We start from the raw sequence: 144179 nt of genomic DNA, 5'->3' as shown, positions 1-144179 counted from the left end.
CCATGAAACTTGTAAATATGCACACCACTGGGAAAAAAATACCCTAAAGACATCTACTAAATGCAAAACTAATTTGGGAAAGATTACCACAAGTAAAAATAAGCGTGAGCTCTTTAAGTTATTTTATCGAACACTTGTAAGGCATCAATAAACATAAGTTGGTAACTTTTTTATTGCTTAATTGTTCACACTTAATCTGTTCACAAACATATATAACCTATTTAAAAGCAACTAAGTTAATGAAAATAACAAAAAGCAGAAGAAACAAAATATCAAAAAAAAATATGGAATAGAATATTTACCTATAAATATGTAAAGCTCAACAAAATTTTAGAAAATCTTTTTAAATGTCTTATAACCATTTTAACAAACACCTTGATTGTTTCATCAAACTTAGGGTTTCAATTGAATTTCTTGATTCAGACAGGTAATAAACTATAAATATGTCAAAGTAAGGAGATGATACAAAAAAAACCTAAAAAAAATGAAATACCTTAAAAAACATTTAACTTAATCAGCTTTGAACTGGCACAAATGCAAATAACCTGCACTTTAGAGCATGGTAGCTTGAAAACCTTAAGAAACCTTACACTTATAAATATTGTTAATGAATCGAAAGAGCAAGTACCCTCGATCATAATGTATGACATGCAATTCCAAAAGAACAAACCATACCACTAGAAGGAGGCCACTACAAACAACCTTATACATACATTTTGAAACCACCCGACACACATTTTCAACGAATGAGCATAAATTATAAAGTAAGTTGAACCATCATGTCATCTATAAAACCACGAAAAACACCATGAAACTTGTAAATATGCACACCACTAGGAAAAAAAAATACCCTAAAGACATCTACTAAATGCAAAACTAATTTGGGAAAGATTACCACAAGTAAAAATAAGCGTGAGCTCTTTAAGTTATTTTATCGAACAATTGTAAGGCATCAATAAACATAAGTTGGTAACTTTTTTATTGCTTAATTGTTCACACTTAATCTGTTCACAAACATATATAACCTATTTAAAAGCAACTAAGTTAATGAAAATAACAAAAAGTAGAAGAAACAAAATATCAAAAAAAAATATGGAATAGAATATTTACCTATAAATATGTAAAGCTCAACAAAATTTTAGAAAATCTTTTTAAATGTCTTATAACCATTTTAACAAACAGCTTGATTGTTTCATCAAACTTAGGGTTTCAATTGAATTTCTTGATTCAGACAGGTAATAAACTATAAATATGTCAAAGTAGGGAGATGATACAAAAAAAACCTAAAAAAATGAAATACCTTAAAAAACCTTTAACTTAATCAGCTTTGAACTGGCACAAATGCAAATAACCTGCACTTTAGAGCATGGTAGCTTGAAAACCTTAAGAAACCTTACACTTATAAATATTGTTAATGAATCGAAAGAGCAAGTACCCTCGATCATAATGTATGACATGCAATTCCAAAAGAACAAACCATACCACTAGAAGGAGGCCACTACAAACAACCTTATACATACATTTTGAAACCACCTGACACACATTTTCAACGAATGAGCATAAATTATAAAGTAAGTTGAACCATCATGTCATCTATAAAACCACGAAAAACACCATGAAACTTGTAAATATGCACACCACTGGGAAAAAAATACCCTAAAGACATCTACTAAATGCAAAACTAATTTGGGAAAGATTACCACAAGTAAAAATAAGCGTGAGCTCTTTAAGTTATTTTATCGAACACCTGTAAGGCATCAATAAACATAAGTTGGTAACTTTTTTATTGCTTAATTGTTCACACTTAATCTGTTCACAAACATATATAACCTATTTAAAAGCAACTAAGTTAATGAAAATAACAAAAAGCAGAAGAAACAAAATATCAAAAAAAATCTGGAATAGAATATTTACCTAGTGAACTGTAACAACAGTTAAAAGTCAATTTTTGTGGATTCAATCAACTCATTAGAAGGTGGAACAATAGTTTATGTGTGTTTGTCTATTCAATCTCGTTTTTGGGCAAGAATCGAATGACGAATCGAAAATAATTGATTCCTGCAAAAAACAAAGATCTTATGCAGATTTCAACCAATTTACACTAATGAGAACTTACCTGATCACATCAGAAATCACAGATTGATGGACAAATTCAAAGAGAAATTTTGTTTGTTAAGTGAATTGATTTGGTCAAGATGCATGTGGGTTTTTTTCTTATAGACGACAATGAAGAAGATACACCTAGATAAGCCCAACCCACTTTATTAATGATTTGATGAAATTGCCCTTAATGAACACGAATGGCCAAAAATTATCCTCACTAATTTTTGAGTCTTCACCAGATCCGAACCCTATATATATATATATATATATATATATATATATATATATAGTTGAAAATGAAAATTATGTAAGAGGGAGATAAATGTGAAATTTATAAAAATATTGGAAGTAAATCAAGCTATAAGTTGAATTATAAGAACATTGGACAATTATAATATATATATATATATATATATATATATATATATATATATATATATATATATATATATATATATATATATATATATATATATATATATCATGTAGGAACTCAAAAATATGTAAGAGCCGCCATGAGCAATCTTGTCCTTTAATCTCCAAAATTGAATGGCTATTATTGTTCTATTATTTTCTTTTTTCTTTTAATTTCGGAATGACATATTTCGTAATTATTCCTTAATATTTTCACATTTTGGAAAAGGGTTGAAGATTGGTGGCAAAAACTGTCAAAGAAAGAAAATTGGAATGGGAAGGCGCCCAACATACTTGTTCTTGTTATTAAGTTGGGGTTTTCTCTTAATTTTTCCATCATTTTTGTTTTTTGACAATAACTTTTTTTTTTTTAAAAAAATCTAAAAATATCAAAGTTCTTAAAATTTAATTCTCTACAAAATGAGCATAATCATAAAAATTTGAAGAAAATTTTTTTATTTTTTATATTTATAAATAAACCCAGAAAAAAAATTCTTTAAAAATTTAAGCAATACTTCTACTCACTATCATAATCACTTTGTAAAAAGAATTTATAAAAAAATAAGGTGTTTTGGATACATTTTAAAAAAATGTTAAACATAGTATCATCCAAATAAAGATAATTCAAAATATTTATGATTCAAAAATATTATGATTCAATAGGTTTATGATCATAACTTGTTATGATCTAAAAATATTTTTATTCTAATATTTAATGATTCTTAATTATGATATTTTTTATGATTAAAAATTAAATTATTTGAAAAATAAAATGATTTAAATATTGTATTGAAAAAAAACTTTATTTAATTTAATATATTATGATCCAAATCAATATGATCCAAAAATGTATGAAGTATAATATCGTCATTATTCAAAATACTATGATTTAAACTTTATGATAAAAAAAATAATATGATTAAAAAAATGGTATAAACAGAAAATATTATGTTCCTTAATATTCTTCTTATTTAAAATTTATAATTGTTAAGCATTAAAAACTAAAACCGATATTTAGTTTAAAAAAGAAAAAAAATAAAGAAAAATAAAGAAAATCAAAAATAAAGAAAAAACCCTACTATATTCAAGTATGTAGTAAAGATATTAAAAAAAACAAAAAAAAATGAAAAAAAAACAAGAAAAAATAATAACTTTTAAAAAAAACGAAAAAATTAAAAAAAAAACGAAAAAGAAAATTAAAAACGTTAAAACCGAGCATATATCTTTTTTTTTAATTTTTTTAACGACATATTAAGAGAAACGAAAAAAACCAAAATAAATGAAAAAGAAAAGAAAAAACCATTTAAATGACATTCATCACACATGATTATTCTCTCAAATCTGTATTATGTCCGTGTGAGAATGTGTCACGACCAACTAAATGGGTGTGATGTTTGTGTCATTGACGAAATGATTGATGGAGAATAGTCATCGCGGTTCCTACTAATTTTTTCGCTACTACTGGATCCGAAACCTATATATATATATATATATATATATATATATATATATATATATATATATATATATAAGATTTATGTTTGTTGTTGAAAAAAAACAACTTAGGAGACCAGGTTCCTTGAATTGCATAAAAGGTGTTTCATTTTATTATTGAAGGTGTTATAAAGTGTTTTGATTTTATAAAAATAAGATAAATAGTTGTTTTTAAAATTTTGATATTTTTGTTGAATATCTAAAAGAATTTAATAAAAAATGATAAAATAAACTAAGAGATACATGTGAAGTCATTGGTTTACTCTCTAAATAGACTTTATGGAGAGAAAGATATTTCAACGTTATAGTCATTTATAAGATCATGTCCTCAAATATGGGATACAGTAACACACTCTCTCATAGTCAGAGGCTCGATTAGGATAGTTAGGAATGTGTTGAGCCACGAGGGTTGCAATACCCAACTCTGAGACCATGTAAGATATATTTGGATTCCTTGATTTACTCTCCAACAGATCTCTTATGGAGAGACGAAATACTCTAATGTATATAGTCAAAAAAAAAATTTGGAACGACAATATATATACTCAATTATATAACCATGTCACACGTATGTAGGATACACTAACAAACATGCTAGACATATAAGAAAAAACTGTTGGATTATGTATTTAAGCCAATAACTAAATTAGTATATACTTGAATTATTAGCAAAGTCCTTTTGGGTTGCCGTCAAATCTAGTAATTGAATATGATAACTTTTAGAGAGCGAGAGAGAGAGAGAGAGAGAGAGAGAGAAAGAGGGAAATAGAGAGAAAGAGAGAGATTTATTATAAGATTAATAGAAAAGCGTGTGCAAGTTTGTTCATTCTCAATTCTACTTGTTCTTTATTGTTAACTGATTGTGTTTGCTATTTGATCACTGCTAAGATCCGTTTCATGACCTTACAATTGGTATCAGAGCAAAACCAGTGTCAAAGGCATCCTACAATCGAATTTTTGACCGTGTTCTTATTCGTCTGCGACTGAAGTTGGTGTTTGCTATGAAAGGGTTTCAAGCCTCATTCAAAAACTGCGTTTTTCTCGAGTTTCTGGGAGATTACGGCCCTAGCTTACGGCCATAAACTTAGATTACGGCCGCAAACTCCAATCAGTTCTTGAACCGCAAACTTGGTTCTTGAGCCGTGAATAAGGATTTTTCATCAACCGGAATCTTGGACTCTTGAACCGTGAACTTATACCGTAAACACTTTACGACCGTAAACTCCGGACCGAGTTTACGGCCGCAAATTGATCTTTGACCGTGAACATAGTTTAAGGTCGCAAACCTAAGTTGACTGTGAACTTGTGTTTGACCATAAAATTAATTTACTTTTAAATAATTTAATTTCTATTTAATATTAATGGATTCACAAAGTCAAACACACCACCACGAACTGGATTCTGTAATGGGCACAACCACTCGAATTCCAAGACTGTTGTCCGCTGAAGGCTTCCCTGAATGGAAGTACAGGATTGAGAAGTACATCAAGATGAAGGACTTCAAAATCTGGAGAAGCATCATAAAAGACCCTGTCAGAATAACCACCACTGTTGCAGGGCAAGTGGTTGATAAGAAGATTGAAAATTACACAGATGAAGACTTTGAGAAGGTCGAAGAGCAAGAAAGGGCTTTGGCCACTCTAACCATGGCCCTATCCGTGGTCATAGCTCAAGGTTTTAAGGAGTACAATTCTGCTAAGGCTTTGTGGGAAGCCCTAATCGAGGTTTATGAAGGGAATGAAGATATGAAGGAGAGTCGCCAAGATATGTTGCGACAACGGTTCAACATGTTCAACTACGTTCCTGGAGAAACTCTTGAAGCACAGTTGCAGCGATTCACATCTCTTACCACTAAAATGACTGTAGTCGGGATCTTCTACACCAAGTCTGAGATAAACAAGAAGCTACTTAATGCTCTCCCAAAGTCTTGGGACATGAATGTAGCTATTATAAAAAAGACTAAAGATCTAAGCTGACTCTCTCTTGCTGAAGTGATGGCAATCATCAAGGCCTGTGATATTGATGACAAGCAACGGGAGATAAACCATGTGAATTCATACTCAGCTGCAAACCTTGGGATCTCTTCTAACAATGCTCTTTCATCTCTCACTTTTTCTTCTGTAGGTCAACCCTTTGCTGCTCAACAAGCTCAGGTTCAGTCTTTCTCCACTCCATTAGCTTCTTCTCTTCCTGCTGCATCAGTCATGCCTCTTTCTCAGAACCAATCGTTCGTGGCTGCTCAAGTTGCTTCTTCCTCCAATGTGGCTTCCTCTTCAAAAGGAAAGGAGGGTGATGAAAATATTGCTCTTGCTACAGGGCTTGTCAACTGCTACAATGCACTTGTAGCTGGAGATCTTCCGCCCCACCTGTCATTTGCCGATCTCGATCAGATTCACCCTGAAGATGTAGAAAAGATGGATATCACATGGCAAATCGCCATGGCAATTTTCAGGGCGAAATAGTTTGCCAAGAAGACCGGAAAGAACAACTGGGGGATGAGTGCTGACAAGAAGGTTGGATTCAGCAAGGGAAAGCTGCATTGCTTTAACTGCCACGAGCCAGGGCATTTTTCTTGTGATTGTCCGCAGCCAGATAGAAGATTAAACAATGACCGTATAATGGTTGCAGTTGGGAACAATCGAAGCGGTGCTCAGGTCAACAGCGAGAAGGCCATGGTTGCACAATCGTTTGACTGGGAGGATCAGATGCAGGCCCTGAACATATATGGACCTGAAAATGCCCATTTGGCAACAGGTTGGTGATGATGCTTCAGCGGAGATTGTTGCAGCTGAAGATCAACAGTTTGCGTTGATGGTATCTTCTTCTCATGAACCAAACAAAAATGAGGTAAGTCTACCCTCATGCTCTCAAGCTTGTATTGATTATGTTAAAATTCTTCATGAGGAAATTGAGACACTAAGTAGAGAAGTAGAGAACCTTACGATTCTACGTGAACATAATGACTTACTAAAAAGGGAAGTAAAGGATCTTAGGTACGAAGGTTACCAACTTAGAAAAGGACAAAAACCTCTTAAGGCCCAATTAGAATCTAAAATAGAGGACTTTAGGAGACTTCAGGAAGACTATAGTAATAAATGCGAAAATTATGACTACATAAAGAAACAGAACGCTGAACTAGTGCCTGAAATTGAATCATTAAAAGGCAAATTTCAAACTACTAATTTTGATTTTCGAAAATATGATGTATCGAGTGAGGTAGTTGCCAATATGATAGACCACTGCATGCAATTTAAACGAAATCAATCAAAGGGTCTAGGATATAATCAAGTGCCTCCTCCTTTCAATCATTCATATTAGTTTCAACCCTTGTCCAAAGAAGAGATTGCCAATGAACCATTCATGGTTTATGGCAAGCCATCTGGTTTTATTTCGGGAGGATTTATTAATGTTAAAAGTACTAACATTTCTACTTCTCCTGCAGATCAATACTTGAATCAGTCAAAGCACGAAGTTGAAGGATCTGTTTTTGAAAATAAAACTGAGTCTGAACCTGAAGTTTTAGTTTTAAATAAAGACAATAATTATTTTGATGTTACAAGTGACAATGTTTTTTTATGTTTCTACATCTTCTGATACTATTTTGAATGGTTTTAAAGTGTCTAATACTGTTTTGAATAATGTGGTTGGCAATTCTAGTGTTTGTGATGATAATAATAATGAAAAACCACCAGTTTCATAGGTTTCTCCATCTAATGCACCCTCACTTGTCTCACAACCTAATTCTTGTTCTTGTTCATGTGAGAGAAGCAAGGGTGCTGGTATGGAAAACAAATCTGAACAATGTAGTACAAGTTTTAACAATAACAAATAGATTTGTTTCAATTGTGGTATTGGTGGTCATATAGCTAGAAATTGTCCTAATCGTATGTTTGTACATTTTGAGTCACCAAGAGGGGAGAACGAATTCAGAGGAAGGTCTTTAACTAGAAAGTCCTCTAGAAATCGTTCTCAGAATGATGATTGGAAGGATGATCGGAGTAGAAAACGGGCTGTTTTCAAAAGCATAAAAAGGTTTTTCATAACAAAGTCCCAAGCAGTTTACCAAAACCGAACATGGCCAAGCCAAGGTCGGTTTCGTCAAGAAGCAATAATGGGTCTTCAACCAATTCTGGTGGAAAACCCAAGTGCCTCAAGCAAACTGATAAAAATCCGATTTCAAAACCACCCGGGACTGTTAGAAAATCTAATTATCAATGGTTGCCCACATTAGCCTCCAATTCATCATCTGTGTCCTCTGGAAAGTTATTAAATAATGATAGATCTGAAAATGCATCGGGTCAACCCAGGAAAATAATGACCTGGGTTCCCAAATCTAAATAAACCCGCACATTTTTCAGGGACAATTGCGGGGAAAGTCGTCAGACCTTGGTTCGTCGACATCGGCTGCTCCCGGCATATGACAGGAGATATCGCCCAACTTCACAACATTCAATCTTTTAATGGGGGATATATCTCTTTTTCGGGTGGAGAAGGTGGCAAAATCACTCAAAGGGGAACCGTCACAAATGGGGTGTTAAGTTTCGAGAATGTCAACTTTGCTCCCGAATTAAAGCACAGTTTGTTGAGTGTGTCCCAGATATGTGACAAAGGCTATTCTACATATTTCACTGAAAAGGAATGTATGATTCTCAAGCCAGACTTTGTCATCCCAGAAGAGTGGATTCTTGTGAAATCTAAAGGGGATGGGAATACTTACATCATAGATATGAATAGCAATCTTCCAGAACAAGTTACGTGTCTCTTTTCAAAGATCTCCAAACAAAATGCAATGTTATGGCACCGAAGACTCGGTCATGCTAACGCCAAGAACTTGAATCGTCTTGCAAAGAATGAGATGGTCCGTGGTTTGCCTGTCAAGGACTTTATCACGTTTGAGAAGTGTGTGTCATGTGCCCAAGGTAAGCATCAGAGAAAACCACACCTGCCAAAACAGGTCAACTCAATTAGTCATGTGCTTCAATTGCTACATATGGATCTATTTGGACCAGTAAACGTTCTCAGCATTAACAGAAATTCCTATTGTCTAGTTGTGATTGATGATTTCTCTCCTTTTACGTGGGTTTTATTTCTATCCAACAAAGCTGGAGTTGCTGATCTAATTAAGAAATTCATTGTATTGATTGAGAACCAAACTAACAACTGGGTGAAGGCGCTTCGTACCGACAACGGAATAGAGTTCAAGAATTCTGTACTCGATCATTTTTGCGTAGAAAAGGGTATTATGCGTCAATACAGCTCCGCTCACACACCCCAACAACATGGTGTTGCTGAGAGGAGAAACAAAACTCTAAAAGACGCTGCAAGGACAATGTTGTGTGACTCCAAACTACCATTTTTCTTTTGGGCGAAGGTGATAAACAATGCTTTCTACGTTCAGAATCACGTGTTGATCAATAAAGATCAGATGAAGACCCCATATGAGATTCTATATGGTCACAAGCCTTCAGTCAGTCATTTCCGTGTATTTGGTTGCCCTTGCACCCATCTTCACTTAGAGACCAACCTGAAGTTTAATGCCAAAGCCGATGATTTTTACTTCATAGGGTATGCTGCTCACACCATTTATAGGGTCTACAATAAGAAGACAAAGCAGGTTGTAGAATCTTATGACGTGCGCTGGTTGGAACAAAATGAGACGGATGCTCGAGTAGGTCCGGACTGGTTGTTTGACTACACATCTTTGTTCAAATCCATAAATGTGTTTTCAGGTAGCTCATCTGGATCTGTCTTTGGTTCGAAGAATGTTTCTGAAGACGAAGACGAAGAACTTGTCTACAGACCTCCAACGGTATCCTCTTCACAACCTGAGGGGGAGACTCCTGCTTCGCCTGAGGGGGAGTCCTTCGCTTCGCCTGCGGGGGAGCCATCTATACATCCTGATAGTCCGAAATCTCTAGTTCAGAATGATACTCCTGATGTTGAAACTACACCACTCATTCCTATAGAAAAAGAGTTCATGTCTAAAGATGCTTCCGCTGTTACTTCAACTTTTATGGAGCTACTCTTTCCTGAAGATTCTTCAAATGAGTTTGTGGTAGAGTCATCTGGCACGGCTCAATAAGCAAATGAGGGAGGTGTCAATATTCACAATCTTCCTGTCTCGCTTAATGATATCAGCCAGGAAATACCCTCAAGGATTCAACGAGATCATCTGATCGACAACATCATTGGTTAGCTGGGCGATGGTGTTAAAACCAGAAGTCAGAGTGGAGATGTCAATACCTGTCTTTACTCTTGCTTTATCTCTCAAATAGAGCCCAAGAATGTTGAAATGGCTTTGAATGAGCCCAGCTGGGTAGACGCAATGCATGAAGAATTACATCAATTTAAGAAACTCGGGGTTTGGAAGTTGGTTGAGTTGCCAAAGGGCAAAAAGTCTCTTGACACACGATGGGTCTATCGAAACAAGCAGGATGATTCAGGGGTTATAGTGCGAAATAAAGCTAGATTGGTGGTTCGCGGGTTTCGACAAGTCGAGGGTCTTGATTACACTGAAGTTTATGCTCCGGTGGCTCGCTTAAAGGCTATTCGTATCTTCCTTGCATATGCCTCTTACATGAACTTCACCATTTACCAAATGGACGTCAAGACTGCTTTCTTGTATGGCAAGGTGAAGGAAGAAATCTACGTTGATCAACCCCCTGGGTTCGTTGACTCAAAGTTTCCTAATCATGTCTACAAGTTGGACAAGGCATTATATGGGTTACATCAAGCTCCTTGAGCGTCGTATGCGACTCTAACAAAGCATTTGCTCGAGCATGGATACTCTCGTGGCACTATTGATCAAACCTTGTTTATTAAGCATGTCAGTAATGATCAAATTCTGGTTCAAATCTATGTTAACGACATTATCTTTGGGTCGACCAGTCCGCAGCTTTGCACGGAATTCGAATGTGTTATGAAAAAGAGGTTCGAAGTGAGTTCATTGGGGGAAATGACCATGTTTTTGGGGCTTCAGGTCAAACAAAATTCAACCGGAATCCTACTACATCAAGCCAAGTATGTGGAGGATATTCTTGACTTAATATTATTTTATTCAAATTAAGATTATATAGGGTTTCTAATTCAAGTATAAATAGACCCTATGACCTACAATTTTCGGGCACTCTCTTTTTCTAAGAGCCAAGGCCAAAAATTTGATCTCCCATCTCCTCTCTCTTCAAGTCTCCAATTGCTAGGGTTGGGCGTGAACCATCAGAGGCACAAGATTTCTGGTGCTTGCTTCCAAAAGTTGTAAAGAAGGGTTTTTAGGTTTGTTTACAATAACAAATTAAGAGGTATGTAATCTTCCTTTACGAATTCTGATTTCATTAGGGTTATTGTAGTTTGATATTCCATAGTATGTTGCATTTTTGCATGTGCCATAATACGATTAATTTTTAATTGTTTTTCCGCTTAAAGCATTGTTGTTGTAGCCTACATTTTCCGTCAGTGGTATCAGAGTCTATGGTTGTCTTAATTTCCAGTTTCTTGCATCTCACGACGTGAGAATTGATGCTCACGACGTGAGATATGAAAAATTCGACTTTTTCGATTTTATCTGCCTAATCTGTTTTGTATACTTATTATTTGGTAATTATCTGTTTTATATCTACCAAATTCGAATTTGCTACGTATTTGATAATTAACTAAAAGCCTATAAATTAGGAGATAAATCTTTGACCTCATTAATTATTTAATTGATTAATATAATTAATTTCTTTAAATGTGTAAATGATTAATTTAGATATTAATTAATTTTAATAGTAAATGTCAAATACCTAGTATTTTAAAATTGTTTAAAGTACACCTTATACTACAAATATGACTAATTGTTATATATATATATATATATATATATATATATATATATATATGTGTGTGTGTGTGGGGGGGGGGGGTTGTATATAAGAATAAGTTAGTCGGATGGCTACTATGTCTCATTCACGAAGTTGAACTATAAGGGGGGTATCGAGAGCGCCAAGCACATTTGTATGGTTATTCACATCTTGTTTGTGATCCTCAGTATCTCAGACAAAAATAAAAGAGCATAATCTGATCTTAAACATGTCATTGACAGATTCAATGAATCTCAAAAGATCTAGGAATTTCGTAGTTTGAAATTGGTAAATTGCTTTTACCTACCTTCATAAATTCGCAATAAGATTACGTCATACTTCTTCTTTGTTGTGAATTGTTATCCTAGCCTTAATTGTTTATTATGGGTTAAAATATTAAGGATTATTGTCATCTAACTAAAACTATTCTTTTTCTCTATAGATGTCTATTCCTGGTGATTTTCAGCTCTTTCATCCTCTACCCACCACTCGGATTTATCCCTACTCTTGATTGTGTCCAAGATGACCTTTGTGATGGGTTTTGAGCATTCTAACACTTCCTAAGTGTACATGCAACCCTAATAACCTTGGATCTATGTTTGTCTAATTATCATGCAAAGTTGAATTCCAAGGTTATATTCCTATCTAGCATACATGGGGAACAATTTTAATTTGAATCATAGATAGAATAACTTACCTTGTTGTTGCTTGTGTTCCTTGAAACCTTGTGAGCCTAGCACCCCAAGTGTGATGCCTCAAATGCTTCACACAACACCAAATGCTCTTGGAAAGACTCTTGAGATAACACACACTTCTCAAAATCGGCCAAGCCCTCTAGTTTCTTAGTGTTCAACTTGTGTAGCCAATTTTGTGGAGAATGGGACTCTTATATAGTGTTGGCACATCTAGGGTTACACCATGTAAACCCTAATGTGTCATGACTCTTCATTTCCATGACCCATGGGTTTGTAACTCCCATGGAGCATCCATGAAGCATCCTATGGGTAGAACCCAACTTGATAATCCATGGAGCCTCTTAGCCCACTATACAAGATATGGATGATTTACATAACCAACCCATATATTTAATTAGTTATCCTTTGATCACTTAATTAATTCCAAATTAATTCTTTGATCAACTAATTAAATAATATTATTAATATATTAGAACTTATAATATATTAATAATCTCCAAGTGTTATTTCTCTCATTTAGTCTATCCAATTGCATGGTGCCATGCAACCCAAATGGACCATGCCGGGTCGGGTCAAGTACATACCAGAAATAGTTATGGACTTAGACACCTTATCCAACAGTCTCCCACTTGGATAAGTCTAATAACTATATCTCTAGTACTTCAGGAACCGACCGGCAATTGTAGCTCTTTCAAGGTTTCTCGGAACTGAGAAGATGATGGTACGCCATTTAAGATAAGTGATCATATAATCCTCTGTTCTAGATATCAGCCGGACAAATACATGGAACATGTCTTGCTTATTGTCCAACATTTGTTTCCCGATTTCCGATTTGTTTGACATAGAACTTAATTGAACACATCAACTTAGTTCTGACCGGGCCCGGTACATGGGTCAAAACAAAATCATCGAGGGGCCCAGATACCAACTTCTAATCCAAGAAGGAACAGATAAACTTCGACTCATATATTTGTTCTACCACTTATTGAATTACACACAAAAGTACGTTTTATAACATCGAGTTACCAATGCGGTTTCGTACAGTCAATGCATAACCAACTTGTAAGTAACAAATCATATCTCTAGGTTTGAAGACTTATATGATATTACCGTCTCACGATCACTCGAGATAAAATTCCATGAAGTGATTCCAGTGAGCGTGGGTTGTGTCCAATGCTCAGAACTTATGAGCACTCATGATTGTTGTAGCCTTGTCCAAGACCTCTACAACCAAACATGACAGTCTTGATTCATATCTACTTCCAACATATGACCGACTGTGGAGGTTTGAATAATATGTTATACCAAACAAAATTATTCTGGAAGTCAAAACATGCAAAAGAAATATAGTAAACGATTGACAAGAGATAGCAACACTTTACTCATAAATAAAACACCTTTTATTCATCATCAAATGTCAATTACACTTTACAAATTTCCGGGTTATCTAACTACTAAAACTTATATCATCCTTCAGCCCTATGCTCCGAGCATACTGAAGATGCTTAACCCTACTCAGTCCCTTCGTGAGGGGATCTGCTGGGTTCTCATCCGATGATATCCTCTTTGCCACGAGGAGTCCTTCTTCGATCCGATGTCTAATGAAATGGTATTTTCTGTCGATGTGTCTGGATCTCCCGTGATCCCTTGGTTCCTTGGCTAAGGCAACAGCACTTTCACTATCACAGAAAATTTCCATTGGCTCTTTAATAGCTGGTACAACTCCAAGGTCTCCAATGAAGTTCTTCAGCCATATCGCCTCCTTTGCTGCTTCACTAGCTGCAATATACTCTGATTCACAAGTAGAATCTGCCACTGTCTCTTGCTTGGAACTCTTCCAAGAAATTTCCCCTCCGTTTAGGGTAAAGACCCAGCCCGACTGAGAGCGGAAATTATCCCTATCAGTCTGGAAGCTAGCATCACTATACCCAACAACTCTCAAGTCATCACTCCCACCGAGGGTAAGGACCCAGTCCTTAGTCCTTCGTAGGTACTTGAGGATATTCTTTACCGCAGTCCAGTGTGCCTTGCCAGGGTTCGCCTGATACCTGCTAACCATGCTCAAGGCAAAAGCTACATCGGGTCGAGTACACGTCATAGCATACATGATCGATCCTACAGCCGAAGCGTAAGGTGTTCGACTCATTTCTGCTATCTCAGCCTCTGTGCTAGGGCTTTGTGTCTTACTCAATCTGGTGTTACTCTGGATGGGTAACTCTCCTTTCTTGGAATCCTGCATGCTGAATCTCTTCAGCACCTTATCCAAGTAGGTACTCTGACTAAGTCCAATTAGTCTTTTACTCCGATCTCTCAAGATTCTTATCCCTAGAATATAGGCAACTTCACCAAGGTCCTTCATAGCGAAACACTTACCAAGCCAGGACTTTACTTCCTGCAGGGTTGGAATGTCGTTTCCTATGAGTAGTATGTCATCCACATACAATACCAAAAAGCTGACTATACTCCCACTAGCCTTGACATACACACAAGATTCATCTTCACTCCTAGAAAAGCCAAATTCCTTGACCTTTTCATCAAAGCAAAGATTCCATCTGCGAGGTGCTTGCTTCAATCCATAAATGGATTTCTCAAGCTTACACACTCTATTAGGGTACTCGTTGCTGACAAAACCCTCTGGCTGACTCATGTAAACATCTTCAGCCAACTTTCCATTAAGGAAAGCGGTTTTGACATCCATCTGCCATATTTCATAGTCATGAAATGCAGCTATGGCTAACAGAACCCGAATAGACTTAATCTTGGCTACCGGAGAAAAGGTCTCATCATAATCCACTCCAGGAATTTGAGAGAAGCCCTTTGCAACCAGTCTAGCCTTATAAGTGTGTACTTTACCATCCATGTCGGTCTTCTTCTTGAAGACCCATTTGCACCCTACTGTCTTACGACCTAGTACATTTTCAACCAAGTTCCAAACTTGATTGTCATACATGGATTGTATCTCGCTATCCATAGCCTCTTTCCATTTAGCAGACTCGGGGCCTGCCATGGCTTCCTCGTAGCTGTTAGGGTCATCTTGACTTACTAGTGTCTCATCACTAATAAGTGTCTCAGCTTCTGCAGTAACATGGAATCCATAGTAATGCTCAGGTGCACTCCTAACTCTCGTGGAACGTCTCAGAGGTACAGATTTGTCAATTGGCTCAACAGGAGTTTCCTCCTCAAGTTGAGGGCTAGAGTTTGAAGTTCCTTCACCGCTTGATTCTTGAATTTCTTCAAGATCAATTTGCCTCCCACTGTCTCCTTGGCTTATAAACTCTCTTTCTCGAAAGACACCTCTTCTTGCTACAAAGACCACATTGTCACTAGGTCTGTAGAAGAGGTAACCAAAGGATCGCTGTGGGTAACCGATGAAAATACACCTCTCGCTTCGAGGTTCGAGTTTATCATGAGTCTCGCGTCTCATGAAAGCCTCGCAACCCCAAATCTTGATGTGGTCTAGTTTAGGTACTTTACCGGTCCACATCTCGTGAGGAGTTTTGGCAACTTTCTTTGTAGGGACTAGATTAAGAATATGGGCGGCAGTCTCTAAGGCATACCCCCAGAATGAGATTGGTAGCGTAGCTCGACTCATCATGGAACGAACCATATCTAACAAGGTTCGATTACGCCTCTCAGCCACACCATTCAACTGTGGTGTCCTGGGAGGTGTCAATTGTGAGACTATCCCACATTCCCTTAGATAGTCGAGGAACTCTGAACTAAGATACTCACCACCACGATCGGATCGAAGCATCTTAATGTTCCTGCCCAATTGATTCTCGACTTCCTGTTTAAATTCCTTAAACTTCTCGAAAGTCTCTGACTTATGCTTGATCAAGTAGACATATCCATATCTACTATAATCATCAGTAAAAGTCAAATAATAACGATTAGCATCCCTTGTGGCATGTTTGAATGGTCCACACACATCCGTGTGTATAAGGTCCAACAAACCTTCACCCCTCTCACACGAACCTGTGAAGGGTGACTTTGTCATTTTTCCAAGTAAGCATGATTCGCAACTATCATCTGACTTTAGGTCAAACGACTCCAAGACTCCATCCTTTTGGAGTTGGCCTATGCGCTTCTTGCTTATATGTCCAAGACGACAATGCCATAATGATGCTTTATCCAAGTTATTATTAGTAGAATCAATACACAAAACATTATTTTCTAAGTTATCAACAACAGATACAGCTTCATACACACCATCACAAGGTAATGCTTTAAAATAAAGAATATTATTAAAGAAAGCATCAATAGAACCAACTTCATTATTAAATGAAAAGGTAAACCCTTGTTTGTACAAAGCATGGAAGGAAATAATATTTCTTGCCATTCCTGGCGAATAACAACACTTATTCAAATCTAAACTAAACCCACTACTTAGCGATAAAGTATAAACTCCAATCTTGGTAACAGGTATAGCTTTCCTATTCCCCATGATCAAGTTTATCCTTCCTTGCTCCACATCCTCACTTCTTCTTAGTCCCTGCAAGTCACAACAAATGTGAATACCACACCCGGTATCAAGGACCCAAGAATTAGAATGGGGTGAGTTATTAGAAATGATAGTGTAAATACCTGCATGGTTGGGTTTAACTTTCCCATCCTTCACATCTTGCTGGTATTTTGGGCAGTTCCGCTTCCAATGAGTTTTTTCATGGCAATAGAAGCATTCAGCCTCTTTTGGGTCAGAAGAAGGAGTAATGAAACCTTTCTTGGTTCCACTTGAAGAAGAGCCATCAAGGGTCCGAGCCTTGGTACCCTTCGAAGATCTCTTTCTCTTCCTCCATCGATTCTTCCCAATTGCCAAAACCGGAGTAGAGTTTTGAGTAGGAGTGATAGCAACCGACTTCCCCTTAAGACCTGATTCTACGGTCTTGAGAAGTCCCTGAAGTTTGCTGAGGGTGACTTCTTCCTTGTTCATGTGATATGTCATGCGGAATTGATCATAGCACGATGGTAAGGAATGCAAAATAATATCTATTGCAAGATCCTCCGGGAAGTTCACATTAAGCTTCAGCAAACGATCCACATACCTTTGCATTTTCTGCATGTGGCTCGTGACGGATTCCCCGTCCTTCATCATGGTTGTTATCATGGAGCAGATGATTTCATACCTCTCTTGTCTTGCACTTTGATGGTATCTTTCCATCAAATCTTGGTGCATGTCATAAGGGTAGAAATCCTCATAAGACTTTTGGAGTTCCGCTGTCATCGTGGCCGTCATGATGCAAGCCACTTTCGTAGCATCCCTTTCATGTGCCCGAAATTCAGCGATCTCCTGAGGAGTTGCAGTGGACTCATCAATCTCCTTAAGCTCCTTGTCAAGGACATATTCTTTGTCCTCGTAGCGGGTAATCATCCTGATGTTTCTGATCCACTCATTGAAGTTGGATCCATCAAAGGTGACTTTCCCACACAGGTTCATAAGGGTAAAGGAGCCATTAGGATTAGAGCCAGAAGCATTGTTGAAAGACATCTGAAGGAAAGAGGACAAGATTAGTTTAGATATAAGAGAGTCCTTAATAAAACACCCAAATGTAATATTAAGGCTAGGATCCAATCACAATATAATATAACTTAGAATAGGTATGCCGTAATCTAAGCTATATCATATTTGAAAGGTAGGTGAATGACGATTCACCAATTTCCACCACGAAAACCGCAATATTTTAGTATTAGGTTTTTGAATGGTTCTTAGAAATTCCTAGATTCTTTGAGATTCAATGAACTTTTCAAAGGCATGTTTCAATCTCGAGTGTGCCCTCCAAGTTTTGTGACTGGGATACCGAGGATCACAAAACGAGGTGTGAAGTAACCATGCAAATCACTTGGTACCCTTAAAGTTTATCACTCAATCGATGTGCCGGTTAACCACACACGCTCCATCGATACTATAATAAACCCTAAGTCACCCTTTACCTACCTTGTTAAGTCCAAGTTAGTGTGCCGGTTAACCACACACGCTCCACCAACGACTTAATCAAAGTGTAAAGTGTAATTTCATGCAATAGCACCTTATTCACATTTTTCCTAAAGTAACTAAGATTGGGAATTTAATAAAACATTTAGTTACTTTATAATATTCATCATACTTTGAATGAGAATTAATAAGTCCTTGTCTTACCCGTTCGGCTAACGACCCTCCACCGATCAAGCAAGCGGTGGGTGAGAGTGGACACCCATTAAGTCACCATTTTATAGGCAACAACCTTATACCCACCTTGTAGACCGGCTTCGTGAATGAGGCGTACTAGCGGTAAGACGACTTTGTTCTTATACATATATATATAATTATTAAATCATAATAATATAAGTATAAGGGTTGAATTTTAACTTTTAAAATTCTAGGGGTTGGAACTAAAGTTTTAACTTAACTTTACTTGTTCCAAAACTTGAGGGCAAGTTTTGTAAACTTTCAAAACTTTTCATTTCTTGTAACTTATGAGTTTAATAGAGTAATAAAATGAGGACTTTTCATTTTTCCTAACTCTTGTGTTCTTTTAATGGTTTTTAACCCAAGAGACTTTTGGTTTTCCATAACTTGAGGACAAGTTATGGACTCCATTAAAACACATTATGATCATGAATTAATCTACCACATAGGTTACAAATAATTCCTATGATCATCTAAACATCATAAGAACAAGAATATGAATATGAACACTTTCAAGAATCAAAATCACATTTAATCTTTGTAATTTTGATAACTAGTTGTTGTAAATGAGTTAGAAAACACATTACACCTTCTAAAACAAGTTTTCAAGTACCAAAACATTTTAGGGTAATGATTCTAATCCATTTCCAGCAACTCAAGTCGAAATTCTGCACTCTGTCGACCCTACTCGCCGAGTGCATAAACCTACTCGCCGAGTAGGTTGAAGATACACATGAACTCGACGAGTCCTCCCCATCGACTCGCCGAGTCCATCAGTCAGACAGCAAGATTTTCGACTTTCTTCAACTTTTAAGCACAAATAACAAACAAACAAGCCTAGGCTCTGATACCACTGATGGGTTTTGAGCATTCTAACACTTCCTAAGTGTACATGCAACCCTAATAACCTTGGATCTATGTTTGTCTAATTATCATGCAAAGTTGAATTCCAAGGTTATATTCCTATCTAGCATACATGGGGAACAATTTTAACTTGAATCATAGATAGAATAACTTACCTTGTTGTTGCTTGTGTTCCTTGAAACCTTGTGAGCCTAGCACCCCAAGTGTGATGCCTCAAATGCTTCACACAACACCAAATGCTCTTGGAAAGACTCTTGAGATAACACACACTTCTCAAAATCGGCCAAGCCCTCTAGTTTCTTAGTGTTCAACTTGTGTAGCCAATTTTGTGGAGAATGGGACTCTTATATAGTGTTGGCACATCTAGGGTTACACCATGTAAACCCTAATGTGTCATGACTCTTCATTTCCATGACCCATGGGTTTGTAACTCCCATGGAGCATCCATGGAGCATCCTATGGGTAGAACCCAACTTGATAATCCATGGAGCCTCTTAGCCCACTATACAAGATATGGATGATTTACATAACCAACCCATATATTTAATTAGTTATCCTTTGATCACTTAATTAATTCCAAATTAATTCTTTGATCAACTAATTAAATAATATTATTAATATATTAGAACTTATAATATATTAATAATCTCCAAGTGTTATTTCTCTCATTTAGTCTATCCAATTGCATGGTGCCATGCAACCCAAATGGACCATGCCGGGTCGGGTCAAGTACATACCAGAAATAGTTATGGACTTAGACACCTTATCCAACACTTTGATGGCACCAACTACAATGATTAGATGCGTAATATCAAGATGGTTCTTTGATTCGAGGGCAAAGAGTGTGTCCTTGAAGAAAAACTTGTTGAGATCAATGAAGCCACTGCTACTCCAAAACAACTAGCCTCCTACAAGAAACACTACGATGATGCAACAAAAATTTCTTGCATCATGGTCGCTACAATGATCCCCGAATTGCAAAGGTTCTATGAGGACTATTGGCCATATGAGATGAACAATGACCTTGTGTAAAAGTACCACAAAAGAGCTCCTCAAGAGAAATATGAGGTGGGCAAAGCTCTGAGAGCTTGCAAGATGAAAAAGGGAGAGTCTGTGTGCAACCACGTGCAGAGAATGCAAAGGTACTTGGAATACCTTGTTAGGCTCAGTGTTCAGTTCGACGAGGATATGGTCATTGACTTGATCTTGAACTCTTTGCCAACTTGTTATGATCAAATCATTTTGGCCTATCATTTGAACAACATAGAAACCACTTTGGCCCAACTTCATAACTTGCTACAAATCGCCGAGTCGGGAATGAAGGGAAAGAATTTGACCCTTTCACCCAGTGCTCCCGTTCTTGTCATTTGGCAAAGTAAATGGAAGAAAGGGAAGGCTCCTACTAAAACTTACTGTAAGGGAAAGGCCCAAGTTGGTTCATCTAGTAATGGCCCAAAAGTGAGTCCCAGTATAAACATTCCAGCTGTTAATGACCCCAAAGAGGCCATTTGTTACTATTGCAATGACAAGGGCCATTGGAAGAGGAACTGCCCCAAGTACCTGCAAGACATCAGGGATGGCAATGTGAAGCCAATGTCAGCAGGTATATACACTATTCAATCTCATAACTTACTATTTACTCGTTCTTGGGTCCTTGATACAGGATGTGGTTTTCATATTTGTTCTGATTTGCAGGGACTAAGAGAAAGTGAAGAAGTGGAGCATGGAAGGATGAATATGATCATGGGCAATAGGCGATCTTCTCCTGTTACCAAGATTGGGACTATCATCTTATGCTTAGTAGTGATGTTAGTTTAGATTTGATTAATTGTTGTTATTCATCATAAATGTTGTGAAACATTATTTCATTGCATGTTTTGTTCAGCCAAGGTTTTCGTTACTCTTTTTATGATTTGAATGGTTCAATTTTAGTTTATAAAAAATGGTGTTTTATATTTGAAGATTTACATTGAAATGGTGTGTATGAAACAGTGACTTGTGTTGATAACTTAGGTAATAGTGTATTTCACATTGATTTGTCTAATGGTTTAGACAATACATGCTTGTGGAATTATCATCTTGGGCACATTAACAAGAAATGCATCACCTAACTCCAAAAGGATGGAGTGTTGAAATCATTTGACCTAAGGCCAAATGATGAATGTGAATCTTATCTTTTGGGCAATATGACAAAATCACATTCCACTGGATCTTGTGAAAGAGGTGAAGCTTTGTTGGACCTCATACACACAGATCTGTATGGACCCTTCAGATCTAGCACAAGAGATGGTAATCGATTTTATGTAAAATTTACAAATGATTATAGTAGATATGGCTATATTTACCTAATCAAATATAAATCAGAAACCTTTGAAAAGTTCAAAGAGTTTAAACATGAAATAGAGAATCAATTAGGCAGGAAGATAAAGATGCTCCGATCTGATAAAGGAGGAGAGTATCTTAGTATCGAGTTCCACGACTACCTCGAGGAATGTGGAATAGTTTCACAATTGACTCCTCCTAGGACACCACAACTTAATGGTGTGACTGATAGGCGCAACCGGACCTTGTTGGTCTTGGTTCGTTCCATGATGAGTCGAGCCGCTCTTCCCATTTCCTTCCAGGGGTATGCCTTAGAGACATCCACCCATGTCCTAAATCTTGTCCCTAATAAAAAGGTTACCAAAACACCTCACGAGATGTGGACAAGGAAGGTTACCTTGTTAGCACATATCAAATTCTGGGTTTGTGAAGCTTTCGTTAGATGAGAGACTCATGACAAAGTAGAAGCCAGAAGTGAGAAATGCATTTTCATTGGCTACCTACAAAAGTCTTTTGGATATTTGTTCTACAAGCCTAGTGAAAACATGGTCTTTGTAGCACGAAGATGAATCTTTTGTGAGAGAGAGCTCATATGCAAAGAGGACAGTGGGAGCACAATCAACCTTGAAGAGATTCAAGAATCAAACAAATGAAGGAACCTTAGAAGACACTAGCACTCAACCAGAGTTATATGGTTTCCATATCACTACAGATGGTGATACGTTTATCAGTGATCGTACACTGGTAAATTTTAAAGAACCAACTAACTTCAAGGAAGCAATGGCAGGACCTGAGGCTGCTAAGTGGAAAGAGGCAATGAACTGCGAAATCAAGCCCATGTATGACAACCAAGTTTGGAATTTGGTTGATCAAGAACTTGGTCGAAAGATATTTGGTTGCAAATGGATCTTCAAGAAGAAGACCGACATAGATGGAAATTTGCATACATTCAAGGCACGATTGGTTATAAAAGGCTTTACACAAACCCCATGGATTGACTATGAAGAGTGTTACGCCCGTAGATCAGGGCTAGTCAATTTAGAGACGATAAGCGTCAAAAATGACTTTTTGATAGAAGATTATTTAGAATGAATAATCTTAACTAAGTTTTAGTATATGTTACAAGGATTCTGTACATATAAAGAACGCCGAAATCCGAGTTATAACGAAGAAGTTATGACATGTCGAAGTTTCGCGACAGAACCGGCACGACACAGCGCGACGTAAAAAGTGAATTTATGTTAGAGCGATATTTAGCTTTAGAAATCTAAATGAAATTCGTAGCATACGTTAAACCATGAGTGTGCATAAAAAGAACGCCCAAATCTAACTTCGTATGAGGAAATTATGATTTTTCGAAGTTTCGACTTAGCGGTATGCAGCCCGAATACTCGATTTGAGACCGAGCAGTTTTTAGCCGAAACAATCTAAATGAGAATCGAAGATCTCGTTAATTGTAGTGAAACGATGAAAACATAGGCAAAAACGGACGTCGGATAAAGAAGTTATGATTTTATAACGAAGTTTTCCTGTCCCGGGCTACTAAAAATAAATAATAAAAATAAAGTCAAAATTAGCCGACGGAGTCTAAACGAAAGTTGTAGAGCGTAGTCTCACCTACACGGGGATATAAAGAACGTCGAAAACGAAGTTCGTATGAGGAAGATATGAATTTTTGAAGTTTATTAAATATTTTCGATATTTAATTTAAATATATATTAACCGATATTATCCTTGGGGGAGTCAGCGACCTTATCGTCGTTACGCCCAGCGTAATTTCATATTACGCCCAGCGTAATTTGAAGTTCCAGCCCCTATAAAAGGAGGTCGAGAGCAACCAAGTTCATTGCTCATTTCTTCCCTTTTTCTCGCATTTTTGCATCGTTTTTCGTGCAAGAATTATCCTGAAGCCCCGGTATCATTCCCGAGCCCCGAAGCAAGTCCCGAGGTCCCGAAGATCCCGAGAAGTGCGATTCCCGAGCCGAAGCTCTGCCCACGAGAAGCCGGTTTTTGTGAAGATCTTCCAGATCTACCGAAGAATACTACTTTTATAAGCCGTAGTGCTGTCCGATCATCTTCTGATCAAGTGAGTGTGTGGTTACTTTCTTCTAACACATAAATACGAAGTATTTTATACGAAATATGTGTTATGTGTATATTTTGTTGTTATATGTGTGAATGTATATTCACTTTCTTCTACCGCATAGATATGAAGTATTTGCTATGAAGTACGTGCTAGGTGTTTATACAATGTTTATTTACTTGAGATAGATGTTGAAATAATGTTTTATACATGTTTTAAAAGATTTAAATTGTATATGTGTTTGCATCTACAAATATGTTGGGTAGAACATGGGTAGATGAAATAGTTGATGTGAGACGAAATAATATGTATTTTTGAACTCAATGTGTTCATTAGGTATTTTTGAACTCTACGTGTTCACTTGGTGTTTGAACTCAATGTGTTCATTAGGTATTTTTGAACTCTACATGTTCACTTGGTGTTTGAACTCAATGTGTTCATTAGGTATTTTTGAACTCTACGTGTTCACTTGGTGTTTGAACTCAATGTGTTCATTAGGTATTTTTGAACTCTACGTGTTCACTTGGTGTTTGAACTCAATGTGTTCATTAGTTATTTCCGAACTCTATGTGTTCACTTGGTATTTTTGGACTCAATGTGTTCATTAAGTATTTTTGAACTAGATGTGTTCACTTGGTGTTGTTGAACTGAGTGTGTTCACTAAGTGTTTTAGAACTAAGTATTCACCAGATGTTTTGAATTAATTGTTCACTAGGAGTGTTAGAACTAGGTGTTTGTTAAGTATGTTGAACTAAGTGTTTACCAATTGTAATTTGTGGACCTTGGCAGTGGTGGACTTTGTGTCAATAGAGTTAAAACCTAACCTTCTAAAACTACTTAATCTCAATAATACGTAACTTAACATATTTGCTTACTAGTTAGTTGAAGTTAGTGAGAACTCCTAGAAGCACAAAGCACGCAACATTCGACATCTAAGTAATCAGAATCAAGCATAATATAAACATGACATCCTATCACTAACTGATCAGCACTAGCATGCAAGTCTACAAGCTCATACAATAGGCATACAGAGGCATCTCTCCTAGCATTCTATCATGAAAATCCTAAGGAGATCCTTAGCCCTACACTAGCATGCGATTCACAAATACAAAAATCAAAGCATATCATAAAACATGTATGGGTATTTTGGAAAAAATAACTTGAGCTCCGTCGATTGCATGCACCACACCCCTTTTCTTTATTAGAAAACTCTTTTATAAATATTTCCCTTTGAAAAATCTACCAAACCCTCAGTTTTAGTTTAGACATACCCGAGAGTATGCATGAATCCCTCAAACCAAGGCTCTAATACCAACTTGTAATGTCCCAAAAATTAAGGAAAAAATAACCATCTTACAAACATGTTCATAAAACCATAATAGAATCAAGTATGATCAAAACATCTGAATATATTAGAGTAAAGTAAAATGCAGAACAATGTGGTATGTGTGATGCGATCATCCCGAGCTCTTCCCCGTGGATCCATAAGTAGCTGAAACATAAAATGAAAAGTGGAAGCATGAAGCTTAGCGACTTCCCCAAAATACCGCATACCATACACATCTCCCAACACAAGGATGTTTCGAATCTATTTTACCCTGAGTCTATTTCAACTTATGCGTCAGCCCAAGCAGTACCGGGTCTATTTCAACTCAAATGTCAGCACAAGGTTGTATCGATTCTATTTCACCCCAAGTCTATTTCACCCTACATAAATATCGCAAACACGCACACATGCATATAACACATACATCAGGAGTCACAAAGACTACAAGCACATAACATATCGTAGTTTCCTATAGTATAGTGAGCAAACTCACCTCGATCCTGCTGATAACGAAATACGCAAGTTGTTGCAACTGGTAATCACCTCACTAACCAAACAAACAAAACCCTAATTAATAATTATGTTAATAACCATAACCAGGGTCCCGACTCCTCAAGTTCACTCCTAGGGTAAAAGACTATTTTACCCTTCCCTTAATGGCTCAACTAACTTGGCCCAAAAACCCAATAATGGCCTAAGGCCCAAAAATGGCCCAAATCATAAACCTAAGGCCCAAACATGGCCCAACATACATAAGTCCCAGAGCCCAAAAGAATCCCGAGTATAAAAGGGCCCAAATCGTTGAAAGCCCAGTTCACCGAGTACGATCGGCGTAATCCTCGTACGCACGACATACGAATGTTGACTCAAAAGCGGGAAGTTGACCCAATACATCTAGTGTACCAGGAATTACGCCCTGCGTACTGGCCAGTGTCCCATTTGTCAAATTTTTATGTTAACCACTTAAGCTCTTAACGTCCAAACCTCAGATCTACTTCATTTCAATGTATTAATAATAAAGTTGGCAACTTTACCACTCATGCATGGTCTAATAAGGACTCCAACTCATGCATGGTCTAATAGGATTCATCAAGATAGCACTTTCTATTTAAGGGACATCATAAAGGTTAAGGTCTATCATTCCTAGCTCCTGGAGTGGTTCAAACTCACAAGGAGAACTCATAAGACCACAATAAGCTAAAAAAACAAGCCCTAAACTAAATCTAACACAAAGAGGTTCAAGATGATAACTTTATACCTTTTGGAGCTAGCAAATTTGATGAAAATTATGGATCTACAACCTCAAGTCCAACCCAAACTTGGTCACCAAGCACCACCTTCTTTAATGCACACAAAAACAACACAAAATTACTTCCAAAGATCAAGAACACACTATAGGAGGCTAGGGTTTCGTTCTTAGGGTGTAGAGGAGTGGAGGTTGACCTAAGGATACAACCAAGGCAATATAAGTTGTTTAAATAGGGCAAAAACCCTAAAAATTAGGGTTTCCCTGTGCTTAGCATACACCCAACGTACTACCACATACGCGCAATGTACGTGGGTGCCTCTACAACCATACTTCTAGCCAGTACGCCCAGCGTAGTCATAGAGTATGCCCAACGTACTCAGCTAGGGACCAATGGTGAAAGAAATTTTACACATAGGGGGTTAAAAGGAACATACCCATAAAGTCGAATGTTATAGTTTGTTTACTGCCTTTGTCAATTATTTATTCTTGTGTTTCATTTTGCATGTTTTACTTCCCGAATAATGTAATTATTCAAATTCCACAGTCACTCATACTTTGAGAAGTAAGTAGTGAGTTAAGAATGTCATGAATTGGATTGTAGATTGTTTAAGGAGGTTAGACATATAAATTATGTTGCTACAACATTCATGATTACTTAAAAACAGGGATTTAATTATTAGATAAACCCACGCTTAGAGAATTATTTCATGGATTATATCATGAGTAATTATGAGACAATAATATTTTATATTCTTAAAACGGAGATATATGAGTTGTAATTTACAAGTCGGTTGTGCATTGGTGTTGCGAAAATGCATTAGTAACATGATGTTATAAAACACAGTATCATGTATGATTTGGTGAGTAAAAGATACAAGCATATAAATCAAATTTTATCCGTTCCTTTTGCCCTAACGAGAAAAGCGATATCTTTGGGCCCCTCAATGATTTGGTGTTGACTTATAGTGTTGGACCCATCCATGACTCAGTTCATGTGTTCAAATGAAGTCTTATGTCATCACCGTCAATCAGGAAACCGGGAAACAAAACTTGGACAATGAGATTGATTCTAATCCATGTCTCATGTCCTTACGATATCTCGAAGAACGGAGGAATATTTGATCATTTATCTTAGGACCGATCTATGTTTATTTTAGAGTTCGGTAGTTGCTATGGAAGCACTCTTTGTTGTCTAATTTAGAAGTTGTATTGGTAATTGTAGTTATAAACTTATCTAAGTAGGAGACTGTTGGATTAGGTGTCTAAGCCAATAACTGAATTAATATATACTTGAATTATTAGCAAAGTCCTTTTAGGTTGTCTTCAAACTTAGTAATTGATCAGGATGAATTTTAAAGACAAAGAAAGAGAGAGGAGAGGGGGAGAGAGATTGATTTATTATTTTATTATATGATTTAATAGTAAATGAGTTTATTAATATGTTATAAAAATAATATATTAATTAGAAATAGTAATATGTAATTAAGAATTAATAAGAAATTAATTAGAATGAATTTTGAGATTAATTGGACTAATTAAAAGTGCAAGGGTCAAACTGTAATTGTTTAATAGTTGAGCAAGAGGTTAAGAACTTTCCTTGGAAGGGGTGGACGATTTCTAGGGTATTCCAGGGCATCTGGAATATTCATTGCGGATAAATAGAAAGTTGGATAATTACCAATTTGAGTTGATATTATTTTATTCAAAATGGGGTTATCTAGGGTTTCCTAATTCAAGTATAAATAGACCCTATGAGCTATAATTTTCGGACACTCTCTTTTTCTAAGAGCCAAGCCCGAGAATTTAATCTCTTATCTCCTTTCTCTTCAAGTCTCCTAGTTGCTAGGGTTGGGGGTGAACCATCAGAGACACGAGATTTCTGATGCTTACTTCCAAAAGCTTTGAAGAAGGTTTTTTTTAGGTTTGTTTACAATAACAAATCAAGAGGTATGTAATCTTCCTTTATGAATTATGATTTCAATAGGGTTATTTTAGTTTGAAAGTTCATAGTATGTTGCCTTTATGTGAAAGACAAAGATCCCTTAGGTTGCATGTGCCATAATACGATTAATTGTTAATTGTTTTTCCGTTTAGAGCATTGTTGTTGTAACCTGTGTTTTCCATCAAAAACTACAAAGAACAAGCTAACATGGAAGAACAAAACCAACTATGCTAATCTAGGAAAGACATTTTTTCTCTATGTTTAATCAAGCAAATTAAGTTGAATTTTATCTTCCGCTTTAGTTGAGGAAATTGTTTTCCTTTTAGAAATGAGTGCTTTTCTAGCTTTTCAAATGAACCACAAAATCAAGTATATCATTGTGAGGATGTACATGAATTTCTTGTTGTTGTTGTAGGAGAAAACACCTAGACATGAACAAAAAGACCGGCCTCGAATTGATCTTAAAAATATTTTTGAGACTGAATCAGTCTAAAACAAGATTGGACCTAAAAAAGACCGAAAAATCCGAAGCCAAAGTTTATATACATGTCATTTTTTTTTGTTAATTACACATTTGTTAATCACACATTATGACATTACCCAACTTTTTTTTCGTTTATTAAAGATTAGTGTATCACTTTTAGTAAATTTTAATGTATCATTTTGATGTTAATCACATATTCTTTTATGAAAAAACTAAAAACCAAAACAAAAAAATAAAAAAATATTAAAACCAAACCAAAAACCCTAAAATTGAACCGAAAAGGTGGACATAAAAATTGTGAGACCGTACCCAAAATGACCAAGACCGGTCCTAAAACCCATCCCGAGACCGGTCAAAAAAAGGATTAACTGTTCTGAGACCGGTCCAAAAAGACAGGAATGTCTCAAGACTGACTCGAGATCGGTCTAGGACCACCGATGCACAAATCAATACAAACATAGGATAACAGTTGATAAATCGAGTTACATGCCTAAAGCCCAAACCTAACTAGGACAAAGCCCAATTCAAATGTCTCTAGTGAAATGACATTTCAGAAACACATGGCCAATGTTCTCCCTCTTTGGTACTACATAAAATGTAAAGGAGGGAGGAGAAAATATGTTAGGATGCATTAAATTGGATGACAAGACTATATGATTATTTAGCTCCCCCAAGTGAAGCTTTTAAGTTTAATTAGGTGCTGTTTGTTTTTCTATAAAAACCTCTTCAAACCACTTATTGTTGCGCAACGCAGCACATGCGCAACACTTTCTCTCTCGCAGCAGTTTGTTTTTTGGAAGACTTCAGACTACAAAACCTCTGCGCGTGTGCTGCGTGGCGCAACACTTGATTTGCCTCTTCTAACCTCTTCAGCTTTCATTTTTTCTAAGTGTTTTTTTAAGAATTTTTGTATAACTTTTTTTTTTTTTTTAAACTTTGATTTTCTTAAATTTTTATTTACGGATGTGACACATATTATTTTTATAATTTCCACGATTTTTTTAACATGATTTTTTTAATTTTTTTTTACCGTTTTATTAATTTTTCAATTTTAGTTGCATCTTTTTTAACGTGTGTAATTTTTTACGAACTTTATAGACAATGTTTGCAATACTTTCTTAATTTTTTTATTATTTTCTTTTTTAATGTTTTTTAAAATTAGTTTTTTTTTCTAGAATAAAACTATTAGCTTCTTTTACATTTTTTAAAGTTTTTTTAAGAAAAAAAGTTTTATATTTTTGTTTTTTTACATGTTCTTTTTATTATTATTTCAATGTTTTAAAACTAGAATTATTAAATTTCGGTGTTGAGAACTATTTTCAGTTTATAAAATTAGTTTATTTAAATTTCAGTTTACTGCAACAGTCTGCAGATGTTAAAAAACAAACATGCTTCTTATTATAGGTTGCAGCTGTTTGTTCCACCTCTTCTGCTAGAGAGGATTGCAGAGGTGGTCCGCAGACTTTATGAATTTTTGCTTCGAAAAAACAAACAGCACCTTAGTGTCCAGTTAGATCGGAATTCATCAATATGATCGAGAACAAAAAAGCAACATCAATAAGGTCTTGAAACGATCTAACTAAGAAAAAACAAAATATATCGTCGATTTACTCCCAACTGGCTAAAGAATCCTAAGATTTGTCACATTCTAATAACTCAATAAATTTTCCCATCTTTTTTCCAAAACAGCCCGAAGACTTATTTTTCAATTCAAATTAATCACCTAATAGAATACATTACAAACCAAAACTTTGGGTATTTGCCTTTTGGAATCAAGTTATCAAACCACTAATTTTTACAATTTTTTTTTTGTCTTTGATTCCTATACTCATTTTGAATAAACTGGACAAATATAGTACACCCCTCCAAAAGATCTACATTAATATTAACAATGCGATTCCATGGATTAGAGATAGATTTTTGTAAGGGAGCGATTGTCATGTTAGATTGAACTACGAACATAACGAATGATGAAACATCCATTGGATTAGTTTAACAAAGTTTAATTTTTACTTTAAAATGTTAAACAATTTAGAAATACGAAAAACTAGTCCTAAAGTCCACGTTTACATAGTTTGTTCAAACTAAGTGGAAGTCCCAATCAATTCAAAAGCAATACTATAAGTATAGACATTACATAACCCAATGTTATAAAATGTTCAAGCTCTTCCTTCTTTAAACTTTATATATATATATATATATATATATATATATATATATATATATATATATATATATATATATATATATATATATATATATATATATATATATATCAAAATTAAAGTTGTAAAACTTGAAAAATCTAGTGAGTAGTCTTGAGGTAAATTATTCCAAGGCTTTGGATATAAGTGATCATCCAAACCCAAAATCAAACCTCAAAAAATATTTTCAAAACATCATTAGAGTATAATCAATTGAATATGGTTAGGGGAAGAAGCCTACTAACAGTAACCATTTCCAAAATGTCATCATCATATCATAAAGCCAAATCATCACAATTAAAATGCAATGGAAATCCGTCTAAATCCCAACCTAAGTTAATTTCATCATCTAGTCTCACAAATGACGGCTAAATCTTTTAATCCATGTGTAATTAATCTTGGAACTTTATATATATAAAGGAATTGCAAGTTGGTAATTTCCTTTGTATCCCACATTGGTGGGAGGAATAAATCTTTGTAGGTTTATAAGCTTATTCCCTTCGTAGGCCATCAAAGGCTTTTGTGGATCAAATGAATGGGCCAAGCATACACGCACACCTAGCCTCGCACTAGCTGACGCTGTGAGTGTGTGAAACGACACGATTTAGGCGCACAACACATTGGTCGCTGGGAGTTGAGGAGCTTTTATTTTTGATGAGTAGGATCAATAAATGGTTTGCTTGGAGGGAAAGTTGTCGCCCTAGGGTTTCTAGGGAACGGTCTATGAAGGTCTGTTTCATGCCTTATATGGTTTCGACACCTATAAATACTGATCCTAAGGAGCCGTATTTGACACTCACAAAAATTTGAAGCTCTCTCCCTCTCTCTGTGATTTTCTTTCAGTTTCTGAGTATTCACTCTGCGTTTATCGATTTCCAATGTTGTTAGATAATCGATAAGTCTGCATTAAAGTCTGGGGTTTTACTTTGTTGCTTACAGCCAATAGAACAGAGTCTGATCCGTGTAGTTATTCCACGTTCAAGATCAGCCGTCAACATGTCAATTTTACATTATTGTTTTGTTTTTTTAATTTCGTCCAATAACATGACACTCTCCTTCTACCATCTTTATAATCAAATCTAATCGAGAAGGATAAATCTGGTTTCTGTACAAAACTTGGTAATCATATTAATAATAATTGGATCTATTATTTGCAACTAATCGACATATAATTCTCTATATTATTTGTCGGTTTCCTTGCTTGTCTATTAGTTTTATTTACAACAATCTTAGAGGTTTTTACTGTGTTTATAATTCAATAGACTAATGGACACCCAAATCCCAACTGCTAGTCTCCATTACATGAACCAAGAGTTTGCCAAGCTTAACCGATTCAATGGTCAGAACTACACCCACTAGGCTGACAAGGTCAAGTTCATGCTTCATGTGATGAAGCTCGTCTATGTTTTGGACCCAAAACTGGCCCTAATTCCTGCTGATCTAATTCATGAGGCGGGGAAAACTATGGATCCAACGATCATCTCTTATCTGGAAAAGCAAAGGGCTCTGAGTAGAGAGTCTGAGGAATTGTGTGTGAGTCACATCAAGAACTCACTGTCTGATCGGCTCTATGATCTTTACGCGCCGATCAAAGATCCGAGAGAGTTATGGAGTGCTTTGGAAATCAAGTACAAGGCACATGAGGACGGTACCAACAACTACCTAGTGTCAAAGTACCTAGAGTTTCAAATGGTTGATGACAAACCTATCATAGAGCAAGTGCATGAACACCAGGTCATGGTCAACAAGCTGAACACACTCTCCATCTCGATACCATAACTCTTTCAGGTTGGTGCGATCATCACAAAACTACCACCTCATGGAAAGACTTCTCTAATATAATGATGCACAAATCCGAGGACTACTCATTGGATGATCTGATGAAACACCATCGCATTGAGGAGGAAACTCGCATCAGGGACAAGAGTGGTAAAGTCGGATCGAGTGTGCATCATGTATTAATTGGGGGTTCTGGTCATAAGACCAAGTTTGGGGGACAAAACAAAGGAACTTGGGACCCAAGAAACAAAGCTTCAAGAAACCAAACCAGCAGAATCCTAACTCAAGCTGAAGATGACCAAACCTTGTCACGTATGCGGAGAGATTGGGCACTATGCGAGAGAATGCAATGATCACAAATCAGGACCAGTACCACATGTAGTCGAGCAGGTGACTGACATGGTGGCAAGTGTGAACATTGGATAGATTTACATGATCTCTTCACTTACCCGAGCAATCTGTGCTTGAGGATGATTTGTAGACACTGGAGCCATTGTGCATGTTTGTGGCCAACGAGAGAGCTTCCACACTTACCATCCAATGCCATCAGGAACAAGAGTTGTCTGTGCTGATGGTCATAGAGCTGAAGTTCAAGGGAGAGGTGATGTTTGTCTGAAATTAACGCCTGGTGAATGGGTTACCCTCCGAGATGTTCTTCATGTTCCTACTATCTGTAAAGGGTTGGTTTTTGCTGACATGTTTGACAAGGGTGGGTTCAAGATGGTGCTTGAGAATGGTAAAATTGCGATCACTAAGGGCATAAGATATGTTGGGAAGGCGAGCAATTGTTTTGGGATGTATCGTTTGTGCCTTAGTGATAAGGGTAGTTCAAGTGGGCCAAGTGTTGAGAGTAGCAGTGCTAGTACGAGTGTTGCGAGTGTGTCTTGTGTTGCTAGTAATGAAGTAATTGGTGGATTGATTTCTAATGTGAAAGAAGTGAACTTTTCTGGTTATTTTGTTTGTTCGATTTCTTTATGGCATAAACATTATGTAACACCCATAAATTTTACGCCAAATTTAAACTTTTTCAAACATACATAAAAATCAAATAGCATTTGTTTACAAAAATGTTTTCAAATCATTATCCATCAGAGTGTCCCAAAATCATATCATAAGGATGAGGAGCGGTACGGTCATGCCTTAGCCTTGCCATGATCTCCTGAAGTACCTGAAACGATAAACTGAAAACTGTAAGCCCGAGGGCTTAGTGAGCTACCCCCAAAATACCAATACCACACTACCAAATTACATATCAGTAATAATCAATCAATCAACATGCATACTGGGCCATCGGCCTAACTGGACCGCCCTACAGGGCCTACAGTCTATCTAGATCTTGTTGGATTAATGTCTAAGTCCATAACTATAATTGGTAAGACTTGACCCGACCCGGCATGGTCCATTTGGGTTGCATGGCATCAGGCATTTGGATAGAATATAATGAGAGAAATAAGACACTTATGGTTATTAATATATTATAAGTTCTAGTATATTAATAATAAGAATAATAAGATTATTTAATTAGTATTGATCAAGAATTAATCTAGGATTAATTAAGTGATCAAAAGAAGACTAATTAAATATATGGGTTGATTGTGTAAATTGATGGGTTTTGGTCCTAAGAACGTCCTATGTGCTCATACAAACCCTAATGCTTGGATCTAGATTTCTCTATTGTACATGCAAGTATCCAAGACTATAAACCCTAATTCTAGCATATGGGAATCGATATTAACATATAATTAGGTTTAAGATATTACCTTGATTGTTATGTAGTAATAACAATCCCAAATCTCCTTGTATTGACTTTGGAATGCTTAGAGTCACAAATGTCACTCCTCTAATGGTTCACAAACACCATAAGCAAGAGGATGAAGAGGAGAAAGGTTAGAGGCTGCCCAAAAACGTGTGAAACCCTAGCAAGAAGCTTAGCCACGTTTTTGGTCCTTAAGGGGTCTATATATAGTGAGGCAATTAGGGTTATCTAACAAGGAAACCCTAATTTGGATGCTTAAGCTCTAAGCAACCCATGGAGCCCTTTCCATAAGGCCTTGGACGATTTCATATGGGCTTCCCCCATAGAATTCGTCCACCTTATAATAAAAAGCAATCCATGGCCCAAATTGCAATTATCTTATAATTACAATTCCAGCCCCTTAAGTTTAATTAATCTCTTTTAGTCACAAAATTAATTACTAATTAATTCTCGAATAATATTAATTAAACAATATGATTTCTCCTTTAATATATTATTCTCATAATATATTAATAAATCATATTTAATCCTTTCTCTCCATAATTCATCCTATCAAGTTGCTTTGGTGAAGGCAACCCAAAAGGACCATGCACCATCAGGTCAAGTACATACCAAAATAGTTATGGACTTAGACACTAATCCAACAGTCTCCCACTTGGATAAGTCTAATAACTATTATGCGTATGTCTTCAGATCCTGATCTGCAATCGTAGCTTTCCAAAGCCGCTGTCAACTCTAATCCTATCAGATACGTGTGTCCTTAGATAAGGGATCATATATTCATCCATTCTAGATATCATATGAGATATGATTTCAAATCATTCTCTTTGTACTATGTCTCGATTTCCGATTTATGACGACTGACTAATTGAACAAATCAAATTAGCCCTAGCCCGGCCGAGCATTTACGTTTGTCATCACTAAATCATCGAGGGGCCCAAAGATATCGCTTTTATCCTACCTTGGATAAAAGGAACGGATAAACTTTGATACAATGCTTGCTTGCACTTACTCACTGAATCACACACAACAATATGTTTTATAACACCAAGTTACTAGTGCGTTTACATATTATCAATGTGCAACCGATTCGCAAGATACAACTCACACATCTCAGTTTCAAGAATATAAGATGTTATCGTCTCACCAATCACTCGTGATACAATTCATGGAGTGATCCAAGTGAGCGTGGGTTTAATCCAATGCTTAAATCATATTCATAAGCACTCATGAACGTTGCAGCAAACATTTGCTTATGTCTAATACTCTTTTAGACAATCCACACACCAATTCACGACAGTCTTCATTCATATCTACTTCCAACATATGAACGACTGTGGCCCGTTCGAATAATTCGATTATTCTTAATAAATTCAATTATTCTGGAAGTCAAAACATGCAAATGTGAAACACAAGAATAATACTAATCTCATATGGCCTCAAACCTTTGAGTATAATTAAAACTCCTTTTATTTATCACCATATCGATTACTCATTATTTGTCGTTTCGGGTAATCAACTTCTTACTTGAATTATTACACTTGTCCCATGCTCCCAGCATGCACACAATGTTTACCTATGGTTCTTACTTTGTGAAATAGACCAAATTGAGCACATTTCCAATCATTCTCATTTCACAACTCCAAATTCTTTTTCATAAGTGAAAGAATATCAAATTCTTGCTACTTATAGAATATGCTAGATTCTAACATTCTATGCAATGATCCTTTTGTAATGTCACTGCACCAAAGTCACAAAGACTATTGCCAATGATATTACAAAGTCCTCTATCGGACATTGTTACAAGACAATTCCTTAGATATGATGTCTCTCACTCAAAGTACATTCCTTTGAACATCCTTTTGCATAAAAGTTTCTAATCTAGACATAGATTTTCAATATTCAATTCCCAATATGGACACGCTTCCATATTTTCCATATGACAACTCATTCTTAATAGAATCTTATCTATTCGTAATGATGTTGATATGGTCCATCCAATATGGAAACATTTCCATAATTTCCATATGACAACTCATTCTTAATAGAGTCTTTTCTATTCATAATAATGTCATTATGGTCCATCCAATACCATGCGTCCAACTACTCACAAGCGACCAATCCTCGTTAAACTTTGGATTGTCCTTTGATAGTTGTTTAATTATTTTAGTCAAAACCAATTCTAGTCCCTTTTCCCTCTAAATGCGCTCGACATTTGGAAAATTTTAGAATGGTCAAACATTAAAGCATTTGCAATCGATCCTATACCCGAAGCGTATGGGACACGATGCATAATGTTTTATTTGCTATGTTCTCAAAATTCGAATTGTGAAGAGGAACGCCATAATCATAATCGAAATGTTAAGAACACACTATGTACCTTTGACTAAGTTTATTAACATTTCTCAACCTAATCCTTTAGATTTGAAATGAAGCATAATATTCTCTCCCTTAATTATAACAAAACAACTTTACAACCCTTACGACTTTGCAAGGTATAACTCTTGTTTTCTATAATTAATATTGCCAACTTGCAATACGTTCTTTAATAATCATACAATCATAACATTTATGCTCCCACTATCATGATGATTATTATAAACATAACACTTATGCTCCCACTAGCTTCGACATGTCTTTAGAAACAGCTTAACTTTTAGAAAAACAATGCTTATTGAATTTCTTAAGTTCATGTTTCTAATACTTAGTGTTTTGATAATCTTTTATCAAAGCTTCTTGAACTTATACACCTTTGCCTTAGATAGTTCATATGTGTGTGTAAACAATTGCCAAACCTCACAATTCAAATTATGGAAAGGGATACCGTAACCATAATCGAATTCGAGAATGCAATTTTACAATCACTATCTTCTTAAAATCTTTCTTAGTGAAAGCATTTCCTCACAATCATTTTCATGAAGGAGGAAATCTTATGACACTTAGATTTAAACGGTGTATGTGTTCCTATCCATGTGAATTTGTCAAAACCAAAGTTCACGACAAATTCAACCTCATATGGATCGAACTTTCTTAATCTCGATTTCTTGCCTTATGGTAGCACAGCTGCCCACCACGTCTTCCAAGTACTTAAGCAGCTCACCTTTTCCTATCAATGTACCTTTCATTGATTAAGGTCCTTGCCTTTTATGCATTCAAATGAGAACTCATAGGACTCACATGCATAATTAACTCGATTGGAACGACACAGAAACAAAATAATGTCAACACGATAGGTTGTAAACCTCAACTCGTGTGCTAGTCATGATTGATAAGGTCTATTTGATTTGTTCTTGAAAATTTTCAAGACCATTAAGACTCCCACTGACTCCTTGACATATAAGATCCTTTTGTCAATAAACATTTCTTGACAAACAAATATTCAAGAGTTAGTGTAGCTTTTATCAAGACTCTTCATAAATTGGTTCTAGTTGGTCTTTGTCCTATCCAAGACATCATAACTTTCCACATTTGATGAATGTTATAAACCTTTAATACTTTTCACTCATTGTCACAATCTTAACTTTAAGACTTGTCATTGGAACGAAATATGATAGACTTCTTGATTTAACCATTTCTTCCATTCTTGATTCCTCTTCTTAGACATACAATTGTACTAAGACTCACTTAGAGGATCAATTGAGATATGGTTCTTAATCAGTAAGACCTATCATAAAGCATAAAAGGTACTCTCCCTTCTTCTTAGAATGGAGAAACTTTTATCTTTCTGCCTACTTGATTCTTCTTATTCGTTCTACTATTAATTTAAACTTTTTCAATCAATTCAGAATTACACTTAATCTTGTAAGTATAATCATATTTACTAAAATTTTAGTAAACCATGACGAATATCTTGTTACTCTTATGGTGAGCTTGATCAACACACAACTTTGTGTGCTCGATCTCCTAGTCCTTCACTTGACACTTTGTCGATGAATTAGTCTAATTTCCAAATATGAAATTTCTCATTCATCGTGCAACCAAGTTGCATGATTCCAAGTTTCTGTCCAATTGAAACTTGGGCGATGAGAAACTCTCCCTATTTGGTAAATTCTCGACTTTCCATAAATAACATAATAAGAACCAAATCCATTATTGCTAATATTCAAACATCAATTTTTCATATACGCCATTGCAAGGATAAATAAATAAAATTTAAAATTAAAATTTATTTTATTGCAGAAAAATTTTGTCCTTACAATGAAATTCATTGAAAAACTATGCTAATACATCTTTCTTAACAATCTAATTCTAACTCTAAGTAGTGGCTCAAGAATCTAATCTTCGAGAAATGCGATCGAAATCCATTCCTTCACGGTTAGATTTTGCTCACTTCTTCCCTTAAGCTTCCTTTCTTTTCTTCGATCTTACAAAACATCAATTGTAATCTTATCACATTATGTATTAAGAATCTAGAATAGAAGCTTAAAAGAGTTAGTTAATGGATTTTACCTTTATTAGAGCCATACGTTTCGACTCTCCCATCTCTTAGATCTATTAGGTAAATAGGGCAACTTCGTCTCTAATGCCCTTTCTCTTGGCAATAAAAGTAGATTGACTCTCTTGGAACAGGACATGGAACTACTTCAGACATTGCCTTTCTCTTATGATCAAACTTTTCGATCATAGCATGTCTTTCGCTGCCATCGTCTATATCCATTGAGGTCTTGAAGGCAGATTCACCAATCAACTTTGCTTTTCTATTGCGCCAAACCATTGTTGATTCAGCAACAATAAGCATATAGGTGAGATCTATAAGGGTCACGTCGCGGTTCATCATATAGTACTCTCTTACGAACTCACTATATGAGTTAGGAAGTGACTGAAGAACCCAATCAACAGCCATTTCCTCACAGATAACGGATACCAACATTCTTAACCTATCAATGTGTGACTTCATCCCTAGGACGTGTGCACACACCGACTTTCCTTCTTTATGTTTACTTGCCAAAAGGGCTTGAGTGATCTTGAACTTTTCAAGCCTTTGAACTTGTGGGTTAGGGAGAATAATTTAAGGAGGAGGAGGAAGTGAAGTATGATCTCTTGTTCCTTGATCGAATCGTGGAATATCATCTTCATGTGGAATGCTTGTTCCACGGGATTTGGGAAAAACATAGTTGTCGAACTTTGACATCTACAATACAGGAGAAAACAAATTCAAGTTAGTTGATTGATTGAGTCCTTAGTAAATCACCCAAATGAAATACTAAGGCTAGGACCCAACACAATATTCTACAACTCGGGAGAGGGATGCCGTAACCCTAATTACAGAATATTTGAAGGTAAGTGAATGACGATTCACTAATTTCGACCACGAAAAACGAAAAAGAATTTAAGTTTTAAATCTATGAAAACTCCTAGATCCTTTGAGATTCATTGAACTTTCAATGGCATGTTTAAATCTCGATATGCCCCCTCTTGTTTGTGACTGGGATGTCGAGGATCACAAAGCGGGTGTGAATAACCATGCAAACTTACATGGTGCCCTCACATGTTACAGTCACCTATTCGATGTGTCGGTAAACCACACACACTCCACCGAACTATGACAAACATTGAGTCACCCTTTGCTACCTTTTCTTAGAACCATTTAGTGTGCCGGTAAACCACACACGCTCCACTAACGTCTTCGCAAGGGCACAAAGTGTAATTTCATGGAATTGCATCAATTCACTTTTACCTAAGTAACTAAGATTGGGAATTTTTAAAACATTTAGTTACTTTTGTACTTTATTATACTTATAATGAAAGGTTTTGTCCTATCCTACCCGTTCGGCTAACGACCCTCCACTAGTCAAGAGTGCGGTGGGTAAGAGTCGATACCCATTCAATCGCCATTTTATAGGCAATTTCCTTAAACACCCCTTATAGACCAGCTTCGTGAATGAGGCCTACTAACGGTAAGACAGACTTTTACTCATACATATATATATATATATATATATATATATATATAATGTTAGACTTTTAATGTTATATATATAGTATAGGGTGTATTTTACACTTTTTTAAAATACTAGGTGGTCTAATTTAACAATTATACTTTTAATTCAATTAAATTGTAAACCTAAACTTTTATGGATTTATTAAACCTCTTTTAATTATACACCTTAATTAATTAATAAAACCATAAGGGTGTGAATTGAACTTTTTCAAAACAATACTAGAGTTTTAGAATTTAACATTCCTAATTAAACTTTTAATCAACTTTTAAATTCCAAAACTTGAGGGCAAGTTTTGAAACATTTCAAAACATTAGGGTTTAGAATTTAAATATACATCAAAATTAAACAATTAATCAAAATTTAAATTCCAAAACTTGAGGGCAAGTTTTGAAACCTTTTTCAAAACATTAGGGTTTTAACTATTTAAATTTCAAAACAACAAAACTTTTGGGTTCAAATTTAAACTATAAAACCTAAGGGGAAAATATGAAACATTTCATAACATTAGGATCAAATAACAAATAATCTAAATTAACAATTAATCACATAATTATCCATATTTGATTTATTTAATGATTTCTTGCAAAACAATTTATCAATTTAGTCAAAATAATTAATCAATTATCACATAAGGAAACAATTATCTTATTAATTGATAAATATCTTCAATTAGATCAAGAATATTGTCAAATATATCATAAAATCGGATTTATATTGATCTAATATGATAAGGTAACTATCCATAAGTAAAAACAGCAAGAAATCGCGAAGATATCCCCATCTGACGAGTTGACTCGTCGAGTCAAGCTTGGACTCATCGAGTCTGCATGGACTCGGCGAGTCCAGCCTCCAGAACATCAAAAATCCAATTTTTTGAACATGTAATGCATCAATACAATTGAAACCAGTCTAGGCTCTGATACCACTGATGAGTTTTGGTCCTAAGAACATCCTATGTGCTCATATAAACCTTAATGCTTGGATCTAGGTTTCTCTATTGTACATGCAAGTATCCAAGACTATAAACCCTAATTCTAGCATATGGGAATCAATATTAACATATAATTAGGTTTAAGATATTACCTTGATTGTTATGTAGTAATAACAATCCCAAATCTCCTTGTATTGACTTTGGAAGGCTTAGAGTCACAAATGTCACTCCTCTAATGGTTCACAAACACCATAAGCAAGAGGATGAAGAGGAGAAAGGTTAGAGGCTGCCCAAAAACGTGTGAAACCCTAGCAAGAAGCTTAGCCACGTTTTTGGTCCTTAAGGGGTCTATATATAGTGAGGCAATTAGGGTTATCTAACAAGGAAACCCTAATTTGGATGCTTAAGCCCTAAGCAACCCATGGAGCCCTTTCCATAAGGCCTTGGACGATTTCATATAGGCTTCCCCCATAGAATTCGTCCACCTTATAATAAAAAGCAATCCATGGCCCAAATTGCAATTATCTTATAATTACAATTCCAGTCCCTTAAGTTTAATTAATCTCTTTTAGTCACAAAACTAATTACTAATTAATTCTCGACTAATATTAATTAAACAATATGATTTCTCCTTTAATATATTATTCTCATAAAATATTAATAAATCATATTTAATCCTTTCTCTCCATAATTCATCCTATCAAGTTGCTTTGGTGAAGGCAACCCAAAAGGACCATGCACCATCGGGTCAAGTACATACCAAAATAGTTATGGACTTAGACACTAATCCAACATAAATCATCCATACTTGTATAGTGGGCTAATGCTCCATGGATAATCAAGTTGGGCTAAAACCCATAGGATGGTCCATGGATGCTCCACGGTGTATTTGAACCCATGGATCCAAGGAAATGGAAAGTCATGACAATTAGGGTTTACCCTAATTGTAACAGTATATAAAGATCTTATTCTTGACAAAAATCGGCCACTAGAGTGTGTAAAATAAGGGCTAGCCGATTTCATGAGTTGTGGATTTCTCTCAAGTTATTCCAAGTGTATTTGGTGTTGTGTGAACCATTTGAGGTGTCACACTTGGGGCACTTGGCACTCAAGCTTCATGAAGACTTTCTACATGAAAGAGGTATGTATTCTATCTTGTTATATTCATTATTTTATATGCTAGATTAGGATAATATCTTGGATGTTCATATTTGTATGTATAATAGAGAAAACATAGATCCAAGGTATTTAGGGTTGCATGTACACTTAGGAGTGTTAGAATGCTCAAAACCTAACGGTGGTATCAGAGCCTAGGCTTGTTTGTTATACTTGCAAAAGAAGCTGGAAAATCGAGTTTTGTTGCTGTCTGCCCAGCAGACTCGCCGAGTCCAAGGCAAAAAGCATCCAACTCGCCGAGTTGGTTCGTGCACTCGACGAGTTGGACCCCCAGACAGCATAAATTCGACCTTTTTGGCTGGAATTGGACTAGGAACATTACCCTAAGATGTTTTTGGACATATAAACTTGTTTTTGATGTGGTAATGTTCATGCTAATCCAATTTCAAAGATAATTGTCAATAGATTCATGTTTTGTATTAGTTTAAGGTTTAGACTAATTACATGAAAAAGTTTGATTTGAATTATCTTGTTCTTATGAGTTGCTTAGATTAATAGAAAAGTTGAGTGAAATAGTTGTTTTCAATCCAAATTAATCTAAGAGTTGATTCTAAAATGTGTTTTTGTAACTTGTCTTCAAGTTATATGGAAAGTCACATTTAAGTTTCATAAAACTCATAATAGTTGGCAAAGGTTACAAAAATGAAGAGTCTAGTTCTACTTAAATGGTGTTATGACTCCATAATTTGTCCTCAAGTTATGGAGGACCAAGAGTCTCTTCATTAAATAATAAATTAAAAAAAAAGTGTAACTTTAGTTAATTCCATAAGTTATAAAATAAAGAAAAGTTAATTCTTTTATTAGTTTAAAGTCTTCCATAACTTGTCCTCAAGTTATGGAACTTGAAGAGTTTTTGGATTAAAACTACTTTAAACACATAAGTTATGGAATTAATTAGTTTTGAATAGTTTCAAAACTTGCCCTCAATTTTTGGAATTTGAAAAGTTTTCACTTATGAATAGTTTAATTCCAAGTTAGCCCTTAGAATTTTAAAGAGTTAAAATTCAACCCTTATTCTTTATAATATTATAAGTTAATAATATATATATGTATAAGAGTAAAGTCAGTCTTACCGCTAGTATGCCTCATTCACGAAGCCGGTCTATAAGGTGGGTATAAGGTTGTTGCCTATTTAATGGCAACTTAATGGGTGTCCACTCTCACCCACCGCTTGCTTGACTGGTGGAGGGTCGTTAGCCGAACGGGTTTGACAGAACTAGAATTCTCCCTTCATTAAAAGTATTAATGATAAATACTAAGTAACTAAACTCTTAATAATACCTAATCTTAGTTACTTAGGAAAATGTGAATAAGGTGCTAATCCATGAAATTACACTTTGCACTTTGTTTAAGTCGGTTAGTGGAGCGTTTGTGGTTAACCGGCACACTAACTCGTATTTAACAAGGTAGGTAAAGGGTAACTTAATGTTTATCATAGTATCGATGGAGCGTGTGTGGTTAACCGGCACATCGATTGAGGGGTAAACACTTAAGGGTACCAAGTAATTTGCATGGTTACTTCACACCTTGTTTTGTGATCCTCGGCATCCCAGTCACAAAACCTGAAGGGCACACTCAAGATTGAAACATGCCATTGAACAGTTCAATGAATCTCAAAGATCTAGGAGTTTCAAAACCAATTAAAACCTAATTATACATTTCGTTTATCTTGGTGGAAATTGGTGAATCGTCATTCACCTACCTTCAAATATTTTATAGCTTGGATTACGGCATACCTCTTCTAAGTTATAAAATAGTTTGTTGGGTCCTAGCCTTAATATTTCATATTGGGTGTCATATTAAGGACTTAAGATCAACTATCTTGAATATCTCCCAAAAGATGTTTGGTTTAGACATTTATGATCTTCCCAAATCTCTTGAAACAAGCTTTCCTAATGAAGATGATGTCCCATGGATATCATACTTCTTCACCTCTTCAAATTATTCTCCCTAACCCACAAGTTCTTGAAACGTTTAAGGTCACTCAGGCCCTATTGGCAAGGCAAGGTCTAGGTGTGGTCACATCTTGGAGATGTAGTCACATATTGACAAGCCGGGAGAGTTGGGTGTCAAAGTCTTGAGAAAGTTGGTGGTTCAATCACTTTCTAAGTCACATAGTGAGTTCCTTTGGGACACCTATGAAACAGACTATGACAAGACCCTTAATGATCTTATCTATTTGTTAAGATCAACTTCCTTAAAACTTGATGGACATTGGATATCTAGTAAAGCTCTCTCTTCCCAGTGGAAAGGGATCGGCCATAGTCAACTGGGTTGACCAAATGGTAAAGAGAAAAGCTAAGTCTGTGATAGTCCCGTGTACCATTATCAAAGGGTCCATATGTTTATATTGCCAAAGAAAGGGGCATTAGTTGCGAAGCTGCCAAATTTACCTAAGGATGTTAAAGTCAATAAGTTTGACTCTACTTCAGGTAAAGTCCACTATCTAACTCTGCTAAGTTTCTAATATGAGATTCTTGATACATGATGTGACTGGGTCACATGTTTTAAGAATCAAAGAAAAGTAAAGAAACTTAAAGAAAGAATATGCTAAATCTGATCGCGTAGATGGATTTCTATCGCGTAGCTTGAAGATCGGATTCTTGAGCTACTTCTTAGGAGTTATGAGATATTGCTTAGGAATAGATAACAACAAGTTTTCATGTGTTGTTGCACTGTAAGGATAGTTTTTCCGCAAAGTTTTAAAATAAAAGGAAAATTTTGATTTTATTTATTTTAAAAATATCCTTACAATGGCATTTGTGGAAATTTTTGTTGCTTATAAGATTCCATTAATAGCAAGAGTGGAAGTATGAAATTGATTCTTTCATTTGTGGTAATGTCTAAATTTACCAAATAAGGAAAGATTCCCATCACCCAAGTCTCAATTGGACCGGAACTTGGAATCATGCAAGTTGTATAGCATGATGAATGAGAACTTTCAAGTATTGGAAAATTAAGACTAATTACTTGTTCACATGGATGTGTGAGTCAAGTGAAGGAATAAGGGATCGAGTACACATTCTTGTGCACTGGTCAAGTCCACCACAAAAGATTGATAAGACTATTCGTCATAGTTTACTAAAGCTCACTAAATATGATTATACTTACAAGCTTAAGTGTAACTCTAAGACATTGGAAAAGGTTCCAATGTATGGCAGAGCGAATAAGAAGAATCAAATTAGGCAGAAAGATAAAAGTTTCTCAAATCTGAAAAGATGGGAGAGTACTTTAGTATCAGTTTTTATGATCATCTTAACGATTTAGAGACCTTATCACAATTCATCCTTTAAGTGCTTTCTTATAGCTAAGAAGAGGAACTATGAATTGGTGAAGTGGCTAAATCAAGAAGATGAGTCATACTTCGTTCCAATACAAGTCTTAGAGTCATACTCCAAGATTGTAATTTAAGTGACATGTCTTAAAGAAGGTTTAAAACACTTGTCAAATGTAAGAGTAAAAGATTTCTACCCTTGTACATTTGAAATTGGTAAGTTGTGATGTTTTGGATAAAACAAAGACCAACTTAGGCCAATTGTGTGAAGTGTGTTGTCTTGGTTTGAATCCACACTATCTCTTGAATAACTTACAAGAAAGTCTTATATGTCAAGAGGACAGTGGGAGTCTTAAAGGTCTTGAAAGTCTCAAGAACTAATCAAGAATAAAACCTGAAATTCTTCACTAGCACACGACTTGAGGTTTATAACCTATCGTGTTGACATATTCTGTGCCCATTCCAGTTAAAGTTGGCTTTGCATATGAGTTCTTAGAGTTCTCAATATGTTGCACAACAACTTGGAAGCAATGGCAGGCCCTTGAGCTGCCAGGTGGCAAGAAGTTAAGATTGCGTTCAATCCATATGAGTTTGGATTTGTCATTATCCTTGTCTTGTGACTATGGTTTTGACAATTCACATGGATAAGAACACATACACCATTAAATCTAAGTGTCATAAGGTTTCTCTCCGATTCATGAAAATGATGGTGAGGAAACACTTTCACTAAGTAGATTTTAGCTTAGATAGCAATTGTGATATTTGCATTCTCAAATTCGTTAGTGGAGCGTGTGTGGTTTACCGACACACTAATCTGGACTTGTGAGAAGTGGCAAAAAGGTCTAACCATTATGATTACAGCATCCCTCTTCATAATTGTTTAGACACACAAGTGTGCTATCTAAGGGAAGGTGTATGATTTTGATAAAGTTTTATTAAAACAATCTAGTATCAGAAATCTGAACTTTGGTAAGAAAGTCAGCTGATTTCTGAGTACATGTCAAAGCTAGTGGGAGCATAAGTGTTATGTGAACAATCATCATGTTAGTGGGAGCATGATAATTATGATAAAGGTTGCAAGTTAGCAATGTTAATTATAGAAAACAAAAGGTTTCAATTGGGAAAAAGGTTGTTTTGCTATAATTAAGGGAGAGGAAATTATACTTCATCTCAAATCTATAAGCTTAGATCGTGAGGTTTTAATCATTTACTCAAGGATATATATATGAATTTCATGTTGGAATGGCTCAACATAAGGAAATTCTGTATATGGGTCCATTATTTGCGTTCTAAAATTCGATTATGATTACGGCATCCCTTTTCATAATCTGAATTATGAGAACTTGGCAAATTGAAATGGTAATAGTATAGCAAAAGAATGGTTTAGTCTTTATGTGAGACATCATGAATCGTTTCCCATATGCTTCGGATATAGGATCGATTACATGTGCTATATTCATCCATTCTAAAATTTTCCAGATGCATGGGGCATTAAGAAGGGAAAAGGTTTAGAACTGGATATGACTAAAAGGATTAAACAATTGTCGAGGAAAATCTAAGGTTTACCAAAGATTGGTTGCTCAAGTATAGTTGGAAGTATAGTGATAATTCTGGAAGGACCATATTGACAATTCTGTAAGGAGGCAACTCTTGTTCAGAAGTGATAGTCAAAATGGAATCTGGAAATGTTTCAAAGTTAGATTTTTCAATCTGTGTAAGATTAAGGAAACTTAATTCAAGAAGGATTTTTCAAAGGAGTTAATCTCCTTTGGAATACTCTGTAATGATTGTTGTCAAGTCTTTCTGACTTTGTGCATAATCATTACAAGAGGTTCAATGCATATAAGTTTAGAATCTGACAGATTCCAGTAAATGGCATGAATTTGGAATTCTTGCATTTGCAGTAAGGATTTGGGAGTGTGAAAAGAGAATCATTGAAGTTATGTTCAATTGATCTAGTTCACAAAGTAAAGATCATAGACAAACATAGTATGCATACTTGGTGTGTGGCATGACTAGTGTTTAGAAAACATAGTGTACATGCTTGGAGCATGGGACAACTATTATTTTAAATTCAAGAATAAAGTTGATAGCTGAAACAGTATCCAATGAATAATGTGTAATCATATGGTGATAAATAAAAGGTGTTTTATTTATGTTCATAGGTTTTGATACCATATTGGATTCAATTATTATTGTGTTTCACTTTGCATGTTTTGACTTCCCGAATAAACTAGGTTATTCTTCCGGAATGACTAACTTATTCAAACTATCCACAGTCGGTCATATGTTGGAAGTAGATATGAATTAAGACTGTCATGGGTTGGCTTGTAGAGGTCTAAGGTGTTGGACAAAGGGCTACAACACTCATGAGTGCTCATAAGTTCTGAGTATTGGATTCAACCCGCGCTCATTGGAATCACTTCATGGATTTTATCACGAGTGATCATGAGACGATAATATCTTATATTCTTCAAACCTAGAGATATGAGTTGTTACTATGAGTTGATAGTACATTGATTGCACGAAAATGCATTTGGTAACTCGGTGCTATAAAACGTGCCTTTGTGTATGATTCAACAAATAGTAGAACAAGCCGTATGAGTTGAAGTTTATCCATTCCTTTTACCTTCGGGATAAAAGCGATATCTGTGGGCCCCTCGATGATTTGATGATGACAAATGGAAGTGCTCGGCCGGGCCAGGACTGATTTGATTTGTTCAATTAGTCAGTCGTCATAAATCGGAAATCGGGAAACAACAAATGGACAGAGAGAATGATTATAATCCATGTCTTAGTCCATATGATATATAGAATGGAGGAATATATGATCCCTTATCTAATGGACAAGTTTGTTGACAAGATCAGAGTTCGACAGCGGCTTTAAGAGCTACGATTGCCAGTTAGGTTTGAAGTCATACGCAATAATAGTTTTAGACTTATCCAAGTGGGAGACTGTTGGATTAATGTCTAAGTCCATAACTATATTTGGTATGTACTTGACCCGACCCGGCATGGTCCATTTGGGTTGCACTTCACCGACACAATTTATATGGATAATCTTTTGAGAATAGTATGTTTATGATTAATATTAATATATTATAAGTTCTAATATATTAATATGGAATCATATTATTTAATTAGTATTGATCAAGAATTAATTTATAATTAATTAAGTGATTAAAAGGAACTAATTAAATATGGACTCTTATATATGGAATGGGCCAAGTTCATTTAGGTTGGGCTAAGCTTTCATGGATAGTCCATGGAGTGTTTAACCCATGGATCCTAGGAAATGAAAGGTCATGGGTATTAGGGTTTAACCCTAATCCTCCACACTATATGAAGATGTCCTTGGTTGGTGAAATGGGCACTAGTGTGGTACACTAAGAAGGGCTAGCCAATTTCACTAGAGAGAACCAAGTATCCATATTCTCTAAAGTCTTCCAAGGTGTTTTGGTGATTTGTGATTCCATTTGAGGCTTCCACACTATTGGGGATAAGCTCTTAAAGATTGAAGACATCAAGCTATATCAAAAGGTATGTCATCTAACTAGTACTTTGTAGTATAAGAACTTCATAATATGCTAGTTAGGATTAAAGCCTTGGAAAGTTCTTATTTGCATGTATTATAGAGAAAACATAGATCCAAGGTTTATAGGGTTGCATGTACACCATAGGAGTGTTAGAATGCTCAAAACCCAACAGTTCCTCGTGGAACTTTTGCCAAAAACGGTAAGTAAATCTGACATCCTGATCGGAAACAACGGAAATTGAGACCCCATGGCGAGAGACAATCTCGCGGACGTACAGGTCGGCCAACTTATCTGCCGACGAACTCTCCCGCATGGCTAGGAAATGGGCACTCTTGGTCAATTGATCCACGATGACCCATATAGAATCGAACCCCTTTTCCGTCTTTGGCAAATTCGTGATGAAATCCATCGCGATCCGTTCCCATTTCCACATGGGAATCTCTAGAGGCTTCAGCTTACCATGCGGCCTCTGATGCTCGGCCTTGACCATCCTACAGGTCAAGCACCTCTCAACAAACCAAGTGATATGTCGCTTCATACCAGGCCACTAATAACTCGAACTCAAATCACGGTACATCTTGGTGGCTCCCGGGTGATTAGAAAAACGAGACTTATGAGCCTCCTCCATCACTGTCTGTCGGACCCCTCCGGACATTGGAACCCAAACCTGACCGTAACGGGTCAACAATCCGCAGCTATCCTGAACAAACCGGGAGCTTTCGACCTTAATTCTTTCCAACTTCTAGTTCTCTGGTCTCGTACCTTCAATCTGAGCATCCCTGACCAAACCCACCAGCGGGGAATCTACCACTATCCTCATACACCTGGATGGGGTAGAGGACCCAGTTGACTTGTGGCTCAGAGCATCCACAACCACATTCGCTTTACCAGGATGGTAAAGGATCTCACAATCATAGTCCTTGACCACATCCAGCCACCTGTGCTGCCTTATGTTCAGGTTCGGCTGATCCATGATGTGTCTCAAACTCTTGTGATCCATGAATATAGTGCAACAGACCCCGTACAGATAGTGCCTCCAAATATTGAGAGCGAAGACCACCGCTCCCAACTCAAGATTGTGCGTGAGGTATCTCTTCTCATGCGGCTTCAACTGCCTCGACGCATAGGCTATCACTCGTCCCCTCTACATGAGGACTGCCCCTAAGCCTGTTATGGACGCATCACAAAATACCACAAAATCCTCAACTCCCTCGGGGAGTGTCAACACCGGCGCCTCGCATAAACATCGCTGAAGGGTCTCAAATGACCTCTGCTGCTCAGGGCCCCACCGGAAACCCACCCCCTTCCTCGTTAGACGAGTGAGGGGTACGACAATCTTGGAGAAATAACGAATGAATCTCCGATAATACCCTTCTAAACCCAAGAAACTCTTGATGTCTGAGGGAGATTTCAGAGTCTCCCACTGCATAACCGCCTCCACCTTAGCCGGATCAACCAAAATCCCCTCTTGGTTAACGAGATGTCCGAGGAACTGGACCTCTCGTAACCAAAACTCGCATTTCGATAACTTGGCATACAGCCGTTCTCACCTCAGATCCTCCAACAGTTCCCTGAGATGCTCCTCATGCTGCTCTCGGGTCTTGGAATACACCAAGATATCATCTATGAATACAATGACCAAGCGATCAAGCATCGGTCTGCAGACTCAGTTCATAAGATCGATGAACAACGTTGGCGCGTTGGTGAGCCCAAATGGCATCACCACAAACTCATAATGACCATAACGAGTCCGAAACACGGTCTTCTCCACGTCCTCCTCCCTCACCCTGACCTAGTGATATCCTGATCTCAAATCAATCTTGGAAAACCAAGATGCACCCTACAGCTGATCAAAAAGATCATCTATCCTCGGGAGTGGATAACGGTTCTTCACCGTTAATTTGTTCAGCTCCCTATAGTCAATGCACATATTGTGCAAATCGTCCTTCTTCCTGACGAAAAGGATCGGTGCTCCCCAGGGTGAAATACTCGGACGAATAAACTGCTTACCCAGTAGCTCCTGCAATTGAGATGATAGCTCCTGCATCTCAGGCGGTGCCAGACGGTACGACGCCTTGGCGATAGGGGCCGCACCCGACACCAGATCAATCCTGAAGTCAACCTGCCTCTCCGGAGGCACTCCGGGTAACTCCTCCGGAAACACAACAGCAAACTCCCTGACCACGAGAACCTCTGAAACTGAGGGTTGCTCCCTAACCCGCGTATCTACCACATACGCTAAATAACTGACACACCTATGCTGAATATACTGTCGAGCCCTGGCTGCCGAACAAAACCCTGATCCCAACCTGGTGCCCTCACCATATACTACAAGTTCTCCCCCCACTTGGGGTTCAAACCACCACCCGTTATCCTTCACAGTCGATCATGGTGCCAAAACGGCTAAGCCAATCCATCCCTACAATCACGCACACTTCCCCCATGGGGATAGGAATCAAATCTATCGGGAAGGACACCCCGGAAATCTCCAACTCGCATCCCCGGTAGACCAAAGAAGCAGAAACCCCATGCTCGTTGGGTATCGAAACTCGCAACGGACACTCAAGATCATCTATCGACATATTGAACCCTCTAGAGAAGGTCTGAGATACAAACGAACGACTCACCCCCGAGTCAAATAATACCAAAGCGGGCAAGGAATTCACTAAAAACATACCTAATCATAGGTACAATCAATAAACATAACACAAATACAATAACTGAGAGAGAGAGAGAGAGAGAGAGAATAGAAACATACCAGCAACCACATCTGGTGTTGCCTTGGCCTCCTTGGCCATGAGCTCGAAGGCGCGACCCTGAGCCTTCGGAGGCTCCACCTTGACTGGCCTCCCATCTCCAATCCTCACAGTAGTTGGCGCGGAACCCTGCGCCGGCTTGGCGGCGAGCTGCGGGCAGTTGGTCTTCACATGACCAACCTGATGACAATGGTAACAAATCCTCATATCTGCTAGAGGGGCCGACTGACGGCAGTCCCTGGCATAGTGCCCCTCCTTACCACATTTGTGGCACCCACCTCCTGCTCGACAAACCCCCAAATGAACCCTACCACACTTTCCACAAGTGCGGCTCTGATGACCCCCAGACCGTGTATCAGCGGTCTTAGACCGCTTAGGCGCCGGCTGAGACTGTGCCCGTGCCTGACGCTGCTCCTTCAGCTGCAACTCTATCTCCAACTCATGCCGCCTCACGGCTTCCTGAAGGTCCAGGAGGGTATCACATTGTTGTGTAGACACCAACTGTCGAATATCAGTCTTGAGCATACTCAGATAAGGAGTCATCTGAGACTGCTCCGAAGCAAACTCCGGGCAAAACATAGCCCTCTCCGTGAACATACATGTAATCTCCATCACAGACTCCCCATCCTGCCTCAATGAAAAAAACTCCTAGGCAAGCCGCTCCCGTTCCACGCGCGGAACGTAGCCGGTGTGAAACATATCTCGGAACTTCTCCCAAGTAACAGCAGCTCACTGATCATCAGAATATGACCCTGTCGTCAATCTCCACCAATCCTTTGCCCCAAGCCTCAACAAGTTCAAGGCACACCTGACCTTCTGGTCAGTAGGACATGAGCATGTGAAGAAACAACCCTCCACGTCAGACAACCACCTCAAGCCCTAATCGCATCTTGTGTACCATCAAACGTTGGGGGCTTCGTGTTATCGAAGTCCCGGTACTGGAAAGCCCTGCTGGCTCCCCCTCCAACCCCTGCTGCAGTTACAGCCGAAGTGGCTGCAGTGGCAGCTGTCTCTGCTAGAGTTGCATATCGCTCATCAAAGTACTCAACGATCGTGGTCTTAATCGACCCAAACATCTCTGGCAGCTGCGCTCAGAACGCTGCAGCAATCTCCTACTCGTCGAGTCCTAATATGGACTCGTCGAGTAGGTCACTTAACACGCGATCCCACCTCGCTTCTACTCGACGAGTAAGGCAACCAACTCGTCGAGTAGAGCTTAACCCAATAAATCTTATTTAAACAATACCTAAGAATCGGGGCGTTACAGTTTAGCACACACTAATGTTAAAAATATTGAAAAAATGCAAATTAAAGGAATGTTAAAATATGACTCAAAAGATTTTGAAAATTTTGAAACATATGTGAAATCAGAGTTTACAAAGAAACCATTTCCACTAGTTAAGAGAAATACATCATTACTTGAGTTGATTCATTCTGATATATGTGAATTAAATGGAATACTTACTCGAGGAAGAAAAAGGTATTTCATCATATTTTGTGATGACTCCAGTCGGTATCTACACGTTTATTTGTTGAGATCAAAATATGAAGCTTTTGATGCATTTAAACGGTATAAGGCTGAAGTTAAAAATCAACTTGAAAGACACATCAAAATTCTTCGCTCGGACATAGGTGAAGAATATTTCAACCAAGAGTTTGACACATTCTGTGAAGAGAATGGAATCAAACATGAGATAACTTCACCATATACTCCCCAATAGAATGGTTTGGTTAAAAGAAAGAATCGAACCGTTTGTGAGATGGTCAACTATATGTTGAACCAATCGGGTCAAACAAACAATCTGTAGGGGAAAGCACTATTGACTTCTTGTTATGTTTCTAATAGGATCAATAGTCGTGTGATTCCTACAAGCCCTTATGAGTTGTGGATAGGTAGAAAGCCTAATCTAGACTATTTGAAAGTGTGGGGGTGTGTTGCTTATTATCAGACTCCTGATCCTAAGCGAACCAAATTGGGAGCATGAGCTAATAAGATTATATTTATTGGATATGCTCATAATAGCAAGGCTTATCGATTATTAGATATTGAATCAGGTGTTGTTGTGGAATCCAGAGATGTGGAATTATTTGATGACAAGTTTTCTAGGGATGAAGAAAACTCTACTCATACAACACTTACAGGTACTTCTCGAGAAATACTCCCACCTCCTCCTATTGTGGAGGAACCAAGGAGAAGTACTAGGGCTACAACAGAGAAAAGTTTTGGAGATGATTTCTATTCTTATTTGGTCGAAGGAACACAAAAGAAAGTGACAAGAGAGGCCATCTTCGTCATTAACTTGGATGATGATCCTAAGACCTTTATTGAAGCCATAACGTTTAGAGATGCTCCTTTATGGAAGGAAGACATCAATGATGAATGGACTCAATTATGGGTAATGGAACTTGGGAGTTAGCTGATCTACCCAAGGGGAGGAGACCCATAGGATCCAAATGGATATTCAAGAGAAAATATCACCCAGATGGATCCATATCCGCCTATAAAGCAAGATTAGTTGCTAAGGGTTATAGGCAGTGAGAAGGGATCAATTATTTTGATACGTATGCCCCAGTTGCTAGGATTAGTTCTATTATAACTCTCATAGCAATATCATCTTTTAAAGGATTGTACATTCATCAAATGGATGTGAAGACAACCTTTCTAAATGGTTATCTCAAGGAGGAGATTTACTTGGAGCAACCTAAAGGTTTCGTGATACCTGGACAACAAAACAAAGTATGTAGACTTGTTAAATCCTTGTACGGGTTAAATCAAGCTCCCAAACAGTGGCATGAGAGATTTGACTCCACTATAACTGCTTTCGGATTCCAGCATAATAGTGCTGACAGGTGTATTTATTCTAAATGCTCTTCCGAATACACATTTGTTATATGTCTTTATGTTGATGATATGTTGATCATTGACACTCACCTATAAGGTATTATTGAGACGAAGAAATACATATCCTCGAATTTTAAGATGAAAGATCTTAGAGAAGTTGATAGAATTCTTGGTATCAATGTGAAAAGGACAGGCGGTCAGATTTCTCTAAGTTAATCTAATTATATAGAGAAAATTCTGACAAAGTTTCAAAACTTGAACATTAAGGAGTTTAACACTCCCTTTGATTCAAGTGTGAAACTAAATGTGAATTCTGGTCGAGCAGTGGCTCAACTGGAATACGCAAGCGCAGTTGGAAGCATGATGTATGCTACACATTGCACTCGACCTGGCATCACATTCATTGTAAGCAAACTTAGTTAGTATACTGTCAATCCAGGGACCGAGCACCGGAAGGCAGTGGGTAGAGTACTGGGATACCTGAAAAGGACAAGTACTTTTGAGTTGACGTATTCATCATCTAACAAAATACTTGAAGGTTATTTCGATGCTAGCTGGATTGATCACACTAGTGATTCAAAATCCACAAGGGGTTGGAGTTATACTATAGCTAGTGGTGCTATTTCTTGGGCGAGCAAGAAACAGACATGCATAGCTCATTCAACGATGGAAGCAAATCTAATTCCCTTAGAAGCATGCAAAGAGGTAGAGTGGATTCGAGATCTACTTATGGATATCCATCTGTGGGATATTCCAATGCCTTCTATACTTATGTACTGTGACAGTGAGGCCACAATGTCTAAAGTATATAATGTGGTATATAATGGGAAGTCGAGACATGTAAGTTGGAGACACAATTTTGTAAGACAACTAATTGAAAGTGGTACCATCAAGGTTGTCTATGTCAAGACAAGTAGGAAATTGGAAGATCCGTTTACCAAACCTCTGATGAGAGATTTGGTTAGATCTACCACGAGAGTCATGGGTCTAAAACTACAATAAAATCTCGTGGTGATGGAAACCCAACTTGACATTAGTGCTCCTAATTCTCAATTTTAAAGGGTAACAGTGAAGTCACTAACGATAGAAGGTACTATCATTAATGATAGATCCATGTGAGGTAGGATAGTATGTCGTTGCCGAGAATGAGGTTGAGTTATTACTCTTAACAAAGTTTTGGAGACATCTAACCAACGAAGATGCTATAAAACTTTGCCTATATGATCTAGAGGTGGCGCCGCCTTAAGTGAAGATCAGTGGTTTATCTTCTAAAGGGTCATAAAAAGGGTTTATAGCGCATGAACATATTAGCGCTCAGGGAGAACACAAAGACGACTTGTGATGTGTGGGGGTAAACCAGAGAGGTCATTAAGGTTCGTGGTTTAAACCTATAAGGATACCATCAAATCGGTCTCTTCTTGTTTGTTCTCATTAAACTAAGGTTTAATCTTCGTGACACCTAAGCGACATCATATGTCTGAGTGAAAGGAAACTTTCCAACTTGGTGGGGGATTGTTGGAACTTATATATATATATATATATATATATATATATATATATATATATATATATATATATATATATAAATGAATTGCAAGTTGGTATTTTCCTTTGTATCCCACATTGGTGGGAGGAAGAAATATTTGTGGGTTTATAAGCTTATTCCCTCCATAGGCCATCAAAGGCTTTAGTGGATCAAAGGAATGGGCCAAGCCCACACGTGTGCCTAGCCTAGCCTAGCACTAGCCAACGCCGCGAGTGCGCGAAATGGCGCGATTTAGGTGCACGACGCATTGGTCGCTAGGAGCCAAGGAGCTTTTATTTTTGACGAGTTCGGGTCAAGCCGATTTGACCGTTCCGGTCAATGGTTGACCGCCGTTGACTTCATGGAGGACAAGTGCGAATTATCTAGAAGGATCAGGAAACAACTTGCTTGGAGAGCAAGTCGTTGCCCTAGGGTTTCTAGGGGCCGACCTATGAGGGCCCGTTTCATGCCTTCTAGGGCTTCGACACCTATAAATATTGATCCTTAGGAGCCGTATTTGACACACACAAAAATTCGAAGCTCTCTCCCTCTCTGTGTGATTTTCTTCAAGTTTCCGAGTATTCACTTTGTGTTTATCGATTTCCAATGTTGTTGGATAATCGATAGATCTGCATTAAATCCTGGGGTTTTACTTTGTTGCTTACAGCCAATAGAAGCGAAGTAAAAACCTTTAAGGACATGAGTCCGATCCGTGTAGTTATTCCACGTCCAAGATCAACCGTCAATAGGCTGGGAGCCGAGGAGCTTTTATTTTTGACGAGTTCGGGTCAAGCTGATTTGACCGATCCGATCAATGGTTGACTGTCGTTGACTTCATGGAGCACAAGTCCGAATTATCTGGAAGGATCAGGAAACGACTTGCTTGGAGAGCAAGTCGTTGCCCTAGGGTTTCTAGGGGCCGACCTATAAGGGTCGTTTCATGCCTTCTACGGTTTCAGCACCTATAAATACTGATCCTTAGGAGCCGTATTTGACACTCACGAAAATTCGAAGCTCTCTCCCTCTCTCTGCGATTTTCTTCAAGTTTCCGAGTATTCACTTTGTGTTTATCGATTTCCAATGCTGTTGGATAATCGATAGATCTGCATTAAATCCTGGGGTTTTACTTTGTTGCTTACATCCAATATAAGCGAAGAAAAAACCTTTAAGGACAAGAGTTCGATCCGTGCAGTTATTCCATGTTCAAGATCAACCATTAATAGGTCGGTTTTACATTATTGTTTTGTTTTTTAATTTCGTCCAACAGGACACTCTCCTTCTACCTTTATTATAGTCAGATCTAATCGAGAATGATCAATCTAGTTTCTAGACGAAAGTTGGTAATCATATTAATAATAATTGAATCTATTATTCGCAACTAATCGACATATAATTCTCTATATTATTTGTCTGTTTCCTTACTTGTCTACATGCACTTTACTTGTACATAAAATATCGAACCATTAAATTTAAGGTGTTGTTTTTTTAAAAAAGGTCGGTTTGACCCTTTAGTTCCTTTTCTTTACTTGCTTGCCCTTAGCTATCCTATAATTGCAACATTGGTCTTTTACTATTTTATCTTTACTTGGTTGCTTTTTTTCCTTCCATACTTATCTAAAATTTAACTTGCATTAACTACATTAAGTTAATAAACATTTTGTAGCAACCTACTTACCTTCCAAAGTTCATATCAATCATTCTTTATACATTTTAACAAGCAAAATTGTGAAATACTCTACAAAACCAAAAAAAAGGTTATATTATAGAAGAGACCATTTTAGTGATTTTGCAATTCACAAAAACCAAATTGAGAATCATCCTATCTTTTTATTACAAGATCAAAGGTAGTCAATTCAATTTTATTAAATGGGTATTTTTATGATTAGTCACATCTTCAAATATAAATATCAAAATTGTCATTTAATAACATTAACTAATACTTTATTTCTTTCCAAATTTAAAAAATTATTCATTATTCCAACCACCACCTAATCACTTCTCAAATATTTATACAAAAAAAAAAAAAAAAAAAAAACGTACTATTAATTTATTTGGTCCTAAATTTTCTTTTGCTCGTTGCCTTTTTGAATGAACCCCCTCGCAATCGGTAAAAACCCCAGGGTTGTCTGCAATTCCCCAAATCGCACCTTCTCTCTCCCACTACTCATTTTCAGTGAATCAGGCGCTCTTGCTCCACCGAGATCGGCGACTACTAACCGCCGTCAATTCTGCAGCCGTGTGAGAACTCAGGCAAGGCGGTGAACGTCTACTGATGGTACTGATGTTACTATCCTGATGTCCGCTCCTATGCTCTTCGATCTCTTTTTACATTTCTTGGTAACATCACGTACTCAGTAATTGCTTTTGCAATGTGAATTTACTGAATTGTGTTGTTTAGCTGAAGCATAATTTAAAAGTTAATACTTTTTTCTTCGCGTTTAGGTTAGCTTTTAATAGGTGTTGAAGCCTGTTAGAATTCATTGTTCGATTGTCATTATGGATTTTCCTTAGTTGATTTAGGATTTTTCCTTTTCTTTTGTTATTCTAGATTTGTGACATTTTTCTATTTGTAAACTGTGATTTAGACATGGTTTTTGGGGGAAATCAACATGAAAGTTCACCATTTGTTAAAATTATCTTCTTTTTGAACTTTTTAACCCTAAAGCTCATCATATGGATCTGAAACTATGCAGATGTGTTTTGATGGCATTTGCAAATCTTAGATGGTTTGCTTTTACTTTGACATAATGCTTAGAATATCTCCATCTATCATGTTCTGTATCACTGTATGGTTTCAGTTTATTAGCTATCTGTTCATATGGAAGTAAAAGACACTTATAGTTCATGATAAGATCATAAGCTCATAAGCTCATATGATTATACCTCTTTGCAATGCAGTGTACATTTGGTGGTTTATGAGAAACTAGAAAGTAACTTCATGGTAACAGAATTCTGACTTTCTGAGTAATCAATTCAAGTCAATAAGCATGGAAAAACACATCCCAGATTGCCCATACCCCGGATGCTTTTTCTGTGTCATGAAAGAAGGAAACCCAAACAAACGAAGAGCAAGCATCATGAAGTTTTTCAGAGAGCTTCCTTCACAAGATGATGATGGTCAAGTTCTCCCAATAAGTGGCCTTTGGAACACAGCCATGGCACATCCTAATGATCCAGAGTTCATAGAATTAGGTATCTTTGAATGCATGTCAGCTCTCATTTGGAAAGGCTTAAAGAATCGCAGATGGCTATCTCATGATCAAAACATCTACATCCCTTATTATGCTGCACATATAATCGGATCATACACCATGAACATGGAAGATTTTGCAGAAACTGCAGTGAATGCAGGGGTAATCCCACCTTTGGTTGAACTTTTGAGAGGCAGATTAACTTGGGTTGAACAAAGAGTTGCTGTAAGAGCTTTAGGACATTTAGCTACATATGCAAGCACATTCCCTGCTGTTTCAAGTCATGGAGAGATTCTTGAACTTTGTATACAATTAGCAATGAGTTCACTTGAGATTGTTTACTCTCACTTTTATCAGTATGCTGACAGAAGACTTAGTTACCATTGTGATCTTTTGACACGTGGCATGGGTGGTGTAGAGATGGAATCAAGGAAAGCTGAGGAATGGGCTAGTCAGTTACAGTGTTGGTCTCTTCAACTTATAAATTGTTTTGCTTTTAAGCCTGAGTTTCTTTCTACAATATGCAAACCTGAGTTTCTTGTGAAACTTCCTGGAATGTGGGGTGGACTTGTGAATGAAAATTCACCAGCAGGTATTGGGTTATTGAGAACAATTTGTCATCATAAATTTGGAAGAGGACCTGTTAGCAGTTGCCCAGGGGTAATTGAGTCATTATGTAATATTGCACGATCTTCAGATGACTGGCAATATATGGCTATTGATTGTCTTCTATGGTTGCTTCAAGATCCTAATACCTTCCATAAGGTAATATCTAATAAACTTAACAAGATAGAATTTAACTCATTTATAATTTATTTTTTTATCCAGGGCAAATTACAAAAAAAGAAAAAAAACATTATAATTTGGGCAGTATTACGGTTTATCCACTAATACTTTTATCTTTTTCTAATCAAACCATACAAGTTTCATTCATTTTCCAAATTAACCATTTTGAAATGTTATATCAGGTCAAAATGGTAAATTCAGAAGAAAAAAATTCTGAAACTTTTATGGTTTGATTGGAAAAAGATAATGTATAAGCAATAAAACCGCAAAATCGCCCAAAATTTAAAGTTTTTTTTTTATTACCTGTAATTTTCCCTTTTGTTTATATTCTAACCATTTTTTAGTACTCTAAATATATATAACTGATTTTTATTTTTGTTTATTTCAATATATTTAGTGTTAATCTCATAAAAGACCTTATATTTTGTGTGTTTTTTTTTTTCCCGGATCAAACCTCAACTTTATTTTTTTCATGAAAAAAAGACCTTGCATTTTTTTCTTTTTTCCGATCTAGCCCTTTTAGTCTTTTTTCCCTAAAAAAAAAGACTATAAAATGTGAGGGGTTTTTTCAGAAAAAACTAAAAAAGTTGAGGATTTCTTTGGAAACATTCGAAGGTTGAGGGTTTTTTTCCGAAAAAAAAAGAAGACAAAGTTGATGGTTTTTTTGGAAAAATTGAAAAAATACAAGGTCTTTTTCATTAAAAAAAAAACATGATGATGACAGAGTTGAATTCCATCCATTCAACAACCAAACACGTCGGAATGGAATCTCGAATTCCAATTCCATCCTCAATCCAAAACCTCACAACATTCCATTCCTTACAGGTGATCGAAAAAGCAGCACCAGCAGTTCTGGACCTCGCAGAAATCCAAACCCTCGGGGACCACAAAAAACTCGGGGATTCCATCCTCAACGTCCTCCAAGAATCCATCAATTCCACCGGAAACCGCAATTCCATCAGCAACCGAACCCAAGAAGACATCGAATCCCTCCTCGATTCCCGCGAACGTTTCAAATGGGAAAAATCCATGCCAAAAGAAGACCTCCACATCAAACAAGCCGCCGCCTTAGTCGTCAAACTCGAAGGCAACTCCCTCTTTTCTTCCGGAAACATCCAAGCCGCCGCCTTAAAATACTCAGAAGCCCTCTCCTTATGCCCTGTAAGATCCAAAAAAGAAAGAGTTGTTTTATACAGTAATCGCGCCCAATGCTACCTTTTGTTGCAACAACCTTTAACCGCCATTAGTGATGCCACGCGGGCCCTTTGTTTGCATAATCCCGTCAATAGGCACGCGAAAAGTTTGTGGAGGCGGGCCCAGGCGTATGATATGATTGGGTTGGCGAAGGAGAGTTTGTTGGATGCGATTTTGTTTATAAATGAGTGTTCGAATTCAATGGATCCGGATTTGAATTGTAGGCAGAATAAGGTCCCGGATTATGCGGAGCGGTTGGTGAAGAAGCAGATGAAGGCCGCGTGGTTGTTTAGGGAGGCGGCGGTGAAACATGGCGGGATTGATTGCGAGGAGGGTGGGGGTGGCGGTGGTGGTGGGGGGGATGGGTATGGGAGTGATGATTCGGAGTGGGAGACTGCTAGTGAAAGTGATGTTGGAGATGGTGGGAGGAAAGAGATCGGGAGTAATGAATAATGATGAGGTATGTCTTTTTTGGATTTTGATGGAATGGAATGGCTGATTCCATTCCAGTGTTTGTGGCGATTCCATTCCATCCAATGAAATAGTGTTTGGTATGAGGGAATTGGCGAAGGAATTGGATGGTTTGTTTTGTTTGAATTGGAAAAAAGTGTTTGTTTTGAAACAATGGAATGGAATGGAATGGGCTATTCCGGTAGGAATGTGTTTGGATTTCGATGGAATGGAATGGCTGATTCCGTTCCATTGTTTATGACGATTCCATTCCATCCAACGAAGTGATGTTTGGTATGATGGAATTGGCGAAGGAATGGAATGGTTCGTTCTGTTTGAATTAGAAAAACGTGTTTGTTTTGAAACAATGGAATGGAATGGACTATTCCGATAGGAATGTGATTCCTTCCATTTATGTAAAGTTTAACAACAAAAAAGTTTTCTTTTTTAAAAGTTTATTATTTTAATTAAGTTGCTAAATGCAAGAAAGAGCTTTTATTATGTTTATCTTTTTATTCTTTATTCTAAATTAAACTTTATTAATCATAATTCAAATAATGTATATTACATTTTATTTACATATAATATAATAATTTAATTTGTTTGAAATATTGATTTATTGCAGAAATGAAACGATGATAGTTTGATACGATGTGCAACTTGTAGAAGATGAAAAATGAGCTTGAAACAAAGAAAGAATGAGTGAGTTTTAACTTTTAACATTGCTCTTTTTCTGTTTTTTTTCTATTGCATTCTTAATGTTCACAAGACTTTGAAGAGAAAAAAAAACCCAATTTCAAAGGATTTTGTACATTATTATTTTTCTTGTAATTTTGGTGTGTGTGTGTGTGTGTATCTTTCTTTTGTGTGCAAAAAATGTGTATAAAACCCTTGGGGGACTTTTGAGTTTTTGAGTAATAATGGGTTGTTTCTGAAATGATTCGTGTTGGAAACCATTTCTTATTATATATAGCTAGTATTAGTATAATTTCTTTTGTTTATCTCAATTATTTATATATACGTTTTTATTAATTTATATAGAAAGATGGATTTCTTATCAATTTGTAAACTATTTGGTAACAAAATAGGAAACTATTTTTGTACATAATTTGGAAAAGACCGTGTAAGTTCTTTGCTTAAATACGCCATTAACCCTTTTAGATAATAATGAAATTGAACAAAAAGAGATTTTATTAATTTTTATAAATAATGAAAATGGACCAAATAGGTCCTTATTTTATACATTTAGTATTTTGTTTGATGGATTAACTGAAAAATTAATTGCTAGTTGATAAAAATTGACATTTGATAAAACTAGCTTATAAGCTAACTAAAATATATAAAATTACATAAAAAAACATTAATTTTTTATAATTAACAAAGTGTATATTTAGAATAATATAAAAAAAAATCAATAAGCTTTTGAAATACTAGTATGAGTAGTTTAAAAAAAAAAAAACCCTAACCTATAAGCTACATTTTTATCGGTGGAATATGAAGATCTAAATAAGTTCAAAAAGTAAATTATTTTATAAGCTAGATGTGATGCGTTAAATATAGTCTTAACATCGACTAAATAAGGTTGTGTAGTGTAACCTTCGCTAAAGAGATTGATCGTCACATACGACATTGCCCCAGAATGAGATTAGTCGTCATATACGAGATTAGACTTAGTCCGTTGTTGTTTGATCTTTTACTCAAACAAGTGCTACAACCGTCGAGCTGAGGAGAGCGCTTATACTTTACTTTTGTCCCTTTTTGATTCCCGGTCCAATATGAGTTCTCAAAGATCTTCGTTCGAAAAGACCATCTAAGCATCATTGGCTTGGTTAGCCTTTACCTGACCAACTACCTAATACTACGTAGGCTCATCAAACAACGCTTTTTAGCTTTCTTCAGGATTTGGCCTGAACTGTTCAGCAGATTCCCAAATATGATTTTTAACATATTTCTTGTCATAATGTCTACAAAATATGTTCCCACACACATCCTTGTTTACAATGCATATTTACAACATTAAATACCAATGATAAACAAAAGATCCACCCATCTAACTTCAAGAACCTAGATCTAGGAAGTTAAACTCATAAAGGTTGAATATTTGACACTTACAAAAATCCAGAGTGTGCACAAGATGATGATAATGAAGCTTCTTTGCTGGACCAACACTCTCAAACATCTTTTTCTCCTTCTTCTAGCCACCAAAACACCAAAATGGATCCAAAACCACCAAAAGGGATTAGGGTTAAGGTTTTTTGAGTTGGGGGAGGTAGAGGATGAGAAATAAACCCTAAAACCGAGTTAAGGGGGCTTAAATATGTAGGAAACCCTAAAAGTTCGTGAGCTTGGGTTACAACAGCTCTCACGTCGTGAGCACTCTATGTCTCACGTCGTGAGACCAGTCCCACATAACAATTCAACTTAACCCCTCTCACGTCGTGAGCCTCTTATTCCTCACGTCGTGAGGCTTCTTTTTCTCCGAAAACCCGACCTTTTGACCCTTGAAACCCTAATTTGATTCGTCCAGGAAAACGGGTGTTACATAAGGATAGAATTCATGGTCTCAAAGTTGACACTTAATCGTTTTTGGACAATATTTACACATTTTCAACTCATTCCATCTATTTTTTTTAACTTAATAAACATCCAAATTTTGGGATGTTAACATAAACATTGAAAATTAACGGAGACAAGTTGTGTATATAAAAAATTAAACAAAACTAGGGGTGACACACACCGTTTGTTGCTACATAGAAACTTGCGTGTGTATAATTAACAATACAATTTGTAAAAACAAACATATATATACTTAATAAAAACTAATTTTGTAAAAAAAATTATGAAAAAATAAAGTTTTAAACTAAAAAATAGAATTGTAAAAAGAATAAAAAGAATATTTGGATGAATTCATAAAAAAAAGTTAAAAAAAATGTAAATAAAGTGTGCAATTTTTTTAAAGAAGGTTTTAAGAAAGACAAAATAACAGTGATTGGTCATTGTGACAATTAAATTTAACACACGGAATAAAACGTTGGAAACCTTTATATGTTTGGTCTAGTGGTTTCATTTTCTTGCTCGGTAGGCACAATGACCACTTAAACATATATTCAAAGGTCAAATCTCAACTTAGTCAAAAAAATTAGCGGTCGACGGTCAAAGTCAACAGACGAGTCACCACGTTGTGGCCAACACCATGGTCGCGCCGTGGTGGCTAAATGACAGAATACTCATGTTTCAACTTGCCACCACATCGTGGCCTACATAACGTCGCGTCGTGATAATGTCTGACCAGCTTAACCCATTAAGCTTTTAACCTTTATTTCCCAGAGCTTCAAAGCTCAGTTCTGATCGATTTAGGTCATGCATGGATAAAGTTGGAAGTTTCCAATTTTATCCATTCCCTAACATCTCAAACCCTAACACTTAAAAGAACCAACATGAGCTAAAAGGTTCATGCATGGCTGTTTTTTTAACAAGTAACCAACTTAATGAGACATTAAGGCCTAAAGGCTACCTCAAACACCATCTAAGGCCCTAGAGTTACTTCAACTCCAAAGGGTCCTCATATAAAGGCCATAAATGAACTCTTAAGCATGAAATATAACTTAATAAGAAGAAAGGTATGAGTTTTATACCTTTTGGAGTTTAAAAATGAAGAAAGATTAGCCTTCAACTTCAACAACAAGCTTGGAGCACCTGCCCTTTCTTCCAAGAACCTTTAAGATCTTGAACTTGTCAAGAACGCACATAAATACATCAAGAACACACACACACACAAAGGGTTTTACAATTTGGGGGAATAGAGGCTGATAGAGAGGGCAACCCTAATCATAAGGTTGCTTAAATAGGGCCCAAGGCCCGATAACTAGGATTTTGAACTCAACCGACACTGCGTTGTGACCAATTACTCTGCCACGTTGTGGCCATTTACAAGACGCATTGCATTAAATGATATGGCCGCGACGTTGTGACCCTCCACCACAACGTCGTAGTCAGTCTGCAAAACGGATTACAACTGCCCTCGGAACCTTGTACCCAGGGGTGCTGCCTTCAGACCCCATATTCCTGAGTTCATATTTATCACTCCAAGTATGCATCACACACCTTCTCACCTTCTGTCTCGGTAAATAAATAGAGCTCGTCCTATTACGATATTAATCATAATTATGCTAAAATACGTCAATATCACTTAAATCACCAACATGGATTTGCCATATATCAATGTCTATGATCCTTCTTAAATCGTTGATGGAGTTAGCATGGGTTTAACAAGAAACCCTAGACTTTTTTTTTTCCAAATCCAACCTTCCATAGTGGCATGGCAGTTTCTTTTAAAATATTCATGGTTATCAGTGATGGGGACGGATCTTGAAGAAGAACAAACCGACATCGCTACGCGCTAGGCGGCTTCCCGTTGTTCGTTGAAATCAGAAATGGGTGTCCCAAGCTGCTCCCTTTTGTTCGTTGCCGATTCAAATAATGAGGTGAAATTGTATTGTATACACAACCATTAAAAATCGATTCACTCTCTTTCTTTACCCAACCCAATTTCACAAACTACACCTATTTTCACTTTTTACTTCCCTTCTCTCCAAGAAACCTCAAGAGTCTTCGCGATTTGGAGCCTTGTTGAAGATACAGTGCTGTGAAGAAACGGGATGGAGAATCGGGAGGATCTGAATTCCATTCTAGAGTTTTTACCGGTGGTTCTCCGGTCATCAGCACTCTTCTGGCCTTCTCAAGTCGTTGAAGCACTCAAAGCACTCTCTAAAGGCCCCCAGCACAGCAAGGTTGACTCCGGCGAGGTCCTCTTCCTTGCCATTTCTGACCTCCGTAACTCCCTCAACCTCTCCGCTGATCCCCTCGCCTTTTCAACCGCTGATGGTTTCTCCCTCTTCTTCGATGATGTAAGTAGCAATAAGCATCAAAATCAAACCTAATATTGTTCCCACATACAAATTGGGTATCAATCCGTTTGTATCATTCACCCCCTTCTCATTTCTCTCAGTTTTATCAACTAATCACATGAAATTTAAGATCGCACATTTCATGAACAGCTGATATCGCGTTCCGAAGCAAACAAATGGTTTGAAGGGACACTCCCAGCTTTGGCAGATTCTCTATTGCGGCTTCCATCGATGCTAGAAGCTCACTATACAGGTGCAGATTCCATTACCTGTGTTGGTGCTAGGGCTGGACTCAAAACCAGTCTTCGCCTCTTGAAGTCGCAAGAGCCTGGCATAGTTTTAATCAGCCAGGAACTCATCGGCGCTCTTCTTGCATGCTCTTTCTTTTGTCTGTTTCCAAACACTAGCAGAGGTGCCAATCATCTTCAATTGATCAACTTTGATCATTTATTTGCGTATGTGTATTTCGATACTCATTTCACTTCTTGTTGAATGTTGATGCTCTCAATAATTTCTTTCACACACCTGATTCGAATCCCATCTTTCCTCAGGAGCCTATACGACAACTACAACGAAAAACAAGAAAACAAAATCAAATGCATCATTCATTACTTTGAAAGAATCCATTCCAGTATGCCACGTGGCAATGTCTCATTTGAGAGAAAAGTGCTTGCAAACAACCACAATCTTAACTCCATCCCTTACCCAAAGGTTGAATCTTGGAGTAAATCTGTGGTCTCTCTATGCCTGTTTGAGGTAAACTCCAATAAAATGATTTCAAATGAAACTATCTCTATTACAAGGACATAACAGTAATTTTGTCATTATAGGTTTGTAATTCAGGCTTAATAGAAGATACTTCAAAAGAAGCTCTAGAAGTGGATTTTGCAAATAAGTACCTTGGTGGAGGTGCTCTAACTAGAGGGTGTGTTCAGGTTTGCTTTGTTTTTTCTTCATACAATTAACATTTTCTTTATATAATTTAATCACCTTATTATATTCTTGTGATTATAGGAAGAAATTCGTTTCATGATAAGTCCAGAATTAATAGCTGGCATGCTTTTCTTGCCTTCAATGGCAGATAATGAGGCTATAGAAGTTATTGGTGTTGAAAGATTCTCTAAATATACAGGGTAAGTAACTAAGTATATTTCATTAGTGAAAAAATGCAATAATATTATCATATTATGTTTATTAACTTTTTTTTTGATATAGATATGCTTCTTCTTTTCGATTTTCTGGTGATTTCATGGATAAGAAAGATATTGATATGATGAAAAGACATAAAACCAGAATAATTGCAATTGATGCTTTAGTCAACCCTGGAGAAAGACAATATAGACATGAATTTCTTTTGAGGTATTTTATATTTGCATACTTTATTATTGTGGTAAAAGATTAATGTGATTTGTGTTAATTACAGGGAGATTAACAAGGCGTTTTGTGGGTTTTGTGACTCTAGTAAGTCTGAAAAGTATGAGAAGCTTTTTAAAGATGATGAAAATTCAGATGTAAAATTTGAAGAAGATGAAATAGGAATTGTTACTGGAAATTGGGGATGTGGAGCATTTGGAGGAGACCCTGAAATTAAAGCTATTTTACAATGGCTTGCAGCTTCACAGGTGATGATAATAATATGATGCAAGAAATAGCAATGTACTTTTTTTTTTTAGTTTTTTATTATTATAGCATCCTACTTTTATTTCTTTAAAATCTACTTAATAGCAATCTACTTTTTTTGTTCAAATACAAAGCAATTTTCATTGCTATAGATATAAGGGTTGATATAATAAAAGAGTAAAAGATCTTATATATTGTGTTTTTTTCATAAAAGACTTGATATTTTGTGTTTTTTCTGGATTAAACCTCAAATTTATTTTTTGCCTGAAAAAGACCTTGTATTTTTTCGTTTTTTCCGATCTGGCTCTTTTAGTTATTTTTTTCCAAACAAAAATTGTAAAATGTGAGGGGTTTTTTGAGAAAAACTAAAAAGTTGAAGGTTTATTTGGAAGCATTTAGAAGGTTGAGGGTTTTTTGGGGAAAAATTTACAAAGTTGAGGGTTTTTTTTCGGAAAAATGAAAAAAATACAAGGTCTTTTTCAGGCAAAAAATAAAGTTGAAGTGTAATCTGGAAAAAACACAATAAATAGCTGAGGTTTTTTTGGGAAAAAAAATTAAAAGATTGAGGGGTTTTTTGGAAAAAATGCAAGGTCTTTTTCAGGAAAAAAAAAATTAAAGTTGAGGCTTAAATCTAAATCCATAAAAAAACCTAATATATAAGATCTTTCATGATATTAAATTATTAACCCTAAATATAAATGGGGTAATATTTTCAAAGTATAATTGTCTTAATAAGAAAAAAAGTTTTATGTATAATGCACAAATAAATGAAAGTACATTGCTATTTATTGTCTGTTTGCAATTCATGTGTTTGAGTACTTATTTTTATTTATTTATTTATTTATATTCAGGCATTAAGGCCTTTCATGGTATATTACACATTTAGCATGGAGGCATTAGAAACACTAGAAAAGGTAATTCCATTCCGTTTGTATATATGATATGATGTGTGTACAAAAAGTAGATTATATTTTATTGATTCCAAACAGGTAACAAAGTGGATCATGTTACATAAATGGAATGTTGGAGATCTATGGAATATGGTAATGGAATACTCATTCCAGAGATCAAAGAGGGAAACAGGAATTGGATTCTTCAATTGGCTTTTACCATTATTATCTTCTCATGACCCCATGATGTTGGATTCCCCCCCCCCCCCCCCCCAAAGATTTGGAATGTAAATAATAATAACAACAAATGACTAAACTGCCCTTTGTTTAGTTCTTGTTCACTAATATCTTTAGATGCCTGTAAAAATTTTTGATTTATCCTTTTTTTTATTTATTCGATGAATTTTTTTTTGAAGGGTATTTGAATATTTAGGACAACATTTTTTCATTAACAAGTGACTAAGTTTTGATTTTTGCTTCAAGTTTCGATTTTTGCTGTTGAATGTTGATTTTGTTGTTGAATTTATTCATACATGAACACATAAATACGTATCAGTTCATACCTTTGCTGATTTTGCTGATAAATTCATATTTTTGCTGATTTTGCTATTTTTGAAGTTCAATTTTTGTGGAATGTTTTCTGATTGATGTTAAGATCTTCTATGTCCATAAACAAACGATATCTGAATGATGTTAAGATACATATTTTTTTTCTTTTGAATGCTGATTTTGCCCATAATTCATCAATTTTATTGGTTGTTTGAATCAAAGATCTTCTAATTCATCAATTTTATGGATTGTTTGAATCAAATAATCCATAAAATTGATAAAATTGATGTACAATAAAAAATCATGGTTTCTTACTCAGTTATGATTTCTTTACCTAGACAGACATTTCTTAGTCAGCAACTATCAAATGGGTCCTAATACGTAGTTTGTAGACCGGTAAAAAGTTCAAGGTTGTGCTATATGCTCACTATTCATGAGCCCAAATTTAGTTACCATCATTTGGGAGATTTTGATTTATGAAATTGAAATGGGATTAGAAATAGAAATATATGCATTCTTATTGTTTAGTTTTGATAAATTATTTTTTTTGGAACATGATATTCTTTGCTAACCAATGTTTATCCTTTGATTATTTTGAGTATACATATAATTATTACGAGTCTCATGTATCATTTTGATCTCAAAAACACTTTACATCCCAGACTATTTCGGATTTACAATAAAATCATAATCATACTTTAAAGCAACACGGATATACTAAAAGTAAAACTACTTCTAGTCCAACTCATTGTGCTCCTATCTCATATCATATAACGGCTACTACCTAAACATGTAATACATGAAAAATCTACAACATTAGACCACAAGTCTGATGAGTTATATCATACTCTGTTTTCATGCAATAATATTCTACATCTATCATTCTTTCTTTTCATACTCTACCATTCTTCTCATCACTTCTCATACTTTTATTCTATCTCATCTCATGTCTTACCATCTATTCTTGGCTTATCTTATGCTTTATCTTCATCTCTTCTCGAGATCATCTTATGCTCTATCTTAGCCTCTTCCCGACTCATCTATTTCTTTCTTCTCATCTAATGCCTTCTCTAACTCTAACTTTACCTTTTCTCATGTTATTGTTATGTCTTCATCTCATCTCATATTCTTCTTTTTACTCTATCTATACCTCTCTGCACACCCCTTCTCTCTCTCACACACACTCTCTCTCCCTCTCTCTTTCTCTCTCTCTTTCTTTCTCTCTCTCTCTCTCTCCCTCATACTTTCTTCTCTTTCATGGGCATGCTTTCTTCTCTTTCTTTGTTCCATCTCATCTTTCCTCTTGTTTCTTATTGTCACTTTGCCTTTCTACTTCCCTTTAGACCTAAACAGTCTAATCATATATGATAACTTCACTTATCATATAGAGGCACAACATAAATCTAACTTATCGGATTACCACTATGTAGACTTAGTCCTTTCACTTTGATCCCTCGTAGATCCTTTGGCAACTTCTCTTTTCTTAAATCCTTAGTGGATTACAATGATCCCTTACAGATTCGTTACACTTAACCCCTCACGGATTATATCAAGGTTCTCTAAAGAAACCTCTTACCTTGTTCCACTCATGGACCCATTTTCAACCTTCTCTAACCATATATATAATCCCATTCCCGCAAGAATCATATATCTACTTTCACGATGGAATCATCATCTCATTCCCGAAGGAATCATCTTTCCACTCTTCTCAAAATCTTACATGCGAATGTTATAATTTGCCCATAGTATTACACATCACATGTATTTTAATACTATATCTCATCATCTCATCAAGAGACTTTCTACTACCAGTTAAGTACTTAACTCATTAAGTACTTAATCTAAATCTTCATATACTAACACTTAGGTATTTAACACAATATCATTGACATCTTGCCATAAAACACAAAGGACATAATAGTAAAATCCTACCAAGAAGGAATAACATGAAAAAATCAAAGACAATTGTAATTGGGTCATTGTACATAAAATCTAGTGATAATGATTAAGTGTGAGACTTAAAATAACAACAATAATTTTAGTCATAAATCCAATTACAAAGGAACCATTTCTATAATGTTATCAACTTCATGCAAATGAATTTAACGAAGCTTGATATTGACTGAAGTAATAGTAGCAATGACTAGAGAAAGCAAAGCTTCAAAAACTTGTTTGTCTTGAAATTGAAAGCATCATGCTATTTTGCCTTGAAAATGAAAGTAGCATGCTATTTTACCTTAGAGAATTGAAACTAAGGGCAATACCATCATTTTTTTAACCATGGATATCAAATATCATGATGGATGTCTTTTTAAGACTTTCTCAGGGTTGGTCAATGCTTTGCCAAGAATTCAATTATACATAAAAGCAAAGTTTGATTGGAAAAGTTGGGTAATATACCTCAAGCATATTGCATGGTAGGTCATGATCTACATTTGGATGACTAATTGTGGTCAAATGAGTATGTGAAGAATCCATTCGTAATCAAATCCATCTAAACATCATAATAAGTCAATAACTTGTACAAATATAATATAAGAGTTAATACGGTAAACGGAATCAAGTGAATACCATATAGGATATGTAAAAAGTGTCCATACCTATAATACCCATAACATATGCTCCTCAAGTTCATCCTATGAAAAACAACTAAAGATCATCAAAAAGGATTGAAATGTACTTTCAAAGAAGACCTCGAAAAGAGCATCCACTATCAATCAAAGTGACTTAATTAGTTATGACTTTAGAAGCAATGAACTGAGATTTAAGAAGGAAATAGTACATTGATTAGGAAACTGAATATTGAACATTTATAAAAAACAAACACAAAACATTTATAAGAACCAAACTTATATTATAAAGCAAGAGGTTTGAAACATAGATTGATAACAACAACTAAACATAATACTGAAAATAAGAAAAACATATTAAAACCAACTTATAGAAACATCAATCCTCCACATCCGACTTGTCAAGGAGTTTCATGGGTCGATTTCGATTGTAAATGCAAACCCTGACTTTCTTTTTTGCTTGTATGGTGGGGACATCCTCTTTCTCATCATCATCTGAGCAGAGGTCCACAACTTCATCCTACTTCCACTATGTTAGAGCTAAAACTCTTTTTCTTTTCCTTTCGAGTTGTTGATCTTCTTTAGCAATTGTAGAAACCTAAAACAAAACTAAAACATCATAAACTATTAACAATTGATGAAAAGACGATGAATTTCTACCCCTTCCGAAATAACCCTTTCCAAAATCGATTTAAAAGGACCGAAGTGAGGAGAATACTCAATTATCTCAGTGGAGTTACTTTCAAAATCAATGGATTTAGCTGATATTGTTTGAAGGTTGGCATTTTCATGAACGGATACAGTGTTCTTCATTATGTAAGTGATTATAAACTATAATCATATATAAAAAAACATAGCAAATTTCCAAAAGCAAACGATAGTTATATTGAACAATATAATAAAACCAACGATTTAACCAATTTTGAGTTGAGATAGCTACAATTAAGCAGTAAAAAATTATAAATTTTCAAAGACGGGAATCAAAATCCAAACATCTTTTCAATAAATTTTACCTTGGGTGCCATTTCTTCAAACAGAAAATCCTTATCAGCCAATTTCTGGTCCATGATGTATCAACCGTTAGACAAATTTCAAGCGATGGAATAACGCATATATTCAAAGAAGCAACCTCTTATATATGCACAATAGTTACTACACCTACCTGATGTTTAGGGCTTATTGAGGTGGACAGTTGAACTCGGAGGCGTGCTGAAGGTTATATGTGAAAGGGGACGAACGTGGTAGGGAGAAGTGGAGTTTGAAGATATATTGGGGAGGTTAAAGACGTAATGGACAGACGTGGAGAAGAAAACCCCAAATAACTATTAAAAAAACTGTAAATAGAGAGTTTATGTGGCTGTGATTAAAAGTTGAAGAAATCTAAAGGCTAAAAATAAAAGAGCGGTTATTGTGACATGATGTTAGCAATAATAATAATTTCGTTGTTTATATGTAAATATTGTCATGTTGATTTAAATACATGGATTTTTAGAAACTGAATTTGTCCATTTGGATGAACACATGAGCAAGGTAATAAGTTTATGTCTTCTTATTTGTTATAATAATTTTTGTGAGATAGGTTTTATCACTTTAGTAGTCTAAAATGCACAAAAATAATTTAACGAACCTTTTAAAACAATACCTGAAAGTTAGTAGGATAATAATAACATTAACCTTAGGTTAATAAGTTGTTTTTTAGTTATATCATGTATCTAACTAGTATTTGAGTCCGCACTTTGCTGCGGGTTCTTACGTTTTTTTTTGCGTATTATAAGTATGAATCGATTAAAGCAGTATAGCATATCACAACTTTTCACATTGTCATACGTAGAGGATAAATAGAAAAGGTACTTCATAAATGGTTAATAAAATTGTGTCGGTATATAGTTACTTTTCTCAAATGATTTTTTAAATAGTGTGTAAACGTGTGCGTTGCGTCGGAAAAATGGTGCATGATAATGGGTCCAAAAACACTAAAAGCTAAAAAAAATAGTTATTAGATGATTTATCTAACTTAATAAGAGTTTAAGGATTATTTTTGTAAGTTAAATAGTTTTTGAATAATTAATAAGAATACTGCGGTCATAATTATAATTTGGATTAATTTATTCTCCAACAAAACAAATAATGCTAGAAAATAAGGTGCATGATAGAAGCTTACGTTAGCAAAACCTTTACAACAGCTTATGAAGGGGATGAGGCACAAGATAGAGGTTCAACTTAGTAAAACCCATGAATCGGTAAGTATCTTCTCTTCTCTTGTATAATATGCATAGAAAACAATACTTTTAGCTACAGTAACTCTACACACAAAACTTAACTTACATTTTGTATATATTTATAATAAGCCCTTTTGTAGTAGTGTATGAAATAAGGCAATGTTGAACATATATCAAATATATTTTAATATGATAATTCTAGTACGTAAGCCTACAAGGGTATTTCATAAAATCTGAAAATTTTATTGTTTTTTACACCTGACGAGACTCACCAAGATAGAACCCAAAATAATACAATTTTGATATGTAATATTGATACTATTAGTATATTTTATTTCTTTTGTATTAGATTTTGAGGTGAATAATATAAACGTGTTTTCTCATGTTTTAATTTTATATTGGAATCTATTTACGATCTATATGTATTATCGGATGCGTGGTTGGTTTGGTGAATTCACTGTGTCAACAACATTAGAAAGATTTTGACACACATATACAATTTGCTTGAAAAAGTGAATATGTGACTTTTTCTATTAAAAGTTTATAATTAATAATATATATCGTGATGATTAGTTTATAATTAATTTTGTATAATTATACTAAATACAAAGTTGCAAAATAAAATAAAAAACATAGCATACAATTTTAAACATGTGCACGATTTACCTACGTAGAAGTCTGGATGTTCTATATTGTACTAGTAGTATTTTGTGCATAATGCTTTTATTGCGTACAATTATTGTCTGTGTGCATTTAACAATATAGCGAAAGAACACATTACACATTATTTTTTAAAACGACAAGCATGAACCATACAATATGTTTTCATGTTTTTTTTTTTTTTTTTTTTTTTTTTTTTTTTTTTTCTTTTTTTATTTTTAATTTGTGTGTTTGTTTAGTTAAAGTAAAACGAATATACATCAACAAACCCTCATTCATATATGTTTATGTCTCTACAGTATAATATGAGTGTGTACAAAATATCGGTATTAATGTATCCTTAAGGGAAAACGTCAAAAAAAGAAAAGTCAAACTAACGTCAAGCTTGGCCTGGTTAGGATCTGGTCGTATCCAGTCTGAGGCCAAGGTCGGGCCTTTGCCAACGCGGAGTCACTGGTATGGCGGTTAAGGGGCAGAACTGTGCCTTACCCTTTTCTCCTAGAAATAACACCCCGACAAACGTGAGACCAATCAGAGAGTTCCACTTGCCTATCCGATGACAACCACAGTCATCATAATATCGAAGATTCCCCTCTAGCCAATGAGGCAATGAGGCAAAAAGGCGTAACGGAAGATCCTTCAATATGGATCCGCCACTTCACGTCTTATGAGGGAAGGTTCAACAGAATCAGTTAGGAGGCACACGCCTCTCAATCAGGTATAAAATGACCCTTCTTCCTCATGAAGAAGGGGACAGATCTCTTTTTCCTCAGATTTACCTTTTCTTCTCTCAGAATCCATTCTAACTTGATCGTCGGAGCGTCGTCCTGGGAATCCCTCCCGGACGCCGACTAACGATCATCTTTCTCTTTTGTACTGTGATATCAGGAGAAGGAACCAACACGATTCTCACCTTCGATCTTAATTCAACCATCTCTGGCATATGACAACATTTTGCGCCACCCGTACATATCTCCAGGATGATACATCCACGAAGCACAACCAAAGAGCAAAAATATGGCAGGCGAAATTCCGACGACGTCAAGAGCACCAGAAATGAGCCCGGTACGTCCAATGCAACCGGTAGACGGAGGAAAGTTCCCACCCAGGAAGAACATGCTTCAAATCGCACATCAGTCTCACAGACACCATCCAACTCTGCAGCTGAAATGATGGCAACCTACATAGCCAGTCTATGGTGCCCAACAACTAACCCACCTCCACAAGCAACAATCGTAACCACAACTCCATAGATTGTCGCAACACAACAAATAGAGATACATGTTTCGCAACAACAATCGTTTCCACACAATTCGAGCACCGAAACCTGGATCCCCCACAATATTCAACCGCAGCAATATTCATCGATGGTCTACCCACACGCCACCATGGCAGACTTTCCCCACGTGCTGTTGTTCGTACAACAACCATCGATCTTCAACCCGTTCGCTCAACAAGCCCCAGGTTCAGTCCCAGAAGTGTTTTAGCTGCAATTCACAAGTGTGCAGACCTCGATCAACCAGGGATCCAACTCCTATGGACCTGGCATTCATTTCTCAGTAACACCTGAATTCAACCCCTTCATGGCGGCCACTCAACCATTCAATCCATCCACACAACAATATACATGAATAAACCCGTACATAGTTCACCTGGCAGGGCAATACACATTCCAGCAATTTGGATTGCATCCAAACTTACAATAATATCAACCGTACATCTCGTCGTCGGCCATGCACAACCAGATATATGCGATTCCTTATCGGACGCAGCAACATATGGCCTATGGCGGTATGTCGTACTCATACATGGACAACCCTATGTGAAGTTCAAGCTCCAATTTCAGCCATGAACTGCTCCAGTACGAGATTCCGCACACTGCAATGATACCGAACATGCCAAAGTACAACGGTACTACTGACCCGAATGACCACATCGACAACTACAAGTGGACAATGACATCTCTTAAGATGGATCGTCGCTTCACCTGTACCTATTTCCCCTGTACCCTAACAGGAAATGCAAGCAAGTGGTTCAAGTCTCTGAGGCCAGGCAGTATCTCAAATTTTGAGCAGCTGAAATACCTTTTCCTCAACAACTTCATGTAGTTGAGGAAAGGAAAAAGGGACTCCAACTCTGTGATGGCGTGTAAACACAAATAAGGAGAATCGATTTGTGACTATTACGATCGATTCACGCTAGCTACTTTGAATTTCCCAGGACATGAAGAATTCCTGGTGACGGGCGTCTTTGCCCGAGGTCTGCTTCCTGGACCCCTATCTAAGAAGATGCAATGGAAAGTCCTCAAATCCATGGATGAGCTTAAGTTCCATGTGGAAAAATATGTGAGACAAATTGAAGGGGAAGAGTGAAAGGAGGCCAATCTCAAAGTTGTAGCCAACGCATACATCAAACAGGAGGAGGTGGCATCCAGGCCAAGCTCATCACAACAGGAGAGGCAAGATGACAACCAGCATAAACACAATCGCTACTCTAGACACATGTCGAAGAGGTACATGTCGTTCAACAAAGATGACAACAAGAACGCTCATGCAGATGTCCATGCAATAAAAAAACTCCATCAAAGGAGAGCAAGGACAAGACCAAGTTCTACGAATATCACAAGAGTAAAACTCATGATACCATCGAGTGCACGGTATTGAAAAGGGAGATAGATGAGAAACAACTAGTTGGAAACATAGTTGACATAGCAAAAGAGCTTAGAGCAAAATTTGATGAGGACGAACACCAACCTAAAAATCAAAAGGATGGGGGAAAGGGCCATGAAAGGAGGCCAAAGATACTTACCATTACCAGGCCCCGCCCATGCAACAACCGCCAGAGCTAACACGCTAGCGCGACGACATATAATCAAAACATGCTTAACATAGCCTTTCCAATGAGCGATCCCAGACCAGGACATTGGCACCCGAATGACCCATTTCACATCATAGGATTCATCAGTCAAACCCATGTTAAGCACGTAGACATTGATAATGGAACAATCATGCTCCATCTACAACAGCAGGGCCCGCTAGTCGGGTTCACTGGTCATGGCATCTGGCCAACAGGAACAATCATGCTCCCGTTTACATTAGTCAGTCATGATGGGACAAAGCAAGTAAAAAGGGTACTCGAGTTCTTGGTTTTTGACTACGTAGCTGAACACAATATTCTACTGGGTCGGCCTGCACTCTTTCAGCTACAAGTGATTCCATCCACTCTCCATGGTATTATCAAATTTAGCACAAGTGATGGGTCAGCGACAGTCGTAGCAACCAGACCAGATAATGAATGCAGTACCCAACAAGAGACAAAGCAAGAAACCAAATCATGTCGGAGTGAAAGTTTCCAGAAGGTGGAGAATCCACATCGAAGATCAACAACGAAACAAATGTTGGTCCACGAGTCTAGGAAAAGGCAAAGAGACATGTTCAGACGGCTCACAACATCTCTTCCACGGAAAGAAGCAAACGATGACCCAAATATGTCCAGCCAGAGCACAGAGTGAAATTTGCAAAGCAAGGGAATGCCTACCCGTGGGCAAAGGCACCAGTCTCGCCCACAATCGATGGCCAAGCCATGCCCGGACAAAGAATGATTCGGGACTCGAACCGGATCTTCTCCAGTGTCAAAGATGAACCAAACCCCCTTGGGGTGAAGGAGCTAAGCGCCAGGAACAACAAAGATAGTGGCAGAGTGTCATTCAATCTAACACGCAACCTTTCCTACAGAAGAGAACCAACCAGTGCCTCTGATGAACAAAACAAAACCCTAAATAACCGTGTGAAATGCAAGATTGATAGGCACATAGAAAAGCATAGGTGGTTTTCTCGCTCGGCGAAAGGGAGCCACTTCCCACGGCCCCAGCACGCGTTGGGTCAAGAAGAAGGAAAAGTGTGAGCGCCTGCAGAATGTGAAGGGCGAAATTCAGCTCTTCCACACCGAGGAGATGAGAAAAAGATGCACAACCATGACGAGGTAGTCACAGCGGAGCACTTGACCAAAAATAAAGCGGAGGCTGAGAAAAAGGAGTATGGTCAAACTCCGCACATGATAATTAACCATACTCCAGGTACCGACGTGAAGATCGGGCCTGCGCCTTGATACTTGGACAGTCAGATTCATGTCTTTCCTTTTTTTAAGTGTTAATATAATTTTCATCTTGAAAGAGCTTTCCAGAATTTTGTTTAATCAGTTGCAAAAACACAAAGTAAAGGGGTTGTGCATATTTTCCATGTAGCAACAACAGTTGATCACCTACGCTACTTGAGCAAAATCTATGCAAGGATGCAACCATAGGTCTTAAAGAATCATAATCTTTACCTAAAATTTGCCAATAACATCTCAGAGCTGAGAATGTATAAATCTTAAATTAATGGCATAAAGAAAGGGGTTCTAAAAAGATTCATAACCTTTCCTCTAAAAATTAGACAGTAAACGGCCTTGAGGTGACGACCTCGACCAACATACAGGTAGCTAAACCTCAAAGTATAGTCAAGAACATTGACCAATATTTCACGACTTAACATAAAAAGCCCGGTTAAACATACAAGTCAGTGAAATATCAGTCAATGGTAGTGGTTATACGACGTCTGAAGTGCACATTAACCGATCAACGCGAACCCTAGAACAAGGGAGTGTGCATAAAAGAATTACAATAGAAATGTCAAATAACCATAGTCTAAAGATATCACAGGTCAATTTAAGATATATAAAAAGAAAAAAGAGCATTTCCATACCAAGTACAAAGCAAAATACACAGTTCTTGGTCATTAACAACCAGTATCTTTCACTACACATATAATACAGGGGAATGCAAATACATTACAAAATGAACAGATGGGACAAGCAAAAATCAGTCCTCATAGTCTGAGGAAGAGCTTCCCGGACCCGACCTACGACAAAACTGGCGTAAGCTGTCATAATCCAGCTCCCCCAGACGAAAGTGGTCCGCAAAATCCGTCTCAGCAAGGGATGAAAGAGCAATATCCACCTCTTCGGTTCTTATCGCGACACGGCCAGGGTTCAGGGTTTCAGGTTCACTAGAAATTGTGGAATGACCAACTAACTGTTTCCCTTTTTCAAGCCCAAGGTCCTCACATGCCTTTTAAACACCTTGGATCCTGCTGGGAAATTCTGCGCTCTCGATAACCTTATCAATTACTCGAACCACGACCTTTTCCAACATCCGTTGAAAATTGCCTCGGGCAACAACACCATCAACCCGGGCATGGGCCAGTTGACGTTGGCACCTGCCCAACTCACTCGCTAAAACACCCTTCCCTGAGTAAGCGAACTCACTTGACTTTTGAGTCGCTCCGTTTGGCCTTCCAAAGTAGCCACATGATCCTCCAAAGCGGCCTTCTCGCAGGCCACGATGCAATTTTGCTCGGACAGCACTCGAAGCTCTGCCTCTGAATCACGGAGTTCCTCCCTCAAGCTTGCAATGGCATCTTGCAAAGTTTTTAATTGTGCCTCATTTATGCCAGAGCGGAAAACCCGGTCAGCGGCAGCAACCAGAAGGGCAGAAGCCTGAGCAGCGACATATCGAAGGTCACGAGCCATACGAGCGTCTGATTGGCCCGCAGGCAACTCCATTGTGGCCGGTAGATGAGCACAGATACTCCACTCCTGGGCGGCAATGTCTTCCGACAACAAGGAATCCTTAGTAACCGCCAAGCCTGGAGCGTAAGCCTCGAAATCCAAGGGGGTGAGACACATCTCTCAGTTCATCAACCATGGAAGGTTGTCCACTGGGGAAGAATCTTCTGACACACCTAGTGCACCTCCAAGCACCGAGCTAGAACCAGGATCAACTGAGAGCAAGCCAGTAAACGACGAAGGTGATGCCTTTGAAGAACTAGGCACCACCGTTATATCTTTCTGCCCAGGCACAACAAATTTATCTCCAAGAACATCCCTAATACCACCAAGAAGATTGGGCAGAAACACCGTCTTGCACATCTTACGAGGACGGAGGCCTGCATCATCAGATTCAGTCTCTTCGCCCGATGATAACACCACATGCAAACTTCGTTTTTACTGAACAGGGGTATTACTTTTTTTTTTGCTTGCACCCCCACAGAAAAATCGAAAGAAGCAGGAGCCGGAAAACAAACTGGGGAAACGACCCCAACAATCGGATGGGAAGGCGAGGTAGGTCTGCAAGAACCAATATTTCCCCCTTCTGCTAAGAGCAATCCAGCGGCTCCCGCATACGTTTTTCAGATACGGGAGGGGGAAGAGCCTCCACAAGATCAACCTCTCGGTGGCAAAGCTTACCCTGATAGTGACCGCGCAAGGCCATCTCCAAGGAAATCTCGGCTTCAACACCTGCAAACACAAACACCAAGTATGAGAACTCACAAGCCAATAAGATACACTGTTCTTATTTTTTACAAAAAAAAGGGGAGAGAAGGAGATGAGTGAATGCCGCATCTTACGACGAATAACTGCGCCATCTTCCTATGTGCCCTCTAGGCGGCACTCATACCGGTCGCGGCAAGAATGAAATCTTCCCACTTCTCCCTAATGACAGTAATGTTTCCCAGCCGTTTGCCAAGAATTAGGTTATCCCCGAACAACTTGGGAAGACGGTTGGGAAAGTATCGTGTTTTACGAAACCCATGCTCCACAAGGTTTCGGTTAACCTAGAGCCATTGCCTCTGCCAATTTTTCTTCGGAGTATCTTGTTCGGAGATCAACTGACGAATGGCTTGCCTTTTCGCTAGCGTGCGGACGCCGGAGTTCGTAAATGAATAGAATAAGTAACTGAAAACCCAAAAAGTAGGTATACAACCTATATATCGACAGATCAGTTCAAAACCTACGATCTTATTGACAACACTTGGGGTTAATTCGTCAATGGAAAAGTCGTAGTGATGCACGATCATATCAAAAAAGTCATATGTTCGCAGGCATAACCCTGCTTTGAATAGAGGAATAGGAACCCCCCACTTTCCTTCGAGGACAGTCATAGATTGATGACCCCTTCGTTGGAATCATCACACTGTGCTCCGGTAAGAAACCAAATTGATCTTGCAGAAGTTGGAATTCCTCTGCGGTAGGGACTCTGTCATAACGGTCCATCGTCAAGAACGAATGAATGATAGAAAAAGGAAATTCACAAAATGCCTGAGTCAATACAACGAAAGTAAGGAAAGGAGGTGAAGATGAAAGGTCTTGGGTAAGGGAGGATTTTAAAGGCAAAACTGGCGTCACGAACTGTCTCGCGATGGATCTGACACACATTTACGACGCTTTCTAATGTCTGTCAAATGCTAGAGATAATCTCAGACATATACGTGTTGAAATATAGGCTTGAACGACGACGCTACCAAGCCAACACGTACTCCTACGCTAAGGGACTTGTTAACGTATCCCTTAGGGAAAACATCAAAAAAGGAGAAGTCAAACTAACACCAAGCTTGGCCTGGTTAGGATCTGGTCGTATCTAGTCTGAGGCCAAGGCTGGGCCCTCGCCAATGCGGAGTCACTGGTATGACGGTTAAGGGGCAGAACTGTGCCTTGCCCTTTTTCTCTTAGAAATAACACCCCGAAAAACGTGGGACCAATCAGAGAGTTCCACTTGCCCATCTGACGACAATCACAATCATCATAATATCGAAGATTCCCCTCTAGCCAATGAGGCAACGAGACAAAAAGGCGTAACGAGAGATCCTTCAATATGGATCCGCCATGTCACGTCTCACGAGGGAAGGATCAACAAAATCAATTAGGAGGCACGCGCCTCTCAATTAGGTATGAAAGGACCCTTCTTCCTCATGAAGAAGGGGACAAAACTCTTTTTCATCATATTTACATTTTCTTCTCTTAGAATCCATTCTAACTTGATCGTCGGGGCATCGTCCTAAGAATCCCTCCTAGACGCCAACTAACGATCATCTTTCTCTTTTGTACCATGATATTAGAAGAAGGAACCAACACGACTCTCACCCTCGATCTCAATTAAACCATCTCTGGCATATCACAACAATCAGATGCAATCCAAACCAATCAATCCAATTTAAACCGACTAACATACATCGAATATCCAATTGGAATTGAATTGAATTGGTTCTGATGTAACGTCCCAAAAAACCATAATATTTTTTTTTCGTTTTTAGAATTCTATAAAACATAAGTCACAAAAAATATTGTTTCATGATCATATCATAAAATCATAGTATCACTCAAAACATAACGACCACCGGATGATGTGTACAACCACACTTTCGTCTTGCCCCGATCCTCTGAAGTATCTGAAACATTTAAATCCACAACTGTAAGTCAACGCTAAGTGAGTTCCTCAAAATACCCCAAACAATAATACACATACAATGCATGCACACTAGACCTACAACATAGGGCTGAACCGCCTCCCGAGCCTACAACCTATGGCTGGACTTCTCTCATAAACCTACAATATCAACTGGACCATTCTCTTTAGCCTACAACTGTAGTTTGACCGTTCTCCTTAGGCCTATAGTACCTACTAGACCGCCTGTGTATCTTGGCCTACAACACAGAGCATAACCGCCTCAATCCAACCACAATATGTCGACATATGCAAACAAACAATATCAAGGAAATATATGTGATCATAAACAAATCTACCTGTATAAAAGATCACTACTTCATAGCAACATCCTACACATAAGGATACATACTGCAGTACAAAGTATAGTGAGAAAACTCAGCTCACATACGAGAAAACTAGTCATGTCAAAATGGTAAAAACGAGGTCAAAACCCCATACACGGAACAAAACACTATATAACTTTTGATCTTGAACATGAGACCACAAAGGGACCTCAAGGATCCACAAAGTTGCAAACTTTATGGAATCCATCCACTCAAACCACCTTAAACATGGAGAAAAATGTTTAAAAGTCTAGCTCTAGAAGGATTATACACAAAATGTATGAACTTAGGCTTACAAGGGTCCAGAATGTGCGCAAGAAGGTGTTGGGGAGACTTGTTTGCTGAATCTATGCACAAAAAGCACCTTCTTCCCCTTCAACACCATAAAACACCACAAAAAGCTTTAAGGTATCAACAAGGGAGGCTAGGGTTCGTTTTAGGTCAAGAGGGAGTGATGGAGGTTGAGGGTGAGCAAACCTAACCATCACATCCCTTCAATAGGGCTTTAAACTCGAAAAATTAAGTTTTTTCATACTGGCCGCTACCACATTATAGCCAAGACCTTGCCACGTCGTGGTGTCTAAAAGAAAAAGCATGTTTCTTACAAGGTGAGACCACGTTGTGGTGTCTTCACCACCACGTCATGGTCACCAAAAATTTCATATTTGAAGTCCTAATTGCTATGAACACAAAAGAAGTATATACCTGGAACAAATGTTACATATAAAATTTCAATATCCAAATTGAATCGGTCGGTTTTTGGATGACAATCCCAATACCGAACTAATCCAATTTAATTTCTCTCCAATTGGATATGCAATTAAAAATATAAAATTCCAATTAATTAAAAACTATTTATATAAATTTTAATTATTTTTAAGAATCATTATTAAAATTATAATGAAAATAAGTCTGAAACATATAAAAGGCGCAACCGAAACTTGAAAGCCCCAAATCCCTAATCAAAACTTTCACAAGTTTGTGTCCTCTCTTTTCCAAGTTGGTCGTTCATCAACTTCTACATTTTGATTTGTTTTTAGTTTTCTTTACTTATGCTATCATATTTTGATTGAAAATTAGACTTCAGTTTAAATGAAATTTAGATGGTCCAATTAGATATATTAAATACCCAATATGTATTGGATTAATATATTGGATTCGGTTTAGATGAAATTTAGATGGATCCAATTAGATATATTTAATATCCAACGGATAAAACCGATTCAATCTTGAGTTGGTTTTCTTTACTTATGCTATCATAATTGAATTGATTTGATGGGTCATTACTAGTTAAGTTGGATTGGTTGACAATATCTTATAAAATCAAATGTATTGGACACTTGTACCCTACAAGTCACAATACTCATCTTATGCAATATTGAAGATACACATGAAATTTCTTTCTGACAAAGATTTTTTTTATGACAATTACTACAACAAACATAATCAGATATTTAGTTGTAGAATAAATAAAAAGTAATGTATTATTGTTATTTTAGGTAAAAGATTTATCAAAAGAAAACAATATCAAAATCATTGTATTTCTTTTTTCCTTTGGTGGTAAAATAAATAAGTGAAGGGGGAAAGGTTGTGGAAAGGCAGGGAAACCTTCTGTAGTGTCTCCATCGACACAGGTAGAGAGGAAGAAGGAAGGGGGGATCTTGCTTCGTCTGCATCAGACAAACCCTAGGTTTCTACACTTCAAGCATAGCAGATCCCCTTCAACATATACATACAATTACCCAATAATATGGCTCAAGAACCCCCATCTTCTTCCCAAACCCTAGAATCTGTAATCCACCATGACGATCTTCAGCAACCAGCTTCTACTGTTACTTCAAGTTCCAGTGATACCAACAATCCAACTCTCACACGTAACGTATCCTCTAGTCGTCTCAACGCTAAGGCTCCGGAATTTGTTCCTCGAACTACCACCGCCGCATCTTCCCCGTCGTCATCCTCTACTACGACTTCAACTACTGTCACTACTCGCGCCGATCTATCTCAGCCGAGGCTAGTTATCTCCCCTCCTCCGACTTCTCCGGGAATAATTCATGTATATCCTTCACCTAATTCTCCTTTTCACCCCCCGATCCCGACTCACGTTCCCGTTTCTGTCCCTGTGCAAAACCATCACCCTCATCATCACCATCATCATGTTCCGCTTCAGTATCACCATCACCAACATCATAATCACACTCATAATCATAATCATCCACGCCCCTTTAATGGCGCCACGGGGTTCCTCGATCATAAGGATGTATCGGTTCAAGCTCAGCGAACAGTTCTTGGAGATCCAGATTCAAAAGATGGTCTCACTGATGAAGCTACTCAGAAGATTCTCAATCAGGCAGGGTTATGCCCCTATCTCTACTTGCTTTTACATGATTCTGAGTTAATTGATGCTTTATTTATCTAATTTTGTTTTTTTTTTTTTCTCAATTGCTACTATGAACTAGGGTACTTATGTTTCATAGAAATGTGTTTCTGTAATCTGTATGCTAACTCGTTACTCGTCTTGCTTTCTCTTTCAATCTCTAAAGCTAACTTGAAAACATATTGATACAGATAAGTAGGAACTTGGTTATCTTGTTTACACCATTGTTTGCTTAGGTGAAGACGTTGTTATGAAATAAATCTATGGTGCTTTTGATCTTCACAATTGACATCTTTATGATATAACTTCTGTAGGTGGAATATTACTTCAGTGATATAAATTTGGCAACTACTGATCATTTAATGAGGTTCATCAACAAAGATCCTGAAGGATATGGTAAGATCCACTCCTTCCATTATGTGAGAAACAATCAAAATTCTTAAATTCCACATCTTAATATCATTAACCTCAAATTCAACATTTTTTCAGTGCCAATATCTGTTGTTGTATCTTTCAAGAAAATCAAAGCCCTTGTCAACAGCAACTCCCAGCTTGCTAACATACTGAGAAACTCTACAAAACTGGTGAAGCTCTTTAAACACATTTTCCCACTCCAATTTATAAACATTAAACAATTTCTCTCTTTTTCTTAACTTCTACATTCTCATTTATAGATGGTTAGTGAAGATGGGAAGAAAGTCAAACGTCAACATCCATTGACCGAGTCAGACATGGAAGAACTTCAGGTATACACAATTATACATCCATTGAGGCATTGACAAAATTCAAGATTCAAACTTTTAAGAATCTTTTTTCACATTTTTTTGTTCTCTCATAGTCTCGCATAATCGTTGCTGAAAATTTACCTGAGGATCATTGTCATCAGAACCTAATGAAGGTTTTCTCAGTTGTTGGAAGGTAGTATACATTTGACTATAAGTCAAAACATTTTTCTAGAACATTCTGGAAGACATTATGTAAGTAATCTAGTATTTGATTTTTTTCATCAGTGTAAAAACAATCCGTACTTGTCAACCTCAAGCTTCAAACGGTGGGCCATCTTCAAATTCAAGAACAGCAAAAGCAGATGGTATGCTCTTCAGTAACAAGGTATGCATAATATAGGCAATGTATTTTATTTTTCTTTTTTCTTTATAAATATCTAACTTTCATATTATTTGAAATCTATTTTTTTTTGACAAAGTTGCATGCTTTTGTGGAATACGAGTCCATTGAGCTTGCAGAAAAAGCAGTAAGTGTGAATACCAATACCAATACCAATAATCTTTAATTTTTAATAAATTATGATTTTTTTTTTCCAAGATTTGATTAATTTTATTGTTTTTTTTAGGTTATGGAGCTAAACAAAGAGGGAAGCTGGAGAAATGGTTTGAGAGTTCGTTTACTAAGACGCCCGGTTTGTGCTTTATATTTATTTATATATATTTTGATTATGTATAAACTATAAAACTGATTTTTTTTTTTTTTTTTTTTTTTTTTAAAAGGTTCAAGCGAAAGCTGCCCAAGCACGTGGAAAGAAATCCGGGCAGGAAGACGAGGCTGCCCAAAAAGAAGATGACACATCCACATCAGATCAACAACACGTGGAAGACACCAACCAACAATCTGATGTCCAGTCACACGAGCAAATAATAGTATGAATAATTCTTTTTTTTTGATATCAAAAGGGTATATTTGTCATTTTGTTTCTTTACTTTTGTGTATCAGGTTGAAGATCAGGCAAATGAGAAAGAGGGCGGGCATAAAAAAGGGCGGAACCGTGGGCGGGGGAAAGGGCAGGGGCAGGGGCAGGGGCAGGGGCGTGGAAGGTCACAATATAATAATCATCACAACAATAGAATGGCTCATGTGGTGGCACCGGTGTTGGGAAATTCCATAAATACCCCTGAGCATGGTGGTGGCGGGGGGAAGCAACCTCCGGGGCCTCGTATGCCAGATGGCACGAGGGGATTTGCTATGGGGCGGGGGAAGCCTTTGGTTGTTTCGGTTTCTGACTAGTTTTTTTTTTTTTTTATTTTTATTTTTTTCTGAGTGTTGTGCTATATTCTATAAAGTAAAAAACAGAATTTGTTTTTTTTTTTTTTTTTTTGGGTTTTGGAGATACTGTTTTTTTTAGATGTTATTGTTGTTTCTACCCTTTGTTTGGTAAACGTTAGGATATGGAAGAAAGGTGAGATGGGGGTGGGGGGAAAGATGTAATTTGAAGTGAAGAGAAGGATTGATGGAGGTTTTTATATAAAAATGTTGAATAACATTTCGTCGACTTGCTGTCTTTTTGTGAATTATGAGTTTTGCAGCCGACAGATGTAATAGACATGAAGTGGTTGGGTAGATGCACACGATAAACGTCGGGTGATAAGCATCAACTTTAGTCATGAGTAAACCAAATTGAACACTCTAACGTAGAGATGACTAATTGACATGAACTGGTTTTGTTAGATAGATGCACACGTTGGCTTTTGTCAGGTGTGTGTGTTTTTTTTTATATTTTTTTAAATTGAAGTCTCGATGAGTAAATAAATTAGAAAAATACTCTTTGGGTGGTTAAAGCGAAAAAACTTCAAAGTGGAATGATTTTTATAGAAATACGTCTTTTCTTGAAGATGTATGCTTCTCTATCTCTCTCTTTTTTTCTATGCGTTGAGACCACCCTAGTGGTAGTGGTGGTGATGGAGAGGTGTTGTGATGAGGGGACTACCTTTTAGCATCTTTGTGTCGGTAGCATTTTGGATAGTCTAATGGTGATCATTTGGTATGGAACTGTTGTTTTAAAAAGTGGTATGAAACACTTAAAAAACGAAAGTTGACCCGTATTCGAATCTCAAACGCTTGCGCAAGAACATCATGAACATTCGGTAGACTTCTCGGAGGTGCTAGTAAGGCTAAGGCGGCTTTGACTGCATTTGCCAAATCCGAGGGCTGAGGGGTGCCCACTGGTCTACATCATATGATGCGGGTTATTACTCGTCTTTTTGTGTATAGAGATCGACTAGAAGATAAAACCACTTATATTGCCTACTCATAAAGCTTCAACCTTAACATAGGTTGTTAAAAAAATAAAAAATAAAACAAAATATTTAAGATCTTTCAAAAACCATCATACTAAAAAAGTACTTCCATAAAGAACTTTTTTTTTTTTTTGTAATTATTTTAACATATATCCAAATGGCAACATATCATAGCTTTTCTAAAATGCAAATTATAACAATGCTTTTCACAAATGCAAATTATAACAATGTAAGAATAACATGGTGTTGATTATATGTATTTTTGTAACAATGTAAATCTTAATATATGTATTAGATATATTTAATATGTATTTTTGTAACATTTTTTCTACTTCTCACATATGATTTGTTATTGTTAGCTTCTTTTGCAAGTATCACATCTTGAGACTTTTAATTTGATTTATTCATATAAGATCTTGTGAGTTTTATGTTTTTGCCTCTCTTGAAAGGTATTGGTTCATCATGCCGGAAATCATCTTGAGACATGCAGTTTTACTCTCTAGGGAGGTGGTGCCAGAGCCAGAACGAAATGTCATTGGTAGCACACAAAAAAAATGAATTATACCAAAAGAATCTCAAAAAAATTTCCACTACATCTGAAAATTTGAGAGATAACCCAGGCTATCCTGGCATCTACATACCTCCCCTGCCCTATTTTCAATGAAATATACGGAGTCTATTGTTATTGCTATAACTGTTTAATATGTTATTATGAATTTAGAGGTTATCAAACGTATTAAAAGTGAAATAAAAACAAAAAAAAATAATGTTATTTGTTTTATCTAATTTCTAATAGCAGATGTAAATCATGTCATCATATTATTAAAATATTACACATCTTGATTTATAATAATCTTAAAATACATCAACTTTAGGTAAAAATATATATAAATGAAGAGAAAGAGCAAATTAGAAAGGGTACAAAAAGGGAAGTCCTTTTTCTCCTCAAATTCCCGACCCCTCCTATCTCTCTCGAGACTCTCCCACAGCAGAAGGGAAGAAGAGATAATAACTGAAGCACAAACCGACGGTCGCCGGAAAATTGGGTGAAAACGGGTACAGATTCATACTCAGACTGGTCGCCGGAACAAGTTTATAGCCGGCGGAGGAGAAATCAATAAGAAAATGACATCGACGAGGCTATTGTTGTTGCCTCTTCTCACACCTACTGGTGCTGCTACTATTACTGCTGCTTCACGTCTCTCTTCTTCACCTTCACCTTCTTCTTCTTCTTCTTCATCATCATCTTCTTTCTCTCTCAAGGTGTCTGGTCCACAAACTCTCTTCACCAGGAAGCCGGTAAAACCCTGCTCCCTTTTTTCGCTATCTCAACCATACAAGGTGTTTGATATGCTGTTGAATTGAATTCTGGATGTTTAGTATGCGTAGTACGTTTTAGTTTGTTTGATTTCATATAGTTCTTCACAGAATTGTTTTTTTCTCATTTTTCTGCGTTTTGGTTGAATAAAAACATGGGATTCTTCATTTCCTATTGAATAGCGCTCCTCATTAGATCTCAACCTAATTCCTTGATTTCTGCTACAGAGTTTGCCATGTTTTTCTATCCAGTATCCATTATGCTCCATCCATAAAAACAAATCCCAATTGGTTGATCAGTTGTGGAGTTTCCTAGGATTAATTATGTGATTTAGGAGTCTCTTTCAACAATTTCTTGACCTTTTATGATTGGATTCTGTTGTTACTTTGTCTATCTGTTTGTTGTCCTGCTGTTAACCTTGTATTGACTATTGACTAATTTTATTTGATTTTCTCTTAATCACAAGATTCTTTTCAAAATTCTAAATCAGTATATGGTCTCTACAAGTTCACCATATGGTTACTGACTTCTTTTGCATCCAAGGGATTCTTTATTGAGACCTATATTAGTGTTTGGTATGATGGAATCGGGGACCATTCCATTCAAATGAAATAACAAAACTGTTTATTTTGTCTATAAACATCAATGATTATATCATAGAATGTAATGACTGATTCCATTCATCTTTAACCAAAACTGACCTCTACATGCTTGTTAAACGTTTCTTTGAATGCTCAGTTGATTTCACTGATAATTTACTACCAGGGCCCTCTGTTTTTTATGTGCTGATATAGTGGCTTTGTGGTAAAAGACATCAAGCAATTGGTTGTTTAAAGATTGAAGATGGAAATGAAGTGCAAATGTTTGGTTCTGATGATGAATTTGGATCTCAACTTCCTACACAAGCTCAAACCATTGTAGAAGGCTCAGGTGCTGTTCTTGTCTCAGAATATAAACCTGCCCCTGATGTTGATTACCTACAGGTTTGTGCCTCATTTATCATCACTAAAATTAGCTCAAATCTTGATTTTGCCACCTATAATCAAGAATCACTTATTGCACATCTCAAGTTATACATACATAAATGAAAACTAGTTTCACTTTCTTGATGTGGATATAATTGGAAAGAATGGAATGGTTAATTCCATTGGAATGAAAAAAAAAAGTTGTTTGTTTTGCATGATGGAATGAAATTAAACCATTCATGAAAGAATCTGATTCCCGAATGGAATGGAATAGTCAATAGACCATTCACAAAGGAATCTGATTCCTTCCATTCCATTTTGTTAATTTCCATTCCTTAGGCCGGATTCCGGAGTTTCCCTTTTCATGGAATGGAATGAACATTTGTAAAAATAACTAGAACCCATCTTTTATTTGAGTTTCTGATTAAAATTTTATTACTTTTTTTACTTTTTTTTTTTTTCAGGAATTACTAGCAATCCAACAACAAGGTCCAAGAAACATTGGATTTTTTGGGACAAGAAACATGGGATTCATGCATCAAGAACTCATTGAGATTCTTAGTTATGCTATGGTCATAACGGTATATATATACATATTTACATAAATGTGAAATCAATTTATATATTTTTATATATATTTGTGATGTATCATTACATTAAAACTTATTTTATGCAGAAAAATCACATCTTTACATCAGGAGCTTCTGGAACAAATGCAGCTGTAATTAGAGGTGCATTAAGAGCTGAAAGACCAGAGTTGCTTACTGTAATCTTACCTCAAAGTTTGAAAAAACAACCTCCTGAAAGCCAAGAATTACTTTCAAAAGTAAGATTTTACCTTTTACCTTCTACACATACAAATTTACCTTTTTACCCTTTCTAAAGTAGATATGTTTTTTCTTGGATATGCAGGTGAAGAATGTGATTGAAAAACCACACAATGATCATCTCCCATTGATCGAAGCCAGCAGGTTTGTAGAATCTTAAAAAAGAACCCTTTTTTTTTTTATTATTATCATTTGTTCACATATTTAGGTTTTTTATATTATTGTAATTTTTGATTTTGATTTTGATTTGTTGTAGGCTGTGTAACATGGATATAATATCTCAAGTGCAGCAAGTGATTTGTTTTGCCTTCCATGACAGCAGATTGCTGATGGAGACATGTCAAGAAGCTAAGAATATGAGGAAGATTGTAACCTTATTTTACTTAGATTGATTATTGATATTTGATTTGATGGGGTGTTTTTGTTTTTGTTTTTGTTTATGTTTTTTGTGTACAAATCAAATTTAGCACTCTACTTTTTTGTGCTCATTCTTCTTTGGAACAATATAGAGAAGTCACTCCCCTTTGCAATTTCACAAGCTTGTTTATTTTATTTGTATTATGATTGTGTCATTGTTATTTATTTGTTATTATTTTAGACTAAATTTAGAACTTTGAAACTAACTTTTGTTTTGTTAGGAGTAGTGGAAGATGATAAGGAGGATTTTGTGGAAAATCTATATCTATGTCTATGACAATCGACATTTCTGTATCATGTCCAAAACTTCATCAAATACTCTAGTAATGAAAAAGAAATGATATTCAATTATTTTTAATAAACACTTTAACAAATAAGTCATGAATATTTCGTACAACAAATAAATCCATGATAGCATTCAAACCTCTAATACATTGTCGCGATCATTGCCAAATTGCACGGTGGCTTAAAATTTTCGAGCCCAAAGATTAACCTGCATACCAAAAGTGCTTCGAATGATCCACAACATATTGCACAAAATCCATGAAGAACCAAAGAAAAAACAAATATAATTTGATAACTAGTCGTGTATCATGCATCCTCCAAATATAAGAGGACCCAAAACAAAGCCAAATAGAGGTCTCTCCATAATGGTAGCCAAACCAAAATGGTCACCCAAACCAAAATTTTCTTAAAATATAACTAAAACAATGCAAAAACGGTTTTCACAAAAAGATCATAAGTGTCCAATTGCTTCAAGACTGCATAACTAAAAGTTTACCGGAAGCCTAAAAACAAATCATGGATGCGAGTACATTCACGCCACACCCTTTCCTATTTCACCGGGACAACCACAAAAAACATTTAACTTTAAAGAGTAAGCACAAAGCTTAGTAAGTTCCCTAATATATCATATATACCATTACACATACAATGCATACAATAGTTTGCTCACAGTCAACACCTCAGTGGGCAGTAGACACTCAAAACATCCCAAGTGACTGGTAGACTCACAGTCGGCTCACAATCAACACCTCAGTGGGTCAACATCCCAAATGACATGTACTCCCAACCATCTTCCTACTAACCACCTATAAGACCAACCAGTTATCATAACATGATAACAGAAGACTAATCCAGTCTAATCACATATCCACATACTAACAATACACATACATCCAACCACACAAAGGACATATAATATCACACATATTATAGTGAGAAAGCTCAAATGATACTACCAACTGAATCCTCACACGCAAGTCTCCTCAAGGATATCAACTAATGCGAACCACCTAAATCCATCATTAGGCACATCTTAGTAACCAATAATAATCAGAGGTTAGATCTCAATAAAAAACTCCATGTCCATCAAAGTTTGACCAAAAGTTAAACCACACAAAAAGTCAAAGGTAAACGAGTAGTCGTGTCACGACCCCTCGTCACATCGCAACCACTAGGCGACAAAATAATCACGATGTCATTCAAACTTTGCGTCTCAACCCTCCTTCAGTCTCGTCTTGCTTTCTGGGCATATCCATATCTTCTTATTAAGTCCCTAATCCACTTAGACAAAGACTATAACTTTCCAGACACCATCTAAGGAGGTGCCTAATGGACAAAAATCCAAACTTTATGTATAACCAAGCTCAAATCAAGCATTACACCAAACCCTAGATCTAAAGAAGGCCAATATAACAAGACTTTGATGATTGAGCATACACTCCTTTCACCTCATTAGGTCTAGAAAACAATCCCAAGCAAACTTTGGACCTGGAGTTTTCCAAAGTCAATAAAAAACATGATAAAAGGGACCAAATATGCTTATAAGGCTAGATCTACCAACCAAAAACCATAAAGGCGAGCTTTATAATATACAGAAGTTATAAAGATGGTAAGATGAAAGAAATTTAGAGAGAAAGGAGGCCAAGAACTAGGTCAAAAATGGCAAACATGTTATTACAAGAGACACGAGTATTTAACATAGTTCCACAATTGGGAAGACGGTCGACTTCCACACATGAGAATGTCCAAATTGGTCACGTCTACTATCTAGAGGTACAATACATAACTACAACACTCTACGTTGATACAACATACATAAGACTCTAAGATCCGAACAATAAACCTCACATCGTCTTCTTTCTTCCTTGGATTCTGAAAATGCTTGTGACTAGGGAACGATGCGTAGACAACGTCCACCTACCAATCCTTTTTTTTTTATCGTGTTTATTACGTGTCTTGGTCCTCAAATAAATCCGATCTTCTAGACTTCAACCTATAACTTCTTCGATAGTACCTCTTCTATCTCCGGTCAGGCTTAGCAACTTCTTCTACTCAATGTTAGAATTTAATTTGTAAAACAAAGACCACCTTTGAGGCTAAGAAGAGTTACTAGCAAATAAGTCATGCCGTTTTCTGAAAGAAAATTGTGAACTTTTGACTTTTGAGATATAAATTAAAATGTGTATTGATGTTAAAATTGTTTTCTGATGGTTAGATACTAGAGAGATGATTATGGCCATCAATTTTAATTTTATATTTGCATGGCATCGAGAGATCCTCATGTCCGTACGCATAGCCTCATTCTTCGTCTTCCTTCTTGTGACCCTTTCACCCTCATCCTCTATCTTCACAAATGTTGTTTCAATTCTTGATTGATTGCTCTCGAAACTGTTATCATCCGTTGCAATTGATGAACTAATTCTTGATTGATCGATTGATTGATTTCAACCACAAGGGAAAATGAGCCAGGGGTTGGATGACGGCGATGCCGACGCCTTGTCTGCTCTGGCCAACGCTCCTCCTCCTTCCACCGCCGGCAACAGGAAAACACATTCCCAACAGCTCCGCACAAACACCGGTACCAACTTCAAACGCCACCCAAAACAGAACCACCGCCAGCACAGCCTTGATGATGCCCGTATTAGCGCAGCCATTGATGAATTTGGCAACCACTCCGACGAAGATGACGACAATGACTTTTACCCTTACGCCACCTCATCTTCTTTCTCAGAATCTTCTCATTCCGACCCCAACAGCCAAAATCACTTCTTCCATGGAAATAACAACAGTAACAGCCACAACAGCAATTCGAATTCGTCATCCTCCTTCGAAGACCAACACCCTTTGCCGGAATTTTCAGCAAGCGGAGGTGGAGCCGGAATCTTCAAAGCTCCTTCTCGATCCGCTGTTCACCCAGGTCGTCCCACCGCCCTTGAACTCCGACCTCACCCGCTAAAGGAGACTCAAGTTGGAAGATTCATCCGGACGATTGCTTGTACGGAGACACAGTTGTGGGCGGGTCAGGAATCCGGTGTTAGGTTTTGGAATTTCTCCGACGCATTCGAACCAGGGCTCGGAATCGGCGGTAGAGCTCGACGTGGTGATGAAGATGCAGCCCCTTTTTACGAATCTGCAAATACACCTCCCACCACATGTTTGATGATTGATTGTGCTAGTAAATTGGTTTGGAGTGGACACAAAGATGGTAAGATTCGATCATGGAAAATGGATCAACAGCCCGCCGATGATACTCCGTTCAAAGAAGGCCTCTCATGGCAGGCTAACCAGCGTGGCGCTGTTCTTTCCATGGTCACTTCTTCTTATGGTAATCCAACTTCTCAAATCTCAACCACCATTAATGTAACCTAACATAACCTATGGTTTCCTCTTTCAATCCGCCATTCTTTTGCAGGTGATATATGGATGGGGTCTGAAAACGGAGTGATAAAGGTCTGGCCATGGGAAGCAGTTGAAAAGTCGCTAGCTTTATCACCTGAAGAACGTCACATGGCTGCTTTGCTTGTGGAACGTTCAAGCATCGACCTTAAAAGCCAAGCCACCATTAATGGCGTCTGTCACATATCTTCTTCCGATGTCAAGTTTCTATTATCAGATAAAGTAAAAGCAAAAGTATGGGCAGCTGGGTCCCTCAGTTTCTCACTCTGGTATATATCTTTTTTTCACTCGATTATAAACATCATCATCATTCAAAGTTCAATCTTTAAACTTTCAAACCATTGTTACAGGGACGCTCGTACGAGGGAGCTTTTGAAAGTATACAACGTAGATGGTCAAATCGACAACCGAATTGACTCATCGGAAAGAGAACAACCACCGGAAGAAGAACCTAGTGTAAGACCCAGTAACTCAAAGTCCAAAAAAGAAAAACAACAAGGAGGTAGTTTTCTACAAAGATCACGCAACGCCATCATCGGAGCTGCAGATGCAGTCCGGCGAGTTGCAACAAAGGGAACAGGTGCATTCACAGCTGAAGACGCTAAAAAAACCGAAGCCCTTCTTCTTGCTTACGATGGATCCATCTGGACAGGGTGTTCAAATGGTTTAATAGTTCAATGGGACGCAAATGGCAACCGTTTACACGATTTCCATCACCATCATTGCGCTGTTCTCTGTTTCTGCACTTATGGGCCAAGAATATGGGTCGGGTACGTGAGTGGAATGGTTCAAGTAATCGATCTTGAAGGAAACTTGATTGCTGGGTGGATTGCGCATAATGGACCTGTTATAAAAATGGTAGTTGGGAATGGATCTGTTTTTAGTTTGGCTACACATGGTGGTATACGAGGGTGGTATATTTCGTCTCCGGGACCTCTTGATAATATTTTGAGACCGGAGTTATCGAAAAGAGAACATATGTATACGACACTTGAAACTGTTAGGCTTATGGTGGGGACATGGAATGTTGGTCAAGGGAAACCATGTCATGATGCACTTGTGTCGTGGGTTGGATCTCAGGCTTCTGATGTTGACATTCTTGTTGTTGGTTTGCAAGAAGTGGATATGGGTGCAGGGTTTCTTGCAATGTCTGCTGCAAAAGAAACTGTAAGATCGATCTTTTGTGTTTTTTAAGGTTTTTACCATGTTAAAAATGGTTGCTTTCTTCAAATAATATATATCCAATATCAAGAAAGTCTCAACTTTACTATGTATCAACATCATTACTCATTTAGCATTTTATCTTTAATTACAACACTTAATAAAAAAAAGGAACATGTCTCATGATTCTTTTCAGAGTCTTGAATCAGTCACATTCATATAGAACGTTTGTTTTTTCAAAGCAAAAATGTCTGAAGTCTGCGGATCACCCCTCTGTAGCAGAAGAGGGGGACCAAACGGCTGTAGCATGTAATAAAAAATATTTTTGTTTTTTAACATCTGACTGCTGCAATAAGTTAAAGTAAGGTGTGAAGAGGTTTGAAGTAGAGGGTCAAATGCTGCGCCACACAACATATGCGCAACAGTTTTTAAGTCTCTTCTGAAAAACAAACAGCTGTGAATGGCTAAATGCTGCGGCGCAGCAATAAGTGGTCAGAAGTGGTTTTTTAGAAAAAACAAACGACACCTAATCTTCAAAGTCACCAAAAGAAACTACTTTTATATAAAAAACAAGAATGTGGGACTAGTGTAACATCATCTTGAGATAAATTATTTGCATTTTACACTATGCAGTTAGGTGTTGAAGGAAGTTCTAATGGACAATGGTGGCAAGATGCCATGGGGAAGGCTATGGGGGAAGGATCTACTTTTGAACGTGTAGGATCTAGGCAACTGGCTGGTTTGCTCATTGCTATATGGTAAATCTTTGAGACCCAATTTTCATTTTGTACTTTTCCCTAAAGGGTTTCCTTAAAATTCCTACTTACATTCTTAAAATCCATCTTTTTTAGGGTAAGAAAGAGTCTTAGAACACATGTAGGCGATCTTGATGTTGGAGCAGTCGCTTGTGGCCTAGGTCGTGCACTTGGTAATAAGGTATTCATGAATAGATGTACTTTAATCTTACAAGATGATAAAGGTATGAGAGTTAATGTCAAAAAAAAAAAATGACAACAAGTAATACACACTTTGCTATTTAGGTATTCAAACATGTCACTAATTTCTTTAGGGTTGTCATTACATCATTAAAGTGTATTTCAGCCGTATAATTCTGCCATATCAGAATATACCTAAATGAACAAATTTTACCCTATTGGTGTAATGATAACCTAAAAAAACTTTGGTGACATATTAAATACAAATTAAAAAGATAAGTAATCTAAAGTGCAAATTTCTTACTATAGCCTATAGACTGTTGTTATTTTATGACATTAACCCTAAAAGTGTATATATACATATATTTTTGTGATAATGTTATGGTTTTATTGAGCAGGGTGGAGTAGGGTTGAGATTAAGAGTATATGATCGAATAATGTGCTTTGTAAACTGCCACCTGGCAGCTCATTTGGAAGCAGTGACTAGGCGCAACCAAGATTTTGATCACATTTACAAAAATATCGCGTTTGGACGAACAAGCAATAACACTTCTGGTATGGCGCGATACCTGTTTTTGTGTTGCTCTCTTGCCTTGTCCACATATTTATTTTGGGTTTCTTCTTCCTTTGCCTTCCCATGGCTGATCCTCATTCTTTCAGCTTGTGTGTCTTCTACTGCTCAATCGCTTCGCCCTACTAACGTAAGTTTCCTCCACTATTTATCATCACTAAAATCATTATAAAAAGAGAAATTTAATATACGTTTTGATGGTGTACATAAAGGAAAGTGTGATTCTCATGTGGAGTTATTTATTTATTTATTTTATTATTGTCACAGTCTGTGGTTATAAATCCGGATGAGGGGAAGCCTGATCTAGCAGAAGCTGATATGGTTATCTTTTGTGGCGACTTCAATTATCGTCTTTTTGGGATAACTTATGATGAAGCACGCGACTTTGTTTCTCAAAGGAGTTTTGATTGGCTAAGAGAGAAGGATCAGCTTAGAGCCGAAATGAAAGCCGGGAAAGTTTTTCATGGAATGAGAGAAGCACTCATCAGATTTCCTCCAACTTATAAGTTTGAAAGAGGAAAACCAGGTTTAGGAGGTAAGTTTAATTATCATAACTCTGATATAGTCGAGTGGTTATTGCCTTATTGGGATTGTCTATAACACTGACTAATTACTGATATTTCTTTTTCAGGATATGATTCCGGGGAGAAAAAGCGAATTCCAGCTTGGTGTGACAGGATATTATATCGAGACAATCGATCTTCTCCAACATCAGAATGCAGTTTAGCATGTCCTGTTGTGGCTTCTATTTTTCTGTAGGTCTCATTGGGGAACTTTCCTCTTTCTAACATTGTGTTAATATTCAAAATCATTTTACTTTTTGGTGATGTTGATAGGTATGAAGCTTGTATGGACGTGATAGAGAGTGATCACAAACCAGTTCGTTGCAAATTTAAAGTCCAAGTTGCTCATGTTGATAGATCGGTGCGAAGACAAGAATTTGGAAAAATATTCAAGTCCAACGAAAAAATAAAATCGATACGTGAAGAACTACGTTGCGTTCCCAACACTTCACTTAGTACAAACAAGATCGTCCTCCAAAATTCAGACACCCGACCTTTATCAATCACCAACAAAAGCACCAAAGATGATGCCATATTTCAAATCTTATGTGATGGTCACTCCGCCGTTAAAGATAATGAAGAGCCTGAGTATAGACAAAGAGGTTCCTTCGGATTTCCTCGTTGGCTCGAGGTAACAACTTCCATAAGTTGAAATTGAAACAACTACTGTGTCATCCGATATCAGATTATCTGGTTAGATCTGATATCGGATGACCTAAAATATTCCAGTCATCCGAGCGCACTCATATGACTATTGTCATTTTCTAAAAAAAATATTAATCGGAACTGTGGTTTAGGTGGCACCAGCGGTTGGGATAATAAAACCTGGAAGCACGGCAGAAATATTGGTCCACCATGATGACACACATACCTCGGATGACGTGGAGGGTGCAGGTCAAAGTTGGAGGTCGGAAGACACGCGTGACAGGGTAGCGATGTTATTGGTAGTAATTAGAGGCAGCCGGTCAACTGAAACAAAAAGTCACCAGTGTCATGTACGCCATCGCTACTCTCCTAAGGCTAGTAGTAGTGGTAGCAGTGGTAGTGGGCACATGGAACCACAACCAAAAGGTTATGGTTCTAAAAAGCATCCATCTTCTCATCACCGGTCTTTTGCTAAACATGGTGATGATCATCATCGGAGTAGTAGACATGAATGATTCTTGAATTAAGCTAGCTAGCTAGTACAGAACAACGCAAATAGACGAGCAAGAATCGAATGTTACTTGGCTTCTTGATGTAAATACGTACGAGTGCCAGATTCCAAGATCCTTGATTGTATTTAACAAAATGTTCATATGTATTTTATTGTTAAATTTTGTGCAATAGACAGCTTAAACCATAATGTTTCCGTTGAACCAACTGATTAATATCATTTAGTGCGAAAATCGGTACATTATGCGAACAGAAAGGTTTTGAATTAATGTAGATTTGATGATTGGATTGTTGCATGTTGTGATATTGTGATGGACTTATCATTCAAGCTTGTTGTGCGGCGCTTAAGTGGCCAGCCTTAATCACAAACACTCAACCAAGGAAATGATGATATAATAGACAAGTAGTCGAATCCTTTACATGAGAACATAAAAGTATTTAAGTTGGCTTGCAAACGAATGTGATGGTTAATACATGCGGACACCAGAAAAAACAATGAAATAAGTAACTCAATAGCCATGAAAATAAAGAGAAATCATTTAAAAAGTGACCATTTGATATCCTTTTTGAAGTATAGAAGCAATGTTCCATATGGTCAAAGAAATATTGGTCCTAAAGAAAGTTTGAATGTTATACTCTCCCCATCTAAGAAAGTGACCTACTCATCACGCCTTCTTCATGGTACATCTTGATCTCTTCCACAAATTGCTACAGTTCCTCTGTTTCCCAACTCGCTTCACTATCGGGGAAATTCCACCGTTGAGTTAAGTATTCCTTGAAGCTTGGTACTCCCCATTAAAAGTTTTGTATGATAATATTTCTTCAAATTTTCAATCAAATGAACTCAACACTATGTTTGGTGCTTGTTTGGGGATTCCATGTTACGAGTCTTCCAAATATTGATGATATGGCTTAAGGATACGCACATGGAAAAACAGAAGTTGAAGTTGGTATAATACCTTTCCAACACGATAAATTGTTAGGAAAGGGCCTTCATATGAATTGGTTTGAGTGTATTAAGTTTAGTTTGATTTTATTTCGGAACTTATACATGGTAAATTTTATCTGATTTGATTGATTATTATGTGGAGACTTAATAATATGTTGGATTGCAATCACTTTCATTAGTTTATTATTATGTTTAACTTTCATGTTTACTCAACTTCCTGAATATTAATTTATTCAATTCCTTTAGATTCAGTCGTAGTGGAAGTAAATAGTGATTTAAGACGGTCATTGTGACATCCTTAATTTCACGGTCAGAAAAGACCGATTTGTTTATGATTTGTTTTTAAAATCAGAGTAATCTTTTACAGAAAACAGTTGCGGAATTTGTTTCCAAAACAAAATATGATAAAGAATTTATCAAAGCATTTCTTTAAAGAAATGTATTTTCATAATATAACAAAATCTCGGGATGTCATGTTCAATACATACCAAAAGCATAAACAGAACAAAATAGACCTTACAACAGTTATTTATAACTACCGGCCTATAATCCAAAATCTCTCGTTATGTCAGCCAACTTATGCTCTCGTGCCATAACCTGTAATACAAAGAAAACTGAGTGAGCAAGACTTGGAAGCCTGGTGAGCATATAGGGTTTTCATCCCACAATGTTATATCATATATATATATATATATATATATATATATATATATATATATATATATATATATATATATTAGAACTCACAAACTTATATAATTTCACAATATAAAAGCAACTCTTATCCCACCCCATCGATCCTCACAATGACACGATCTAAACTCTCGTTCTAAAACCTTCCTCTTTACTTGATCCATACTCACGGATCTAAAAGTAATCTCTTCACCTGATCCATACTCCTGGATCTACAACTAATCTCTTCACCTGATCCATACTCCCGGATTTAAAACTAATCTTTTCACCTGATCCATACTTCCGGATCTAAAACTAACCTCTTGATCTCATTATCCAACTCATCTTTTATCACCCACCAACTATCTCATCTACCCATGTTCTACCAAACATATTTGTAGATATAAAATACATATACAGTTTAACTCATTTTAAAACTATATAAAACATTCATTCTACACTCATCTCGAATAAACAACAATATATAAACACATAGCACGTATTTCATAACAAATACTTTATATTTATGTGTTAGAAGAGAGTGACTACACACTCATCCAAAACATATACTTAATACATTCAAACAATACTTGTATTAAAATCGTGTTTATGAAAGGGACTATACACTCACTCATAACATAGATGTAATACATTCAACCAATACTTGTATTAAAATTGTGTTTATGAAAGGGACTATACACTCACATGATAAGACGATGATTGGACAACACCTCGTCTCTTAAAATAATATTCTTCGCTGAAACTGAGATGTTTTCTCCAAAACCGGGCTTCACGCGGGTAGAGTTTCGGCTCGAAAACTATATTTCTCGGGATCTTTGAGGCTTCGGGTGTCGGGATTGATACCGGGGCTTCGGGGGGTAAAACCTGCCAAATAGAAGAAAGTGGAAGGGGAGAGAAATGAAAATTAGCAACCAATAATGGTTGGGTTCGAGTTCTATTTATAGGGTGCTGAACCCTTGATTACGCTGGGCGTAACTCGCAAGTACACGGGGCTTAATGCCTATTTCATGCGTACGCTGGGTGTACCAAGCCCTACGTTGGGCGTAGTTCGGATAAGATAGGACGAGTCACCACTTCAGATATTATCCGAATATATAATCAAATTTATGTATTTTAATTATTTAAAAACTTTAGAAATTCATATCTCCCTCATTCGAGCTCCGTTTTCGACGTTCTTTATATCAACGCGTAGGTGAGACTATGCTCTACAACTTTTGTTTAGACTCTGTCGTCTAATTTTGACTTTATTTTTATTATATTATTTTTAGTAGGCCGGGACAGGAAAACTCCGTTATAAATTCGCAACTTCCTCATACGACGTCCGTTTTCGTCTGTATTTTTACCGTTGCACTACTATTAACGAGATATTCAATTCTCCTTTAGATTGTTTTGGCTGGAAATCACTCGATCTCATATTTGAACTTCGGGCTGCATACTACTAAGCTGAAACTTAAAAAAATCATAACTTCCTCATACGGAGTCAGATTTGGACATTCTTTTTATGCACGCTCTCGGTTTAACATATTCTACAACTTTCTTTTAGATCGCTAAGGCCAAATACCGCTCTAGCGTAAATTCACTATTTATGTCACGCTGGGTTGTGCCGGTTCTGTCGCGAAACTTCGACAGGTCATAACTTCTTCGTTATAACTCGGATTTCGGCATTCTTTATATCTTTGGAATCCTTGTCGCGACAACTACAAATTAGTTAAGATTATTCATTCTAAATAATCTTCTATCAAAAATTCATTATTGACGCTTAAGTATTAGAGTAACCTAAACTTAAAGATTACTTTATGGATATTGTTACGAGTAATTCTAAGATAATAATATCCTACATTCTACAATCGAAGATGCATGAGATTATTAGTTATGTGTTCTATTGTGTTGTGGTGTTATCAAATGTTGTTTGTAACTCACAGCCATACAAGGAATGTAGGGTATGAGATGATGAGTGGGCGAGATCCTAAAGTCGATTTGTTCTTCCCAACCTAATAGGAGAAGCGATATCCAAGGGATCCTCGATGATTTGGTGTTGACATCAAATATACGACCGTACTCAAACTAAGTTGATAATGGATCAATAATATAGTATGTTGTTGGTCATCATAAATCTCTACCGAGAAACATAATCTTGAATGTTTAAATGACATACTTCCTTGTCTTATGTTTATATGGATATCATAAATCAAATGAATATTTGATCACTTACTTAGGACTCTTCATACCTATAAGTTATGAGCATATTTATAGTCTTGGATGATGTACACCTTGCTAGGCTAAGAAAGGTAGGACTGTACAATTGTTATGACATGTGCAAGTAAAAAACTACTATAAATATGTCCATGGTCACAACAGGTTGGTGACTTCAATCATTAGCATGGTCCTTTTGGGTTACACAAAATATATGATTTAAGATAATTTGACAAAGAGAAAGATGAAGGGATTAGTTTATTAACACATCAAAATTATGTTGAGTTAATCTAAAACTAATTAAGCTCAAGGGGTTAAATGTTAATATCCATTGTTAGTAATTATCTCTTATTTTAGGGATAATGGTAACTTAGCGAAAAGGAAGGGATATACAACAACCAACCCCTATCTCCTTGGCTTAAATCTTACGTTCTCCAAAGCTCTCTCTCTCTCTCTCTCTCACTGTCTGTCTTGAACAACTTTAGGAGCCCCTATCTCAAGGGCTCTCGGTTTTTGCAAGGAACAAATAAAGGAGGTGCTTTGTGTTCAAGTTCCTTGCTCATACTCTTGTGTGCGAATTCATAATAGGAACTCTAGTTTGGGTTCTAGTTTATCCAAACGATACTAAAAAGAAGTTTTAATCAAAGTCTAAAAGGGCATGTATTCTATGTCTTTCTTGTTAAAGTTTTATTACTAAGGTCGCTAGAACAAGATGCTTGCTGAGATATGATGATTCAATTTTGTTTGTCAATTTGCTGTTGTTGCTTTGTTCTCAATGAATCATCACAACCCAACATCGCATCATTTTGTGTTGTATGATAACATAGACCTCCTTATCCTTTGTTCATTGGTTCTCCCCAGTAGCCTCCACGTCCTTATTAAGGGTAAAGTTTTCACCACTTTGGACTCCATAGTTCGTTGACCAACTCAGGAGGTCATCTCTTTCAGTGCAGTTATTTGTTTTTGATATTTTAACACCCGTGTTTCCAGATACGAGTTGTTTACGTGTTGAATTGGTTAAGTGTTAATTTGGGGTTTTTGGAGTTAGGGCACCACAAATTCTAAGGGATCGTGACGTGAGCCACGTCAATAAGTAGCAACACGACTTAAGAGATTGTCGGACGTGCAATCGTCACAACCCAAAACTATAGGTTTCAGGCATTGGGCCCTATTTAGTGGTGCTAACTTTTAAGGTTCCTCCTTTGCATTAGAATCCACCTTCAGTTCATAACCTTAGCCACCCTTGTGCTTTCTTGAGAGATTTTAGTGTTTTGAATGATTCTTGGTGAAGAAGAAAGCTAGTGATATTTAGAGAAACCATTTGTAACTAAAGATTCCACCTTCTAGACCCTTCAAAAGCTTGGTAAGTCATAAAAATCTCTGCTTTATTTGATTTCATGCTTAAATCTAGGTGTTAGGTGGGATTTTGGTCCTTTTTGTTCCTTTGGACTTAAAGTTCTTGGAGAATGAGCAACTCCATAACCTTAGAATGGTTTTGAGTGATCTTCTGATATTTTGGAGAAGAAAAAGGGTATGAATGGGTTCCTTTTGAGCCATAGACAAGATCTTGACCATTTTATGCCAAATATGAGTTAGGTTTTAATTTTGGGTTTTTTTGCATGATAGATTTGGATAAAGTTGGAAACTTTATCCAATATGTCCCTTGTATGATTTAGATCTAAGAGTTGGAACCTCTATTAGAAAGGATTAAGAATTTGATGGGATAAATGCATCGGACCGAAAATTGCAATGTGACCATTGAGGGGACACGACATGAAGATTGGATGGAGTTCACAACTGTCTTGTCGTGATGTGATCGCGATGCAACTAATATGTGGGTTTGGCGTGCCGACTGTTGACCATTAAATTTTTGAGAAGTTTGACTTTGGATTAGACTTTGAGGGATTAATATAGAATGAGGTTTAAAGTTATCTTGTTATCTAGGTGGTTCGTGAGATCGATTCTTATGAGTTCGTGTGTGTAGTTGTGTTTTGTTAGCTTGTAGTTCAAGCAAGTTATCTAACTATACTATGTATTACAATATATACCTTTATATGATATGATGTAGATGTAATGTAGCATATGATTATGTAGGTAGGCTAGTATAATCCTTTTCTTGATGATTGTTTGGTTGCTTGATTCTATGGTATGTGGATATGTTATGTGGAGGGGTTGATGATGGAATGACACAAGAGCTATGAGCCTAGATTATTCATGGTTGATGATAGACAACATGAGAGTTGTAAGCCTAGATACCCACTATTGATGACTAGATAGGAACTAGATCTATTTGTCACTAGATGGGTCGGTGTAAGAGCCAAGAGACTTGTTTGTATGCGAAGCGGTATGAGAGCCGAGATATTGGTTTGTATACATTGTATATGTATTGTGGTGTGTGGTTTTTTGGGGAAATCGCTAAGATGTATGCTTATAGTTTTTGATTCAATGTTTTCAGGTGGTTCTGTTGATAGGGGAAAAGCGCATCTTGATTGCACGAGCATCGCTGAGGATTATATGATTTAGACTTCCGCTGTTTTTACTATTATGATACAACTGATGATTTTAATATATGGTTTGGAAACAAATTGATATTTGATTTTATAAGAAATGGATTGGATGTTTTACTTATGTTATTGAAAGGAAATTTTGGTTTGAAAATTTGGGACATTATAGATATACTTGTCTACTCTTTCAAAGGGTTCTCATTGTGTAGTAAATTTTTTTACTGTTAGTTTTCCAAATAGCATGCTTGGGTGTAGATCGTGTGTGAAGACCGAATGATTTAATGCGTTCTTCGCGTCTAGATCTCTCAATCCTTTTTCTTCAATCAATCTTTGCCTTCTTAGGGTTTCTAATAGGGTTTTAGTTTCCTTAATGTGACATCTCCAACTTCACGGCCAGAAAAGACCGATTCGTTTATGCTTATTTAAAAATCAGAGTATCCTTTTTGAGAAATAACATTGCAGAATTTGTTCCCAAAAAACATGATAATGATATTATCAAAGCATTTTCGAAGAAATGTATTTTATTTATATTAAAACATTAGGGTGTCATTGTCAATACAGAAACATAAGCATAACAAAATATTACAAGCCTTACAGTAATTAAACTAGTGGCCTAATACTTCTTGAATCTCTCAGTAGAATGTATCTTTAATATCGCTACCTGTGATACAATAAACTGAGTGGGTCGGGTTGGGAAACCTGGTGAGTACATAGAGTTCTCAACCCATAATAATATAATTATTATGTTTAATCATCAAACAGTTAACCCAATTTCCCATCCTCATTATCTTCTTTATTCTTAAGGATTTGCCCTAAAGATCATCTATTCTGACAGTACTAGTTCAAGGATTCCTCCATGATACATGTCAGTAGGTATTATTCTATAATTATTCCTAAGGATTTGTCCTAAGGAATAGGCATGAAGTCAAGGTTTATCTCCTTTATTGACCTAAAGATCATCTAATAGGCACCAAGTCCATAGCTGCCAATGTTTATCTATTAGGCACTAAGTCCATAGCTGTCAAAGTTTATCTCCTTTATTGACCGTATTATTTTAGGGAGTCCACCCACAATACATGGAAATGGATTTTTAGATTAAATCTGGTGAAAACCTAGTTCAAAAACACCTACAGGTTGTGTCACACCCCAAAACCGGAACGGCGGAAACGTTCTGGGGTGGATGACGTCATGTCAAGTATCACAACATATGCAGTATAGTAATCAAAGTACAACAACCATTGCATTAATAGTAATAATTTTACATGAGTTTACATTGCATAGAAACATCAAAGTAATACAGAAACTAATATAGATACAACTTGGTTCTAGGCTGGCTTCATAAAAGCTCCTGGGATGTACCTGTCTATTGCTGATCTAAGAATACAAATTATTTTGAAAGCGAGTATCAGCATTTTTATAAATGTTGGTGAGTTCATAAGTATTTAGTGTCATTTATGTAAGTAAACATTTAATTCAAAATAACTTTAAGATAAGTAGTAGTTTAGAATCTACAGTGTATTAGTGTCCTTTCCAGAAAATCCTATATTTTCTAAATAAAAGCAGTCTTCTACCAAGACTCGACGGAGTTATGTTTTTAAAGAGTAAATTTCCCTGAAATACTATCATTACCAAAATACGGTATTTGATTTTAAAGAAAGTAGGAGTATATCACGAGTAAAAACACTAGGGAAAATAACATATGCCTCAGTAGAGAAATACTGCTGACTAAGGCAAAAGAGATCATAGACTCCAGGAGAGTATCAAATGAATAATACGCCTGGCTCAGTCTAACAAAAGGGAACATAGACCCCAGACGGTATCAAATGTACGATACGGCTAGCAAGGTCTAAAACAAAGAAGCACAGACCCTAGACAATATCAAATGAAAGATACAACTAGCAAGGTCTAAAATAGTGAAACACAGACCCCAAACAGTATCAAATGAACGGTACATCTAGCAAGGTCTAAAACAAAGAAGCACAGACCCCAGATAGTATCAAATGAAAGATACAACTATCAAGGTCTAAAAACAAAAGGGGAAATCCTAAGTGGGTTGTTTCAAGAATATAGTGTTAAATTCTCGTTACCTTAAGGCCATGAATTATAAGGTAAGCATGGAGATACTCATAACCATACTGATTGACACTAGAGTACTTGACGCCCTGCAAGCGTCGGAATAAATATGACATTTGTCACCCCTTGGCTTGGTAGGCCGTGGACTGTAGCTAGCAGTTAGGGTGCGGGAGTGTCAGTCCCGTATAGATCTATACACAGAATGCCCGCTCTCCCTACAGGAGACTCTGGTTACCAACTCGACGACGGGGAGATCCGTGTCTTGAAGATGCATCTAGTATTCTGAGTACTAATAGAGGCGCTGGAGAAATGATAAGGACTCGCGTATGAACTGACTCCTGTGGAATTCTTGTACTAGAAAGAGTGAATAGAGCTTCCTAACTATTCCTATAATAGTTACTAGTGTCTCTAATCTATGAGTGACGAGTGGGAGGATGCCCTTGCTACCCAAGGGAAATGAACTGATCGATGTAACCTTTATGTCTATACATGTATACATGATATATAATTAATGATTAAACGACCTTTGGACGGATATCCGATCCCACCAGACCACATCCAAACGAGGAAAAGGAAATAGGGCGAACTAGCCTTCCTAAGTCCTTTAAACATTATTTATATAACTATACGAGTACAGGCATGCATTTAAATATGTAGAAGCATTTAACGAAGTAGTAGCATTTAATGAAATAGTTATATTTAACGAAGCAGAAGCGCTTAACGAAGTAGAAGCATTTAACGAAGTAGTAGCATTAACGAAGTAGTAGCATTAACGAAGTAGAAGCATTTAACGAAGTAGAAGTATAGAAGCATAGAAGCATAGAAGAAAACTTTGACGAAAACTTTGGAAACCTTTACACTTAAGAAAATTTGACTTGTTATCCTTTTGTAAAATAAGCTTGAAGATCTTTGGAAATCCTTTGAGAACCTTTCATAAACAAGTTTGAATGAAATTTTGATAAAACAATATAAGTAAAGAAAACCTTTGTTTAAAATACTGCTGTATCTGGTTTTGAAGTAAAACATACAGCGCAAGAGACAATTTGAGAAATGGTGTACACAAGTAAAAACGTTTTGGAAAACCCTTTATAGTGTCATACTTGGTAAAACAGCTGACAGTGTAATAAATCCTTGTGCATGCGGGTTATCAATCACATATGATTGATATGATAACTAGCATGTTTTAACTTGTATTCCCCCCCATAAAAGCATGTAAAAACATTTAAAAGGTTAATTTAGGGGTATGAACTCACCTGTTGTAAGTGGATCGGGTGAAGGTACCGGTTGGGTGCTCGGTGTCAAATAAAGACTTGAGCACACTTAGTGACCTATTAACATATGATGAAATATGTTTACATACAATTAGTAAATATAATACTAATTAAACACGTATACGCATCCTAATGTGCGGAAAACACTTTGGTCAAGTGCTAGGAGTGTCCTGGGTAACATCTAAGGGAGTGTATGGCCTAAATAGGGAGTTTACCCTTCAAGAGTAAACTCTTTATAGAGTTTACGGCCCTGAGACCAACTCCCCATGAGTTTACGGCCGTAAACTCATGGTGGGGGTGTTCTAGGATGCTAAATGGTCTTATCTCACTCATAGAATTAGGCTAGGTCCAAATATAAGGCATATGGATGGATTTAAGGCAACAAATGGACCATTTAAGGAGTTTACAGCCCTAAACAAGGAGTTTACGGCCGTAAGCTCCTATATGCTCATTCCTTTTGTGTTTTGAGGTCTTAAATGGTAGGAAATAAAGTTCTATGCATTTTTCCAAGTCAAATGAAGAAGTTAGGGCATCATTTGGGCACTCTTTGGGAGTTTACGGCCCATGGACCAATCCTAGGGGGGTTTACGTCCGTAAAATCCTAAGTCCAATGATTCTTCAATGTTTAAAGCCCCTATTTCAATTGTGGTTAATTCTAGACATTTTTCCAGGCCATAGGGGGTGTTTGAGGGCATTTCTAACACCTTAAAGGGTGTTCACGGCCTATGAAGAGGGGTTTACGGTCCAAGAGTGTGCTTGGGCTGTAAACTCAAGTTTACTCTTCATATGGTAAGGTTTTGGTGTTCTAAGCTCGAAGGTGTAGGTCCACAAGTCATATCTAAGCCCTAGGGGTAATTTAGAGGGGTTTTGGGGCTTAAAAACCCCACTTAAGGGTGTTCACGGTCCAAGAGTGTTCTTGGGCCGTAAACACATAAATTTGCCCCTGTTTGATGTCTTAAACACGAATTTGCATGTTAACTAAGCTACACAACAAGTTAGGATAGATTACTTACTAGTTTGGGGCTTGAAACGGGCGTTTTTGGCTCGAAAACAAGTTGTAGAGAGAGTGTAGAGAGAGGGTGGAAAGGTTTCTATGGAGTCCACTCACCCTTATATAGGGTTTTGAGTTGGGGCTCAGTGGAAATCTACCCGATACTGACGTTAAACGGGGCTTTTGGTCGCACCCGATTAAATGGTCGTATTTTGACTTGGTTGAAACTAAAACTTTTCAAGGTATTAATGAGGGTGTTTCTAATTTGTTTCAACCCTTACTAAGTCATTATAAAAGTCCCAAATTAATTAACCAATCCAAAGGTTAACAGACAGTTTAATAAAGTGAAGCTTATTAACAGAACGAGGGGTTAAAAATGACGGAATAAATTTCGGGTTGTCACAGGTTGCGAGACTGCTAGCATTCCACCGGATTGTCTAGAATTATAGTGCATGAGATTTATGAGAGAAAGGAACTTGAAGAAGGAGCAAGGATCCACCAAGAGCTTGTAGATCCAGAAGAGTAGCACCATTTCTGACTTATTTGAGCCGGAGAGTCGCCGAAGCAGCAACAGACAAAGGTTTTTCACCAAGTTTATTAGCATTCATTCATACGAGGTGAGTTACCTTCCAGTAACGGTGGGTCTACAGCCACAATGTCGGCCCACCAGTAGGAGTTTTATGTTAGATGATTGTCTTTGTGATATTCATCTAGGAGGGGAATAGTCCCCAAGTTCGGTTGTTAGGACCGAAGGGTAATTCGGACACCCCAGATATGCCTGATAGTATGTTTATGTTATATGCGATAGTAGCAGTAGGGGGTGGAATAGTCCCCGAGGTTCGGTTGTTAGGACCGATGGGTAGGCCAACACCCCAAAATGGCTTGACATGGGTAGGTCGGCACCCTAGAATGGCCGTACCGGGTAGGTCGGGCACCCCAGAATTGCCCGACAAAATGTAGGCTATGTGATTGTATGGTATGTGGTACGATGGGGGAACTTACTAAGCTTCGTGCTTATAGTTTTCAGTTTTGTTTCAGGTACCTCTTCAGCGAAGGGGAAGGAGCCGGTGCGGTAGCTGCACATCATACACACACATTGGATTTCCGCACTATGAGATTCTTGGGATTATACTCTGACATTGTTACTAATTTTATGATACGATTTCAGACATGAGATTATGGTTTTTACGAAATGATATGACTTGATGATGTTTTCTTATAAATGATTTCTAAAATTATTAATTAAAAAAGAAATATTTGGACTCGAAATTTGGGATGTTACAAGAATAGTATATGGTTGTCATCTATACTCTGCTAGATGACTGATATATGTTGGGCATTGTCTCTTGCCATATCTTCGGTATGGTCTCTCACAACTATTATGTCTCTAGTATTGTTTCTCAGCATTATTTTATCTTTGGTATGGTTTCTAACCATTATTCCATCTCTTAGTATGATTTCTCATCATTATCTCTTTTCATATAGTCTCTACTATCATCTCATTTCTCTTATCTCTTTCTACCCATCCTACCTAATATATTTATAGGTATAAAAATACATATACATTTTAAATCAAGTAAAACATGTATAAATCGTTCATCTAGCATAGATATCAAGAACACAGATAATAAGCACATATATCATGTATTAATATTAAATACTTCATATCTGTGTGTAAGATGAAAGTAACTATGCACTCACTTGTTAAAGTGACGACTTGAAATTTGGATAGCGCTTCGCTTCTAGAAATTGTACTTTCCTTCGACTTAACCTAGTGTTATTATCACTGAGTCATAGTCTAATATTTCTTGCGACTAATTATTACTCTAGATTTATCATTAATTTAAAATCTACTTCAAGATCTATCAAGTAAGGATCAACCAGGCATGACAGTTGGGATGCAGGATCATTTCGGCCGTATAGCCTTTCTGAAATCCAACAACCAAGCCAACATGACCATTCTTGACACCTCTCCCGTAAGTAAATCAATCAGTATAACGACTTGGAATCACTAATAAATCTTCTTTATAGGTTCATAATAACGATAATGAACTTAAACATAAGTTATACTTAAAGTACGGTAAGCATAACTTAACTTACATGTGGTTTAGCGAGAAACTGGACTCTGCGCGGGCAGAACTTCTAAACCGAAAGCTCTATTTCTTGGGGCTTTCTAGCGCTCCGGAGCTTCGCTACTAACACCTAGGAAGTGCTAGAGAAAGGCATTAAGGCCTTGAGGGGTTTGGGAGAGAATAGAATGGAAAGGTATGATGAAATGAGTGAAATTCGACTCTATTTATAGGTTGCCTATGAGCCTATCACGTTGTGATACATGCCTCTTACTCCGTGAGCATGTGTAGCCACCAAGGCTTCGCCTCTGGTGCTGACACGTGGCACCGGACGCAGGTAAAACTGCAGATCTTCAAAAATTCATAACTTTCGCATACGAGCTCCGTTTTTGATGTTATTTATATCCACACGTAGGTATTTCCGAGTACTACAACTTTCCCTTTGACGCCATTGGCTAATTCTCCACCCATCCTAAATTTAATAGTCTGAGAAGATTACACTGTTAATGACCGTGTAAAATTCATAACTTCTACATACGGATTCCGTTTTCGACTGTCTTTTTATCATTGAGCTCCTATTAATGAAATCTTCAATTCTCACTTAGATCATTTTGGCTAAAAATTGTCCGATCTAAAATTCGATTTCTGAGTTGTATACTGCTACGCTGAAACTTCAAAAAATCATAACTTCCTCTATTAAAGTCAGATTTGGACATTCTCTATATGCACGCTCTTGGTTTACCGAATTATACGAATTTCATTTAGATTACTAAGGCTAAAAAAGTAATTTATCAAACATTTACTTTTTACGATATGCAGAGTCGTGCCAGTTTATTCGTGAAACTTCAACGAGTCATAGCTTCTTCGTTATAAGTCGGATTTCAACGTTCTTTATCTGTACGAAATCTTTGTGATATATATTATAACTTTGGTTAAGATTATTTATCCTAAATAATATTCTACCAAAAAGTCATTTTTAACGCATATTATCTCTAAATTGACTAGCCAGAATCTGCGGGCATTACACTTAAATCACAAATAATCGCAACCTCCTTTCAAATTCTGACATAATGGTCATTTAAATATGTTGCCAAAATATAGTCGCCATGTCGTGACAAATAGCTCCCCACGTCGTGGGGGACACTTTATATACGTGTGAACCACGCCTTCCATGCAGATCATCCGGGGAACCTTCTAATATTGACATGTCACCACATCGTGGCCAAGGTATGACCACGACATGGCATCAACTTTTTGCTCGATTTCTTCTCCTTGATGAGTGCTTCCAATTTCCAAGTCTCCAACTTATTCAATTTGCTCATTTTCTTTTGAGAATGCTTTTTTTGCTACAAAATAGAAATATAAACGAAATAAGTACCTAATAATTAACTAAAATGTAGCTACATGTACTTAAATATTGCATAAATATATGACTAAATATAGTAATGTCATGTATACACCAGAACCTATGTCGAGTTTTAAGGACCGCATGTGTGCTTTGCAGCGTGGTCATCCATATTTTTTCTTTTGCCATAGTTTTTGTGTTTTGGTAAGCGGGTACCGAGTGACGGTGTGCAACTTAGCAATTGCATGGAAAGCTTTTGGCGCCTCAACATTGCTTTGGGACCAAGTGTGCCATGACTCGGTCTGACCCTTGCTTTCATGTTAGTTATGGTTGTCCGGGCATCGCTACACGTTTCATCCATATGGTGAGATTATTTGTGATGAGGTCAGGGTCTTTATACTAACCCATGCTTACTAGTCATCAAAACAGTAGAAAAAGAGTCCTTACAAAAAAAAATTGAGATTTCAAGGGTAAGCATCCTGGACTTACGAGTACGAAAGACTTTGCAAAGACTTTGCAAAGATGACTCTTTTCTACACTTTTTACATTCTCTGAGTGCATTTGTGTCTTAAATTCTTGAATGAAATCAACCAAAATATCAATGAATCAATGATATACATACATCTCTCATTGTCAACATGCTGACACCGCCACCACAAAGCCGAGGTATCCTTCACGTTTCTCGCATTCGTCATGATTTTGGTCTCATCATCCATGATACTCACCCTGTCAAAGTTTGATCCACTCCAATGAAAAATCATAGTCTGCTCTAGGCTCTAGCTTCCCGCTTTGCCACAAACATTTTGTGTTGCCTACTCCAACAACTATTGCATGCTTGCATATAACGTGATCAAATTGTATGGTATCCACACATGCTTTCAAGAAAGAAGCTCCTTAATCCCTATCCACTTGAGTCTTGACCACAACTTTGCCACCTATAGAACAGCAACTATTGCAATAATGGATCTCTCAACGTAGATACCTTCCAAGCATGTTGATGGCACTCCTCACATATCTCATAAATCTCACTCGGATTCCAATCCTTCCAAGTGTTTGTGCATCCTCGATTTGTGCCTTCCATGCATCTATCAAAGTTTCTAATTATGTAACAATTATGAGAACTTTTAGTTATTCATATATGTACATGAGGATTATAAGAGAACAAAAACGAAAAAGACAAATTACTCAATGGAAATGAAACTAGAGGGGTCTTTTCTAGAAGGCGACCATTCCATATCATATTCTAAAAGCATACACATAATATTCTAGATCCTTCGGGTTCTTCCTTTAAAATAAATGGGATGTTACAATTCGTAATCTCAACAATCACGATATAATAATCACTTCAAAAAAGCAAAGAATACACAACTTTCCCTGCAATGAAGTTGTACTATCAACTATATATACAAACATAGACGTTTTTCTCATGATTAGATTCATTACACAACGATATAGACAAACTCACTTGTCGTTCTACACCTTCTTGTGTTTCTTGATCCAAAACTAGTTAGTAACAACCTCCTTTTCTCCAACCCATGAATCGATTTCCTTTCACACGGCATACATCCTCTTGTATTTCTCATTGTAAATCTCAGGATCCGAAGCCATAGACATCATCGAAAAAGAATGTGAATTCGTCTCCGCCCTCCTTATGTTCCTCAACTTCTTCTCCTCCATTCTATGCCTCACAACACAATAACACATCGACCCAATTGTAGCAAGCATAATAGTTGCACCAATCACAGTTGCATAAATGGCTAGCCACCTCTCATGAGCTCCCACAACCACATAAGTAAGAGAAATAAAAGAAATCGATATGAACAAACAAGCCAACCACATAAGCTTGTTAATCACAAACATAAGTTGTCTCTTTGCCTTCTCTTCTATCACCACAATCGATGTCTGAACCACAACCACAGCCAATGATATAAAAAGCGCCAAACTATCAAACAAAAAGAACATTATAAAAGCAGCACTTTTCGCTATATTTGCCTGCCCAAGAGAAAACCCTTCTGTTTTCTCCTCCGCATACTGCCCGGGTACTGTGAAAATGGCGGCAAAAGCCACGGTGGCTATCAGAACAGCCACCACAGTGGCGGAGTTTATCGCGTTGTTGAGACCACTTATATGAAGCTTCTTCACCTTCTTTGCAATCTTCCGAACCCTAAATCCAGTTTGTCTGGTCTGCCGGATTTGTGACTGGACGTCATGTTTAATGTCACTCACCGTCTGTTTCAGTTGCTTGGCGGCGTTCGGCGGCTTTCCGAAGTCTTTAGAGTGAGCGCCACCTGCTTCACGTAAAACATTCACCATTTCTGAAACTTTCGAGTTTTCTGCTATGTCTAATGGCGTCTCTCCCGCTTTGTTGACTGCGTTTACATTGATTTCCTCAAACGACAGCAGGGATTTCACAATCTGTTAAAAGGGTATTACAATTTGCATTTACATGTCTGTTTTTTACTAAAATTATACGAGTTTGAGTGAAGGAGAAGGTCAAAAATTAACCTTAGTACGACACTTTTTGGTGGCGATATGAAGAGCGGTGTTCCCTTTGTTATCTTCTAAACTCAAAACAGTAGGATCGGGTTTGATTAACTCAACCACCATGTCCATGTTTTGACCTTTCACAGCCATGTGAAGAGCAGTTTGACCTTTCTTATCGATTCTGAAACTGATGCTTGGATCTTTTGTCAATACAGATTTCGCAACTTCCAAATGACCCATTCTTGCTACAGTATGAAGCACTGTTTTCCCATTGTTTCTGGCTATTTTCGCAAGATTTGAATCAGCGTCAAGAAGCAAGTTGACTACATCTGTGTGTCCTTGAGCAGCTGCTGTGTGTAAAGCAGTTGAATTCGCTGAATCCGTCGTCATCACTAAATTCGGGAAAGAACTCAAAAGCTCCCTCAATACTTCTGCAAAAGATCACAGAAACCGAAAAAGTTCGAATCTTTAATCTTGAATCTTTGAATCATTGAATCATGATTTGATTATATGAATTCGAGAACAAAAACGGAAGAAGGGTATTGGGGTAAATCGTATATACCTAAATGTCCTTGCTTTGCGGCGATATGAAAGGGATCGTAGCCATTGTTGGCGGCGATTGATGCAGTTTGAAGATCGAGGTGTTTCAGAAACTGTGCTACGATATGTGAGTGTCCATTTTCTGCAGCAACATAAAGAGGGGTTTCTCCTTCTTGATTTTGCTTCGATAATCCATCGAGGCCAACACTCTGAACGATTTCGATGATTTTTGATAGATTACCTCCTCTAGAAGCGAGATGAAGCATAGAATCCCCACGTTTTCCTGGTGAATCTTTAGGTTTCTTTCTGTCAACACCGAAGCTCATCTGTCTTCCCATGGCTATTCGAAAGCTCTTTTGTTTCTCCATAGCAGAAACACGAAAACTCTGCTGTTTTTCCATCTTTCCCATTCGAAAACTAATCTGTTTCTCCATGACCCAGAACCAAAAGATGAATCTTTTTGATGAATTAGTAATCAAGAAACTTGAATAACATTAGATTTCCATATTCGAATCTGTGGAAAGACTAGATTCTTGATGGAAAGTTGAAAAAGGAGTCAAGAGACTTGAAGTGGAAAAGGGGGAAAGTTTGATGAATTTAAAGATTAGATTGAATGAATCCAGAGAGATTGCTTTTCGAATTAGGCAGATGAAGAAGGAAAAAGAGAAATAGCCGCCATGAGAGGTAACATCGATGGATGATGGATGGTGAAGATGGAGCCCAATTCGAATATTATTAATTGGTTTTTGGGACCTACAAAAGCTATTATTCCATAAAACAAACAAAAACTGATTATAATTTGGACAAAAGTTGTTCTAATAATCATAGAGAGAACAAACAAAATGGTGGAGGATGGCCTGCATTGATAGAGATGAACAACAAAGAATAAATAGTAAATAAAAACTATATTAAATATCAACAATCACTTAAATTTGATGTGTATGTTTATTTGTTTTTTTAGATCGTATTATTAAATATCAACAATCACTCTCTTTAAAGCTGTTATAAACTAGTTTATTTACTTTTTTTTTTAGATCCTAATGCTTATAGAATTTTAAAAAAAATCTTCCATATGTATCTTTTGTTAATAATTATAGAAAAATATTTTTCGACATGTTTTTTTCTATATTATTTTATTCTTTCCTACCAGCTTTTACCTAAGGCTATCAGTTGCCAAACATAACGTGACTTTTTGAGGAATAGATAGAGATGAATTACAAAGGGAAAATGAATCTTGAGGGTAATTATTACGTTTGTATTCATTTGGTTTTTTTTTTCTTTTTTGTTTTTCAATATACCATCGAACTTGTTGTTGGTGTTTATCATAGCCCTTTTGACCGGCTTTTGACATGTGATAGCCGGTCAAAGGGTTACCGTGAACACAAACAACAAGTTCGATGGTATATTGAGTACAAAAAAAAGGAAAGAGACCAAATGAGAACAAACGCAACAGTTGGTTACCCTCCCGATTCATTTTCTCTTTACTCATTTACAACAAATCCCACGTCATCTCCTACTGAAATTAATGACTATAAGATTCATTATTGCTTCTCTTCAAAACATAACTCACGAAATGACATTATTCATGCATGTACAACTTTGTAATGTACTTGAATATTTATTAGGGGAATCTTGACTAAGCAGGCGCATTTCATGACTACATTTACATTTGCAATCAAATGCTTTATCGTATCATGGATTCTAGACAAGTCTACAAACGAGTGGAATCACAAGTGCTGTGATTTTTGAGTTTACTTAGCTTTAAGATCGAACTCATGGGATAAGATACAACTCACTATGTACAATATCATGCTGCTTTTGTAGACACATCACCATAATATTGTACATATTGATGTTGTATCTTATCCCATGAGTTCGATCTTAAAGCTAAGTAAACTCAAAAATCACAACACTTGTGAATCCACTCGTTTGTAGACTTGTCTAGAATCCATGATACGATAAATCATTTGATTGGAAATGTAAATGTAGTTATGAAATGCGCCTGCTTAGTCAAGATTTCCCTAATAAATATTCAAGTGCATTACAAAGTTGTACATGTATGAATAATGTCCTTTCGTAGGTTATGTTTTGAAGATAAACAAGAATGAATCCCATAAAGTCATTAATATCAGTAGGAGATGATGTGAGATTTGTTGTAAATGAGTAAAGGAAAAATGAATCAGGAGGGTAACCAACTGTTGCGTTTGTTCTCATTTGGTCCCTTTCCTTTTTTTGTACTCAATATACCATCGAACTTGTTGTTTGTGTTCACCATAACCCTTTGACCGGCTATCACAGGTCAAAAGACGGCCAAAAGGGCTATGGTAAACACCAACAACAAGTTCGATGGTATATTGAATACAAAAAAAAAAAAAAAAAAATGGACCAAATGAGTACAAACGCAAAAGTTAATTACCCTCAAGAGTCATTTTCCCCAATAACAAATCCATTATCATTTTAAGTTCGTTGTTTACAAAAGTCATCATAAAGTCTACATAAAAGACCACGTTATTCTACCATTTACTTCTATTTGGTGTGAAAATGATAAAAGACCGACTAGTCGTAACACTTGATTTGAAGTTTTAAAACGTGGAATGATAATAAAAATCAAAACAAGAGTCAATGTTGGTGGAGGTAGTGAGGTTTTACACTACTAGTTAAGGGTCAATTGGTTATGACTTCTCAATATATTTATGTATATATATCTATATATAGGAAAAAAGAAGGAAGGACGGAATGATGAATGACCACATTTTAAAACATGAGAAGTATTCCACAGTTCTAGTCAAAATTGGTTAATTGTTCTAGAAATGTTTTGCTACATATTTATGATTAGACCAAGCAGCCATATAAATCTAAAGAAATTTAGTAATTAAATCACAAGCAATTTTAAGAATACATAAATCTAAAGAAATTAGCTGAATAACTTGACTTGTATAACTATATAATTTGAAATATTGAAAAAGTCATACCATCTTATACATATTATCATGTGGTGTGTATATATATATATATATATATATATATATATATATATATATATATATATATATATATATATAAAAGATCAAATGAGAACACAAAAAGGTTGAGAACGTGAAAATAAAGTATATTCATTTGTGACTCCATGTATTCATTTGTGGAGAAATGATAAATTTTTACGCCTTTAATTTCAATTGAAGAGAAAAAGCATATTCATGTTGATTGTGCGTAAAAATTTATCATTTGGCCGGACAATCGTGTCGTGTTCGGGTTGGCGTGTCGCGGGTTGGCGGGTCAAAATATGCAAACCAAACACGACCCATTTAAATATACAGGTCACAGGTTGGCGGGTTTGGAACATAAACTCATATATGACCCGCCAACCCATTTATTTATACGAGTTCACAAGTTGGTGGGTTCGTGGGTCAAATTTCATAAATAAAATTGACAATTGAACATGAATAAATTCTTAATGGTTGATGCAAACATATCTGAATTTTAGACATTTAAGTCTTAAACATCCAAATGAAAATTAAAAACATTCATAGAAACATGTTACAGACTTAGCCTTATAGGTTACGACTTACGACCTTAGACCATCCACCACGAGTCAAAATGTCAAAACAGTCAAATGGTTTATGAATCAATGGTATATATTATATAATACTTATTAAATATTAATACTTGATACATAAATACATTTAAAAATAAAATAATTTTTTTTATTAAGAATATAAACGGGTTGGCGGGTCAACCCGTTTATTTTTTGAGTAACCCATATATGACCCGTTTAATAAACGGGTTGGTGGGTTGAAAAACTCAACCAAAACCCATTTATTTCGTGTCGTGTTGCGGGTCGTATCGCGTGTCGTGTCGAAAATTATCAGTCTTAATATATATATATATATATATATATATATATATATACATATTTGTTTTCCACGTGTTTATAATATATTAAAGTAAATGTTTTCCCTGTTAAATCAAGAACATCTTTTTAATGTCCACAAGCTGTTTGATAAAATGCCAGAAAGGATTTTCCCCAAATTGCAGTCACATTTTTCTTTCAGAATAAATTTCTTCTTAACAGAATCAATACATATCGATGGCTGTAGTATTTGAGACTGCATTACAACTTGTATTGGGTGAATTACAAAAAGCAGTATATGTTGTAGGGTACTCTTCATCTTTTTAAACTGTGACAAGTTGGGTTCCCCACTCCATCAGTAGAACATAACTAATTAGTTTGGGCTATATGATTTCCGCTTCAAGATTGCATTTGGGCAAAAAAAAAATCTTTTTAAACTATGACAAGTTGATTTCTTTTTCTGCCCGCCAAGTGTTTGATAAAATGCCTGAATGAGTTTTTCAAGTGTTGTTGCCAAATTTTGACTCAAGCTGATGTAGAGATTCTATCCGGTGTGGGTTCCATTTTGCACACTCCAGCCTTTTGTTGGAGTGTCACTTTTTCTTTTGGGTTAGTGCTTCTAATCTCGGGTCTCACCTTGAGGCTTAAATAAACTTTATTTGTTGGTTTATGGCGTCCTCTCATTCCTTTGAGAGCGAGGCTTGGCCGTGTCCTTTTCGGGGGTTTCACTGTTGCCCAAATGGTATTGCTGGAAGTAAAGGGATTTCCCGTATGATATCTCATCTCAAGAGCTTACACCTCCATACAGATGAACGTAGAGCTGTGTTATGGGAGGCTATTACTTCTGACATTGGATTGTTTATGTCTGTGGCAGCAACTTTGAAGGAGTTTGGTCAATGGATATGTGGGGATTGCATGAAGCTTCATGCCCTGAGTCGTTTATGTCACCACCCGGGTGGCTTGATTAAGTTTATTGACGGGGCTGATGACATGATCATGCATATTGTTGGCATTCTAAAGCCGCTACCCAATGAACCGGAAGCCGACCTCAATGATGGGTTGGTGATGGATGCTCAACTACTTGATCGTGTTTTTAAGCTGCCTATCACCACTGTCAAAAGCATCCCTCATAACTGTCGTATGGCTTTCTCTTATGCTTTGAAAGCAGCCCTTTCCAAAGTGGTTGCCCATCCCGGATCTGTTGAAGCGTGGGTTGCTCTGTTAATTCTTCCTAGGTGTACTCTTCAGGTGTTCAGGCCTAAGAATAGGCAAGAAAGTAGGTCTGGTAACAGGAAGTCTTTGCAACATCGTAATATCTTGAGCGCTTTAGCTACTTGGGGGACTAAAGACGGTATCGCCAATCTAGTTAAAAACTTAGTTGACAATGCAAGACTGGAGCAACAAGATAAAAAAGAAGAGTACATTCAGGAGAAAAGAACACCGGGCAACACCAATGTCAGACAATGTCTTCGTAAGGTTGCCGATGGACATTTTACAGCAGCGGTGAAAGTTTTATGTTCTTCGGGGGTTGCTCCATTTGGAGGGTGATACCACGAAGGCATTGGAGGATAAGCATCCATACAAGCCACCGCCTTCCATGCCCAACACCATATTTTCAGAACCTCCCCTGGTTGTGGATGTTGACAATGTCTTTGGGGGAATTAAATCCTTCCCTAAAGGTACCTCGTGTGGGAGGGACGAGTTGAGAACTCAACACATTTTAGATGCCCTTTGTGGAGAAGGTTCAACTATAGCCAAAGACCTCCTGCGTGCTATTACTTCTGTGGTTAATCTATGGCTAGGGGGAAGATGCCATTCGAGCTTGGCAGAATTTGTTGCCTCTGCTCCTCTCACGTCGCTCTTAAAACCTGACAAGGGAATACGACCTATTGCAGTAGGTACTATATGGAGACGTTTGGTTTCCAAGTTGGCCATGAAAGGGGTTGGTAAAGAAATGGCCAAATATCTCAATGATTTTCAGTTTGGAGTCAGGGTGTCGGGTGGCGCTGATGCAATTTTGCATAGCGCCAATAGGTTGTTGAGTGAGCGCCATGATGACAAATCTCTCTCCATGCTTATCGTGGACTTCTCTAATGCCTTTAACCTTGTTGACAGATCCGCATTACTTCATGAGGGTGTCCCTCTATTTCCTTGTGGGTAGAATTCCTATATGGTCAAGCAGCAAGGTTATATCTAGGCAACACACATATCAGGTCTTCTACTGGGGTTCAACAAGGAGAACCCTTGGGACCACTTCTCTTTGCCATTGTGTTGCACCCACTCTTGCATAAGATTAGAGACAATTGCAGGCTTCTGCTCCATGCATGGTACTTGGATGATGGCACACTTATCGGAGATTCGGAGGAGGTGGCCAAAGCATTGGACATCATTACGGTGACTGGCCCAAAATTGGGCCTTTAGCTGAATATTAAGAAAATCGAGCTCTTTTGGTCCTCGTGTGATGGTAGGAAGTTACGGGAAGGGCTATTTCCGACGGACATCGGGAGGCCGCCTTTGGGGGTGAAACTTCTTGGGGGAGCTGTTAGTAGAGATGCTAGTTTCATTCGCAACCTAGCCATAAAGAGAGCCGAAAACTCTGTGAATTTGATGTGCCTTCTTCCACAATTGTCTGACCCCTAGAGTGAGCTCCTTCTTCTTCGGTCTTGTATGGGTATTGCTAAGCTTTTCTTTAAGTTGAGTACGTGCCAACCCGTTCACAGGGAGGAGGCGGCAATATTCTTTGACAATGGATTGCGCGGGGCGATTGAGGACATTGTGGTTTGTGGGGGGCCTTTCTTTGGTGACATACAATGGCGAATTGCTTCCTTACCCACTAGGTTTGGGGGTTTGGGTTTATACTCGGCAGTAGAGGCTACCTCCTATGCTTTTATTGCCTCAAGGGTCCAATCTTGGGTATTGCAAGACCACATCTTACGGGATAGCGGTATACATGGTATGGATTCTGATTATGATTGTGCCTTGGCATCCCTTCACAACAAGCTTCCAGATTTTAACCTTAACAATTTTACTACTAAAGACACCCCCCCCCCCCCCTTAAATCCCAAAATACACTGGCGAGTGCCTTTTTTTCATAAAATTGTCCAAGATATGGAAGTGCATTTCGACATGACGGCTCGGCAGAAAGCGGTTTTTCAGTGCTTACGTGCACCACATGCTCAAGATTTTCTTCTGGCTATCCCTATAGATGCGCTTGGCCAACACATGTCTCCCGTGGAGTATCGTACGATTCTCAAATATCGACTCATGATTCCCATTTTCCCAACTGACGAGATATGTCTTGTGTGTTGCAAGGCATGTTTGGACTCTTTTGGGGAGCATGCAGTTCACTGTAAAGAACTCCCGGGGTTCAAATACAGGCACGGTATGGTTAGGGATGTCTTGTTTGACATATTTAAGCGTGCCGAGGTTTCCGCTAAGAAAGAGGCACCTGTTAATTTCATGACTGACCCGACAGAAGAAAGGTCAACCTTCAGACCGACTAACATTTTGATTTTTGGATGGGTTGGAGGGAAATGCGCATGTATGGATCTTACAGGGGTATCCCCTCTCGTGGGCCTGAGGGTTGGGGGTTTCACAGCGGGACATGCTGCTTTAAAAGCAGCCACAAGCAAAGTCATGAGAGATCGTACCTGGAAAATCAACACGTGTTCATACAATTTGCATTTGATACGTTTGATTTCCTCGCACCGGATGCGGTAGAGCTTCTTAAAAGAGTACAACGAATCATGCATGGTAATGTTATATCCCCTAGATCTTCGGATGTAGTTTTTAAAAGAATTAGTTTTACCATTCAAAAAGGCTTAGTGACACAGCTTGTTGCCCGTTTGTCATCTCACTCATTGTACGATGACAATTAAAAAGATGTCAAATTTAAAATTAAAGTAAATGAATGTCCATACGCATGAATATGATTATATGGTTAAAATTATAACAAAAATATATTTTGTTAGAAATATATGTCATTATCATTAAATTTGAAATGATATTTTTTTTCCTAAACTGAATCAAAATATTAATGTAAAACATTATTATTATTTGAAAAAATGTGTTGTTATTCACACCCAAAATGTGGACCAATACTACTTTTAGAAGTCAAAACCAAGTTACCATTCTCACAGAAATTATAAACTCATCGCATCATAAATAAATATTACATTTTTGCCCCTTCAGTTATACATTATTTTCGATTTTTATATTTGAACATAAATAATCTACCATATATTAACAAATTTACTTATATAGTCTTTTATTTTGCATATTATAAAATAATATAACTAAATACTAATATTAAATAAATTTGTTATTCCTTATTCAACAGATAAATGTATTAAATAAATATGCATATTCCAATAAAAAAGGCATGATGATATTCAACATTCTAAGAATATTAGTTTTTTTTTTTTTTTTTGTTATATTTCTATATAATATAAATATAATATATTTTACGATAATATTAATCATAGTAATAGGGAAATACATAAATAGATCCTCTGTAATTAGTGTTTTTTAATAATTTTGGTTTATAATGATATTTAATATAAGTTGGTTTATTATGTAGCATAGGACTAATAAACCACCGCAATGCGCATTTATTTTTAAGCTAGGTGTGAGACTCATGTATTACATGAGTTTATTTTAAAAAAATAAATACAAAATTCTAAACATTTGAAAAGTATGAATTTATAAGAAGAATAAAAAAAATATTGAATTATAAAAATTAAAATGTTTTTTTTTCTTTTTTAAATTTAAACAAGTAATTTAGATAAATAAATAAAGAAAATTAATGAATCTTTAATTTGGTAATTTTGAAATTAGAAGTAAAGTTCATTAATGAAATTGATATGCATTTATTATTAAATATAAATACTATCTACAATTTAATAAAATGAAAAAACCATAAGTGACATGTGGAATAAAAATTAATTTAAAATAACCACAAAATTACATGTGGCAAAATAGATGAGAATGTGACATCCGGCAAAAAGATCTTTATTTATTAGGGATGCAATTTATTCCTCTAGACTAGGTATTGCGGTAACTAGATATTGTTCGACTGAATACATAATCCATATCAAAGCATTCTACTCGATGAGAAATCATGTACAATAAAACAAGTAGTTTATAATGATTTAAACGAATGAATATAAATGATCGTTGTGTTTTACTCGACGAAAAAAATCATTGTTAGTATTCGTTTGTTTAGTTAAATGAACAAAAAAATCATGTTTAGATTCGTTCATTTATTAAATAAACGAAACTAGACAATTCTTTTTCAAATAGTTTATGAATGTTTGTGTATACGTTTGGTTTGTTTATCATTACATTTTTAGTGAATAATTATAAAATTAAAAATAAAAATGTTAAAGATATTTTAATTAAGATTTTATCATTTTATTATATAATACAAATTATTTTATTTTAATAATAACTAGTCGTTTACTCGCGCTAAACGTTGGGCGACAAAGAGTTTTTTTTTCGGAAGATAGTTTTAATGTGATGATTAGTTTCCTTTAGACGTGAGTTATTCATTGCAGCCGTTTGGTAGACTATTTTGTGTCGAAAAGTTCACTTCAACAGATAGTTTCTTGCTAGGTGCATAGTCATACAATACGGCAGAAGTTGAGTATACATTTGGAATTTCATCTAATAGTTCATGCTTGATTTTACAATATATAAATTACAACAATCTGCAATCATATAGTTTTGTACATTTATAACATGTCCAATATATAAACTACACCAATCTGCAATCATGTTGCTTCATCTGTTAGCCCTGCATTAAACATCAAACGAGCATATAAGATACTAATTTGAACAAATTGTAAAATAATTTCTTGATTGTACCTTGTTAATCACATAAAACTTCTTTGTACACAACGTTTGATGTGTAGATTCCATCATTATTAAACGTTTTTTCCGACTTTACTAATACCTTGGTATTGACACATGATATTCCTCTGGACAACGCCACATAAAGTTAGCAATGTGAGAATACTGATTCTGGTAGATAAACACCTACGTTTGGAATTGTTTGTCCTTCAAATTTATTGATTGTCATAGAGAAACTAAGTTGAATTGGAAATTGCTTCCTCTTTAGTTTGAATGGGAACATCTCATCGTCAGACGGACATAGAGGGAGTCTTGGAAAAACACTCTTTTTCCAACATGTTGGCCGACACCTATCTATGCATCAATGACATTTTGTTGGAAAGCTCGACATATCAATCCGATGCCATTACATAACCTATTTGAGGGATCGATATTTCGCAAAAGTATTACTGGGCACCCAATTTTTAACTGAAGATAATGAGGGGGTATACCACTAACATTTAGCGAGTTCAAATATTCCATCGGATATAAGTTATTTTTGTCATCTTCTGGTACATCAAAACTGTAGTAAAAATTTTTCTCGCCAGAAAATCGTTCGATAAACTTATTATTAATCTCATTAATACTTTCATTTTTAGTTGACAATATCGCCCTTGAAATGATACATTTTGAATCGGCGCAGTTGGATTGCAAAAAAGGAAATATTACATCAATCAGAACGTCCAATGAATTAGTTTTATCAGTGTATGGAATGGACATGTTATCAGGTATACGAATACAATTCTCATCCAATGTTTCCTCCTTTCCATCATCGACTCATAATAAAAAATCAAAAAACCATGGGTCATTTACTGCTCTCATGTTGATATTTAATTGAAGCCTTTTAACTGAAGCCCATAGAGGCGACATTCGTAAGCTAGAGTCCACAATTTGTGCTCGAGTACCACGTCTCACGACCGACAACACTTGTCTAAAGTCACCTCCCATAACCATTATCTTTCCACCAAAAGGGAGCTTCTCATATGTGATGTCTTGCATTGTCTGATCAACTGCTTCTACCGCCTGCCTCTTAGCCATTGCTGCTTAATCCCATATGATTACCTTTTCCTCGTGAAGTAGCTGAGCCTTCCCGCTTTGTTTTGTGATATTACACTCGAGTTATTATCAAGATCGAGGGGAACTCCAAATCGTGAATGAGGTTTTCTCCCTCTTGGCATGTTATTAGCGACAACACCTGACGTGGGGCAATAAGACCACGGGCATGAATATTGGCCAACAAAGCTTTGTACAAAAAATTGGAGCCATCTATGAAGAGCACACCTGGAATATTTTTATCCACATGCTTCATTATCTCATCATATGCAAACTTCTGGTCAGGATTGAGAGAGTCTCGTGCATGTAAGTCTTCGTATTCCACATTTATAGAGTATTCTTCTTGCACCTCATGATAGCCTCTTGATTGTAAATTAATGTGTACACAGACATTTGGAAGGTTGTAATCACTAGTTTTTTACTCATAGATTCTAGGAAGACTCTAATGTCGACGAGGACCATATTTTGCACTCACTCAGGACATCCATATTGTTTCCTATAATATTCAGAAAGAGAATCATAGTGGTCGACCCATAACTTGCGAACATTTTCTGGTTCACAAAATATCAACATCGTTGCAAATAATATTCTAAGTGCGCTGGGAAATTGAAATAAGGAAGCCTCTTGTAACATCCCGAGTTCAGGAGTGCAAGTTTAGGGTTCAAAGTGAAAATGTGGATAGTCAACTCGGCGAGTCCATGGGTAGACTCGGCGAGTAGGGTCGCGATTCTGGTCGCGTGTTAAGTGGCCAACTCGGCGAGTCGGTGGTTGGACTCGGCGAGTTGGTGCTGTGTGGAGAAAACCCTAATCCCAAGGGTTGAGCCCTATATAAAGAACATAATACCCTCTCCCAAGCCTCTTTACTCTCCCTTGAAGTCCAGAAACCCTAATATTCGTTTGTGAGAGAATTAGAGAGCATTTGGATCTTGAAGGAGTGTTTGTGGAAGAGATCTTTGAAGATTAAGAGGCTTGGAGCAAGGGGATTTTCAAGGTTTTGGCTTATTCTTCTGTTGGAGTCTTCTCTTGAGATAATGATTCGTTGCTTGGGCTGTTATCCATCTAGATTTATCATTTGTGGGATTTTTGGGAGTATATCAAGTGTTATCATGAGTTTGGAGGATGGATCTGAGGTTGCTACCTCAGATCTAGAGTAGTGATGATCCAAAAGAGCATAAAGTCCCTGTTCAAGAGTTGTTGATGAAGCCTTTTTGTCCCAAACCCTAGCCTTAGAGTGTATTATGCTTAGATCTCTTTGGATTCACATAAAGTTTGCCACTTTACGTGATGGATGGCTTATATAAGAGTAGATCTATGGATTGGAGACCCTGCATGGCTTGGAAAGCCTTTGTATGGGTTAAGAGATAGTGGTACTCGGCGAGTCACATGGGTGCACTCGGCGAGTTGCTTGAAGATAGGCAGCAACTCGACGAGTTGGAAGAACAACTCGGCGAGTTGGTTGAAGATAGCCTTGGACTCGACGAGTCTGTTCTTGGACTCGGCGATTCTGGTCGTGGGGTCCTAACCTTTCCTGGTTGAGCTGTGAATCGGTGAGTCAAGGGATGACTCAGCGAGTTGAGTGCGCTTAGACTCAGAGTTGTGGGACTCGGCGAGTTGAGTCGTGCTATGGGAATTTCAGAGCATAGGGACTCGACGAGTCAGCGGGGTGACTCGGCGAGTAGAGATAGTCTTGTGTTGACCAGTTGACTTCCAGGGGTAATTTTGGTAATTATGGGTATTTTTTTGAGTTCAGTCTTTTGGTATTATCAGTGGTAGAGTTCGTTTCGGAGGTTGGAGTAGCATGATCTTATCTTTTCGGTCAGCATTTGCGAGGTGAGTTATCCTCACTATATTGACAGGGTCTACGGTACCATGGCCGGCCCTTTATCGGATTGTAATCCGGGTATCGTTGTTATGTTATTGCTATGCTATTTTTGCATCATGGTAGTTAGGATGGTATATGTTAGAGACCTGGTTAAGGTCGGTATCCTGGTATATAGGATGATGCTCTGCTAGTGACCGGTTAGGTCGGTATCCTGGTTAGGATGATGTTATGTTATGTGATCTGCTAGATCGGTTTGATTGGATGCGTATTGTTATATGATTGTATGTTTATGTGCACATGGTTGTTGGACTGGGGTTGGGTTGAGGCGGGTCCTGCTTTGTGCTGTAGGCCAACATACCCAGGGCGGACCGGATATTCCGAAGGCCCAACGAGCGGTCCGGATATGCTATAGGCCCCGCGAGGGAGGACCAGACGTGCCAAGGCTCGAAGAGTGGACCAGGCCGGCTGAAGGCCCGGTGCGGGTGGACCAATCATACTGTAGACTCAGAGAGTGGACCAGGTGGATTGAAGGCCCGATGCGGTCGGACCAATCACACTGTAGACTCATTGTATTTGGCTAGACTCGGAGGGCGGACCAGGTGGACTGTAGGCCGGTGCGGCGGACCAGTCACACAGTAGACCTGAAGTGCATGACTGTTCTGTGTTCTGTTATGATATGGCATGTTATGCGTATGGTATATGTGGTTGGTATTTTGGGGGTATCTCACTAAGCTGTCGGGCTTACAGTTGTGGTTTAAATGTTTTCAGTTTCTTCAGGAGACCGTGGCAAGGCAAAGGCGTGATCGTACCGCTCCTCATGTTTATGTTTTATGATATGGTTATGGGGAATACTCTGATAATAAAAGTGTTGAAAATCTTTTTGTAATAACTTTATGAATGTGGACTGTTTTTGAAAAGTTTTAAATTGGTTGAAATTTTTAGAGTGTTACAAGTTGGTATCAGAGCCTTGGTTTGAGTGAATTAGAGGAACATTTGTGTGAATCCAGTCTCAAATCAAGGAGAGTTTTCAAATGAGAATTTAAAATGGTTTTCAAAATGAGCAAAGGAGGAGGCGGAGGTACGATCAGTCGGAGCCAGTAAGTTACCCCAAAATTACCACACAAGTTATTTGTTTATGAGATATGATAGAACAACATGCTAGTACTAGGATAGGGATCTTCAGGAATTGCATGATAGAGTTGCCTGATTTATGATGCCTGCTAGGCTAGGGTTTCTTTCCGTATGAGATTTCTAGTGTTCCTATAGGAGTGAGGGTTAAGTGCTTGTTATGCCTGTTCTTCACTAGGGTGTTGTGGTGATACATGATATAAATATGGGTTGGTGTGGAAGGTAGTATGGGTCCGCACTACTGAAAGCACAGGACCCATACGTGTATCAAGGAAGTCACAACCCCTAAGGCTGGGTTGAGAGTCGGTTCCCGGGTTAGTGGGAGGTATCTGATGTTTGCGGTGTTTTCAGTATGGTGGTTACGAGGCATGCTGGGAGTGGATCCGGGTCATGATCGGGAGCAGAAGAGGGTGGGTCAGCACCACCCGAGGTTATTGGTCAGATGAGCACAGGCGAGTTGGATGCTAGGATTCGTGAGATCCTGCATGATGAGGTTGCTGCGATGTTCTGAGCTGAGTTGCCGGAACTGTTTGGGTCGATCAAGACCACTATGGTTGAGCATTTTGATGAGCGTTATGCAGCTCTTGCAGAGACAGCTGCCGCGGCAGCTACAACGGCTGTAGCAGCGGCAGGGGGAGGAGCCGGTAGAGGTTTTCAGTATCGGGACTTCAATAATACTCAGCCCCTACCTTCGATGGAGTTCAGGACCCGATTGTTGCTATGAGATGGTTGTCAGACGTGAAGGGGTGTTTCTTCACGTGTTCATGCCCTGGTGATCAGAGAGTGAGGTGTGCTCTGAACCTATTGAGGCTCGGGGCGAAGGATTGGTGGAGATTGACCACGGGGTCATATTCGGATGTGCAGAGGGCTGCAGTTTCTTGGGATCAGTTCCGGGAGATGTTTAGCACCCGTTATGTTCCACGGGTTGAGAGGGAGAGGTTGGTTGAGGAGTTCTTGGAACTGAAGCAGGATTCAGAGTTGGTGACGGAGATCACCAGGATGTTCACGGAGAGGGCGATGTTTTGCCCTGAGTTTGCTTTAGAGCAGGCTCAGATGTCCCGATATCTGAGTATGCTCGAGAGGGATATCAGACAGTTCGTGTCTACGCAGAGGTGCGAGACCTTACTGGAGTTGCAGAAGGCCGCTCGTCGGCGTGAGTTGGAGATTGAGTTGCAGTTGAGAGAGCAGAGGCAGGCCCCGACACAGTCGCAGCCGGTGCCGAAACGGTCCAAGACCGTTGATTCTAGGTTGGGAGATCAGAGCAGCTGCACTTGTGGGAAGTGCGGGAAGAGTCACATTGGAGTTTGTAGGTTCGGTGGTGCATGCCTCAAGTGCGGAAGGGAGGGGCATTATGCGAGGGATTGTCGGCAGACAGCCCCGGTTCAGGATTTAAGGATCTGTTATCACTGCCATCAGGTTGGACACTTGAGGGTCAACTGTCCACAGCTTGCTGCAAGACTGGTGCAGGCTCCAGCACCGGCCACTTTGTCACAACTGAAAATTTTGCGTCATGTAATCTATACACTCAAGCTAATGTGAATCAAAAACTTAGGAACATGTGTAACACCTATGATTATGACTTCAAAAACTTCAATCAAATACATCATACAAGTACTACAAATAGTCATCAAACAATTGGAGACCCTAGAAGTCCTTGTTTAAGTCCATTTTGGACTAGGACTTCCTTATTGGATCCAAATGGACCAATAAGCTTCCAATTAGACTATCATGGGCTTAGAACCCTAATTTGGGCTCTAATTGGACCCACACCAAGTTATTTCAACATTTTGGGCCATGTTGGGCCTAGAATGGAATGAAGTAAAAGCTTTAATACATGAATAACCTAAATTAGTCCAATAAAAATATAAAAATCCTACCACATTCCTTTAGACTTAAAACATACCCAAGATTAACTCTAATATTGGGCTTAGGGGCAAAGGCCCAATTTTTTTTCCTTTCCTTTCCAAAATCTCGGCCCAAGGCCCAAACCCAAGAAAAGGAAGAGAGTTGACTTTGGTTTGCCACCTCATTATTGTCTTTTGGATATCCATGCAACTTATTCCATATCTCCATGCATATCACTTCAAAGGTCATCTCTTCTTCCTATCTCTCTCACTCTCGGCCACTTCAAACACACACACACTCACAAAAATCTCTCAAACTCTCTCAAGAACACTCCTCCCTCTCCACTTAAAGATCACGAAATTTAGGGAGCATTCAAGAGGAAATTCCCACAAATTCTTCATCTAAGGTAAGATTATGTTTGGATCTATGACTTAGATTCTTTTTGACATCAAAATCTTTTCCTAATCCATGCAAAAATCGTGATCTTACATCTTAGAAGCATACCAAACTCAAGATCTTCAAGGAAAGAGTGCTAAGGCAAAAAATCACCAAGTTTTCTTCCATCTTTTCTTCAAAAACCGAAATCACACACCAAGGTGAGCTTCATACCCCCTATTTTCTGTTTTATGAGTTTTGTGGGGGGGGGGATACAAGTGAAAGTGTAGATCTATATGTGTTTTGTATGCTTTGTATGATTTCCATGCTTATATGTGTGTTTTTGTGTGTTATAATGTTGGATTTAGCCATAAAACCCCTCAAAACCAAGATATACCTTATGTTAAATGATTTTAGCATCTAATATGTTTCTACATACAAAGTGTTTCTAGAAAAATAGCTAAATGGCTTAGTAACAATTTCTTTGGGCTAAAAACAAAATTTTTGGACCTAAAATGTGAAAAATACAAAATTAAGGGCCTAAATTGACATATCACGAATTCTGATGGATGAGGTGTGTCAAAACAGTTTCAATGAAACAATTTCTGGAAATATACTCATTTAGAGGATTAAAAACATAAATTTCAAGCTTAATGGGCTAAAAATGACATTTTCGGCCCAATGAGGCCCATTATGCGAAATTTTCTGTTTTGGAGGGCCAAAACTGTGTTTTTCTGTAAAACAGTGGACTATAAGTGTTCCAAGTCCTTTTCAAAGGTTTAAAATTCTTTTTAAATTTAAAAAGGACCAAAGTTGCAAAAATTTTACAATTTGGGCCAAAATTGTTAAAGTTGCGAAAAGAAGGGTTATAACCGTGAAAACTGAAATTTCAGGGACTTAAACTGTTTTCATTGAAAAATATGCTGAAGAATATCAATTTCAATAATTTTTGGTGTTAAAATGTCAAGAAAATTGATTTAAGGACCAAACCGGAACGTATTTAATTAAAGGGTTGAAAAAGTAAATTTTACAAACAATGAGGGGCTGAAAACAGAAAACTTTCCAGGCTAATTCAATACATGCAATTTGATCAAATAATGGCACCGCGACTATCGACGAAATACAATACACTACAATACCAAAAATCGTTGTGAAACGAATTGGTTCGGTCTCGAACCAATAAAAATCCGAAACTACTAACACGACGACACTACGACACTACGATTCATACAAGTAACGTTTGGGAATTCAATATACATGCGAGTGTGCACAGACGTCTACGCACCATCTTTGGGCCCCAAAAGTGTAAAATCTTGTTCGTTGAGCCTAGCTAGCCCAATGACCTGATCTTAAGGCCCGAAGACCTCTATCTTACGAAGTGTTGGGTTTTACCGATCTAACACAACGTAAAAGGACTTTCAATGGCTTGTATACTACTGGTCCCCAAGGGTCCTTTGGTATTGCTAGTAAAGTCTACATTTCATGCGAGGCGGGTCTGGGACCCCTCGTACATTTTTTTTATCCCCAACCGGTTAATGGAGTCATCGAGGTCTTCGTGTCCTCTTTCTCTTCGGATGTGGGACTACACATAGTCAGGGCGGTTGGATAACGTGATTAGTACGGACGATGCCTACGGGATCGTTAGTATAGCTATAAACTGGTCGTTTGTGTAATGCGTGTTTGTAGAAATTAATCATGCTCAAAAATAATCCAACGTCGCCTGGGACTAACACTACACGCTATGCAATGGTTTCAATGTGACTTCATGGAATTCAAGGAATTTGGAAAACATCGGGTTTTCCTAGGGTTTTCAATACATACAGATTCGAAATGCATATAACTTCAATGAACAGTTTTTACAAGTATAGAAACAAACAAGAATACCCATGGATCTTCACAAACGTTTTCAAAAACATTTCTTTTCAGAAAATATCGGATTTTCTGGTGGTTTTCAAACGATACGAAACATTGTTTTTCTTCAAATACTGCTTATGAACTCACCAACATTTCACATGTTGACGTTTTTCAAAATACTTGTATTCTTAGGGAACCAGTGAATCAAAGGAAATCATATTCAGTGATGGCTTGCAGTTTATTTATGTACGAATCGAACAATTTATTTTTGGGAATGTAATGTTTAAACAATGTACTTCATGTAAACTCTACTGGTTGTACTATATTAATGCACGGTGACGAATGTTGTTACGTTTCATATATATTCAATGTTATGGTATTCAATTGAGTCACGACAGCCCCCGAACGTTTCCGCCGCCTGGTTCGGGGGTGTGACACACTTTGAGGATTACGGGTGGAGGTCAAGGTGGAGCGGAGCCCCCGAGGGCTCAGGGTCATGCTTTTCAGCTTACAGCAGAGGAGGTCAGGGCAATGCCGGATGCAGCTGCGGGTATGTTTCCTTCTTGATATTTTGTTATCTTGTGATTATTATGGAGTATTGTATATCTGCTAGTCTCGTTGTGTGATTTTTGGTATTGTATTCGTTTGTTCCTTGAGGGTTATGGTATGGTTAAGGGTTTTGGTATTGGGAGTTTCGTTGGTTATCATCCATGGGGATTATTAGTGGGAAATCAGGCTTTTGGTCTGAATGTCGGGTAGCATCTACAGTCTGAGGAATGGTTAGCCGAAGGTCGGGTTTCTTTCGAGTCCGAGATGATCAGTGTTGATATGTGATTTTGTGAAGGGTTGTTAAGGGAGGTTGGTTATGGCGACCGGTGGAGAATAGTCAGTGCTCTAAGTGGGGAGAATTGGAAAATTCTCCGGAAGATCGACAAGCATGAGAGGTTGATTAGCTGTTTGGGATTTAGCAGCGGTTCTGTCAGCCAAGAGCGTAGGCTGGTATGAGTAAGTGACAGGCAAACGGGGCGGGATACAGACCTAAGGTTTCGGAAAAAAGGGCGATTGATTGTGGAAGGCCTAGGATCAGGGCGGGATTGAGTGTGTAGAATGGAGTTAGAGTTCGGATCCCCTAGATGACTAGAACAGTATGCATGGGAGAGTTTTCCAGCAGGGATAATTCGGGATGATGAATGCTAGTTGAGCGATCCGGATAGACTGAAGGCCGGTGGGCGTACCAGTCAGGCCGAAGGCTCGAAGGACGGTCCAGACAGGCTGAAGGCCTTGGAGGGCGGCCAAGACATGCTGAAGGTTCTGAGAGTGGTCCAGGTTGGCTGAAGGCCTGGTAGGGCGGTCCAGCCATGCTGAAGACTCTACATGTGTTGATAGATCTGTATGAGGAGATGGAATGAGTATGTTGTGATGTGATAGCATCAGAAGGTCTGGCCCCGGGTATTGATCATGACTAGTGGAGGGTAGTGCATGGACTCGAGAGTCCTTGCGAGCAGATTTAGAGCATGTGTGGTGCATGGGATATCGATTATGCTATAAGGGAATGGTGTAGCATTGGGCGAGCACCGTGACACTTGTTGTAGTGATAAGGCGGCCAAGTAGATTTCCTTGGATAAGGAAAGGGAAAGGTATGTAGCTCCGAGAGGGAGTGTAATTTCACGGAAGTGAAAGCAGTAGCGCGGAGGTATGATTGAGGTGTTCCAATTATGGTTATTGAGCAGTGTGTTTGCGCCAGTGGTATGGAATCACATCCGGGTTGGATGTCTGCTGAGGTCACGTAAGGAGTTCCAAGGGCGTAGAGCCTAGAGGCTTGGAAGGGATGTAAGGATGGAGCCTTGGATTCCCAGTTTTGTGTGAACGAGAAATTATGCATGTAGTGGTAATTCATCCTGGGGGATGCTTGGAGGTGTCATCAGTGTGTTGGGTTTTCCAACCCGAGGATGCTAGAGCCAGTTCAGCATGTGTACGTGATTATGGAGGAGAACTCATGGGAGTTGCTCTGAAGCTGAGGGATGTGTCATCCTGTCAGCATGGAAGGGATAGAGTTGGACTCAGAAAAGGAGCAGGTTAAGTCTCAGCAGTGAATTCGGTAAAGGATATGTCCGATGAGGAGAAGGATAGCAGTGTGGTACCGGGTCGGGATCCCGGTGGTTCAGGGTTATATCTAGTTCATAAGAGTCAAGTGATTGTTGTGATCTGGAGCAAGTGAAGTATCTAATGGGTTTTGAGCAAAACATCATTCCTATGGTGTACATGCAAACCCTAATAGCTTTTGGATCGAGTTTGTCTAATGAACATGCAATTGAATATCCAAAGCTATAAACCCTAGATCTAGCATACAATTAATCATATTAACATAAGATTGGGGTTTAGATCTTACCTTGATTGTTATGTAGCAATAACAATCTCAAATCCTCCTTGTCATGGCTTTAGAAAGCTTAGAGTCACAAGTGTCACTCCTCTAATGGCTCACAAACACCAAGAGAAAGAGGATGAAGAATGATAAGAGATGAGGCACCCAAAAACGTGTAGAAACCCTAAGGAAACTCTTCATTACGTTTTTGGTGCTCTAGGGATCCTTAAATAGTGAGGCTATTAGGGTTATCTAACAATGAAACCCCAATTTGACTTCTTAGGCCCTAAGCAACCCATGGACTCCCTCCTTAGAGGCCTTGGACGATTTCTAATGGGTTTCCCCATAGAATTCGTCCACTCCATCCTTTATGGAGTCCATTAGCCCAATATTCAACTATCACACAATTGACAGTTCCAGTCCCCTTTATTTAATTAATATCTTTTAGCCACAAAATTAATTCTTGACTAATATTAATTAAACAATATGATTTCTCCTTTAATATATTATTCTCATAATATATTAATAAATCATAATTAATCCTCTCTCTCCATAATTCATCCTATCAAGTTGCTTTGGTGAAGGCAACCCAAAAGGACCATGCGCCATCAGGTCAAGTACATACCAAAAATAGTTATGGACTTAGACACTAATCCAACAGTCTCCTACTTGGATAAGTCTAATAACTATTCTGCGTATGACTTCAGATCCTGATCTACAATCGTAGTTTTCAAAAACCACTGTCAACTCTGATCCTATCAGAAGCGTGCCCTTCAGATAAGGGATCATATATTCCTCCATTCTAGATATCGTATAGACTGAGACATGGATTTAAATCATTCTCTATGTCTATGTGTTGTTTCCCGATTTCCGATTTACGACGACTGACAATAGACTACAATTGAACACATCAAATTAGTCCCGGCTTGGCCAAGTGCTTATGTGTCATCACTAAATCATCGAGGGGCCCACATATATCACTTTAATCCTACTTTGGATAAAAGGAATGGATAAACTTTGATTCAATGCTTGCTTGCACTCACTCACCGAATCACACACAACAATTTGTTTTATGACACCAAGTTACTGGTGCGTTTACATATTATCAATGTGTAACCGACTCGCAAGATACAACTCACACATCTTGGTTTCCATAATATAAGATATTATCGTCTCATCAATCACTCATGATAAAATCCATGAAGTGATCCAAGTGAGCGTGGGTTTAATCCAATGCTCAAATCATATTCATAAGCACTCATGAACGTTGCAGCAAACATTTGCTTATGTCTAATACACTTTAGACAATCCACACACCAATTCACGACAATCTTCATTCATACCTACTTCCAACATATTGTGACATCCCCAAAATCACGGCCAGAAAAGACCGATTTTCATTTATGCTTTTAAATAATTTCAGAGTAAATCCTTTTGATTTGAAAGAGTTGCGGAATTTGTTCCCAAAACAAAACATGATAAAATAATATTTATCAAAGCATTTCATCAAGAGATGCATTTCATTATGTAATCAAAACTCGGGATGTCATGTTCCGATACAGACCATGAAGCATAAACGATAACATTACAAGTCATTCAACAAATATATACATATACAGACTTGTAAACAAAACAACAAGATGATCCATCCATCTTACGCCCTTGTGCCACTTCCTGTAATACAAATAAAACTGAGTGGGTCAGGCTTGGGAGCCTGGTGAGCATATAGGGTTTTCAACCCACAATAAATAAGTTATATTTAATTTCACCAACCAATCACTATCCCGATTACCCATTCCCATTATCCTCACTTTACGTCCCTAAAACAACATCTATCTCAAGGGACCTAATCTAGGATTTTCATCGGGACGGACATCACTGCTAAGGGGTTTCCTCAACAATAGACATCCTAAAGGCAACCATGAGGGGGATAGAGTACACCGGTGAACACATCGTTCACAACACCTACAGGTTATGAACCTGCTAGCGTTCCACTGGACTGTCTAGAAGGAGTCCGTGGTCGTTATCCATACTCCGCTGAATAACTAGATCAACAACAACAACAACATCGAGGCCTCTCATCTGTTTATTACACACCAACTATCTACCCATGTTCTACCCAACATATTAGTAGATAAGAATATATATTTTCATACGTAGTTAATAACCTGTATATCATTTTCATTCAATATATATATTCCACATAACAGATGAGGCATACCACATAACACGTATTTCATAGAAAGCAATTCAGATCTATGAGATGGAATAAAGTGAATATCTATTCACGCATACAATCACAAAATATACACATAACAAGTATATCGCATAAAATACTTCATAGTTACTTGTTAGAAGAAAGTAACTGCACCCTCACACATATAAACCACAATTTACTTAATACACTCAAACCGCACTTGTATTATTATCGTTTTTATGAAAGGTAGTATGCACTCACTTGATCAGAAGATGATCGGACAACACTACGACTTGCAGAAGTAGTAATCCACAACAGATCTGGAAGATCTCCACAAAAATCGAACTTCTCGCGGGCAGAGCTTCGGCTCAGGAACCGCACTTCTCGGGATCTTCGGGATCTCGGGACTTGCCTCGGGGCTAGAAAATAATACCGGGGCTTCGGGGTATTTCTGGCACGCAAAACGATGCAAAACGGGAGAGAGAAGAGAAGAAATTGGCAAAAGACTCGGCTGCCTTCGCATTCTATTTATAGGAGGCTGGAGCCTCGAAGTACGCGGGGCGTACTGGTCCGAAGTCGTCATGGCATGCGTCATCCGAAGCCACTTGCTGCGATGTCGACACCTTCGGAGTACGCGGGGCGTACCTCGGATCAGATCGGTGACTCGCCTTCGGATAATGCTTACAAATTTCCAATTAAAAATAAATACAAATTATTTAATAAACTTCGGAAATTCATATCTTCTTCATACGAACTCCGTTTTCGACGTTCTTTATATCCACGGAAAGGTGAGACTACGCTCTACAACTTTCGTTTAGACTCCGTCGGCTAATTTTGACTTTATTTTTATTATTTATTTTTAATAGGCCGCGACAGAAAAACTTCGTTATAAATTCATAACTTCTTCGTTTGACGTCCGTTCTCGCCTAACTTTTTATCGCTTCGATACCAACAATGAGATCTTCGATTCTCATTTAGATTGCTTCGGCTAAAAACCGCTCGATCTCAAATCGAGTATTTCAGGTTGCATACCGCTAAGTCGAAACTTCGATAAATCATAACTTCCTCATACGAAGTCAGATTTGGGCGTTCTATATATATATATTCCGAAACCTCGTTTCAACTACTACAACATTAAACAAAGATATTAAGTTTATTTTACACTTCAATTTTGACGCTTATTTTTATTCTTAATTAATCAGACCACATAATTAAGCAATTAAGCACAAAACACATAATACTCAAATAATACATTCTTATTATTTCAAAACGGGTTACAAAGGTTAACCTAGACTATTATATTGCTAAAAATGGCAAGCCTGGAAACACAGGCGTTACACATATGAACGACTGTGGTCCGTTCAAATAATTTGATTGTTCTGAACCAATTTAATTATTCAGGAAGTCAAAACATGCAAAGTGAAACACAAGAATAATACTAATCCCATATGGTCCCAAACCTTTGAGTATAAATAAAGCACCTTTTATTCATCACCATATCGATTACTCATTATTTGTTGTTTCGGGTAATCAACTTCTTACTTGAATAATTACTACACTTGTCCCATGCTCTCAGCATGCACACAATGTTTACCTACGGTCCTTACTTTGTGAAATAGATCAAATGAACACATTTCCAATCATACTCATTTCAGAACTCCCAATCCTTATCATAAGTATAAGAATTTCAAATTCTTGTTACTTATGCTAGATTCTAACATTTTATGCAATGATTCTTTCGTAAAGTCATAGCTCAAAATCATCAAGACTTGGCTAATCTCTATCAGAAAAAATTCTATAGATATGATGTCTCTCACTCAAAGTACATTCCTTTGAACATCCTTCTTGCATAAAAGTTTCTAATCTAGATATAGATTCTCAATATCCAACTCCCAATATGGAAACATTTCCATATTTGCCATATGATAACTCATTCTTAATAGAATCTTATCTATTCATAATAATGTCGATATGATCCATCCAATACCATACTTCCAACTACTCACAAGCGACTAATCCTCAACGAACTTTGGATCGTCCTTTTATAGTTGTTTAATTATCTTAGTCAAAACCGATTCTTGTCCTTTTTCTCTCTTAATGCGCTAGACATTTGGAAAATTTTAGAATGGTCAAATTTTATAGCATCTGCAATCGATCCTTTACCTAAAGCGTATGGGATACGATGCATAATGTATTACATGCTATGTATCCTTGACTAAATTTATTAACATTCCACAACCTAAGCCTTTAGATTTGAAATGAAGCATAATATTCTCTCCCTTAATTAAGCAAAACAACTATTCAATCCTTACGACTTTGCAAAGTATAACTCTTGTTTTCTATAATTAATATTGCTAACTTGCAATACTTGCCTTAATAATCATACATGCACAACATTTATGCTCCCACTATCATGATGATTATTATCATATAAGCATAACACTTATGCTCCCACTATCTTTGACATGTATTCAGAAAACAACTTAACTTCCAGAAAACAATACCTATTGAATTTCTTAAGTTCATATTTATAATACCTAATGCTTTGATAATCCTTTATCTAAGCTTCTCAAACTTATACACCTTTGCCTTAGATAGCTCATTTGTGTATCTAAACGATTCAGACTAATTGCCAAATCTCACAATTCGAATTATGGAAAGGGATACCGTAACCATAATCGAATTCGAGAATATAATTTTCACAATCACTATCTTCTTAAAATCTCTCTTAGCGAAAGCATTTCCTCACAGTCATTTTCATGAAGGAGGGAATCTTATGATACTTAGATTTTAATGGTGTATGTGTTCCTATCCATGCGAATTTGTCAAAACCAAAGTTTGCGACAAATCCAAACTCATACAGACTGAACTTTCTCAATCTTGATTTCTTGCCTTATGGTAACACGAGTGTCCACCATGTCATCCAAGTAGTTAAGCAGCTCACCCTTTCATATCAATGTACTTTTCATTGATCAAGGTGCTTGCCTTTTATGCGTTCAAATGAGAACTCATAGAACTCACATGCATAATTCACTCAATTGGAATGGCATAGAAAAAAAATAATGTCAACACGATAGGTCATAAACCTCAAGTTGTGTGCTAGTGATGATTGATAAGGTTTATTCTTGATTAGTTCTTGAAACTTTTCAAGACCATTAAGACTCCTACTGACTCCTTGACATATAAGATTCTTTTGTCAATGAACATTTCTCGACAAACAAATATTCAAGAGTTAGTGTAGCTTTTATCAAGACAAAACACTTCACAAAATTGATCCTAGTTAGCCTTTGTCTTATCCAAGACATCACAACT

At 37.2% G+C, this 144179-nt stretch overlaps 7 protein-coding genes across 9 annotated transcripts; 5 read left to right on the top strand and 2 right to left on the bottom strand.

The window, feature by feature from the left end:
* Positions 1–58772: 58772 nt before the first annotated feature.
* Positions 58773–63257, top strand: LOC145095961 (ARM-repeat/Tetratricopeptide repeat (TPR)-like protein). Of its 2 annotated transcripts, none has more exons than XM_079033765.1 (4): positions 58773–58974; positions 59598–60655; positions 61502–62330; positions 62946–63257. In XM_079033765.1, the coding sequence occupies exons 2-3, from the start codon at positions 59687–59689 to the stop codon at positions 62321–62323; spliced, it is 1791 nt and encodes a 596-aa protein (XP_078889891.1). In that variant the 5' UTR covers positions 58773–58974; positions 59598–59686; the 3' UTR covers positions 62324–62330; positions 62946–63257. The 2 variants fall into 2 exon arrangements, with proteins under 2 accessions (XP_078889891.1, XP_078889889.1); XM_079033763.1 differs by having other exon boundaries at positions 58773–59036.
* Positions 63258–66624: 3367 nt separating this feature from the next.
* On the top strand, positions 66625–70152 carry LOC145095955 (poly(ADP-ribose) glycohydrolase 1-like). The gene is made up of 9 exons (XM_079033758.1): positions 66625–67227; positions 67378–67682; positions 67779–67983; positions 68058–68162; positions 68242–68360; positions 68443–68586; positions 68651–68849; positions 69699–69761; positions 69837–70152. The coding sequence occupies exons 1-9, from the start codon at positions 66979–66981 to the stop codon at positions 70026–70028; spliced, it is 1581 nt and encodes a 526-aa protein (XP_078889884.1). The 5' UTR covers positions 66625–66978; the 3' UTR covers positions 70029–70152.
* Positions 70153–85941: 15789 nt separating this feature from the next.
* LARP6B (RNA-binding protein) lies at positions 85942–89042 on the top strand. Its single transcript, XM_079033755.1, has 10 exons — positions 85942–86731; positions 87073–87154; positions 87248–87342; positions 87433–87504; positions 87597–87676; positions 87769–87868; positions 87963–88010; positions 88110–88175; positions 88264–88413; positions 88487–89042. Exons 1-10 carry the CDS (start codon positions 86132–86134, stop codon positions 88775–88777), a joined length of 1584 nt encoding a protein of 527 aa, XP_078889881.1. The 5' UTR covers positions 85942–86131; the 3' UTR covers positions 88778–89042.
* A 1656-nt stretch (positions 89043–90698) lies between these two features.
* On the top strand, positions 90699–93435 carry LOC145095943 (uncharacterized). Its single transcript, XM_079033750.1, has 6 exons — positions 90699–91086; positions 91900–92088; positions 92535–92651; positions 92747–92896; positions 92983–93041; positions 93154–93435. The coding sequence occupies exons 1-6, from the start codon at positions 90913–90915 to the stop codon at positions 93287–93289; spliced, it is 825 nt and encodes a 274-aa protein (XP_078889876.1). The 5' UTR covers positions 90699–90912; the 3' UTR covers positions 93290–93435.
* A 2452-nt stretch (positions 93436–95887) lies between these two features.
* On the top strand, positions 95888–101619 carry LOC145095934 (type I inositol polyphosphate 5-phosphatase 13-like). Of its 2 annotated transcripts, XM_079033745.1 has the most exons (11): positions 95888–96924; positions 97012–97264; positions 97346–98162; positions 98790–98914; positions 99008–99092; positions 99490–99646; positions 99752–99792; positions 99930–100197; positions 100294–100417; positions 100499–100856; positions 101023–101619. In XM_079033745.1, the coding sequence occupies exons 1-11, from the start codon at positions 96060–96062 to the stop codon at positions 101383–101385; spliced, it is 3456 nt and encodes a 1151-aa protein (XP_078889871.1). In that variant the 5' UTR covers positions 95888–96059; the 3' UTR covers positions 101386–101619. The 2 variants fall into 2 exon arrangements, with proteins under 2 accessions (XP_078889871.1, XP_078889866.1); XM_079033740.1 differs by having other exon boundaries at positions 99490–99792.
* Positions 101620–116726: 15107 nt separating this feature from the next.
* LOC145095927 (uncharacterized) lies at positions 116727–119068 on the bottom strand. Its single transcript, XM_079033736.1, has 3 exons — positions 118515–119068; positions 117974–118383; positions 116727–117883 (listed from the first exon to the last, which is right to left on the bottom strand). Exons 1-3 carry the CDS (start codon positions 118924–118926, stop codon positions 117020–117022), a joined length of 1686 nt encoding a protein of 561 aa, XP_078889862.1. The 5' UTR covers positions 118927–119068; the 3' UTR covers positions 116727–117019.
* Positions 119069–128546: 9478 nt separating this feature from the next.
* Positions 128547–129269, bottom strand: LOC145059420 (uncharacterized). Its single transcript, XM_079007276.1, has 2 exons — positions 129045–129269; positions 128547–128993 (listed from the first exon to the last, which is right to left on the bottom strand). The coding sequence occupies exons 1-2, from the start codon at positions 129267–129269 to the stop codon at positions 128547–128549; spliced, it is 672 nt and encodes a 223-aa protein (XP_078863402.1).
* Positions 129270–144179: the final 14910 nt, after the last annotated feature.

Source organism: Lactuca serriola, chromosome 1 (assembly GCF_051521515.1).
Source record: "Lactuca serriola cultivar US96UC23 chromosome 1, Lser_US96UC23_V15, whole genome shotgun sequence".
In the NCBI taxonomy this organism is placed as follows: domain Eukaryota; kingdom Viridiplantae; phylum Streptophyta; class Magnoliopsida; order Asterales; family Asteraceae; genus Lactuca; species Lactuca serriola.
The sequence above is the reverse complement of the archived record's forward strand: the minus strand, read 5'-3'. Positions and strand labels throughout refer to the sequence as shown.

Excerpts from the sequence above, each read along its gene's own strand:
- LOC145095961 (XM_079033765.1), top strand. The coding sequence starts at position 59,687 with ATGGAAAAACACATCCCAGATTGCCCATACCCCGGATGCTTTTTCTGT. Across the intron at positions 60,656-61,501 it reads ATCCTAATACCTTCCATAAG|GTGATCGAAAAAGCAGCACC; the intron begins GTAATATCTAAT and ends CATTCCTTACAG.
- LOC145095955 (XM_079033758.1), top strand. The coding sequence starts at position 66,979 with ATGGAGAATCGGGAGGATCTGAATTCCATTCTAGAGTTTTTACCGGTG. Across the intron at positions 67,228-67,377 it reads TCTCCCTCTTCTTCGATGAT|CTGATATCGCGTTCCGAAGC; the intron begins GTAAGTAGCAAT and ends TTTCATGAACAG. Across the intron at positions 68,850-69,698 it reads AATGGCTTGCAGCTTCACAG|GCATTAAGGCCTTTCATGGT; the intron begins GTGATGATAATA and ends ATTTATATTCAG.
- LARP6B (XM_079033755.1), top strand. The coding sequence starts at position 86,132 with ATGGCTCAAGAACCCCCATCTTCTTCCCAAACCCTAGAATCTGTAATC. Across the intron at positions 87,343-87,432 it reads TGAGAAACTCTACAAAACTG|ATGGTTAGTGAAGATGGGAA; the intron begins GTGAAGCTCTTT and ends TCTCATTTATAG. Across the intron at positions 88,011-88,109 it reads TTGAGCTTGCAGAAAAAGCA|GTTATGGAGCTAAACAAAGA; the intron begins GTAAGTGTGAAT and ends TGTTTTTTTTAG.
- LOC145095943 (XM_079033750.1), top strand. The coding sequence starts at position 90,913 with ATGACATCGACGAGGCTATTGTTGTTGCCTCTTCTCACACCTACTGGT. Across the intron at positions 92,089-92,534 it reads CTGATGTTGATTACCTACAG|GAATTACTAGCAATCCAACA; the intron begins GTTTGTGCCTCA and ends TTTTTTTTTCAG. Across the intron at positions 92,897-92,982 it reads GCCAAGAATTACTTTCAAAA|GTGAAGAATGTGATTGAAAA; the intron begins GTAAGATTTTAC and ends TTGGATATGCAG.
- LOC145095934 (XM_079033740.1), top strand. The coding sequence starts at position 96,060 with ATGAGCCAGGGGTTGGATGACGGCGATGCCGACGCCTTGTCTGCTCTG. Across the intron at positions 99,093-99,489 it reads GTCGTGCACTTGGTAATAAG|GGTGGAGTAGGGTTGAGATT; the intron begins GTATTCATGAAT and ends TTTATTGAGCAG. Across the intron at positions 100,418-100,498 it reads GTTGTGGCTTCTATTTTTCT|GTATGAAGCTTGTATGGACG; the intron begins GTAGGTCTCATT and ends TGATGTTGATAG.
- LOC145095927 (XM_079033736.1), bottom strand. The coding sequence starts at position 118,926 with ATGGAGAAACAGATTAGTTTTCGAATGGGAAAGATGGAAAAACAGCAG. Across the intron at positions 118,384-118,514 it reads CGCAAAGCAAGGACATTTAG|AAGTATTGAGGGAGCTTTTG; the intron begins GTATATACGATT and ends GATCTTTTGCAG. Across the intron at positions 117,884-117,973 it reads CCAAAAAGTGTCGTACTAAG|ATTGTGAAATCCCTGCTGTC; the intron begins GTTAATTTTTGA and ends CCCTTTTAACAG.
- LOC145059420 (XM_079007276.1), bottom strand. The coding sequence starts at position 129,269 with ATGGCTAAGAGGCAGGCGGTAGAAGCAGTTGATCAGACAATGCAAGAC. Across the intron at positions 128,994-129,044 it reads TAAATATCAACATGAGAGCA|GAGGAAACATTGGATGAGAA; the intron begins GTAAATGACCCA and ends GATGATGGAAAG.